Raw genomic sequence first — 120657 nt, 5'->3', positions numbered from 1 at the left:
GTAGATATGATACTATAAAGAAAACAGAAAATCAACTATACAGCTAAATAATCCTATTGCGGCTTACAGCGTAAAAAACGATTAAAAAACAACTGAAAAACAGTTGTTTTTCTGTGACTTTCCTGTCACGCGGCTAAGGCCGCGTTCCGGAAAAGTCCTACTACTGTGGGTTGTTTATGATACACGGCTTACACACACGCAAAACTAAATTTAAAATATTTATCATTTTATTTAAATGTAATATTTTTTCATTTAATTCAATGATTCTAACTAAAGCGCACGCGCATACCGGTATTAAATTCACACGGGTGTAGCGTTACTAGCGGCGACAATCGTTACAAACTTATGTAATTTCACAACTTACATAGAAAAAATTTCGCTTGTACGCTCGGCAGGCTGGTGTAGCCGCGAGGCTTAACGCACCAAGTACTGAGTCGACCGGGCGATCGAGTTCAAGACCGGCCTTACCGAGTTACTTTTTTACATTTTAAATATTATTCATCTATTTCACTCTACCGTTCACCTGTGACGTCACAACATGGCAGTAGTTTAGAGCATTTTTTGGTATGGGGGTGCGATTTTGCAAAGGTTTTTCCAAATATTGTTATTTTTAATTGTTAAAAAATGTTTCTAAAAAGCATATGAAATTAATTAGGCGAAATCTCGAAGTACTGAGAGTGACCTTGCTTACAGCCTCCCCTCCCGCATGGCCTTTAAAATTGAAAATTTAATGGCATCAATTACCCTTATGTAGAAGTAATTTTACCACATTTGGTCAAAATCGGTCCATTAGTTCTAGAGATATAAGGTGATTTAGAGGCCAACACCGAACCCACACGTTTATACGAAAATTAGTATCCGGAAAATTTCTATCCGGTTTTTTGGGGTGTCAAAACCTCAAGATCCGGTGAAAACCGCAAACTGCCCAAATTGGATCGATTACAATACTTTCTCTTCTAGAGCTACAGCGCTATCTAGACGAGAAAGAAAAAATCCAAGTGAAAAACAAAATACCGGTTATTTCTTCATACTTCATACCCTTAAACACACCTTCCCATTACAGTACGTCATTTATAGTAAGACAGGAACACAGATTTAAAACTAGTTAAAAACAGTCTTTATATCGGAATTTGCACATGCGCGGGCCCATATACACACACATACGCACAGTGCAACAGTAAATATACTATTCTGGAAAGAGCACAATGTGGAAATAACATGTGCTAACCTTTTTATTTTTTTTTTTTAATCTGAGGATAAGAAAATTTTAAGATTTTATCAGATTTAATATTTTCAACGATGAGATAAATTATATGGCATATCAATAAAATTATTATTTTACTTTTTAAACCGAGTCCATTAACCTTTTATTTATTATTAAAAGCTAATTCTTGCAGCAATAAATTTTTTTTGTTTCTTTAGCAACTAACTCAACCTTTAATTTATCAAATAAAAACCTAATTTACTAGAATTAAATTTAAAAAAAATCAATGAGTATAAAAGATAAGAAATTTAAAAAATTAAGAGATACCAATAAAATTGTCCTACAGATAAATGATGTGTCAAGTCATACACAAATAGTCATTTTCACATTCCTGTACATCACTTCTAATCTTTCGGTAATTTTTTTAAACGTAAAATAATAATTTAACAGATAAAATAAACGAAAATAAAAATAAAACTCATTAACGCGTCCTACTCATACGATGGATGTAGATTCCATTAAAATTACGTTATCATAACAAATTTAAAAGTTTAGACAAATTATTTTAAATTTTAGATAATAAATGAAATTTAATAAAACAGTGAAATAATCAAAAGCTATAAATATTAGTAAACTGGCTATACTAACATAAACTAACTCTAAGGAACAACAGCTGAATTTCTTTCAAAGTTCCTGAAGATGCCAGCAATTAAAAAAAAAAAAATATTAGTTTCGACAACTAGCAAACTTTTCATACAAAATAAATTAAGTTTTTGTAGTTCATAAGAATAGAATAATTTTGTTGCTAAGCGATGAATGTTCAACAACAAAATATTTCTTTTTGTATGGTTCCCTTTGTTTATCTTCCCCTGGAGTCGGATCCGCAACTAAGTTTGTACACAGCTCCAGGGAGTGCCATCGCCTCAAACTACCTCGACAGGAACTGAGGTTCCTCCCTAGGTAGCCGGGAGGGAAATTCCCCCCGGCTACATCCTTCGGATGTACCCCCCGTCGTGAAGTTCCAAAGGGATCTCCTTCGAATCATCCAAAGTGGGAAACCTGAGCGTCCCACCCTTCTTGGACAAGGCTGTCCAAACCCTAGGTCGTCCCCAGAAGCAAAGGCGGACGTGTCTCATTTCTTGCTGTTGATTCTACAGCCCCCCAAGTGAATGTTCTCGAACCTTGCATAAGGAGCATTTAGCTTCAGTTTGACAGTGTTTCCGAAGATGCCCCTCAGCCCCACAATTAAAGCAATGCTCCCTTTTGTCGGGACCGCTGTAGGAACCAGCCCAGTGCCTTATCCCCCAACACTGATAACATTGAACTTCGGCGGACCTCTTCGGCGCTCGATAGGAGTTGGTTCAAAACCAACTGTTAAATTTTTAAAACTTAAATAATTTATAAGTTAGATTTGAAGTTAATAGGGAAGGTTGATTGGTCAGTCCTTAATATATCTTACACGTTAAGTATTTTGAAATTAAACCATGAAAAACAAGACAAAAAAGTTTCCTTTTGATGAATTATTCAATTTTTAGATTTTTAATTTAACTTACGAATCAAAAAACAATTATCAAATTTGTAAAAAAATCCAGTTTACAGTGTAAATAATTAGCTAATTCTTCTTTATTTCGTAAAGAACACAAAGTTATCTCTTATGAATAATTGAAATAATTAAAACTAACTCAGAAACTAAATATGTTAATATCGTTAATTAATCAGTAATAAAATAAATATAAACAAAAGGAGGCATTTTATAAATAAAAAAAGAATATTTAATGTTTTTTAATGCAAGGAAATATATTTTTCTTCTTGGATTATATTTTTTTAATTATAATAAAACTGCATAACTATTATTAATCGAGTTTAGAAATCAGTTTAACGTGAATAAAAATAATTCATGATTATTTTTTTCTCAATAAATTAAATACAAAAATTAAAATAGCATATTAGGAAAAAATTTAACATTATTTTTTTTAAGCAGCAGAAAACTGTATAAAAAATAATAATGAAAGAAAATATAATTTAATTTAAAAAAAAAAAAATGTTATGTTAATATTAATTTTTTGGTTACGAAAATTTCTATTTCTTTTAATAACCGTACTTTTCTTTTCATCAGATATTGGTTGACCGACTTATTTTAAGACAATAATACGTATTAATTTTTAATTTAAAAACATTTGGACTGTGGCAGAATGGAAGCGTATCAGCTTTTTATCCGGAAGTCCTGGTTTCGAATCCCGGTCTGGCATGGCATTTTTCATCGCTAAAAATTTCCATTCTCATAGGGAAAAATGACCAAAGCAGTCGATGCTCGTCATCTCAAAAAAAAGAAAAGAAAATAAGTAAAAATCAGTTTTAAGGAATTTAAGAATTTGAAAGTCTTCTTCACATTTTTGGATTCGCGTTGAAAACTGTAAAGATATGTTTTGTTGTGCATATTTCAATCAAGGCGAATAAGCCACCAAAACTTATTTTCCTATTGTTTATAAAGGAACTTATTTTGTCTAAGAAAATGGACAGAACTAACTGGCAATCACTATTTAAAAAAATAGATTTTTTTTAACACAATTAAATATCTATAATCTAGTACCTCCGAACAATTAATAAATTTGGTGAATGTTTATAATTGTGACTTGAAGGAGAGAAAGCCCATTTTAGCAATTAATTGCTCAATATCTCGTTTATTCTGACTAGAACATTGTATCAGCTGCCGCAGAATGATAATTTTTTGTAGTGTTTAAAAGTTTTGCCTGACCAAGAACCTTCGGTTGAAATTCACAGACGATGCTATGTAAGATAAAAATTAATATTTTTATCTTCTTACTATTAAAACTTTAATTTGATTAACTATACATAAAATGTAATCAAATTATCCGTTTGATATAAAAAGATTTTTATCAAAATTTCCTTAAAAGTGATTAAATTACTTTAGATATGCATGTGTGTTTAAAATTATATAATTAATTATTGTATTAATAATTATAGGGAGTCTTTAGAAGACTCATCTCAAAAGGTTTTCCTTTTGGTAATAAATTTTTAATATGTCATTATTTGAAAAATTTATTCATCCATAAATTGTACACCTACACAAGTTGTTCTTCTAGTATAGTCGGGTAAAATAAAATTTAAAAAAAAGAAATTATATTTTCTAAATATAACACATGAATTACAGTATTTTTTATTTAGAGATATTAATAATAGTACTTTTAAAAAGTATTAATAAATAAAATATTAACTTTATTTCTAATAAAGAAATACAGGAAATCAGTTCTTTTTCCTATTTTTTTTTTGTTAAATTAAACGATCGTGTGTAAAAATAAATTTTCATCTATGTTACTATGTTAATAAGAGCACATTTAAATACCTACAATTCTATATAATTATATATTTTAAATGCGGTTACGATGAAACTTCTATCTTTTGTTAAATAGCTATAGTAACACTAGTAAAAATAATCGTAATACTAATACCAGTAAAGATGAGAAGGACAGAAATATTTTTACAAGGGTATAAGGTGGGGGAAAGAGTATAAGAAGTTTCTGACCCTGACATTGGTTAATGCCATTGCCATTGGTTACTGGTACGGTAAGATGTGCTCCTGCGACTCATCGGCATTAAAGGCATTAACAACCTCCCTTGTGTTGTTATTAATATGCTTTTACGAAATTACCCTGACGAATGCCGATCAACGCCAATATCAACCTTTAAGACACTATCCTTTGCAGAAAGTGTTTAATAATGCATACGCAAAAACTGGGGGTAAGTTTAACGTTTATTTTTTTTAATATTATTTTTATTATTAATAACAATTTGTAATATCCTAAAAAAATAATAAATCCTAAGTAATATTTTAAAATTATAATAATGTTTAAAGTAATTTTATTGTAATTAAATAGACACCCCTTATTTTCTATAGTTACAATAATGATTTTTAATATTTCTTTATAATATTGTTTTAATAATAATAATAAAATTAAGTAAACTGTTTACTATTAATTTTTAACAAAAATATTTTTTTAACTACATCAAAATATTCAGTAGTCATAAAAAAATTATACTGATAATAACAAAAATAAATAAGATAAAAATTAAATAGTTAAACCAAGTTTAAATTTATGACAGGCACGAGAACTATTTAAAAAAATAAAAAAAGACTTTTATCATTATTAATTAAAGATCAAATAAAATTAATACGTTTATTTAATTAATTTACCAATTTAAAAAAAAAATTATCAAAAACGTTATGTAATTCCTGTCCTGTAGAAAACTAATAAATTTTTCCACACATTTTTCCATACCTGTGGAAAATCGTCAATAAATCTCTTTAAAATTGTTATGTATCAAAACTTTTCAAAAACCGTTATGCAATTTTTTTTATGCGGAATGGTATTTTTGTACCAAGAAATATTTTTTTACAAAATTTGAAAAAAAAAATTAATTCAAAAAGTTTCATTACATTGATTCCACTTTATAAAGTAATAATAATTAGAATGAGTAAATATAAATGTAATGATAAATCTTATCTACAATATTCTGTTATAGTACTAAAAATATATTTATAAAAATCGCTGTATAGTAAGGTATACACAACACACAGACTTTCATTGTGTGCCCTAGAAGATTTCAGATCATTAAAAAATTTATTTTTAAATAAAATATTTTACATGATTTTTTGTGATCTCAAAATTTATAAGTGCATTCTTTTGCTAACAAGTAAGTGGTAATTTTAAAACTTTATCGAATAAATCTAAACGAAATGAATTCTTGACGCATTGCAGTTAGACCAGAATAAATATTTTTAATAATAAATACAAGAATAACACTATAATGATGTAAACATTCTGAAGTTGCCCGGTATATTTCTCCATTTAGCTTGTTATACCAAATCTTCAAACAAGTTTCTATATATATTTTTTCTGCATCCTAAACATTTCCTCATAGTGTTTTACAAAACACATTTAGCCAACTAAATCTTGGATTCCTTAACATATTATAGCCCACCAATATTTTACTTTTTAACTAAAACATACATCCATGACTCCTTTGCTTTCCAATTCTTCTTAAAACCTTTTCATTTCAACTTTATATTACTCCACCAAACAATGTAGGCTACTATTTTCTTCTAAGCATTAAACAATTTTTTCGTCCTGTTTCTTACAGACCTGTCTTTTATTTTTTATTTTTTTATATTATTAATTAATCAGTTATATTCTGCGCTCTAATTTTTTATAGCTACAAATTTTTAAATGTATGTTTGATATTAACATATTTCATTCCTATATGACACAACAGTAATAATTAACTACAGATGGAATGTTCCTACATAAAAAATATAAATTAAAAATTAATTATAAACATGAAATAGATTTTATAAAATATTTTATTATAAAATTAATTAATTCTACTTTAAAATCAATATGAGATAAAAATTTTATATGTACTTTGAATTACTAAATAATTTTTTTTTTAAATCTTTTATGACAAATTATTTTTTTAACACATTAATGCTACTAAAAAAGAAAAAAAATTGCGTTAATGAAAGCTTTACAACATATGTTGAGTTTAACAGGGTTTTCGAATGAACTCTTAACAGTTAAGTTTATTACTGCTTATAAAAGCATAAAACAACCATAGCATAGAGGCTGGTAAAATTAAGAAAGGAAAATAATAATAAAATTCACTGGAATCATAGTTATTTATTTAAATAGACAACTAATAAATTAAATAATCCAGAGTTATAAACAACAAATAATAACGATAATAGAAATTTTAATTTACTTAAACATTATTTTATTTTATTGAAAATAAATAAACAACTGTATATATAGTATTTTAATTTTTACTCCAAATGTACGCTAAATATATTATTATAAAACAAAATAATATAATCATGTACTTTCTCATAACATTTGACGACAAATACTAAGCAAACCTATTTCTGATAATATCACAGATATATATATCAAAACAGTAAATATTAATGAATATTCCCTTAAGAATAAAATTAATAATTTTAATAAAATGTAGGAAATTAAAATATCATATCTAATATTACTGAAATAATAACTTATCGATTCAGTTAAGTAGTCGTTAAAAATATCCATCCATAATAAATAAACAATTTAATTACGAAACTACTACACCGCCAACATATTAAATAATAAAAAAACTGTAATATTTTTAAAACAGTATTTTATAATTGTATAACTAAGGCTTATTGTTAAAAAAATACAACCGTTTTATGTTATTGATTTTGCATATCAGAACTTAAATTGTGATCAATGAACCATTAAATAAAATTATAAATTGAAAAAATTTTTTAAATCGATAATAATGTTTTCATAATTAATTTTTGCATAATTCTTTTCTAAATTTTACATTTTATCGTTTTTTTTGCAGTAAGAAAAAATATTGGGAAAATGAATTTAAATTAAGTAAAGTATTAACTTCAAGTTTTTTCTTTAAGTATATAAATATATTAAAGAATTTACATGAAAAAATTATATTTAGATGAATTATACAAGTTTACTGTGATATAGTGATATTATAATCCAGAAATAACAAGTTTGTGTTTGAATTATATTTACCAAACAGAAACAATCCTTATTTTAAAACATATACAAACATGCACATCATATTCTGTTCATTTACAACGCATATATTACATAATACACAAATTACCAAGAACGATTATAAGAAAAAAAAACCTTAAATATCCTCCATGAAAAATTAATCTTTACAACAAAAAAAAAATCCCTTTCGGCACATCGGAAGGCAGAAGTAGATTTCACCGGTGCTAAATAGGGGATAAAAAGATTTCCACCTTAAAGTTAAAAAAACACTTCAAATTTACTCAATACGACAATGGTTGCATTTGAAAAAAGTTTCACATGTTTAGTATACGACGTATAGTACGTTTAGTATTACAATTCCAGCAGCATTTTGGTCATCCCTTGCCGTAAGGGTTGGTCATATCAAAACTTGTTTCAGACAAAAGTTTTAGGTAATGTTTAAATGAATAACGACCACTTTAAACCGATTCGATAATGTACCTATTAAGGAAGGTATGAGTTTTTTTATTTTCGAAACCCCATTTTTCCACCCCCTAGGCCAATGGTTGGTGATATCAAAAAACTTTACTTAGATAAGTTTTAGGCCCATCCAAAGCATAGTAGAAACTTTAAACGAATTCGATATTTTACTTAATAAGAAAGTTATAGCGATATTTTTTTTTCGAAAAAACCCTCCCATTTCCAACCCCATGGTCCGTTTTTTCCATTAAAAAACTCGACCGAAATTTTGGGTAGTCATATTTTATGTATCAATTTGAAAGTAATTGGAGCAAAATTACGGCGTTATCGTGTTCACAAGAAAGTGAAATATATATATGAGTATATAAATATATATATAAACCTTTGAGCTGACGGTGGTTTTGGAGTCTGAGGGATGTGAAACGCGAAGATTTGTCGAAATTTTCCGGAAGGCAAATCATGGTACCCATTACAACAGGTAGCTTTCTTATAAAATCTACCTAAAAACTAAAACTAGAGAAAAATAACCACGAATTACTATAAATAAAAATTAATTATTTTACGATTGAAATATTAGTTTTTTAAATAAAAAAATAAAAATTAAAAGAAAAATAACGGAAAATAGTTTAAACACGAACATACATAATAAGAAATATTTAATCTATTTTTTCCTTTTGTTTTAAATGAATATTTACATAAAATTTTTCTACAGTAGAAACAGGACAAAATAATCAAATATACGTATAAATTAAAATCAATAATAAATTAACTGATTGTATTAACTTATAATTAGCTTTATTGATTATTTTATTAATTATATTATTGATTATATTATCGTAAGAAAATAAATTTTATTTTCAAAATCGCAAAAACTTACAGATATTTATGTATGTAATGTAACTGAAAAATATTAAAATTTTAAACAGAGTGATTACACGTAAAAAGTCTGAATAATATTAAATATAGAAAGAAAATAAAAATTCGTTTATTGTTTAATGTTAACATTCGTAACGTTTTTTAAATGTTAATAAAAACAGCAACGAGCTTATCGAACGACATGAGTTAGCAAAAAATAAAACACATGTTTATAAATATATATTAGAAATTCCTTAAGGTAGTTGGAGAGTATTAATGTTTATTACTTTGGAGTCTCGACTAAAAAGGTATTACCCATTACGGTAATTTTATATCATTGTTTACTTAATTATTATTAAAAATATGGTAAACAAAATAAATCATATCAATAAAAGGAAAAAAATATCGAGATTAAAATATATATTTATTTTAATAAATAATTATTTTGATCAATAGATTAGAATCCACATTAATTGAAACTAATTAGGATATAAAAAAAAATACAAGAAGAACAAACTTGACCAGATGCAATGCACGACCTTAAAAGGAAACTTGCTGGTTACAACAAGCGTTTTTTTTTTTAATTATTATAAAAAAGTCTATAACCTTCCCATCAATTCTTTCAGACTGGAAATAAAACAAAATGATATCGTAATTAATATTCTACATCGGTATTGTAGTACCAAATAAATATTATAAGACACTGTTATATAATTATTATGTCTTATAACCTTATAATCTGATACTTTCAAATATTATAACGAATTTAATAAAAAATAATAATAATTTTCATTAACGATTTCTGATCAAAAATATTTCAATTATGAGGTCTTACTATCTATCTATCTATGCACGCAGGTAATTTAAAAATTATAAATTTTTTACTCATACATAATTCAAAACAATACTTATCCGTACTAAGAACCTGCTCTGTATATAATAATATACAGCAAAAGTGATTAAAGTTGCAAATATTTGATTACGTACTATTTTTTTTTTGTAGCTATTTAATAGCATTATTATTTTCAAGGTTTATAAAAAAAAAAAGAAATACTACTTTTGCTCATTGAAAATTATCATGTACATACATTGTAAATAAAAATAAAATACTAAGTTGATTTCTCTATTTCAAAAACAAAACCCTCAATTGAAGATAAAACAATTTACAAATTACGACAACGATTTTCGTACCATATGTACCTAATATGATAGGAATATTAATAAAAGTAATTTTTTCTTAAATCTATATTTTTATATATATATATATGTCGCCGCGAGATGATAAAAACGGAGATTTTATCAAATCCCTCAGGTAGATGATCAATTCACGGAAGATGTTAAAATTACAACTGTGTGGGGTGATTTCCCTAAAGAAAGTAAGTGATTTGGACAAATCTCGTAACTGTTTTAGTGAAAAGATGAAATAAACAAGTCAGGAATAAAATAACGAAGGGTAGAAGGTGTCACCACTTATTTATTTAGTAAACCATGCATTATTAAATGTAGAGTAGGTAATACACAATAGTCATTGAAACACAAATTATTTATTCGAAACTAATTGAAAAAACTTACTTAATTAAGTAATTAAGTTAAGTTAAGTAATTAAGTTACAAGTTTTTCATAGTTTTTTCAATTAGTTTCGAATAAATAATTTGTGTTTCAATGACTATTGTTGTATTACCTACTCAACGTTTAACAACGCATGGTTTACTAAATAAATATCTAAACAATATTATTTCATCTTTTCATTAAAACAGGGATTTGATCAAATCACTTACTTTCTTTAGGGAAATCACCCCACAGAGTTGTAACTTTAACACCTTCTGTAAATTGATCATCTACCTTAGGGATTTGATCAAATCTCTGTTTTCATCAATTCCCTGCGACATATATGCAAAGTAAAAGAGGGGCAAATGACACAAGTTACAGCTGTTTTTACTGAAAACAGTGAAGAACATTGTGTATGGAATTATTACAGCTAGAACATTGTGTATGGAATTATTACAGCTCAGCAACAGTTAATTTCATTCGTTAACCAAAGAAGAATAATCCGTAGTACGAGAGGAAGTATTCAGTTAACATTAGGTCTGTATAATTAGAAAAATATCTAAACCACCCTGGTAACTCAAATAGTAAAAAATATATTTAATATAAAATATTTAGGGTCATCATAAAAGAATGATGGGGTTTCAGTAGCTCAACAACTCACCGGGTCGGTCTAGTGGTGAACTCGTCAACATAAATCAGTTGATTAAGAAGACGAGAGTTCTAAGGTTCAAATCCTAGTAAAGGAAGTTACTTTTATACGGATTTGAATACTTGATCGTGATACCGGTGTTCTTTGGTGGTTGGGATTCAATTAAGCACTCATCTCAGGAATGGTCGACCTGAGACCGTACAAGACTAAACTTCATTTACATTCTTACGTACATGTCATCCTCATTCATCCTTTGAAGTAATACCTTACGGTGGTTCCGGAGGCAAAACAGAACAAGAAAGAAAGAGGTCAAAGCATTAGAGCAATTTTTAGGTATTACGTTGGTAGCACTGAAATCCTCTACTCGAAAAATTTGTGTAATAGCCATCTTAACCACTTCATCAGTATTATGTATTACTGCTGAGGTGTAGTTCTTTGTGTTTTCCTATTCATAAGAAAGCACAGTATCTTAAGTTCAGCAGGTATTTTGATACAAATATAAAATGGATTCACCATATGAAAAAATATACGACGCTATTTCAAAGAAATAGAACTGTTCTCAAACAGAAATTATCTGGAAGGCAACCTGTATTAGAAGAAAGTGTTAGATGAATTAAAAAATCTACAATTAAAATTCCTAATAAATTCACTGATCATCCTAGTCTTGAGTTATTTATACCAAAAGCTACCACTCCGAAAAAAAATAAGAAAAAAGTTATAAATTAAACGAAAACTATAAATAAAAGTTTTATCACCAAAAAAATAGAAAGTTAAAAAAGTTCCACGTAAAAGTTTGCACTTATATCCAATAAAAAATTAAGCTATTAGTGAAAATGAATTTTTAGATTATGTAATTAGTAAAATGAAGCTAATGGAATTATATTTTACCTTAATGGATGTGTTAGTATGATAAAATTCACAAATACGGGAAATTAAAAACCGATATATAATTTTCGAGAAAGTATACGACACGTTGTTTGGTGTAGCTTGATGAAAAATCACGTAATCAGGCCTTTTGTCTTTGCTGAAAAGACTATTAATGGAAATGTTAATTTTTATAAACAAAATTACTAGTGGTTTCCTCAACAGGATGTAAAATAAATTTATTTCCAACAAGATGGAGCATCTCACCCTTTAATGCATTCGTTAGCCAGGCTTTGAATGAAAAATTTTGCAAAGATGGATAGGTCGAGAAGTTCGTATACTCTGGCCTCCAAGAAGTCCGGACCTAATACCTTATAAGTTTTTTATTGTGAGTTTACATTAAGAACATTATTTACTCACAAAAATTACGTGATTTGAATCGCTTAAAGGAAAGAATTAAGGAAGAAATTGCAATCATAACAAAAGATATGTTACATCGTGTGTGGGCATAGACAGAATATCAATTGGGCATTTGTCAAAGGGCGCATATTTTGAAATCTATTGATTATACAATAAAAAAATATTTGAAATGATTAACATGAAAAAGCTATTTGAAAATATTTAACAAATAAAACAATATAAACTACAAATATTTGAAAAAAAAAATTATATCTTAAACTCGTTTATGATATTCCTTTATTATATGTAAATATTACATAAAAAAAGCTGACAACACAATTCCTTCTATTGTACGGCTTACACACAACTTAATAAAAAATATTTATTATTTTATCTAAGTATAATATTTTTTTCATTTATTTAATTTAATTATTCTAACTATAGCGCGCGCGCATATCGTATTTAATTCGCGCGAGTGTGGCGCTACTAGCGGCGATGGTTGGCACTAACTAAACAAATGTAATTTCACAACTTCCATAAAACAAATTTCGCTTGTTCGGTCGGCAAGCTGGTGTAGCCGCAAGACTTAACGCACTGGATACCGAGTCGACCGGGCGGTCGAGTTCGAAACCCTATTGTAAGTTACTTTTATACACTTTAAATATTATTCATTTATTTAATTATACAGCTCATCTGTGACGTCACAACAAAGCAGTCAACCACAACAGCATTTTTTGGGAGTGGGGGTGCTATTCTGCAAAATTTTTTTTGCAAATATTGTTATTTTTAAATTTTTTAAAATGTGCCTAAGAAAATTATGTCCTTAATCAGGCAAAATCTCGAGATACCGTGGGTGACCTTGCTCTTCAGCCTAACTCTCTTGACCTATTAAATTGAAAATTTAATGGCATCAATGCTCCATAAATTGAGGTACTCTGACCAAGTTTGGTCAAAATCCGTCCAGTAGTTCTGGAAATATAAGGTGATTTAGAGGCCAATGCCGAACACACAACTACATACGAACATTAATATCCGGAAAATTTCTATCCGGTTTTTTGGGTTCCTTAAGTGTTAAAACGTCAAGATCCGGTGAAAACCAAATATTCTCAATTTTGATCGATTACAATACTTTCCCTAAATAGCGCTATTTAGACGGGGAATTAAAAAAATATATATAATAAGAATTATAATATTACATACATATAATCTAACTTTATAGTTACATATATATATATATATATTATACACATAGGTACTTATGAGATAAAGTAAAACTTAAAAAAGGTCAATAAGTTTTTTTTTTAATCTACCGTTTTATCATAAGGTTAACTAATTTTAAATATTTGTATATGAATGCATGAGGCAGTAACAAAAAAAAAATTATATTATGTATAGTACAAAATAAAAAAATTGTATATATAATTACATAAACACACATTTTTTAGTTATATTGTTTTGTATAGTCCTTAAATGGCTATATCACGCGCACGTATTTAATTACAAAGTAATTACAAACTGAATGAACGGTAATATTTTGCTATGTCATTCAAATATACTTGTGTTCTTATTAACTAACTAGTACTACTGGTATGAAAATCACTTAAACTTTTGTAATCAAAACCGCGTGAATAAAATATTGAAAATTAATCAGGAAATTTTTCCATAATATAAAATGAAAATAAAAAAAAAATTATAAAAAAAAGAAAAAAAAAACATAAACAGCTACATGCATTACAATACGAGTTCAGAGGACAATAATTGGAATGCATATCAGGAAAAACACGGATTTTTGTTGTATGTAGTTTTTAGAATCAAAAACAGATTGGATCGAGGCAGCGGAGCATGACCGGTATAGAAAAAGAAGAAAAAGAAATTGTCCAACAAACCTGTGTCATCGTCCAGAACACGAGGACTTGTTTTTTTTATTATTATTATTTCCCCCTATATACGAATACGATATTCGTAAATTTTATACTTAATAACAAGTTAAATTTTATCTAAATGCATTTCCTTGTTGTGCGAGCGTTAGTGTGCGTAACATCTCATTTACATATATTACACGATTTGCATTTATTTATAAAATCTACAATCTTCTAACATCCTTCGACAATCCTTTTAGTAATACGTATAAATTTAAATTAACTAACCGACATCAAATGTAAAATATCAACCATGCTAATCGTTTTATGTAAATTAGCTCGCATTTTTTTTTTTATTTTTACTTTATCCACTAATTTAAATTTATTTGCAAGTAATATTATTTATTTAATCGTAAGGGTTATTCGTTAGTTAATGAGCTATATCTATTGTGAAGTATCTTTATAATATTACAAGCAATTATCGTAATTTAAAACCAATTTAAATTTATTTTAAATTGCATTATTTAATATCTGATCGATATATATTATACGAGATATTTAAAGTAATTCTTTGGCAGCTTCTACAAAAATATCTTTAATTAATTACTATTTATTTAATATCTACCTAAGGTTTACTTTTTCAATTTACGTTTCTTTATCAACCTTTTCCAAAATCTTTTATATTATATTACTTAACTAATTAAAAAATACAGTAATGTTTTTAAAAAAGTATGAAATTTAAAAAAATGAGTTTACTACTTAAAAAATCTTTTAAAATACAATTTTTTTTTTTTTTAATAAAAAAACTTCTGGTTTATTTTTCAATTTATAAATAAACCTGTTTTCCTGAAAGTAGCTTATTTCAAATTCCCTTCGGCTTTTTTTTTATTAAATAGAAAATAAAATAAAAAAATTATATTATTTGTGACAAATAAAGTTTGTTTTAATTACTATATATTTTATTACTTACCTCACAAATAACATTCCTTTTTCAAAAATAATTTTTTTACAAAATTATGTTACTTCTTACTCGTAATTTTGGTATTATTTCTTATAAAAAATTTGGTCGATAACTTATAAAATATTTTTCTGTAAATATGGAAAATATTATTGAGATAATATTAGTTTTTATTCGTTTAAAAAAGAAAACCTTTGTTTTATTAAAAAAAATTCATTAATCAAATTAAATTGTTCAATTTAACAAAAAGAAGTCTTTAGAAATATAATAATATTGTCCTCGATTTTTATCGTTAAAAACGAAAATGTTATAAGACTATAATACTCGACTGAAATAAATTATCTATGGAATAAATATATATCAGTGGCAACGCATAATTTATTTTTCACCGCCCAACAAGTTCGAAGCCAAGATTAATTTTTGTAACGTGATCTTCTTCAATAAGTAACTTGTATACAAACTACTTATAAGACAGCTAAAACATACTTTTCTGCTTGTTGAACTTCCACTCAGATATAAGATAATCCAACTTACTCTCTTATAGTTCCATTTTGTATCCAATCCACCCAGATAAAAAACTTTATGCTTAAAAAAATGTCGTTCTGCTGCTCATACCAAATTATCTCATACATAATTATTTATATACTGTCAGTGTAAAATAGATTTTATTACAATTCCACCAAAAAAAAACCTTAATTTGTTTATCCCTTCCATTTCCGTAAAAGATAATTTGATATAAAACTCAATATCCGGATTTCATTCCATTATTATGGCTATTTAAATTTTAAATGCCACCAAGTGAAAACCACTACTTGTAAACCAGATTTTTCTAGGTAAATATGTTATTTAAATTGCTACTATTTATACAAAGAATAAAATATAGTATCGCAGTATTATAGTCAGCACTATCAAATATAACACCAGCAGGTTGACCATAAACTGAAACATTGATATAATATTTTCTTTTTTATGTATATGCAAATCATTGAAGAAATAAAAATTAATTAATTAAAACTTCTTGATTTTTCTACTGATGGTTATCGAATTTCATGACTTAAAACATAAAAATATTATTCATGAAAGATTAATAAATATATCTCTAATAACAGTACCTTTCTTTTTGTTCAAGAACTAAAATCAAACAATTCTTTCACTCTTCCTCGATTTCAGCAACACAATAAAATAATAAAATTTTTTGGTAATTGAATTCTGAAAAAAAATTTAAGAAATAATCAAAGGAAAATAAGTTATTTTTTTTACTGTTAAATGAACTTTTGATAAGAATGTATATCTGTTACAATCCGAACTCAATCGAACAATTCTAAGCCTAGATGTCACGCTTGTAATATCTACCGCTTCCTTTTCTTCCTCCTTCATGTTGTCGAATTTGATCTTTAAAGCTCTTTTTTACTATCTGTCTCCACATAAAATCCTAAAACATATTCTTAAAGAAAACGAATTGTAAAATCGTCATTTTTTCTCTTCAAAATTTCCTTGGATCTGAACTTTTACAACTTTCCTCCTTTCATAGTAACAAAAGTGCAACTTTCTTCAGTAATCTCTTCGTGGGTGCTCTTCCTTTATATTCTCGGTCTTTATTTTTCAGTCACTCTGTAGTTAACTTTAATGTAGATAAAATTAAACAGAAATTACAGAATAATTAAATAAAATCAAACAGAAATTAAACTAGAAAATTCAAAAATAATACGATTCTAACTTATAATTTTCAATTAATATTAAAAAATCAGATGTTTCACCTACTCTATTACATATACGCATATGTAATTAATAATGCTTATTAAATCACATATACATAATTTTAAAAGTACATAAATTTTATATCACTAATAACTTCTGATTTTATTCTTTTTTTTATCGTTATTGAATTATTAATTATTGTAAAAAAATTTTACAATCACGGGTTAATAATTATTAATAAATCTATATATTTAAATTTAAAAAGAGTTAAAAAATAAACAAAAAAAAAGTTTAAAAAAGGAATGAAATCTGATTTGAACCTATCTGCCTTCTCCTTGTAAGGAGAAGGAGGCGTCCCCCACCCACCGGCAGCACGTCCGGCACGGCAGATTAGCCTCCCCGGTCTCGGATCTTTTATTTTCCATTTGCCATGCCTCTAATCCCCCACCTCATGGCCAAGGTCCGGCAACGCCGTCCCTCAGCCCCTCGGCAGGGAACCGGGTCTCGGTCTTTATCTTTTGCCATGCCTCAAACCGGCGGCACCGACCCCACTAAGCACCAAGGCACCCGCAGGGCCGACACCGCCGGCCGGGACTCGGTCTTAACTTTACCCCACAGTTCCCAAGGAGTTCCTTCCCTTCTCAGGAATCCGCACACCTCAGCATGCGGGCCCTCCATGGAGGGACTGTCCTCCCTTCCCTACTTTAACTACGACCCCCGTCTTCTGTCTTCGTCTTCTTTAATACGGAGAATTTCCCCCCCGAACTTCTTGAACCAGTCCCAATTTTCCTGACTATACACCATCCCATTAATTAAATTGTCAGGGGTCAGTCTATTAATTAAAATTTGCCTTCTATTATCAGCCCATCTGGGACATGCGAAGATGGTGTGTTCTACATTGTCGATCTCCTGACAATAAACGCATAGTGGGGTTGCCCTCTTCCCAATTCTGAATAAATATTGACCAAAATAACCATGGCCTGTCAACAGTTGCGTGCTATAGAAGTTCACGTCACCCAGTCTCTTACCAACCCATGTATTTATGTTGGGGATTAGCCTTCACGTCCAATCCCCAACTCTTGAGTGCGCCCACGCACTCTGCCACTCTTGCTGTATTAGCTCTATGGTCTCACCTCTGGGAAGTCCCGTGGCTCTTAATGTCCTCTTTCTAATTTGCAAATCTATAGGGGGAACTTCTGTTATTATACACAACGCATCATACGACACTGTTCTGTAGCCTGCAGCATAGTACGTACAGACGTCACAGCGAAGCTAGTCAAATCGGTTCAGGGATGGTCACAATGGATATTTTCGTTGAAATCTGGAAACCGACATTTTTTGCAATCACAATACTTCCTTTACTTCGTACAAGGAAGTAAAAATATACAGAGTGTATCACGAAGTTCTCCCAGGACTTTCATAACCTACTCTATTTGTGAAAATATTGTAAAAAGTTCATATAAACACATATGCTAAAATGCTTTTTCCGAGTTACGGCTAGTAAAAGATTTCGCTCGGATTTCAGCTACCCCGGTGAAATGAGGTCTTATTAAAATTTTTAGGACGTTAATTAAGGGGAAAAATTAATAGTTTCTTATGGTTTTTGACCTGAAAATTGAATAAATAGGTCCCAGAACTGTATCTGCAGTAAATTTTGAGAAATCTGGGGAGTGAAAACCAATAAACCGGGGTAAAAAACCCCTGTTTTTTATGTTTGACATAAGTTTTGTTGAACCATTTTGTTCAGATTTAGACTTTCTACAATTTTTGTTCACAGTTTTATGTATTTATTACCAATTTAATTGGTAATCAGTTTATGGATAAAAACTGAGGACTTGCTACCAGTTACGTACAATGTCCTTTAAGAAACCGTAAGACATATGTTTATATGAACTTTTTTCATTATTTTCACGAGTAGAATAGGTTTTGAAAATCTTGGAAGAACTTAGTGATACACTTTGTATATAAGTATATCATCGTAATTTTATATTCTTCCGTGGTAAGAGTATGTAATAATTCGTTAATTTTAATCCTGAAAAAGTAATTCTAATCACAATAATTATTTTTACTAATTACATTTTGCTAAATAAAATAACAATTTATTATTTAAAAATTGATAAATTGAAATATTAGCAATAAATGTATTAATAAAATAATTTAAAAAAAATAAATAAATAACAAGAACAAGAATAAACAACAGCATTCCACTTTACAATTATTAATTGATAAAAAATCTATTTCAGTGAAAATTAATTAATTTTAACACGTAGAATCTTTTAACATTTATTGATGACTATATATGGTACGGATGATTTAAAAAGAAGAAACATAATAATACCAATATCTGCGGTCGATTACCGGTTTGAGGGCGGATGAGTGTGTGGGACGAAATAATAATAATAATAATAAAAAAGAAGATATGCTTAAATAAGATAAGAAAGAAAGCAATATAAAAAAAACAGAACAGGGGGATAGAATACAACGTAAATAAAGATGAATAAAATTATGCAAACGATAAAAAAACCTGTTCCTTGTTAAGAATAAATAAGGTAATTTTGTTTAATTGTATTACTGGCTTAACTTAAACCAGTTGACATTCGTTTTAAAAAATTCTCCGAATTTTGGTTAAGTTTTACGAGTAAAATTTTCCAATTTTAAACGCGGTTATAAATTTTTATATATTATTATGCTTGAGATTTTCTTATTAATAAATAGGAAAACCTTTAATGAAAGTAAATTTAACTACCTCACACTATTTAATTTAGATCTAAAAGATATTCTATAATGTAATAAATACCAAAACCGCAACAACGGAATCAATATTTTATTAATAATTAAAAAACAACCACACACACACATACACATATACAGACAAAAACTGCTTGAAAAGAAAACTTCAGTCAGACAAAGAACTGTTCCTGAAGGACATTCTTTACGAGCTTTGAACCCTTAAGTAACAGTTGGTAAACGTACACGTTAATAAAAAACTAGAATTGCTTATCCGACAGTAGAAATTGCGTGTTCATTACGGATAAAAACTAAGGACGTACTACCAATTACGTACAATGTCCTTTAATGGAAACCGTAATTCTCCTGCACACCTGATTGTATCAGTTCAAACACAGTCTTACAGTTAGTTTACCGCCTACAGCAATACGATTTATACATAAACAATACTCCAAACAATACTGCTTAAAATTTTAAGTAAAAAAATATACATGTTATACATAAATGTAAAAAACTGACAAACGTGAAAAAATTTAATTATTTATTTATTTATTTATTTACATAGTTATACTATTGCTCACATTTTCTAGATGATTGATAAATGAATTTCGTAGCGTGTGAAAAATGCCATGCCTAAGCGGGATTCGAACCCGGGGCCTCCGTTTGAAAGGCCAAGACGCTACCACTTCGCCACGGAGGTCGGCAGTAGAACATCTGTTCGTATTTTCATAGTATCTTCTTTCTATTTACTTTTATAAATTTTATCTTATCCCTTACAAGTGAATGTTTTTGGGTGCTTTTTTATTATTATTACTAATTTTAATTGATAGCAATCCAAAGGAAAATTTTTAATAAAAAGGTTTTTAAGAAGTGCTTTCTACAACGAAATATAAATTTAATAAAAAATTATAAATAAGGTATTACATAAAAAAGTAATTTTTTCCCCCAAAATGTATCGTTAAATAATTCAAAATAAATGATTAATATTAAATTTAAAAAATTTCGAAATATTCTAGATACTTTCTTTTAATATTCAGATCCGCATGTTACGCGACTCGATAATTTATTTATTTATTCATACATCAACAACAGACTGACGCCCAATAACAGTTACTGATAGACGATAATGAATTTTTTAGCGTGCGAAAAGTGTCATATCTGATCGGGACTCGAACCCGGAATCTCTGGATGAAAGGCACTCCCCACAAAGTGGTAACGGTATAATAATAACTAAATAACTTTTTATAAAACTTCAGCTTATAAGTAAATAAAAAAAATAATCGCATTTTTTTTTTCAGTTTTTCACAAAACCAATTACAAAAAAAAATTCCTTAAAAATCTAAAACTAAATGTTCATTTCGAATATTTAAATTATTAATATTTTAAACGTATACTTATTTACACCATATATTATTTTTTTTAAATGTCACAACGTGACATTTAATAAGGCCACGTTGTTGGAAAATCGATGAAAAAGTAGCCAAACCTATTTTCTAAATTCAATCTTTTGTCAAAATTATATTATAAAAAAGGATTTTTACAAACAAAAAAGTAAATAAATCATTTGTGGTTATAATATTACTGTTGAATATTTTTTTTAGTATTATACAACATATTTTTTTTTAGTCAGGTTTTGTGAAATACAGTCCACCGGGCTGGGCTGGTCTAGGGTTAACTCAGTCTCAAATCATCTGATTTCGAAGTCAAGATTTCTAAGGTTCAAATCGTAGTAATGGCAGATACTTTTATACGAATTTGAACACTAGATCGTAGATACCAGTGTTCTTTGGTGGTTGGGTTTCAATTAACCACTCATCTCAAGAATGGTCGATCTGAGACTACACTTCATTTACATTTATATGTATCATCCTCTGAAGGAATACCTTACGGTGGTTCCGGAAGCAAACATAAAAAGACATAGGTTTTCTGTAATAAATAAGCAATCAAGAAAAGACTAATATTTGTTCAATCATTGTATCACAATGAGATACTAAATACTTAATTCTAACGTTCTGTTTGAGCCGTGGTAAAATGTACCATTTAGATTTACGGATTTCAATTAAAACGTTTACTTAAGAACGATGTTGTCGCGAAACAAAGTATCAGATATTGGGTTTAAGCATTTTGTAATAATAAATTAGTGAATTAAATTACAGTGACTGAAAAATTGCTGTTACTATAATAGTAAAAAAAAAAATTTACAGCCATTTATTTATTGATACAGAAGAAATTCGTTGCATTTTTGATCACTTTAGCATACCTCTCTCATTACACCGAAGGCCACTAATCCGGCCTTGTCAAACTGGTCTGTTTTGAAGAGTATCTGAACGTAATATTGGAAAAATAAATTTAAGAAATTACAATAAATAACAAGCGTAAAAATATTACAGGAATGAAAAATGAAATAAATAAAAATTTAATAACAGACTGAATTAATTTATTTATCCGATTTAATTTTATTCTAATAATAAGTGTACGTTGTACTAAAATACTATAATGTATTTTGAAAATTACTAGCATAAAATATGCTTGTGAGTAGAATACATTATGCGATTATAGTTAAAAATTATGACAAGGTAGTAAGGCAGTAGCTTATTGCTAACTGATGTTTCCCAAGGCATTTTTATATTATACAATCATCCATCCGTCCCGATTGTGTGGTCTTGGACTACTTTTTGTGCACAAACAACCTTCATGAAAACTATTGTTTATAATATTAAAAATGATCTGATATATTTTTTATTGATCTATTTTAATGAAAAAAAGAAAATATATTAACATCATATAACTTAACCACATTTAATGCGTGAATTCAGTTTATACTTGTATCTTAATGGCTGGAGGCTAATATGTTTTATTACCAAAACACATCAATTGTTTTAATATCTAGCTTAGGAAAAATACCATTATCTTATCTCTGTTTTTAAAAAAATTTATAAACAAAAAGAACTAAAAATAACAGTAGTTTTCTTTATTTTTGAAGTTTTTTTTAATAATAAAAAATAAATAAAATCGACGAATAATTATAGATTTTGCATCATTTTTTTCTGTTTAATTCACAAATATTAATTTTGGATAAGCTAACAGAAAAAATATATATTTGGACATTATGTTATTCATAAAAATGTTAATATAGAACCATAAATTCGATTAAAACATTGATAACTATTCAGTACACGCGAACATATTGAAAAATGAAACAATCAAATCGAAGTCGCATGAAGGTCAGCTATAAATTGAATACCAGTGATTAGATAAAAAGAAAAAGATATAAATTTTTATATAATAAAATACACACACCTATTTCAGTCAGATTATTACCTAGAATATCACCAATTCTATATCCTTAAATTTTTTTTGTGCATAACGTACTCATTCAAAACATAGCATGTATTACCCCAAACGAAAATGAAAAATTTGTTATTTACAGGGAGGGTGAACAAACGGATAGTTAATAATCGTACAGAAGTTACGGTGAAAAAAATTCCAAACTATAGATAAGTAAAACTGCGATGCAAATTTTCATAAAACAAGTAACAGAATAAACGTAATAAAAAACAAATTAGATTGAAGACTCATACCAAACCAAGAGGTACATAAAGACGTAGAACCAGCTCTAAACTACTTTAGAAAGAAAAGAATCTCCTTCTTTGGACACATAATAAGAACAGAACCGAACAGGCTCGTCAGGAAACGGTCGAAAAATACTCGAAAATGTCTTAAACACCGACCTGGATAACCGAAATTAAGCAAGATATGCAAGAATTAGAAGTCACAATAGAAGATTTATGAAATAAAACTGACAATATAAAAATATTAAAAGAAACAAACTCCCAATTTAACATTAAAGGAAAGAAAACAACAACAAGGGTTTGTTCAGAAGAACTCAAAAAAGCAAGATCTGTCAGAATGAAGAAGTATTGGGAAGTAATAAAAAGAAAAAGAAAAGACGAACCCTGAGTTAACTAAAGTGTCACTGTGACCTCAAAATCCTCAAAAAAATAAATAAATAAATAAATTTTTTCTCTTACTTTTCCAAGTACGACATTCAACAAAACTTAAAACATCAGTGGAGTTGTAAATGAACTTCTTAAAACTTAAAAAAATTACACCAAGGTGAGCCTAATCCATCAATCAGTATAATTTATGCATATAAAATGTGAGAATACATATAAAATTGGAAAAAAGGGAAAAAATGATTATAATGTGCACGCACGCGCGCGCGCGCACACACGCACACACAGAAAGAGTGAAAGAAAGTAAATTACATCTAATTAATGAAGCAATTTTTTTTTTCTTACCGAAATCAATGGTTAAACAAAAATATATGAAAATTCAAAGAAAAGTCTAACAGATTTCAGGAATAAAAAAAAAATTGTTAATTTCAACTACAATATCAGTTGAAACATCGGCGCAATAAATAGCATACAGATATTAAAATCTGGTGATATCTATCATCAGATTTTAACTAGCATTTATAAAGATGCTAGTTAAAAAAATGTATATTATACGCAAAACAGCATAACATAAAAATCATGAAAAATTTGACGAAATCATTGTTCAAATCGAATTAAGGTCTAATTCTGGTGAAAAAATAGGTAAAAAAAGTAGAGATTGATAGATCCACATGTTAAGCATTCGGAATCAAATGATGTGCTAATAGAAAGAAATGTCTCGGGATAAAAATAATAATAATAACTACCAAAATTAGAAAACTTGAAACTAATTAACATAAGATGTAGCAATATGATACCAAGAAAATACAAGACAAGTGCAAAGTAGAAAAAATGGAGAAATATATCAAACAAGACAAATAGTAAAGTAAGAACAATTTTTACGCGACTGAGCTTTATAAAATAAAGCAAATTTCGCAATACCTTTAATTTACATACTGAATTAAAAAGATCACATAATATTATTTGTACATTCAAGAAAAAATCAGATAACTACACGTTGCTTGCAAATCGTAGACAATAAAATCAAACTGTTATCTGGGATAAGTGTGCAGTATCAATAAACATACGTATATATGTAACAACTTCCCTGGATACTCTTTGAGAATCCTATTTAGTTTAAAATGAAGAAGATCCAATACATAATAAATAATTAAAGCAGCTCACCCCCCCCCCCACCCACAGCTAGATTCATTGTTCTGTTCTGTTAATAAATACAGGTAAATGATAGACTATTACTTAATAACATGAGTAAGAAGGAATTGTTATTAACATCCTACCATAATTATGAATATTTCCTCTTGAGTAACTGTATGAAAAACGAAATCTCCATCTGATAAGTTTAGAAAATCTAACCTAAAATAATTTCAGGAAAGGATCCTTTCTGCAACCTTGTAAGGATTACAGAAAAGTTCTTTGAGTTAGTTATATAAATAAATAAAAAGGAAGCATAAGATATAAAGATCTCTCAGCCAAACTTTAAAATTTATTTTCAGTCAATAATATTATTTTTTAAATTTCTTTATGAATACACATTGATATCCTAATTAATGCCTCATAAGTTAATACTTAGATGATAAACTTAAGACCTATAACTACCAAATATCCATATCACTGAAAAAATACATTTGGTAAATAAACATGAAAAATAAAAAAAATATATAGTTATGGAAGTGTCAGCACATGCCTTTCATCGACGACGTATAATACTTAAAATGACAATCATAAATAAAGTTGGTTGTTAAGACAGACTTATTTATGTATTACTTTTTTTTCACTTGTTAAAAACACCGTAACAAAATGTATAAATTTATTATGTAAAATAATCAATATTAAACAGGATACTGTAAGCTACTTATTTATAAAAAGTAGGAGTATGTTCTGAAGTGATCAGAACGACTGCATAATCTTGCAACAAATCTTTTTGAATTAAATTTTTGTAACATGACTGTTAAATAAGTTACTTACGGTAGTAGTAATAAAAATAATATAAAAATGGAGTCTAATCTTTATGAAATAAAAACCGCAATGTAATCAATCCGGAGTTTTCTTCTTTTTTTATCCGCAGATATCCAGTTATTGACCTCTGCATTTATAAGTGTCATTCTTGACAGATGCTATTCTAATAGAGTTTTTTCTTCCATATAATGTGTACTCGTATAAGCTGCCCACGTATTAATAATAAAGTTGTCAGCTTATTATTACGACTTCTCAGTACAGAAATTTAATTATAGTAAAAACTAGAATATTATAACAATTAATTTTTATTTTATTTTTAATGTATCATCAAACTTAACATTCTAAAAAATAGTACATGAATATTTTAATACCAGATTGTTGAACATTTAAGACAGAAAGTAATTTTATCATAAATTTTTATTATGTACATCTGTTGAATTAAAAAGCAATTATGTTTAATTTTAAAAGTACGAGTGTGCAAGTAAAAGATCCATTTTATCCAGTCATATTTAAATAGAAGCAATTATAAAACGTTTAGTGAGAAGATGTTGCGTCAATAAAATTTTGATGAAAAAATATTATATAATAGTATATTATAGTAAAAAAATATTTAAAACTCTTTTACTTTCCTGGCTGTAGCAGCTATACTTATAACAGGGAAGTACATAGATCAGACAAAAAAATTGGTCCTTTTTTAAGCTGTCTCCATAAAAAAATTCTAACAAAGAAAAAAAATTATCTGCGAAAAAAATGTTTATTTCTAAGTCCAAAAAATGTATTTTTGTCAGACAGACGTATGTACGTACGTATGTATGTTGTTTAACCTCCGGGTCCGCAGTTAAGTATTTTTTCCCGCAGAAGATAAGACGAATGCTTTGTAGCGTGTGTGAGAAATGCCATGCCTGACCGGGATTCGAACCCAGGACACCTCCGAATGAAAGGCCGAGACGCTAACATTGGCGCCACGGAGGCTGGCATGTATGTTGGCCTGTATTTGGTCTTATAACTCTGAACCCCTTTGATCAATTTTCTGCAAACTTTGTAGACAGATGGTACTACCCTCAGGAGGAAAGAATGTATTAAATTTTTGCAAAAAAGGGAAATTTTTGGCCGAAATAAAGTTTCAGATCTTTATTAGGGCGCTTTAGCAAAACGTTTTTCTTACAAAAGTTGAGAGTTTACTTATCAAGATCACAAAATGGCAAACTTTTTATTTAATATTCACCTCTTACTCAAAAAAATGGCTTTATATATTTTTCTTTTTTTAGCAATTTTGCTTCAGAAAAGGAGTAAATGAGAGTTTTTACATCTATATTTTTTAGATACATAATCCTTCAAATCGCTATAAGACTTTTTTACTTATCCACTGGCATGAAGTAACAAAAAATATTTGTTTAATTTTAAAAAAATGTTAACATTTATTTTAAATTAAAATCCGTCTCGCAAGTTACCAATTTAAAATATAAAAATCTTAATATTTTCATAGCCTTACTCTTTAGTATTTCTTGAAAAAAAAATTTTCAATCCTTCCTAGAAAATTACAACTTTGTTTAGAATTATGGTTGTATCTTTGTATTTTTTAAACAATTATAAAAAGTTTTTTTTTTTTTTAATCTATTATCACCACTACATAATATTTTCTTAAAAACTAAAATTTTACCCGAATGGATACTCCAAAATGAAAAAAAAACTTTTTTCGCAATTTCAAATGTTTAATGCTCAAAAATAATTTTTTTAAACAATAAAGTCACTAAAATAACTTAATAACCCTCCAGTGATTAGGGGCTTGCAAATAAATAAAAAAAAACAAAAGATATTTTTTAAAGTTATGCAATTTATTTCCAGTTTTTTTTAAAATACGTTTTTGCTTTGAAAGTATAACTTTCAAAACCATCTGCAAGCATCGATACTTAGTTTCATTTTTCGCAAAGAAAGCCCTGATGTCCTCATGAAAAAAAATTGTCGTTAAATATTTGTGCAAAATTTCTTTCACAATTCTTAGCAGAATAAGTAAAATTTTTGTTTTTTTTTTTAATTCATTATGCAAAAGTAACGTGTGGTTACACCATTCTGTATTGAAATTAATGGCGTAGTAAGTTAAAATTTGTTGTAATTCAAAATATTAAGGATTGTTGTTTAATGACAACATTTGTCCTCATATGGTCTAATTAAAATTAAAGGATTTTTATCATCATCCTTATAGACCAAAATTTATATTTCAGAAGATCAAACCGATATAAATTTGTTTTAATATAAAACCTTTCAAGAGACACGGTCTTCAGTCACTTTTAATACAGACAAAACAGTTTAAGATATTAGAATACCAAGATCAAAAATTATATCTTTCGTAAAAAAAAAGGACGGTGCGCGAGTTTGTTCGTTTGATGTAAGTGCTCACATTTATATTTTAGCTGCTATTGGCGCAGAGCGGAACACGTGGTACGCCGGACAGCTGGGTAACTGCGCGCAGCGCGCAAACGATTCATACTTCTTTATACGAAAGATTTATCTAAAATTATATTTGTGTTTTGGGGATAAAAAAGGAAAATATTGGGGTTAGAGCTGGGTTTAAAAAATAACAACCTAAGAAAGAACTAAAATGTTCAGGATTTGAAGCTTATCGTTGTGAATGTTTTTGTTGTTGTTAGTACGCTAAATTCATGAACGTTATTTAGTTACAATTGGCAAAAACATTTAACAAAACTTATGTGTAATGAAACATAAACCATGCACCATTTTCGCGTTGGGTCTTCGGCCCGCCTTTTTCTAGTATAAATAGAAATATTTTATTTAATTTTATTTCGGTTAATGTTAAAAATTCATTATGAATATTTATTTTCCTTGATATTGAAAATTCTAGATGAAATATATCCGTGATTATTGATTATTAATGTTTATTCATAAAAAAAAATTATGCATACAAACTTACTTACAGAGATATTAGTAAGCATTTCAAACTTAAATACTTATTAAGAATTATTAATTCAGAACTCAGAATTATTAACTATGTATTATAATAATTATTAATTATTAACTCAGAATTATTAATTATGTATTATAATAATTAACTAGTTTCATTATCAGATTAATTCTTTTGTATTTTATTTTCTTATTTCGTTACCAATAAATGTCTGAGCCACTTGAATGATCAAACAAATAAATAATTAAAAGGAAATATAAAAACTAGAGTATTTGATAACGTTATCACTTTTCCTCAATATTAAACAAATAAAAGATCTCCGAGGAGGAGTGATAGCGTCTTCGCCTTTCATCCGGAGATCCCGGGTTCGAATCCCAGTCAGGCATGGCATTTTTCATACGCTAAAAATTCCATTTCCATATCGTACGCATAAGCTTCAAGATTATGTGGTAATATCGTCAAAAAAAAAAGAAGTATAACGATTACTGGCAGATACAAATAAAGAGGTATGGTAAGCGGTTATTGAAATAAATTAGAAATCAAGATTACGCTCTAAAAACCGTTTACAAAAAATGTTATCTTAAAATTTAAACTTATATGGCCTATTTAGATAGTTAAATAAACATCAACACTACAAAAAAGTAAATATAAAAAAAGAGAAAGACATCATATACAAAAGAACATGAAAATAATTTAACGAAACAACCTTACTTCAGAACATTATAAAGAATTGTAGGAACGAAGAATAAGTATTACATATTTTCTTTAAAATAGCAACAAGATAAAAAAAGATTTTTAATTTGAAATTTCCTTAATTTATCGTGTTTAGAAAATTTACCTCTGTTTTCGGAAAATATAAAAAAAAACTATGCCCAAAGTGCGGGCATTTAAAAAATTGATTTGTAAAGATAATCATTACAATTTTATGAATAAATACGGCAATCTAAAAGAAAGATTAAAACTGGAAAATTTAGCTCTTAGGAACATTTAGCAGTGAAGTTTCTGCTTCACTATTGATATAGTATGTTATTAAACTAATTTTGTGACCAGTTTCCACAGATATTACTGGGCTACAGGGGAGGATTTTTCTAGTCTTCTATGCAAATAGAAGTACTTGCATTACTGAAGCAGAAACTTCATTGCTAAAGATTGATAGAGGACGAATATCCTGTTTTGATTTTAAATCTGCAAAAAATTATTTTGTTAAAGCTCAGTCATCATACCCTACTAAAGGGCATTTGTATCTGTCACTCTCTCTCTCTCTCTCTCTCTCTCTCTCTCTGTGTGTGTGTGTGTGTGTCTTAGCGTAGTACATAAAAACCAGTAGTCCTAGTGATGACATTCTGTACAAGAAATAATAACATCTTCAGATAAAAAGCACCGGAATCTACCGATCACTAGCGGAAAATCCCGATTCGTTAGTAGATGACTTGTGGTGATCAGGTGTATACTCGTTATATTATTATATATTTATTACTTGTATTAGCTATTATTTATACTTGTAATATATATTTATTTCTTTAATCGATATATATATATATATATATATATATATATATATGCGCGAAATATATATTAATAATACATGTTTTTATTTATGTGATTATTTTTCTTCATAAGATAATGAACTATAACCAAAAAGTAATTACTCAAATTAACCATGATACAAGTGAAAAAATGTTTCTTCTGACTATCCTTCATCATCCTTTTCTGATGAAGGATGATGCTAAATGAAAGGAACTGCTAACACTTTTTTTATTATTAATACTGATGTTTTAATTCACCTTATAAATTCATGTTTTCTATTATTATTTAATATTGAATTTTTATTAATTTTAAATATATATGTTATATTTAGAGCCCATTACAGAATATTCTGACTGAACTATGTGTAGTTTTTTCTTTTAAGGGAATTCTTATTCATCATTAAATATCATCTTTTCTTTAAGAATAATGTTTTGTTTTTTTTGTTACAAAACGTTTTTTATTTACTAAGTGTATGAAATCAGAAATACTAATTATTATCTCCTAAATTAACCAGAAGAAGCAGTAGCTTGAAAAATGACCAATAAACGAAAATAGATGATACAAATTGTCCATACTGGGCAATAAAAACCAGTAAAGTGATTTTTAGTTCTTGGGATGAAGTTAAATGCCGCCCGCCAGGGCAACCCGCCCGGAGGGCCTAGCTGCGGAGGGCGTACCTATGGCACGCCCGGAGAAGCTAGTAAGTATATTAAATTGTTATCCCTACCCATAAAATCTTCTTCATTTCTTCATATCTTTTTGATTGGTTTATGATTCATCCTACCTTTATCTTTATTGAGATAGATTTTATCCACTTCCTCTTTTAAGAAGGTAATGGTCAGTATGTTGAAATAAAAGTTAAAATGCTTTTAATCTAAATTTACGCTTTTTACTGGGATTGCCTAGAATAACAATTACTTATATTTTACTTTTTATTTTTTTATTTTAAAAACCCTGCTAAAGCAGGTATTACATGTTTTTTCACGTATACGTTTTTGTTAGTTGTGTGAACACAAGCAAGTTTTTGAATAATTTAGGTTCAAAAAATCTTTTTTTTGTTAACGGTCTTTGGAATAAAATTCTTTTCCAATTTAAAATACACTTTAGAAATCAATTCAGTTTATATGAGAATTGTAATTATCCGCTTCAGTAATTTAGTAAAAAAATAAATAAATTTGGTAAAAAAACCGCAAAAAATCATTTCCGGATACATCCCCACGGGTTTTAAAACGATAATTATAAATGCGGTAATGACTGTCATAACGAACCCGACTTTAGGAGTGCTGTCCTCACCCCAGCAAAAAGTTATTTTAAACTAAAAATTTATTGGGGTTAATGTCTCATGTATTCGTAGGCTTTAATTGTTACAAAATTGGGAAATATGAACAATTAACTGAATTTCTTGTTACCTTCACCAATCTAAGAAAATTCATAAAATTAAGAATTAAGCTTACATTAACAGTTTAAATTACATTAGAATGTTTGAAATCCAGATCAGATTGAAATTCTAATTGTTTAACTGTTAGAAAAAGGATGTAATTTTCTAAAAACTATTTTACAATATAATTTACATTGAAGAAACAGTAAATAAATAAAATATATTTTATAGAAAAAATATTATTAAATCCCAATAGAGCCATTAATAGAAGAATTTTGTTATTTGGGAAGTAAAATTACTAAAGATGGACGAAGCAGGAGCGATATAAAATGCCGAATAGCACAAGCTAAACGAGCCTTCAGTAAGAAATATAATTTGTTTACATCAAAAATTAATTTAAATGTCAGGAAAAGATTTTTGAAAGTGTATGTTTGGAGTGTCGCTTTATATGGAAGTGAAACTTGGACGATCGGAGTATCTGAGAAGAAAAGATTAGAAGCTTTTGAAATGCGGTGCTATAGGAGAATGTTAAAAATCAGATGGGTGGATAAAGTGACAAATGAAGAGTTATTGCGGCAAATAGATGAAGAAAGAAGCATTTGGAAAAATATAGTTAGAAGAAGAGGCAGACTTATAGGCCACATACTAAGGCATCCTGGAATAGTCGCTTTAATATTGGAAGGACAGGTAGAAGGGAAAAATTGTGTAGGCAGGCCACGTTTGGAGTATGTAAAACAAATTGTTGGGGATGTAGGATGTAGAGGGTATACTGAAATGAAACGACCAGCACTAGATAGGGAATCTTGGAGAGCTGCATCAAACCAGTCAAATGACTGAAGACAAAAAAAAGAGCCATTATTGGATGAAATTAATATATTTAAAGAGGGATGATTTATGAAAAAAATTCTGCAAATATTACTAATATTACACAGGTAAGAAGACAAAACTTTTCCTTTCGGACACAATTTTTAACGAGACATGACTATCCCTCCACCGTACCTTCCCATCTATTTGATCGGGTTCTTCAAGAATTTAATAGAAATACCACTGCATACAAACCACCTTACCATATTTAAAGCGTCTATGTCAACCCGTTCCTAAGCTATAAAGCGAAATAGAGGCTAAAACAAAAATATACAAACACACATATTTTGATCGCAATTCTTTGCCGAATCTCATCTTCATGATCACCGAGTCAAAGAATACGTAAATCCAATGACCCAATAAAAATACTTTGCTTCAATTACATTCTACTAAGTAGTTAGAAAAACCTTCTTTTTTTTACTTTTTTATTTTACGCATATACATTTTTTAATTTCCATAATTTTAGATAATTGATAAGTGGAATTTGAACAATGTAGAACATGAAATAAACTTTCTCTATTTAGAATTCTTTGAAACAACATTTAAGATTCCATTAACAATATTCAGAATTTTTTCTATTAATGCACCAATTTGTATAAAAAATCTTTCAAGAAATTTATATTAAAACTGAAAGCTTCCATTGTAAAACGAACGCTATTTTGGGTAAAAAATAATAAATAATAAAATTTAAAATTTATTCTCTAAAAATAGGGAATTAAAAAAATGTAAATTTTATTCCCTAAATTATTGCGTTGTTTTTACTTCTTAATGGTTTTTTATTTCATTAAAGGTAAGATCTAAGATCACTTTAGATCTAATTATATTGTGAGATAAGTTAATTCTAATAAATTATTAAAAATTAAATTAACGTTATAATAACAATTACAGTTATAAAAATATAAAATGTGAAACTTTTATCGTACTTATTACACGAATTAATCCAGAAATTAAGACACAACAATTTTTCATGACATTATTCAGAATTTCCCACAATAAAGTTTAAGTTAGAAAAGAAAATCGCTTATTTAAAAATAAGATAATTAAAAAAAAAATCATATTATATGTTTAACCGACTAAATTTCATATAAAATTAATAAACAAATTTTTACTTTCATAAACCATTTATAATTACGGCTTAATTATTAGCATTCCAATGGGTCTTTGCCAAGAGAGGGAGAAAAACATACTTTTCTAATGGCAGGAGATGTAACCGTTTTTTTTTTTTTCATTTGATACAACCATACTAGTGAAAGATAGATCCTTGACAGCTGTAGTGTACTTTACATACAAAATTCAATCATGTTAAAATCACACACGCATACCCAAATGTTTTGAAACATTATATGTATACGTGCCATTAAACATGTACATATATACACAATATGCTAAAGAATTATTCAGTTTAGTAAATAAGGTTTTGACAAGAGAGATGCGAAGAAAGATTAAGCAACAGAGTAGTCCGTGATTTACAATCAGCAATATTTGACATCACTATTTATCTAATAGTAATAATATCTCTGCCAACTAACAGCACAAGAAATAATATATTACAGATTTAGCAACATTTTTTTCAGTTTTTGAAAAAATTAGTAAATGAAAACATTTTCCTAAAAAAAAAAAAAAAAAGTAGAAACGTTTCAGTTTAGATAGTAGACTGAAACTGCTTTCGATGTCATAAATAAATTCAGTTGTATCTTTAGGAACTTTATCTCTGTTTAAATGAACTTAAATGTTCTATTAGATTTTAAGAGTTGTCATGCGGCTGTGCTTGTACAATACAAGTAAAATTATCGGGGGTAAATCACTATCAATCCAAAGAAACGAAGTTGAATTCATTATGCGCTGAGTATCAGTAAAAATTGTACTAGCTTCAAAATATTCATTTATGTAAAAAAGAATAGTAGAAGAGTGGAGGACTACCTTTAGACATTTTACAGTGAGTCCGTATGCGAATAAACCTGTTCATTTATATAACAATTCTTTCAGGACACACGTATTGGTATGTTAAGTGTCACAAGCATTCATCATAATTGTTACAGATGACTTGACACTAAGTTTTAAAAAGCACATGGCTACGTGAGAATGGTTTTGGTTTTTTTTTATTCTTGAGAAAATTACAAAAATCGCATACCAGGCTAAGTATGGATAGTGAACAGTAAAGCGATTTCCTGTTGCTTCGCTCAGCCGAATACGAATTTGTATATCTATGTCAGTATCAACCACAGGCAAGTAATATTCAGCTGTACACCTTCGCTTTGTTCATCACAGGGACTGACCCCGTAGGAGAAGATATCTTCTGTCACCCCCTCCGTTCCGAGCCCTTACCGGAGGTCATCTTCGAAACCTCGGCTTTTGACATATTCCAGTCCGCCTCGACCATGATGCCACCGATGCGAATGCCACGAGTAACATTCCTGTCGGTGTACTACTATTTAATGAACTCAAAACAAAACACATCTCACAGAGTCTTAAGCAAGACTGAAAGGATCTAATTAAACAAAGGAACTGAACTACATCACAGGGATTGATAGTACAGTGAAAATTATTACTCTCAGAGAAAAGAGCTCTGTACTGGTGTTTATTTTAAACACTTTGTCTATATCACAGCCGCTAGAATTAATAGGAGATAATCTAACCCGCCGGTTTGGTCTGGTACTGAACTCGTCATCGCATATCAGCTGATTTTGTAGTCGAGAGTTCTGAGGTTCAAATTCGAGTAAAGGCAGTGAGTTACTTTTAAACGGATTTGTATACTATATCGTGGATACCAGTGTTCTTTGGTGATTGGGTTTCAATTAACCACAAATCTCAGGAATGGTCGACCTGCGACTGTTCAAAACTACACTTCATTTACATTCATATATATTCGTATACTCATTCATCTTCTGTAGTAATAATACCTTACGGTAGTTCCGGAGACTAAACAGAAAAAAGGAAGAAAGGACAGATAATCTGAAATTATAAGCTAATATACGCTTTTTGTTGTGAAAAATATATTAATGAACAGCTTCAATTCAGCAATTAAATAGGACACACAATAAGAAATAATAAAGCTCCAACATTCTTTTATAATATAAAGTTTAAAACAAATAAATCTGACAAAAACAATGTATTCGATAAATAAATACAAACCGAGTTGAATATACCACTCGATTTCATAATTAAGTGATTTTCTAATTTTTTATGGGTGTGCCATTAATAGCGCCACCGGTAACTCAACTGAAGATGGAACTATATAATTAAGTCAGAAACGTCCTCTGGGAGAATAAGTTCTTTGTAATTTTAAAGAATCTTATATCATTTTTGAAAATTATAGCAGTGTTATACGTTTTGTCAAACTGTTCGAATATTTTTGTAACTTTCATTTTGTGGAAATAGTTGTAAAAATTCGATATTGCATCAATATTTAATTCCATGAAGCAACAACATTTTTAAAATTTTAACAAGTAAAATGAACCGTTTTAAGCTGCAAAACTGGTTCAAATTAAAAAAAAGAAATACAAAATGATAAATCTGTTTAATTATGAAGTAAAACCTACTAAATAAAAAAAACAAAAAAACGTGTATAATCAAATCAAATCTGAAGAGCTGCAAACAAGAAAACCAATAATTGTCTCTTTTTAAAGAAATTTCCAGATATATATTACAGTAAAACAAATACATATTTGTTATTTGAAATATAAGAACAGATTATAAATAAATATTTGTGAAATAAAAATTAAATGGAATAGTAGAAATTTCTATAATAGGAGCCTATTTTTCCTGTTTTTTAGACATAACCATCCCAACCCCCGTAGGGGAAGACACTCGCCTTGTGACGATTCCAAGCCCTAATGGGCTTTAACGTAGTTTAGACATGACCACAAAGAATTTCTCATAGTCTTAGGATTAATAAAAATTAACGTTTGTTGAAAACACATTAAAAAATATAGTAAAATAACAAAAGTCAGCGATCCGTTAACTTTTTTTGGATTATCTACAAAAGATCATCTGCAAATGGTGAGTCACAACCAACAAAACTGATAATATATGACTCGACATTTTGGAAAAATATAGTATTAACTCAGAACACTAACCAAAAGTGGAAATAAACTTCAAATAAATTTTGGTTTTATTTTTTTAGACAAAAGATTTTTAATTTCCATAAATAAGTTTGTACGAAATATATAACTTACAACGTCTGGAAGGAGACTGATAAATAGATTGACTATGGCGATGTATCTTTAACAACCTACATTCGTATAAATAAATAATTTCAACCGTAGAATCGCTGTTGGGAAGATTCTTTTCTTTATTTGCACGAATGAAAATTTATGTATGAAGCGTTTTAAACAATAAAATATCAAAATGGGGGTTTGTCTAACCAACAGCTGTCAGCTAATTCAGCGAGGGCCAAGAGATATGTAACCTCACACAATATTAGTTAGTACTGCGTAATAATTATTCATACATCACATTCTATAAAAGGAAGTTCCTTTAATCTGAATACTTAAGCGATTGAAAATATGCGGTGAACATCAGTCGGTAACAACAGCGAATAAATCTAGTCAAAAAAAGTCGTCACGTGGGATGAAATCTATGCTCCTTGTATAGCAAACTTTGGATTTGGTTTCACCGATGCTGCATATAAAGTAATGTGTTATTTCATCTAATATATTTTGTAAATAATTGGCATTAACAGAAGAAGTAATTGCTATTAAATAAATTATACTCCCACAACTAATTATGTATTTATTTTATGTAATAATACACATTTCACTCGATTTACAGTTTGCTGTTCCACCTACGCGTACATTCTTGTACTAACATAATAATACCAATGCAAAATACAAATTAATACAATTAGAATAATAAATATTACATTTCCTATATAAATATATATAGGGATTAATTTTGATTTTACTACACTACATTATCATATGGAAAGTATGATAAGAGTTACCTTCATAAGAGTTACTGTTTTGGATATTCCTATTGATCCAAAAATGAATCTATTACTCATGACAGATTTAGAATTCCCTCAATACTGAAGGACTTGATACTAAAGATGTATAATAAATGGTTTTAGTACAAGGAAGTATTGTAATCGCGAAAAATTTCGGTTTCCAGATATAAGCGGAAATATCCATTTTGACCATACCTGAATCCATTTTGACTAGTTTCGGCGTGACGTCTGTACGTACGTACATATGTATCTCGCTTAACTTAAAAACGATTAGCTGTAGGATGTTGAAATTTTGGATTTAGGACTGTTGTAACATTTATTTGTGCACCTCATTATGATGTGCATCATCATAATGGTTTTTCTTTTCATCTTTCCCGTAGTCAAAAACCTTCTTTTTTCAACAAATTTCTCAGCTAGGGATAAAAAAAAATCTCCAAGAATAAAATTAAATGTGATGATTGAGGAAGCACAATCGTTTTATGCTTTGTCTTGCGGAGAATCTTGAATTACTACCTAATTGTTTGTTTTATAATCATGTCGAAGAAACCATACGTTATTTTTCACAGACCAGGCCTTTTTTCTCACCCTTTTTACTTCCTTGTACGAAGTAAAGGAAGTATTGTGATCGCGAAAAATCTCGGTTTTTAGATTCAACGGAAATATCCATTTTGACCAGTTTCGCCGTGTCGTCTGTACGTATGTACTTCGCATAACTCATAAACGATTAGCCATAGGATGTTGAAATTTTGGATTTAAAACTGTTGTAACATCAGTTGTGCTCATCTTCTTTTGATTGCAATCGACTGAACCAAGTGTCCAAAAAATCCAAAATCCCCAAAAAATTGGATTTTGGACTTTTTCTTAACTGCAGTAATAATCTCTCATTGAGAACTTTTCAACGATATAATAAATGGTGCTTATTTTCATTGATTCCAGAGTTATAGCAAAATAAAATTTTAATTATGAAATATTGGGAACTTAGAGGAAACTACATCGGTTCGAATCAGATTTCAACTCCTTTTTTTTAATTTTTATTTCTTAATTTAGATATATTGACTTATTAATAATTATTAATCACTCATTGTAAAAAAAAATTTACCATGAATAATATTCAGTAATAACAAAAAATAAATAAATATATGAAAAAATATCAGAAATTATTAATGAAATAAAATTTTATGTATTTTTCAATTTAAAAAATCGTGGGTATGTAATTTAATAGGCGTACAAGGAAGTAATGCGGTGTCCACATAAGAGTTTTTTTTTTAATTTTATTATAAATATCCAGAAAATATTTAATTCTTTCTTTTTTTGTAATATTGAAAATTTAGTTTTGTTTAATAATTGTTAAAATTTGACAAATTTTGATATGTTTTATTTTTAATAAATTTCAAAATTCTTACGTTTGTATTTAGTTTTTGTGGACTTAAATCATACCATTTTATTCAGAATCAAATTTTGTACAAGTTAATTTAAAATTTTTATGTGTTTGATACCCATTTAACAAAGTTATTTTACACCAAACCTAAAATAGTATGTTTTGACCCAAATCTTGTTTTTTACCCCGAATTTCCCGAAAACTATTAAAAATACAGTTCTGGGATCTAATTTTTTTTTATTTCACGTCATATTTTATAAAAAAAATTAGGAAAATTTACCCTTTCATTTGGATTCCAATTATTAAAGTCCGGCTAATTTTAGCCGGACTTTAATTGTAACCACTGTTACAATATGTATGACGTAACTGGCTGCATCTGCCTCCGGTTAAATGTCTAAAAAACATAAAATAAAAGTAGTAAAGAAAATATGGGAAACAAAGTACGGTCACTTCCTAGTGGTGGTGTTTGTCGAGTAATAAGAACAGAGTAAAATCCATTTTTAACGGTCCTTCGTACGGGTAACCAGTTATAACTAATATTTTTAACATGAAGGCTGCCCGTTGTGAAACGCACATTCTTAGATCACTCAAAGTTAAGGTCTGTAGTGACCAAACTGTTGCTGAGAAGAAACTACAATTTATTATTGTTTTTATAAATTGAACAGCCTTTAAGTTTTATTTATTATTATTCTAACAATCATGAGTTTAATGAACAAAGGGTAATCCAGGATGCAGAGCACCCTGTCCAGACGGGAATCATCCACTGACTGTCTAAACATCCACTTACCACGTCGGAAAACGAAAGTAACCATATAACGCGGGCGCAGCCGCGATGGATCTACTAATTTTATACAAATAGGTTGACACACAATACTTTATTGTATATATACAATAAAAATGAACCAAAAATTATCCTGCGCATGAGAATATAACAACACAGAAAAAACTAATAAAAATATAAAGAAGAAAAACAATAAATAAAATAGAAGAAAATTATAATTTCATATACATATGTATTAACGTGTTAGCTGTTTACATAAATTATATTTCCACCTATATAATAACAGCAAAAAGAGCTGTGCAAAATTGTACGTGTACAACTCCCATCATAAATATAATTTATGTCTGTCTTATGGCATTATAACGCATAATATTATGTATATAGCGTGCATGAATAAAGAACAAAACAGATTCATTGTTTTCAATATTAGCAACTTATTTTAGTTTGAAATGCTTATTTTGTTTTTTGTTCGTGAAGTTATTATTCAAAACAGCAAAAATATATCTAAAAAAAATATTGATTTAAAAAAGTATACATATACATATATCAAATCATTTTGATTACAAAGTTATTATTATGTAGAAGCATGGTATTTAGATTAAAGATAAGTTAAATTTAAAAGGAAATACATTCTAAAATAAATAATGATTAGATAAAATAAATCATTTTGACATAAACGAGACAGTTCGCGTAGGTGATATAATTAACTTATAAAACATACAACAAAAAACTATACCTTATTCATCAAAAGCTGAGAATATATTTAAAAAAATAAAAATAAGATGAAACAGAATTAAGTTTATTGGCCGATAACATATTATATATTTATTACTTGTTAAATAAACTGATAAAATTCCTGTTTTAAATATTCATAAATGTAACTAGACAATGTAGATGGAGTAAATAAATCTTCAATGTCACAAAAAACGACATTCTTGTCTTGTAAAACTAGGCTGCGAGTTAGAAGTTGGTTATTAATATTATTAAAATGTTAGTTCTCAACTCTCAATAAAATATGTATAGTAACTGAATATTTTTATGTAACAAACACCGTACGTCATCATTAATCAAATGCAGAATATCAGGACATCAATATAAGAACATCTGTAAGATCAGTTAAGATTCATAACTATATTTATTTGTTGCAAAAAAAAAATCAAAATATATTCAGTGACAAAGTTACAAAAATAAAATCATATCGGAAGAAATTTATAAGAGAAAAATGAATGATCTGATAAAAATATATGGTAATATTTTTATACAAAGGAGTTATTTAAATAAATCAATCTATCATACAACTATAGTAATTAAAAAGAACAGGCTTAAAGAAACTGCTGAAGCGTAATAAAATTAATATATACAGAAAAAAAATTATGCCTGAATAAATTTAACAAATAAATGTTCATAAAATTATGTACCTGTATATAATAATTTAAATCAGACAAGATGGCAAGAAGTCAATGAAATCATCTGTAATGATATTTTGCAAAATTTAATCTTTCACGATCTTTTATACTTCACTGGTTTTAATACAAATTTATATTGATTACATCAGTTGAATAATATAAATCAACACAAGTATGTTAAAACTAAACATGAATTTTAGTTTTACTATAATATATAACAATTATTTAAATAATATACATATATTTTTTAATATACATGCATACGAATATTAAAATTAAAAATTAATCCGTAAGTTATATTTATAAATGTGCATTTTTTTAAACAATGTTATTATTGTTTTTATTATGATTATTATCTTTTATAAAAAGTTACACATTCATAAATATATGTATCGGCTTTTAATTTTAAAAATATTTACAATAAAATAATAATAAATAAATAATTATTTAAAAATATTTTTTTCCATTTATTCTTAAAAAATTGTAATCCTACCTCTATCAAACCAGATACTGAACTGTTTTTGCAATAGCTACTAGCACAATACCTCGGCTTATAAGAAAGGGTCATATTATGCACTTAATTCTGTTGCAAATTTAATGAATGACAGACTAATCTAAAAAGACCTTTCTAGCAATTAATTTCAAATAAAATTAAAAAATTTATTTTACAAAAAAAAATTCCCATCACGCGATCCGGGAAAGTTCTACAGCTGTGGGTTGTTTCTGATGCACAGCTTACACAAACACACACACACATACATACACAACTTAATTTAAAATATTTATAATTTTACTTTAAATGATAAATATATCATCGTTTATTTAATGCAATGATTATAACTAAACCGCATGCGCATACCGTATTTATTCGCGCGGGTATGGCACCGCGCGAATAAATTACCAGCGGCAACGGTCGGAACTAACTAAACTAATGTAATATCACAACTTACATAGAACAAATTTCGCTTGTACGGTCGGCAGACCACTGTAGTTGTGATCCTTAACGCACGAGGTACCGAGTCGTGCGGGCGGGCGAGTTCGAAACCTAGCCAGACCGAGTTAATTTTTTTACAATTTAAATATTATTCATTTATCTAATTCTACCACCTACCGCTCATCTGTGACGACACAACATAGCAGTAGTATAGAACATTTTTGATGTGGGAGTGCGATTTTATAAAACCCCTTTTTTTGCAAATATTGGTGGTTTTTAATTGTCAACAAAAATGCCTAAGAAAAATATGATCTTAATTAGGCGAAATCTCGAAAAAGGTGTGAAACCCTCAGTATCTCGAGAATGGAGTGGGGCTGCTCTACAGCATCACCCACTTGACTTTTTATGTTGAAAATTTAATGGCATCAATTCCTCATATATAGAAGTAAGCTGACAAAATTCGGTCAAAATCGGTCCAGTAGTTCGACAAATATAAGGTGATTATAGGCCAACACCGAATACATTCAGACACGTACGTACAAACGTTAACATCCGGAAAATTTCCATCCGGTTTTTATTGTTCCTTAGGTGTCAAAACGTCCAGATCCGGTGAAAAACGCATATGCCCAAATTGGACCGATTATACTTTCCCTTCTAGAGGTATAGCTACGCTATAGCGCTATCTAGACGGGAAAGTAAAAGGTTTTAAATAATACTTATTAAAAAAACCAGAATTTTTTGCACTTCGTTTAACGTGTACGTAAATATGGGCTAAAATCAGTTTTACTTTTTTGTGGTATTTATTTTTTATTTATTACCTTCCGATAAATCTAATTTCATATTTAATATGGATTTAACAACTTCTATTTTCTTATTTTACTATTAACTAGTCAGTCAGGGCCGCACTGCTCCTCGATCATCTAGCCAGTGGGGTCCACTCCCTGAAAAAAAAAACTAAATTACAAAAGATAGAATAGTAATAACTATGGTAATGACAGTACACACCTTAGACGATGAAAAATTATAACTTATTTCAGTTCCCAAGATTGTAGAAATATAATAAAAGTAAAAATGATTTCACCTCCAAGGGGACTAGCGTCTCCGTCTATGGCTTAAAATCTTCCCTGGGATAACAAGAATGTATCCTGAAGATTTGAAAAAACATCGGTCGGTTGGTTGTCGAGCGGTACAAGAAAAAACAAACAAAATTTCAGCTTTATATACAACATTGTGTAATTTGCGATGCTGCTTAGATTCTTCTAGCGCGATTTCCCTTCATTCATTCTGTCAAATGCCGGGTCATTTCTTTTATTTATCCGTGGAATACTTACCTAGTTCTGGGGTAAGCTGTACAATGTAATATTATATATCATTCATTCATAGTGTTCTGCCATTAGGGCAGGTCCTGCACAGCTGCTGTTTCCACCTTGTTCTGCTCTTTGCTAAACTATTGTTTCTACATATTTTCCTTTTTCCATAATCCCATCAATCATTTGAAATCTCTTCCTTCCCCTTTCTTTCCTTCCATTTACCAAGCCTTCTATCGCATCCATTAATAATCATCTTCTCATAGAATGTCCTAGCCAGTTCCTTTTCGTATATATTCAATCATATTTGGCAATCAAATTTCAATTCCATAGAGCATCACACTTTAAAAAAAAGCATTTCATTAATCTCTTCCTTAATGCTAAGTTTAACTTTCCACATAGCAGTTTTCCCTTCTTATTAAATACCTGCTTACGTCTTGATATTCCTGTTTTAATTTCTACTGTTCATCAGTTATAAAGCTCCCTAAGTACTGAAATCTTTTTCACCTGCTCTAAAATGTGATTTTCTATCTTAATTTCAATTCTCTTCTCTTTTCCACCTAATTCCATACATTTTATCTTCTTCTTCTTTTCATTTACCTTCATTTTTATCTTCTTTTTGTTGAACCTCATATCCTGACTGTCGCAAGCTTCATTTAAGTCATCAAGCATTTCATTTAGTTTACTTGGACTTTCCACCAGTATCTTCATGTCGTCAGCAAAACGTATACATTCTATTCTTCTTCCCCCGACCTTTATTCTTCTTTTCTCATTCAGACAACATTTAATTATTTCTTCCAGATATATACTAAACAGTGTTGATGATATGCACTCCCTGCTTCACTCCCCTACCAATCCCTATTCTTCCTATCAAACACAATAAAATACATATTTATTATATTGTATTCAGGATCTATACCGATGGATTAAATATACTGTGAATTTGTTTTGCATTTTATTTATTTTTTTAACTTAGATTACCTAACGAGGAGTTGTCTTTGACCCTGAAGTATTTCTTTGAATTAAATTTTACGACGTAAATCATTAACAGAATGACTGCATTGATAGCATAATATTATTTTTATTCTTTTACAATCAAAACCAGTCATTCCTGAAACTGTTCATCCCTACCCAGTTCAGTTGTAAGAACAACTCCTGCTTTTACCTTTTTTCATTATAAAGATAAGAAATAACAAGTTTTCACAAATTTTTAACCGCTGTAAAGCTTATTAATAGTTTTACTAATACGTTAAAAAATTATAACAGTGTTTCTTTTTATTATTTTTTTTCTAAAAAAATATATATCCATTAATTAATTTTTAAATTAAGTATTTTGTGAACTTATGAAAAATTAATTAATAATTAAGCCAAAAGAGAAAAAAAATGAAAGTAAAAATAAATTTTTAGTCTTAAAACGATTAAAATACTGCACCAATACATCAAACAGTACACCAAGGAAACATGATAGAAAAAGAAGAGATATTTAAGATTTTTAAAGAAAATTACGAGAACAAAAGGTGGAAAATAAAGAAGTAATGAAGAGAAAGAATTAAAAAAACCTTAATCAGAATAAATCGTAATTGGAAGGCCAAACGAAATATCATAATTTGGAGAAGGAATGACTAAAGAAGTGTTAGTGAAACTTAGAAGAGCTTAACAGAAACAGCAAAGAAGAAAACGTGAAAGAATAAAAATCTTAAAGGAAATGGAAGCTATCAGAATTTTTAAAAGTTTGGTTGGAAATAGAAGAAAATGGGAGACGGGATATGATGCAAGACACTGAGTCAGCATAGAAAACTTGTATTTGTCATGATTTTTCAGAGTGGTCTGTATTCTTTAAACAATCGGATAAATACTTAGAGAACATTTAAACAGTTCTCTGAGGGTTTGGTTAAATTTAATAAGAATTATTAATAAATACTAATGTGTGTTGTAATTGGCACATTAGCTCTCTACTTACAAGACGTATTGTATTACATTTTCATTCAAAATAGCGTACCCCCTTTCTTAATTCTAGGACTTCTGCGTACTGTTTAATTTTAAGAAAAGAACATTTCACCTCTTTTGAAATTATATCATTGAATCTAAACACACACCGAGGTACGCAAATATTTCTACGGTTCTGGTGAGTTAATGAATCATTTAAAGGGCACTACTTAACCCAAAATAATTAACCCCAATATAATAATTAATAAGTAATTTATGGGAAACTTTAATATGATACTAATATTTTTATACATTCTCCGGAAAATTAAATAGTTTACCCATCTGAATAGGGACACTTACATAATTCATCGCTTCTTTATAGACAGGCTATAATAATTTTTTGTTTTACACTCTCACTCCTAGTCTTTTTTATGCCGTGACGCATGTAAACTAGCTGAGGAACAAGATACCTTAATCCGAGTTGCTTTCTCTAAAAGTAATGATGTTCACTGTAAACAAAGATTTGTGGTGAATAGAATGAAGGAATAAAAGAGTATGTTATTTTGGTGATCTTGATATCCAGATATGGAGCAGTATTTTTAGTTCGCTGAAATACTACGGGAAACCAGCTCACAGTTCAGTACTCGAAGCCTGACATGGAAGCCTCACATTCCCCGTCTTATGAAACATTACACAATTAAATTTCCGATAGGTTGACAATTAATTTAAGAACTCAACTCGCTACCACTTCGCCTATCTCCGTAGCGAAGTAGTAGCGTTTCGGCCTTTCATTCGGAGATCACGAGTTCGAATACCGGTTAGGCAAGGTATTTTTCATACGCTACAAATTTATATTTTCATATTCCCACGTACAAGCTGCTTTTTAAGCTTCTGTGGTGAATTAATTGAACAGTAAAAAGAAAAAAATTAGAAGCTAAGATAATTTTTCATGAACTTTCAGAGGAGAAAAAAAGGAAATTTATATCAAGAAACTAAGAGGGGAATTAAAAATAACCATTTTCCATCCAATAATAAAAATTACCTCAGGTTATTAAAAACATATTATTTAAAAGATATGAATATAAATTAATTTATTCATTTTACTTATTAATAAAAATTGCAAGTCCTTAAAAAATATCTATATGTATGCATATGCAGTACACAAAAATGTACAGCACGCTTACTATATGTGCATCTCTCTCTCTCTCTCTCTGCGGGTGTGTGTGTGTGTGTGTGTGTGTGTGTGTGTGTGTGTGTGTGTGTGTGTGTGTGAGTGTGTAAATCATTAAATAATTGACTATCGATTAAGGAGTGAATTTATATTATTAATTTTTATCAAATTAGTGTTTAAATTGAAGTATCATGATCTGACCGGATATGCTAGAAAAATAATTAATTTTTAGTATTACTTTGAAATAAATTAAAAAATAAAACCGGAGAACATTAACCGCTTTTAGTTGAACGACCTTAAAAAAAAGCTATTATTTTATTCCTGCCCATAAATATTTTAATTTGTTTACAGCAGTCAACTCGATATTTAAAAAAATAAAATACCCGAAAGCAAAATCTTTCGCCATTATATACATTTAAAAAAAAAAATTAATTAACATAATACTGTTTTTGTAAAAGATGAAATTTATACGAAATGACGTGGCTAATGTGTTTCAGCATTTTTTCTTTTTTTTCTTTTTAGTCAGTTAAATCAATCGATTAAATGTAGAGAATTTGGACCGTTTCCACATAAGTACATACCTTTATAGTGGTATTATAAGATTATTATTATTATTTCTAAACATAGCACAACACCGGTTAAATGTGGGCAGGTTGAATAATACAAGTTGTTTTCATCATCCATCATAAAAACACTGTTCATTGGGAATATCATAACAAATTATTCAGTACAACTTGTTATGTTAATGTATAAGCCTTCATAATTACTTTTCCATTCAAAACTGATCTTCATCAATATGTAAATAAACGCAAAAATAAAATATGCGTCCACATGTATATATATATATACATATATCAATTAGTAAAAATAAAAGTAAAATAATAGTAACAAAATTATTATTTCAGCTGCAATTTTTGTTGCATTGAAAATGATTAGTTTATCAACCCTTGTAATCATTATACAGGAGCACATTTAGTTTCCACGTGCACTTATTATATTATTATACCATTAAACAAATTACACAAGATTATATAATAACCATAATCGTTGAGAATCTGTAAAATTGTATCTAATAGCAATTCTTATATTATGAATTTTGAGATATTTAAAAATTACGATAGATATAAAGAAAATAATAAAGACTGGCCAGCTGTAAAAGAGGGGAAAATACCTTCGGGCCCAACGATTTTGGATATTAAGAATTTTCATATTTTTGATAGAATAGATTTAGCCTCCCTTAAGCAAACGCCGAAAGGAAATTTTTATATTCCTAATGAAATACTGGATAGGCCAACTAATAAAATCGAGATTAAAAAAATTAAAATAAAATTATTTAATAAAACTAAAATAATCACTGTTTACTCTTATTTAGTCAATATCGAATTAATTACATTTTCAGATCAAAATATACAACCATTAAAAAGGTTGACTCTTACATAGAAATTTCTTTAAAAGTTTCAAACGACAGACTGGAGATATTTCTGCCTATTATTGGAAAAGAAAAAAACTGGAAATTACATATTTATTTTCACTCTTAAACGGGTATATTATACACTATAGAAGCTGAAGGTTTGCCCCTGACTTTGTCAATGGAACTATCGGCTGGATTAGTCGGAAGGGAGAGGGAGGTTTGCTGTACTATCTAACCAGAATATATCATCTAAACCACCGGGTTGGTCTAGCGATGAACTCGTCATCGCAAATCAGCTAATTTCGAAGTCAAGAATTCTAAGGTTCAAATCCTAGTAAAGGCAGACTTTTATAAGGATTTCAATACTAGATCGTAGATACCGGTGTTATTTGGTGGTTGGGTTTCAATTAACCACACATTTCAGGAATGATGGACCTGAGACTGTACAAGACTATACTTCATTTACATTCATACATATCATCCTCACTGATCCTCTGAAGGTTATCTTACGTAAGATATTACATTATTAAGTCTTCTTTTTCTTAAACAGAAATAGAAGAGATGATATCATCTGATTAACACAACAAATTAGACAATACAATGACCAGTACCCTACACACAGAAATTGGTGAGGAGCAAACTTTCGGGTTACATATTGTAAAAACCCCTAACATAAAGTTATTGAGCATAAATATTCATCAAGTAACAGTTACCACATATTTCTGCAAAAGAGTTTTTACAATTAAGCTATCATCAAACCAGAATATTATTTTGTAGGCTATCCGCAAACTAATAATTAGTTTATCTAATATAGTAGTAATTACAGTAACAATAACATATATAATTAATAACAACTACATAATTAGATCTACAATTCACTGAACTAACAATTCTTAATTTTTTTTAATTTATTATTTACTTTTTTTTAAATTATTAGACTTTATTCAAAACACCAAAAATAAAATACGAGTCAATACAATAATGATGTAGTTAATAATCTAAGTAACGAAAAAGATATCGCGTGTCTCATAGTCCCATAGAATTCCATAGCTTGGGAACATTGAAAGAATGAATCTAATAATTAGCGAAATTGGTTGTTCAGTAGGAGAAGGAAGGGGTTGACCCGGGAAACGATGTTTAAATGAAATAAAGGAGAATTTGGCTGTAATGAAGGTATGGATGGAGGAAGTGGAGAGGAATAAAGTAGTATGAAGAACCATCATGAAGAAGATCAAAACCTACGAAGGGCCGCATTGCCAAACAAAGAAGAAAATTTAATTAAACACTAGAAAAATGGATTAAAAGGCTTTTGCGGTAACAATTACTCAGTGAAAGTATTCCAACCAAAATTAAATTAGTTGATTTAGGTACGAATACATATTTTAACGAGACGATTTACGATTTATCTCCACTTTAGTCTTTATACAAGATTGTGGTTAGATCAAATGAGCCTAAGGTGGTAGTTGGTTTGAATTAGATTTAATTTATCCTTAAAACATATTCGGTAAAATGTTTCGTTGATATACGGCTTTCGTATTTTTCTGTATAATGTAGTAATTGTAATATAGAATGACTTAATTAGATATTTATCTTAATAGTTTGTGAGGCTAATTAATAAAAAATAATAGACTACTATATAAATTAATTTTATTACAGAAATATCATACATACAATTTAATATTTATTATCATCAGATATTTATAATTTTTAATAACAAAAAAATTATTATTTATCTCCTTCATTTCAATGTGTGTTCAGACATTCACATTGAATGGATGGTTAAATAATACGTAATTTTCTTGTAACCATCATAATTATTTAAAAATATCTTATTACTTGTAAATCTAATTTTTTTAATCAGTAAATATAGAATGACTGTTGAAAGATCTGGATAATAGTTCTAAAACGATCTTCTGAAAGCACATTTCCAGTTTTCAAAAAATTCTGTTTTTTAAAAATTATTCTTTAAAAGATTAAATATTTCATAGTGACAAACGAAAAAAAAATTAGATTTAAAAAAATTATTAATGCTGTTTATGCATTTTTACTTTCCTGGTATCATAATTCTAGAGCCTATGCTGCAAGAAGGAAAGTATGGTAATCAATCAACAACAGGGATATGAGTTTTTGCATTTCTCGACGTTTCATAACCCAGGAACCCCAAAAACAAAAGAAAATGTTGGGAGTAATGTTTTTGCGAATGTTCATACCTATGTACGTGTTTAAAGCCAAAATTTCGACTGAATAAACCGATTTAGATGAAATTTTGTACAGAGACTCGTGCATATTGGGCAATTTTTTGGTAAACGTTTGGGATCAATATCTCCAGTGGATGGGGTAGATATTTTTTTGGGGTTAATTTTCTCAAAATTTTACTAACATAACCTCACTTTATATTAAGCTCAGTGTATGAATGCATTATGTTTTTTTTAATTTTGCCCCAAAATTCCCCCTTTACCAAAATCGAAAAAGTTATATTTTTATTTACTGCATATTTTTTTATCGATTTTTTAAATGTCTTCCTTGGCATAGTAATAGTAGTAGTATTACAAGTGATTCCCCCCCAAAAATACTTTGGGGTGGGGAAACCGATCAAAGTTTAAAAATATCAATACTTTTTTTTTTATTTTTTAAAACTCTTTTTTTATTTATTTTCATATATCATTATTTTCCAACTGTATAAAAATAAATAACCAATATTTGTAAAGTATTACAACTTTGTTGTCAGCTTTTTTTTTTATAAATGACTTACATTCAGAATAGTAACCCATTTCATAATACTGATGTATGCTACATGATTTTTATCACGTATAGAAAATTAATGTTGATTTCTACATGAAACATATTCTCCTTAAAAGACTAATAAATTTCTATCAAAGAGGAAGTTTTTTGTAACTCTGGTGATCATCTAACTATTCATCATCTTGATTTTAAATTATTGTTTTTAACAGTATATTCTGATGTACTATTATATGAAAAAAAAGCGTTAAAACATTTAGAGCAGAATAGTGAATAACTACGCTAACAGTATTCTGACCTAACTGCTATCTTTAGATTTTGTTTGACATTATAAAAAAATCTGATGTGGACACTATATGACTTTCTTTACGCCTATTAAATTACAAATACACATTGTTTTTTTTTTTTAATGAAAAGTACATAAAATTTTATTTCATTAATAACTTCCGATATTATTTATTTTTTATTTTTTATTGTTAATATTGAATTATTATTTATCGTAAAAATCTTTTTATAATCAGAAGTTAAAAATTATTAATAAATCAATATATTTAAATTAAAAAAAAAGTTAAAAAAGGAGATGAAGTCGATTTCGAACCGATGTGCCTTCTTGTACGATCTAAATATTTCATTAATTAAAATTTTATTAGGCTATAATTCTGGAACCAATGAAAATAATCACCACTTACGATATATCGTTTAAAAGCTCTCAATGAGAGCTTATTACTGCAGTTAAGAAAAACTCCAAAATCCAATTTATTTTGGATTTTGGACACTTTTGGTTCAGTCGACTGCAATCAAAAGGGGAGCACAACTAGATGCTACAACAATCCTAAATCCAAAATTTCAACATCCTACGGCTAATCGTTTTTGAGTTATGCGAGATACATACGTACGTAAGTACAGATGTCACGCCGAAACTAGTCAAAATGAATTCAGGGATGGTCAAAATGGATATTTCCGTTGAAATCTGAAAAAAGAGATTTTTCGCGATCACAATACTTCGTACAAGGAAGTAAAAAATAAACTGTTAGAATTATAACGAAATGAACTTAGTATTAGTAACGTTATTAAAGCTTTTTCCTGAAGAAGTTACTCAACAAGTACGGTTTATGAATGAATACAAATATTAGGATTTAACATCTAATTGAGGCACAACCGTGACCCCACATCCAGGATTTAATAACTATGAGCCATGACTTTCAGAGAGTATTTTTTAAATAGGTTTTTTGCTATGAATAGAAAATTTTCCCGTTTTGAAAATAAAGCATTATTTATTTAATTAGAATATTAAAGTATTAATTCCGCTCTCTTCACCATCTATTCTAATCTTGATTATAACTCTATATGATCTTCAAAACAACAAGCATCAATCAGATTTTCTTTAAAAGTGCTTACGTACACAGTTCATTCTGTATATACATATATTACATACATTTCGGAGTGCTTATGTTAATAAACAACCGTACCTTCGGCTCAGTGAAGAAGTTAATAGGAAACCACTTTACTCCTCACATTACTTAGTAAGCATAGCATGGTATCCTGATTTTTCGTCAAAATGGCTATCCTATTTTCGTGAGTGAATAAGGGACCAAAAAAAAAAAACCATGTAAAATTTTTAATAGATTGAAAACTGCTTAAATTTATTCTCTTATTTATAGAATATCTATTCCTACATAAATTCAAATTTGACGGGACGTGAAATTCGACTTTGGATTACAATTACAATGTAATAAACTTGAAATTCTGAAATAAAGCTAAGTTTTCGTGCTCGTAACCAGTTGTATTTTCAAAAAATAAAATTCCCGTTTCATTAAAATAAAACTGCACGTATTCTTTGAAAGATATTCTTTTATGTTCTCTTTCAAACGTATAAAAACCGTTTAATTTTATTCTATTATATTGTATCATTTATTTTAATCAGAAAAATCTAAGTGTTTGTGCACGCGCGTAAACCGACAACCATTTTAATGTTTCAGAAACTGAATAACATTAATCTAATGTTGAGTTATATATAATAGCATTTACCATATTTAATCTAGAAATAACAGGCTCACGGCCAATTATAGTTACTTGATGTTGCATGAACTCTGTAGTATATGAAGAATGCCAAGCTTGACCGGGTGCAAACCGCATGAACAATGAATATAGTATGACAGAAAACTTGAATACGGGTTTAATTCAATAAAATATAAACTGGATAAATTAAGTCTTAAAAGCAATTTTAAAACATTAAGTAATCATAAATAAACTATAAGTTTATAATAAATAAAGTGATAATGGCGGATGAAATGAAAGGTATAACTAAAATGGTTACCTTGTTTTATTTTTTTATTTTATTTTAACATGCCGAAACAGGTTGTATGACTGCAGAAGATTAGAATTCTTTCAACTCAAGTTCATTGCATTCATTTATTGTAGATTATACATAAATACACACAAACATACACACACTCTTGTATAAGCTGCATCGGAAATGTTTGTAAGGTTTGTTGTATCCATTATAACGATGCAATATTTCTTTAGATTTAAATAATGTCACTGTATAATCCCGTAGTTTTTAGTTTATAAAAAGCAACAAAAAAAACATTCGTTTTAATGAGACCTAAACGAGATGATTTCATGAACTGTTGGTCAAATCTTGACACAACTCCAAGTCTATATTGCTGACCAGTTCCATGTACTAAGGAAGAGTTATTTCGTCCAAGGTGTGTTGTCAGTTGACAACATAAATTTTGTGACGTCATTTTACTGTTTATCATTAAATATTCTGCCCAGTTCTTTTTTTACTTTAATTCATTCTTAACCCAAAATTCTTTAAATTCTTTACGGTTTTTTTGCAGGAAACTTACAAATAATAATTAGTTTTAATCACGTAGATTTATTTCATTGATAATAACATCAGAAAAAATTTGCAATAATTATTCGCTACTGAAAGAATTAAATAACTGTAATAAATAATAATTTCATTTTTTAAAACGGTTTTGACTTACGCTTGCCAAAATACGTCAACTGTACAAAATTCAATCACCATTAACGTAAAATTAAAATGCATTAGAAAAACAGAAAATCTGTAAGAATTTACGTACGAATTAGTGAATCGTTGAAGCTCAAAACCGCCAGGCCGATCTAAATGATTCTTTTATGACTGGTTTTATTGAACGTTGATGGGAACATGAACGATGATTAATAAAGAAAGCTTTAACAGAGAGCGTGTCGAATTTTATATCGTCATCCTTTACGTAATATTTTAAATCGAAAATTAAATTAAATTTAGCAATCTATAACTTATAGCTAAATAGTTAACTGCAGTAAAATTGATAAAAAAGATTGAATTTTATTTTAGCATTTCGTTTAGTAAAATCAGGTTCTCGATAAATCGACTAATTAATAGAACGTTTTATTGTACCACGGTTTTCTTAAGTAGAAGATTGACGTAAATTTTCTTAGCAAATGCTACCTGTATATTATATTAGGTAAAATGGTATTAAAATAAAACCCACATTACTAAAGTGAATTTTATTTACGATAACTTTGATTTTCAGACAAATTTTAAATGAAAAGCTTCGGTGATTTTGCTTATTTTAATTTGTTTCCAATATCCCGATTTTTGTTTAGCATTTATTTTAACTAGAAATAACAATCTGCAAGATTGAAATTTTGATACTTCTTAATTTGAAATAAAATTCTGGCCCGACCTCTGTTAACGAATTTTGGTAAGTTTACTCGCTCAAGATGCACTTTTCAAAATCAAAAAATAACGGGACACAAACCTGTTCCAAAACCTTGGGTCGTTTTTTTTTTTTTTTAATTTCCGCTCTCAGAATGCACTGAAGTAAATATTTAATAACAATGAAAATTAAAGTAAATATAATTCTTTCGAACTTTTACAGTTTCTCTTCCAAATGACTGTTCCATTTGGAACTTCCAAATGCAAGTTCCTGCTACGAAAGTTTTTTTTATCACGGTGGATGATTTTTAATAAAATTTCAAGGCACAAGAATTAAATTAAGAAAAAGTTTTTAAAAATTTCATAGGAGATATATTTTTGGAACTTTCGCTAAGGGTTCCATTTAGGGTAATAAAAAATGTCGGATACCCGGAGGAACAACGAACATTTCAGATTTTTATATACCGAGTGATTCACGAAGAATGTAACAAAATTTCAAGTACTGGTAAAAATAAAGAAAAATAAGTTCGGAAACGCTTCATTAGCAAATGTCGGCTGGCGAAAGATTTCGCTCTAATTTTTTTACCTTCGGTAAAATTAAGCCAGAATATAATAATTAGGACCGAAATTAAGGAGTAAATTTAGTAGTTTTAATAATCTTCGAAATTCTTTGTTTCTGCAAATTTTACTCATGTCATTTTACTCAAAATCAAATTCTCTACAAGTTTTGTTTAAAACCTTGTTTATTACCCATTAAACAAAACTATTTTACGCCAAATAAAAAAGAAGGGGTGTTTTCGACCTAATTTTTTGTCTTCTACCCCAGATTTCTCGAAAACGTCTAAAATATAGGATTTATAAAAATGAAATACAGACTAAATATAGTCTTCTAAAATATAGATTTCATACAAAAACACTAAATTTACTCCTTAATTTGGGTACCAGAATTATAGTCTGGCTTAATTTTATCCAAGACGCAGAAATCACAGCGAAATCTTTCGCCAACCGACACTCGCTAACAAAGAGTTCCCCAGTATATGTTTAAATAAGCCTTCTTTATTTTCACCGGCAGAACATATCCTGAAAGTTTGTTACATTCTTCGTAAATCACTATGTATAATATTAAATACACACACGTATACATATATTAAAAATAATAATTGGTGTTTGGAGTATCAAGGTAAATTTTTAACCAAGGCCTTTAGTACTGAAATTAAACTCAAAAAACTTTTCTATAATCCTAATATCTAAAGAAATGTTCCATCCAGGCGAGAATTTGAAAAGTAAATTATTTGACGGAAGTAACTCCGGCTATTTAAACTCGCTCATTGGCGAGGAGACATGCGTTTCCATAGAAACAATCAACCTCGCCGCTTAATTCTCTCCGCATGATCCCAAACGTCCAGATAATAATCGGAGAATAATATCTGATTTACCGTAAATTTAACGGACCATGTTTTTATTCACTATTACGTGTAAATCAATTACTTTTAACAAAAACTATTTTTTTATTATTTTTTTTCTATAATTTTAACTACGAACACCGTTCTACTAGATAAATAAATGAGTAAAATAGTAGTTCTACTCGAATGCACACTTTACCGCTCTTTTAGTAAAACAAATTTCCTGTAAGGTAGAATAAAAAAACAGAAAATAACTTATTTTAAAAAACTGCTGCCTATTCTGTTATTAAAACGTAAGACTAATTTTTTAACTCATTACACATTCCTTTATTTAAAGAGGAAACAATGATTGTATTTGATGTCTCTGTAAGTACAGATCACCGAGTGAAAAGAACTCAAATATCTGGGAATAAACATATATAATAAACGATCTCTTTAACCTTGAATACAATTATTGATTAGACCTGGGCTTTTATAACGTAAACTGTCAAATTTACATTGTATACTAAGTGATGTCCTCATTAAATCTATGAAGAATAGTTAATATATTTTTTATTAAATTTAACAGTGATAAAATATGGTATAAAAATTGTAATATCTATATGTTATAGCGATAAAATTAAATCATAGAGATTATAAGAAGAATTTTAAAATAAAATCCTGTAATAATAATAATAATGTGTAATAAATAACCGCTGAATACATTTATGCATGTAATGTCATCTCACGAGTGAAACCGTTTATCATAATTTATTGGTCTGCGAAACAATACTAAATCGATTTTCAAACTAATAAATCTACGTTCTGAATACTTTATAAAAACATCTGAATGAGATAATTTCTTCAGATATATTATAATATAATTTTCATCTTATACCTATTATCATATTATCTTAATGTACTAGTACTATTATTTCCCCCTCCAAATATTTTTTATGACTTATCTGTCCATGTAAAAATTTTACTGATATATATTTATATATACTACCATTTACTGGTATACCATTTACTGGCTATGTTAAGATAATCTTCTGATAGTATTTTATAAAAGTATTGCATAATTATCTGCTAATTATATTTTATAATTCTATTTCATTTCTTTGTATCTTTTAAACTGCTCAAAAACTGTGGACGTAATTATTATTGCATAAATAAAAAATAAATAAATTCTTCTGGTATAGTAAAACATTTTTCATTTTTATGTTGAATATTATAACAAATATTTTACTACAAAAAAAATTATTTTTTGGTAGTTTATTATAATGGAGAAATAGTAAACATAAGCTTAAATTCTCACTTTACTCATGTAGATTTAAAATGTTATAAAAGAAAAATTTTCTACATCGATTTAAAAAAAAAATGATATCTCGTAAAATTTACCTCAAAATAAATTTTATCTAATTTGAAATAAAATATATGTTACATAAAAATGTATTTTATAAAAAAATTATATTAAGATAAAAATATATTTGTATAACAGTGATGAAAACAAATCAATATTCAATTAAAAAAGAAAAACAAACCAGTTAGATAGTTTTAAAGCATTATCACTTAGTTTAGAAAAAACATTTACGAACAAACTCGCAAGCTGGACAAACTAATGCCTACTTAAATACCTTCTTTCATTTAAAAAAAATATCAATTCAATGCTGTTACACTGCAATGATACAGATTAAAAATGTATAATCTGATATAATTTTGTATTTTCACGTGAAATTTTAAGAAAATTGATTAAATGATTTACGTAAATACAGATTTCCATATTCCAGAAAAGTCTAAAATCTGCAAACTGGTAAAAGTCTGCCAGGAAAGATTTTATGTAGAAAAGAAAAAATCTGCTGGTATAAAAAATCGATTGTGGAACTACCACGAGTAATTACACAACGTTTTAATCCAATGAAACATGGATAATGTGATTTTGATAGAACGACAAAAACTTGAGAGATTTTAGTAACAAAACAAAAATGTTGAAAATCATAAAGGATAACGTTTGAAAGAGAAAATGTTTAAAACGAATTTTAAAAGAAAGAAGTATCTGGCCGAAAATAAAAAAATGTAGAATAAGATCAGTCAATTTTTTTTAAACTGGAGAGATTTGAACCCATTAAATAAAAAACATGAGAATTGACTAAATAGGTTCTTCTTCTTCTTCTTCTTGTGCCTTATCCGCTCAGCGAACGTTAGCTATCATTTTGCCCATAACTGCCCTGAAAATATCGGATGAATCTTTAATGCAGTGGTTTTCCGAGGTTTTATGCATCCCAATGCCGTTGAGCACCTTTTGTGGTTCCTCTTCCATTTGGGGAAATTTCTTACTGCAAGAACAATAGGTTTTCCTGAACCCTATTCGCTCCTCCGAGAAGGCCATCGGCACTTGGTAGAGGGGGACTCATCAGAGCTAATGCATGTATATCGAGGTTAAAAGACTACTGCGAACAAAAAGTAATAATTAACTGTTGAAAATATACAAATAATTAATAAAAAAAGGATTTTCTTTTACAACTTAAAGAAGGTAAATCAACCTTCAGTGACCATCACTATTTCAAACAGAGGCCGACAGGAAATTAAAGTTTGAAAACCATATCAAACAAAAACAACTGATTTATGATGCTATCAAGAAGCATTACTTATTAAATAACTACATTACAAGAACAATATTAAAGATAAAATCTGATTAAACCAAAGCAGAAAATTTTTAATTTAATGTAACAAGAGATTTAATATAATTTCTATTCAAATCAAAATCGTTTATTTTCAGTTTAACTCTGATATTTTGAAGGAAATTAAAGATAATAATCTCTGTTCAGCAATCTAAAGTATAAACCACCACCTAAAAAAAATCTTGTAAAAACAAAAACATAAAAAAATGAAGGTTTCTTTAACACAACTATTAATTACAGTACAACACTTATACAATATAGCTTCAAGCATGCAAAACATGAGACGTACTAAAATATGTTAGAATAATAAATATTTTGCAAAAATATGTTCAAATTAGGTAACCAATATGTTATGAATATATTAATCTTAAAAATTTGTAATGTTCCATAGTACAAGAAAAAATCTTCTTCAACATACTAACATCTGAAAATAATTTAACTTATTAACAGAAAAATAAAATCATCGCAAAATTTAATAAACCGATCATCTATTAGAACACAGGATGACCTTTCAATTATAAAGTACAATAGAGCCGGGGCAAAAACCTAAAAGGGGTCGATAACACTTTTAAAATTTTAATATGTACATGATTTTGATATTTGAAAGACTGTCAAGAAGGCATACCATTCACCACTATTATTACTATTAGACGTATAAAGACGCATCACCGCGATCGGTTAGTCACTCCCATTTATTAAATTAATAAAATCGAGAATTATAATAATCGATTAGTCTATAATTAATATAATCGATCAGAAACTAGCCACCGAATTAATCTACCGTATGTTGTTTACGAAGATAAAACTGAGTTATTTTCCGCGTAATTATATTTTAGTATGTAATATTGTCAGCAACATTTTTTTAAATAATAATTTTTTAATAATGGATTCTAATAGCTACAAAATATTTTGCATTTAATTAATTAGAAATCAATTTATCAACAATTTATTATTAAATTAAAATTTAATAAATTGATTTTATAACTTTTTTTTTACATAATAATTTTTTTTCTTTATCTTTTTTACCATTATTATTTTTTTTAATTTCAACTTACATTTTCACTTTCCCTGCGAATATAGCTAGAATGGCTATATAAATGGAAAAATACGGTAATCATGCCAAAAATGGGATATCGGGATTTTGCAAATCTTTACGTCTTACGGTCAAACTGGTTCATCTAGATAAAAAGAAAATGTATGTACATATGTCGCACTGATTTTGTTCTTGTTTAAAAGGATTGACGAAACCGATTTACTTCAAATTTGGGTCAAATATTTCTATATATTGGACATTATTAATTATATATATTTTTTTAATTCTTAAGGAGGGCGGGCGACACCGCGAAAAACTAGTTTTGATTTTCTTTAGAGGAATTTTAGAGAAAAATTTATTAAAGAAAATGTGTACGAACAATGCATACATAAAATCAAAAACTTTTTTCAAAAATCAACCCCACCTTTAAAATTAAAATATATATGTTTATTTGCTCTATTTCTCTTCGGTTTAAATAATTTTCAAACGTTTTTGAAAGATTATACTTCATGTATAAAGCTATTAAGAAATGTCTATATTTTTTTTTTAAATTACAGACCCGGACCTAAAATCAAGAAACGTTTTTCGAAAAAAAATTTTTTCTTATTTTAACCTTTATGAAGGGGGCTGTAAGATTTAGAGAAACTTAAGCAAGACTTTTTGACTTCGGTAACTGTTCTTCAGAGTTATTCTTTAAATTGAACTCTGTGAGAAAACACAAAAAATAAATGTTTTTCCAAAGGAGTGGGAACCTCAATGAAATTTTTAAATGACAAGTTTCAAATGGAAAAATCGTGATTAAAATGAAATTAGTTTTTAACCAAGTTGGAACAAACATATAGATCTATATAACTATATAGGATGAATAAAAATAACCAGCTTATACTTCACTTTATTTATTTTTTCATTTTAATATGATTCAGCAGTACTCAAGTTAAAATAAAATTTAATAAATTTTTTTAGATAAACACGGTGATAAAATTTAATCTGAAACAATCTAAACAAGTCCCGATCAGGAGGTTATTTATACTCGTGCAAAAAACCGATTTTTTTATTTCAAACAACACAAAAGAATTACGAGGTCCCTTAGATACAAAAATAAAACAAGATAAAACGATACTTGCTAACGGCGAATATAGACTACTAACAAAAATTATCATTTCTTTAATCAGAGTATGTATATAAATAAATATACGGGCGCGCTTTATGTACGTTTTGTTGTTTTTTATCTAGTCTTTTTCATTCTTTCCACGTAAGAACAGTAAGGCAAATCTATTATTCTAGTCAAATACATTTCTGTGTTGCATTCTTCACAGACCATCATCTCTTATAATAGTATCTTGCACACAGATTTAAGAAAATGATCAGAAATAGAATTAGGCTAACCGAATTGAAATAAATACGTTTAACTATTTATATATTAATTTTTTTCTAGCTAATAAGGAAAAAATCAAACATTCAATCACAGTATTTCAATACCAATTTTTAGGATACAAAACAGGGTTATCAAGAAAAGATGGACAATCAAATCAATTTAACGAAAAAATGGCTATGATAAATAATGGATAAAACCTTTGTTTGTTACCGGTATTTCCTTGATAATAACAATATTAATTTTAATTGTAACAGATAACAAAACTAATTTGCATCATTGTACTTTGTCCTAAAAGAAGAGCCCGTATTATGATCCTTTAGTACATTTAATAAATTATGTAACTATTTAAAGATCTTTCAACTAATTTATTTAAAGTTAGATTAAAAGATTTCCTTTTACAAAAAACAACATTAACCTAAATAGATAAATAAATGTAATTGGATAAAGATGAACTTTCAATGAACTCTCTTAATTTTTAGGATTTAAATTCTCAATCAATTTTTATCAATTAACGGCTTCAAATTTCTTTTATCAAGTAGCGATTTTAAATATGACTATTTATTTTATTTTTGTTTCGAATTCATCCGCCTAAGGGTAAGTTAGATCAAGTTATTTCCGTCTGTGTTTTTTTCTCTTCCTCCAATATGCTTTCATTTTTTCTGAGCAGGCTTTCCTCCTTCCTTCCGACATCTTTTTTGCCTTTTTGGAACATATTTTTTACACGAATGCCCAAAAAGAAAGTGTAATCTATTTAAGGTGTATGAATGTATGTTTGTTTATCTGTATATTTGTTCCACCGTAGCAGCTAAACGGCTGAATCGATTTAGATGTATGACCCCTCGCATTGGATTCCTAACGTTACCGGGAGTGTCATAGACTATATAAATATTACACTGCACATTATGTAGTAATGGAGATTTACCGGTTGAAGCACAAACTTCAATGAATTGAATGCGAGTGTTTATATCTGTGTGATGTCGGTTTGAACTGAATGATTCGAATGAATAATATTACAGGAATAATAGAATTAAATTTACGTTAAACAAAACAAAATTAAAAAATTTCTATTTTATAATAATGAGCTTCTCGTGGGGACTGCGTGTGAGGCTAGTGGTGAGGTGATGCGAGCACCTCGTGTGAGGCTTGACCAGTCATCACCAACAACTGGTAACGAAGGGGGTGCCCCCGGGGCGCTGTTTTGGGAACTGACACCGGATGTTCTTATAATATTTCTTCAAACAGTCGTTCGATTTTCAAAATTCAAACGGGGTATATGTTAATAGGTAGAACGCTAAATTTTGCATGCATCAGGTACACTCTCGATCTAACAGATCACGGTTATTACAAGCCTGCCCAAAAAGAAGCGTAATGTGTTTAGGATGTATGTGTGATATGTTTGTTCGTTCCACCGTAGCGGCTCAACGGCTGAACCGATTTAAATGTATGATCCCGCGTTGGTATCCTTACGTTACCGGGAGTGTCACGGGCAATAAATTTTTAAATAAATTAAAAAAATAATAAATAATAATCAAATGGATGTTTTTTAAACTAATAATTATTTAAAGTTACATTTAAATAAAAATTAGTATGACAAATAAAAGAAAAATTAATTTTTTCTTTATTATTAATTTGCGGTTGATTTTACACTACATAAGAAATTTAGGCAAATTTTCAGCACAGGCTTGATGAAGAAATAATAATCGATCTAAAAAAATTACTGTTGAAATAGGTAGATAAATATTAGTATATAAAAATAATAAAATAACAGCAGATGATAGATACTGTCTGATAATAAACAGATAATAACCCATCGGGTTGGTCTAGTGGTGAACACATCTTCCCAAATCAGCTAATTTGGAAGTCGAGAGTTCCAGCGTTCAAGTCCTAGTCAGTTAGTTTTACACGGATTTAAATAATAGATCGTGGATACCGGTGTTCTTTGGGTTGGGTTTCAATTAACCACACATCTCAGGAATGGTAGAACTGAGACTGTACAAGATACAATTCATTTACACTCATACATATCATCCTCCGAAGTATTATCTGAAAGGTAATTACCGGAGGCTAAACAGGAAAAAGAAAGATAACAGATAATAGGCAGATGATAGTACTGTTGTTACATATTTCTGCTTGATAATGGTCAGGCAAATTATAAATCAGTAGTTTAAATATTTTAAAAATAGTATAAAATGATACCCTTAATAAGAAAAAAATTTTGCATTAAAATTATGAATTAATCCAGAAATTAAATAAAATTAATTTATCAAATCTACTAAATAATGAATTTTACCAACTTTGATGGGCTGTTATTGATTAGGTTTAGATCAATTATAGGAAACATATTTATTTAACTGGAGAAAAATTGTTTTATAATAATGTGTTTTATGCAAGAATCTTGTAAAATAATAAGGACACCACTGTTTTTTTTTTTTTTTTTTTAAGTGAGAGTTGTTCACTCTACAGAAAAATTAGAAATTATTAAAAATTGGTCAACATAAATAATGAATGTAATTTCAGCAAAAGTTGGATAAATTTCTTATTCAATATTTTTTGTAGCTCTTATCATTTTAGTGATAGTAATGTTTGCCCAAATACACAAAGTGTGTAAAATAAAACTATTAAAATATGAGAGAAAGATTTGTGTTGCAGTTTACTTGAACACATGTAATAAATGTTATTTCACTAAAAACAGGTAACATTGTAACAAAAAAGTATTAAATTGCCTAATTTATTTGTTTCAGCATATGCAGTACGACAATCTGAACCTCCAACACCACCACAGCAAACACAGGTACTGACACCTTCAGATATAGAAAAATACAACGAATATCAAAGACAAATACAGCAGTGGCAGATAGCTGTGGTTGTTCCTCCTGGTGGAGGTCCAACCCCTCCCGGAGGAGTTCCAGTACAAGGAGGTCAGAGTCCTCCTCCTGCACCACCAGGAAACGTATGGATACAAGTACCAGCAGGGGGCACATATTATCCAGGTGGACCAGGTTCTCCTCCGAGTGGAGCATATCCAAATGCACCACCAAGCGGTTCATACCCGAGTCAACCACCAAGCGGATCATATCCAAGCCAACCACCAGCTGGATCTTTCCCTAGCCCTCCACCAAGCGGATCATACCCAAGTCAACCACCAGCTGGATCTTTCCCTAGTCCTCCACCAAGCGGATCATACCCAAGTCAACCACCAGCCGGATCTTTCCCTAGTCCTCCACCAAGTGGATCATACCCAAGCCAACCACCAGCCGGTTCTTTTCCAAGCCCTCCAACAGACAGTTCTTTCCCACCTAATCCTGCTATTCCTCCTCCAGATAATAGTTTCCCACCTCCAGATAACAGTTTTCCACCTCCAGATAACAGTTTTCCACCTCCAGATAACAGTTTGCCTCAGCCATCACCTCCTGAAAGTGTTCCTTCACCTGTTTCAGAACAGCCTTACCCAGAACCACCATCAAATGGATTACCTCCACCCCCATCTAATGAATTACCCACCACTGATGTCGGCTCTCCAACACCTGATCCAGAATTAAAGAAATACTGTAAAGCTCCTCGAGGACAGTTCCCAGGACCATCATGTCGAAAATTCATCAACTGCTGGGATGATATTGCAATCGAACAGGAATGTCCTGCCGAATTATATTTCAATCCAGAAGGATTCTGTGATTATCCTTTTAATGTAGACTGCAAAGATGGAGAACCACCAAAAGGTAAGTTATTATTACCTCACTACTTCCCAATGCTTGATTTATTTGAAAAATCATGCATGTAGAAATTCATGTGTTAACAAAAAAAAAAAAAAAAGCTTATAAACTTATTACTTAAACAAATCTTGCTTTTAGTATAAATATTCTTCAAAACTTGATAACATCAACATTCACTATTATTAATGAATATAATGAGGACCATAATGAAGGTGGTCTTCCATTAACATATTCCAATAAACCAATCAGAGCATATCTCAGGGTTAGCGAATTCAGTCAAAATAACAAAAATCTCAATAAAAAAAAGAAGGTGAAAACCAATAGAAACAATGATAATTGCCTAAATAAATTTCTTTTCATCTCTTAACTGCCTCAATTTAATGAATGTATAAATATGTTTGCATAAAATGAGCATAAGTACGAAGAATTGAAGGTGGATAAAAAACCTTTCTTGCAGAAGACCAATTAAGTGAAAATGGTAGAATTTGAACAAAATCTATATTTATTTATAGAAACAGATAAAAATGCCAGTTATACAGTAATTATTAACATTAAATAAATAAAATTAAAAACACAAAATAATATAAATAAAAAATATAAATAACTACAGCACAATCATTCTACCTAAAATTGTTAACAATCCACAATAAATTGTCATTCCATAAATAAATGGTTTTAATTTATCATACAATTTTTTTTTCAATTCAGTTAACCTTTGTTTAGTAAAATCTCTGGATATAATGTTCCTAAAAACTGAAGATAAGTTTCATAGATATCTACTAATTAGGATTAATATCTATCTAAAATCAAAATAAGACATAATACTGGCCTATACCAATCTCTGCTGTTACATAATGATAATTAATTAACTTAAGTCATTTTATAGCTAATGCACCTAAATATACCTATGAAAAACTACAGTTAGTGTGAGTTGCTTTTATGAGAGTAATGATATTTTGTACATAGCCAGCTCTCCTACTGAAAAAAATGATAGTTTCACTTTTAGGGTGCATACCTCCAATATTCTGGTAAGCTTAGCACTTGTGTAGTGTAGTCATTCAACAAAGAAAGCAAAAGGAAAAAATTTTATAGATTAATTTCCTTAACCTGCCTGACTGGATTCCTACTCGCTCTTGAACTTGATAATGCCGTTTTGGATGTGGTTTTTCAGAGATATAACCTACTAAATCATGGTTATAACAGAAATAGAAAGACATACTAATTTATCTGCTCAATTTTTTAAACATAATCTTTACATAAAATCAACCTTTTTAAAGGAGAAATTTTCCTCATATGAGAAAACATTTAACAAGTTTCTGTATAAACACAACTTTCTTTCATAAATCAACATTAATTATTTTCTTCCAAAAAATTAACAATCAAAAAACAACCCTATTTGACATAAAATATACAAATAAACAACAGAAACTGATCAAATAGTAAAGAAAACAAATTTGAGTATTTAATTTTCATTAAAAGAAATAAAATAATACATATTTTTTAATTAGAATATAATTAGAATAATAGTGTTTTTTTAACAGAAGGTGCTCCAGGAAGTGGAGGAACTGGAGGAGCACCACCACCACCAGGCACTGAAACTGGGCCTGGTGCGCCTCCACCAGGAGGAGTACCAGCTGGGGAAGGCGTTGATGTGGCATCAGGAACTTGCACTTCAGCATATGGAACTTACAGAAGTAAAACTAACTGCGGACAATTTTACGTATGTTCTGGTGGCACAGCATATGAATTCATTTGTCCAGCTGGACTCAACTTCCACGAGGTAATGAAATTAATTTTTTATTTAATGTACTACCTAGAATAAAATAATTACTTCATTATAATTATTAATAAATACTTCCCTCCTCTATGAATCATGAGACCTTGCCGTTGGTGAGGGGGCTTGAGTGCTCAGGGATACAGAGTAGCTGGACCGAAGGTGCAACCATATCGGAGAGGTATCTGTTGAGAGCCAGACTAAGGAATGATTCCTGAAAGAGGGCAGCAGCTCTTTCAGTAGTTGTTAGGGGAGTGAGTCAGGACGACTTAAACGGCCGTATCAACATCACTCAGTCCTCTGAGTACTGCGCAGCTGAAAGCAATGGAAAACTACAGCTGCTTTTTTCCAAGAAAATGTGGCTCTGCATTTTCACATAGCAATAATGGAGGCGCCTTCCTTGGTAAAATATTCCGGAGGTAAAATAGTCCCCCGTTCGGATCTCCGGGTGGGGACTACTAAGGAAGGGGTCACCAGAAAATTAAAAAATAACATTCTACGAGTCTAGAATGTAGGCTAGAAAATTTAAAAAGGGAAATGGATAGGGTGAATGTAGATATAGTAGGAATTAGTGAGGTTCGGTGGGAAGAGGAAGGCGACTTTTGGTCAGGTGATTTTAGAGTAATTAACTCAGCGTCAAATAATGGGCAGGCGCAGGAGTAGGTTTCGTGATGAACAAGAAGATAGGGAGGAGAGTGGAGTATTTCAAAACGCATAGCGATAGAATCATTGTAATAAGGATAAAATCAAAACCTAAACCGACAACGATTGTTAACGTTTATATGCCTACAAGCGCCCATGATGATGATGAGGTAGAGTGTGTATACGAAGAGATTGATGAAGCAATTAAACACGTAAAAGGGGATGAAAATTTAATAATAGTTGGAGATTGGAATGCAAGCATTGGAAAAGGCAAGGAAGGAAATATAGTGGGTGAATACGGGCTGGGCAAAAGGAATGAAAGAGGGGACCGACTTATAGAGTTTTGCACGAAGTATAATTTAGTAATTGCCAACACCCAATTTAAAAATCATAATAGAAGAATATACACTTGGAAAAAGCCAGGCGATACTGCAAGGTATCAGATAGATTATATCATGGTTAAGCAAAGATTTAGAAATCAACTCGTTGACTGCAAAACTTATCCTGGAGCAGACATTGATAGCGACCATAATTTGGTGATAATGAAATGTAGATTGGGGTTTAAAAATCTGAAGAAAAGTTGTCAGATGAATCGGTGGAATTTAGAGAAGCTTCAGGAAGAGGAGGTAAAGAAGATTTTTGAGGAGGACATCGCAAGAGGTCTGAGTAAAAAAGATAAGGTAGAAAATGTAGAAGAAGAATGGGAGAATGTTAAAAAGGAAATTCTTAAATCAGCAGAAGCAAACTTAGGCGGAATAAAGAGAACTGGTAGAAAACCTTGGGTTTCAGACGATATATTGCAGCTGATGGATGAACGTAGAAAATATAAGAATGCTAGTGATGAAGAAAGTAAAAGGAACTATCGGCAATTAAGAAATGCTATAAATAGGAAGTGCAAACTGGCGAAAGAAGAGTGGATTAAAGAAAAGTGTTCAGAAGTGGAAAGAGAAATGAACATTGGTAAAATAGACGGAGCATACAGGAAAGTTAAGGAAAATTTTGGGGTACATAAATTAAAATCTAATAATGTGTTAAACAAAGATGGTACACCAATATATAATACGAAAGGTAAAGTCGATAGATGGGTGGAATATATTGAAGAGTTATACGGAGGAAATGAATTAGAAAATGGTGTTATAGAGGAAGAAGAGGAAGTTGAGGAGGATGAAATGGGAGAAACAATACTGAGATCTGAATTTAAGAGAGCATTAAAAGATTTAAATGGCAGAAAGGCTCCTGGAATAGACGGAATACCTGTAGAATTACAGCGCAGTGCAGGTGAGGAAGCGATTGATAGATTATACAAACTGGTGTGTAATATTTATGAAAAAGGGGAATTTCCGTCAGACTTCAAAAAAAGTGTTATAGTTATGATACCAAAGAAAGCAGGGGCAGATAAATGTGAAGAATATAGAACAATTAGTTTAACTAGTCATGCATCAAAAATCTTAACTAGAATTTTATACAGAAGAATTGAGAGGAGAGTGGAAGAAGTGTTAGGAGAAGACCAATTTGGTTTCAGGAAAAGTATAGGGACAAGGGAAGCAATTTTAGGCCTCAGATTAATAGTAGAAGGAAGATTAAAGAAAAACAAACCAACATACTTGGCGTTTATAGACCTAGAAAAGGCTTTCGATAACGTAGATTGGAATAAAATGTTCAGCATTTTAAACAAATTAGGGTTCAAATACAGAGATAGAAGAACAATTGCTAACATGTACAGGAACCAAACAGCAACAGTAACAATTGAAGAACATAAGAAAGAAGCCCTAATAAGAAAGGGAGTCCGACAAGGATGTTCCCTATCTCCGTTACTTTTTAATCTTTACATGGAACTAGCAGTTAATGATGTTAAAGAACAATTTAGATTCGGAGTAACAGTACAAGGTGAAAAGATAAAGATGCTACGATTTGCTGATGATATAGTAATTCTAGCCGAGAGTAAAAAGGATTTAGAAGAAACAATGAACGGCATAGATGAAGTCCTACGCAAGAACTATCGCATGAAAATAAACAAGAACAAAACAAAAGTAATGAAATGTAGTAGAAATAACAAAGATGGACCACTGAATGTGAAAATAGGAGGAGAAAAGATTATGGAGGTAGAAGAATTTTGTTATTTGGGAAGTAAAATTACTAAAGATGGACAAAGCAGGAGCTATATAAAATGCCGAATAGCACAAGCTAAACGAGCCTTCAGTAAGAAATATAATTTGTTTACATCAAAAATTAATTTAAATCTCAGGAAAAGATTTTTGAAAGTGTATGTTTGGAGTGTCGCTTTATATGGAAGTGAAACTTGGACAATCCGAGTATCTGAGAAGAAAAGATTAGAAGCTTTTGAAATGTGGTGCTATAGGAGAATGTTAAAAATCAGATGGGTGGATAAAGTGACAAATGAAGAGGTATTGCGGCAAATAGATGAAGAAAGAAGCATTTGGAAAAATATAGTTAAAAGAAGAGACAGACTTATAGGCCACATACTAAGGCATCCTGGAATAGTCGCTTTAATATTGGAAGGACAGGTAGAAGGGAAAAATTGTGTAGGCAGGCCACGTTTGGAGTATGTAAAACAAATTGTTGGGGATGTAGGATGTAGAGAGTATACTGAAATGAAACTACTAGATAGGGAATCTTGGAGAGCTGCATCAAACCAGTCAAATGACTGAAGACAAAAAAAAAAATAAATAAATACTTCATAACAATCATTTTTCATGCTAAGAGGTATAATATTCATTTTTATACTAAGTGTTGACTCCTAAACTGAAATAATGAACCACATTTATTTGCTTATATTAGATTAAAAAATAAACCTTATAGTTTTTAAGAAATCCTTAGTATTCATTATCTAGGATATTCTAAAATCCATTTTTTCATATCTTTTTTTTAATGTTTTTCCACTTTGTTTAACTAAAATTCATTTAATATATTATTATCTGTTTCTATTCAAGTTTAATGATTCATTTATTACTATGAATTGTAAACATCACCTTTATGTAAGTTATAAGATTTTCTTACAATTTGTTTAAAATAAATTTTGTGATTAAAACAAATGTATCATAAGTTGTATCATAAATGTATTGTTAAAAGTTGAAAAATTTCAAAAATGTGATACAAGAAAATAGATATGAAACTTTTTTTATAATAAATTAATATATTGTATTTACTTTGGCTTATGCTAAGCATTCTTATAGCTAAACAGTTAAGTGATCAGAAGAGGATGGCAGGGGGGGGTCATTTATCCCTTAATTTCTAATGAAAATTGCCACAAATTAAGCCTAATCTCTATTATGGGGCATTTAATTTATTTTTATTTAATTAATTTTTATGAGGTACATCATGGCTTTGGAAACCACTACCCCTCTTCACCCATCCTTAATGATGAAGTATGTAAAATACTTACAATTTTATTCCATGTGTTGAAATTTCTTTGTATGGCTTATACTCTGTTTCGTGCTTTTCCTTCTATGTTCTCTACAGGGATCATCTCTGTGTTACATCCAGCAATAGTCTACCATCACTGCAGTAGTCCATTTTCCTTGAAACTTCTTTTCCATTTCTTTCATGTCCTGATGAAATCTCTCACCCATTTTCTCATTTTCTCCCTCAGATTTTCAGAAAAATAGTCCACATGTGAATTTGGGATGTGAACCTTCAAGCTCATGGAAGAGCCTAAATTTCTATACTTCTGCAGCGTGTTCTCAATGACTGATTTGATCTTTCTAATTGTCCAGAAACTTGGTTAATACATGTTTAAATGCTCCCCAGGCTTCTGTTTCTACAATTTCCATTTGTTTCTCAAAATTACCATAATTGAGAAGTTTTCTAATGACAAGATCAGTAAAGACACCCTCTTTTGGTTTGGCTTTGACAAACTGCTTCTTCAAGCCTAACTTGATATGCAGAGGTAGAAGGAGAACTTTATTCGGATCTGAGAGCTCTTCGAAGCACATTTTGATTTCAGGTTCTAATGAAGCTCTTTTTGGCCAATCTTTCCTTAACCAATGATTTTCTCTATCTCTGCTAACCCATTCACACAAAAAATGGGAAACTTTGTGGATCCTCCTTGCTGTCCTAGGAGCATCGATATTATTTTTAGATCACTGCATGAAATCCACTTATGACTGTCGTAATTAATTTTATTGAGAATGAATTCCAAATTATTGTAACCCTCGTTTAAATGAACAGAATGTCTGGCAGTTATTGACAGATACATATTCCCATTGTGAAGGACAACTTTGAGGCTTCTTTTAGACGAATCTATGAACAGTCTGCAATTGGTACTTTCTGTAAAGCTCTGGTACACAGCTATCTCCTGGTTTGAATTCCTCAATGTTATCTTCAATTAAATTACTTGTGAAACTGTTTATTTCAGGTAAATTATCTGGTGGAATCGGCATTGGTATGTCTGGACCATGAGGAACCAGGTGTAAAGCGGATGGCATATTTGGATAGACGATTCTTTTTTTATTCTTCAAATTGAAACCTTGAACACCTGTTGAACAAAAGTAACAATTAATGCTGTAATTTCGTGGCTCTCACCACACCATTGGAATTTCAAATCTAAACATTTCTTATTCATCCTTTGACCACCATCTAAGTCCTTCAACAAATGTATACCAAACGTAGTGGGGGGCCCAAGTTTTGTCTTGATCTCCTATTTTCACTCTGATATACGTGAGGTACACTTGTCAAATGAAACTTGTTATATTTCTTTTTTCCCTTTCCAACATTAACTCACCACAAATGTAACCAAATAATCTGCAGAACTTTTGCAGCCTCTTGAAGCCATTTTTAAAACGCAAAGTTTGCTTTATGGCCCGAAAATATATTTTCCACCAATAAAAACACATTTGATCAAAGAGGACGGAAAAAAACTCGATTTACACGTGCTGATAACTGAAACAGCACTGAAAGTAGTTGCACGATACATGAGTGGTGCAGATAGCCACCAATAAACATATTTCATCTTGTTAAATTTGTTACAACCTGTCGGCCAAGCTCTCCCACTGTCTTGTCATCTTCAAACCCTCCCCCACCCCCTCTTCGGATCACTCAACTTAAATAAAAACCAATTAATTAGTTATATTTTCTATTCATAAATAATGTTATTTTATTATTTCTATATTCTATTTTAATTTGTCAAAGATCTATATTTTCATGTTTTGAATAAAGAACAGATATATTGTGTAGGAATATACCTGATTTTTGAATAGTGATAGAATATACAGCAATATTGTGCAAGTATTATTTTGTCAGAAACAACTGAAAACCTATTTGGCTAAAATGAAAATTAGCAAAGAATTTATTTTAGATTTCACACCCGTTACTAATAAATGTTTACGTAAATAAGGTTATATTAAAAGCTTAATACAAGTAAAATAAGTAAACTATATCATATAAAACACAAAATAGAAGAATTAGGTAACTTTATTTAATATTACTTGATTTCATAAATATTGCATGAATTTATAGTGAAAAGAAATATTTCACCTATACATTTTTAAATAGTAACCCAATACACTACTTCCTTTTTTCCAGTTTTAGTTAATCTTAAAAAAATTGCATTACATTAACAATAATTATTTGATTACATTTTTGTTTTATTAATTTCAATGGAAAACCAATCAACATAATAGTACAACAAATCAAACAACTGATAAACTGTCAAATCAAAGCAATAATTTTAGTGAAAACTAATGGATTCTATTCCTCGGCAAATAAAAATTTAAGTTTTTACACAACAATGTTTCTTTAACATATAAAACAGAATTCTTAAAAAGTGAAGCAACCTTATGGGAAAATGAATAAGTTACAATAGTTGTTGAAATTGATCTACATTATGCGATTCACATAATTGAATATGACAGTGGACACTCATAAACACATGTTGTATAATATTTGTTGAGCAATTACAGTGACACATCATTGAATTTCACTCTGCAATTCAGACATGGTAAGTTTTGTAAACCACATGCCGTAAGGTATCCCCACAAGAAAAAATCAGAAAGGGATAAGTCAGGAAACTAAGGGGGCCACAACCCATTAAAAATCACTTGTCCATGTAAACACTGATCCAAGAAAGTCATAGTGTTGTTGGCAGTATGAGCCGTAACATTATCCTGCTGAAACCACCTGTACTCTAGACAATCTGCAGGTATAGTGTTTACAAATTGTTGCACCATCTGTATATAGCACTCACTGTTCACTGTGCCATTAAAGAATGTCATGAAGATTCGCCTGTGACACTGCACACCAAACACCCACTTTATGTCCATACAGCTGATATATTCCATTTGGCGTTACAAATGACATTAACCACTGACAGAAAGCTACACGTTTTCCAGTTGATACAGGTAACAACTAATTAATAACACGAATTCTGTATGGATGCATGTTTAAACATTTACACAATGCCATGTGGGCACTACCAATGGAGAGACCAGACTGGTTAGAGAGATATCGGACAGACTTCTTGGGAATAACAAAATATGCAACTTGCATTTCGATCAATTTTTCTGGTGTTAGCACTTTCAATCAACCACATTTGCCTGCATCTGCCACATTCCCCCTCTCTTAGAACTTGTCATACAGCCACTTGATGGAGGGCTTGTTTGGTGCATTCACACCATAAGTTTCTGTGAAGGCATTCTGGGTCTGGATATAACTGATACATCTAATGTATTGGGAGACAATGAATATGCTTTGCTGCATTGAATACTCCATTTTTCCTCAATTAAACCCACAACAAAAGAAGGAAATATTCTTCTATAAGATTCTATCACTTTTTGAACATTGTATTTCAAAAAGTGTTGCATATATTCACAATTATTAATCCAACTTTTTTTTTTTAATTTACCAGTCATATTTGAATTTTTGTTACAAAATAACATTTCTATTCTCTATGCTTAATGTAGCTAAAATTACCAAATCACAAAAAAAGGAAAAACAAAAATACTTGAATAGTATTTAGTTATGTTAGAAAAATTAAGCTATAAATCTCTGAGAAAAAACAAATAATTCTTAACTAAATCACTTAAAATTCAACACAAATTAAATTAAATAATTGCAGATTTCCTGGAAATAATAATATTAAAACAAAACATATCAAAAAAATAAATAAATGATTACAGAATAAATAATATCTACATTAAAATGATGAAGATAGATTAAATGAATGTTTTTAGCTGCTAATATAAACATAATTAAGAACAGTACCTTTATAATTTTTTTTTTTATTCACAGGATCTAAAAGTCTGTGACTACCCATATAGAGTTGAATGCAACGGAGTACCAACGAATCCAATACCCCCTGAAACAGAAGAAAGTCAAGGAGGAGAAGGTGGAAGTCCTACTCCAGAAGAACCAGTTCCTCCTCAAACAACAGGAACACCAGCCGCACCTCCACCTCCACCACCACCGCCACCACCCTCTACAACTGCTGCTGAAAATCCTTCATATTATGGACTCAAAAATTTCTACAACAGTACGTATAAATCATAATCAAACTACTAAATGTGGTTACTATTTGTATATGTCTAAATGACAAAACAGAATGGTCCATAGTTTACAAGTTACTTTACAGTAAATAGTAAAAAAAAAATAACTACTTTTCCTAACCTATTGTTTTCCTAGTAATGTCAGATAAGTATTTACATATACAAAACACAACATGGTTTCAAAACCATACTGTAATTACATAAATTGTACAAATAAGGAACAAATGTTTTTCTACAAAACATTCTTCACCAAAAAAGCTGGTAAAGTAGTAAAACTAGAAATACAACAAAAAAAAAAAAATCATTTTTTTTTTATTAAATCATAAAAAAAATCATTTTTTTTTATTTTTATGATTTTAAATTTATTCATCAATTAAAGTGATTATTAAACAGGAAGTTTTTAGATCACAAATGTAAAAAAACTCACATATTTTCCTTTTTTCTTTAATGCTGCAGTATTGATTAACAAAACAGAAAACTTAATTTTTTAAACAAGACTCATGAAAATATTCCCACATTAGAAAACCAAAATTTCAAATTTTTTATTTACAGATATGCCTACAGTCCAGTTCACAGTAGTCTAATAATCATGGATAACAAACTTTCTTGAAAATTAAATATTTATTTCTAATTAAAGAAATATTTTAGGTCAATCAGTTATAATAATCTGCAGAGGCTATATATGACATTGTAGCATCATAAATTGTGTCATACACAATAACACAATAGCCACCCTAAAGACAAACTTCAGATACAGAAATTTTTAAGATTAATTTTGATAATTTTTTTTAATGGGCTGTTTTAGTAAGAATTCAAAAGATGCAACAATACAAATGCCTCTGGTCAATATTTCAAAATGTCAATCAGTAATCTGAAGATTTCTGTTAGAAAAAATACATCTTTTTTATTACTTTTGTGAAAACTCCCCCTACAAGCGCTAAAAATATATATATAAATGTTGTGCTTAACAATAGGCCTTAAACTGTATGAATCAGTTTTGGGAAATTCAGTTTTCAGATTTACATGTTTGTAAGAAATAAAGTAATAATTCATTTTTCTGAATGAAATGATTGATAAAATACCTCAAGTATAATGAGTAGGTTTATGTTACATGTTATACTATGCATAAATGTAAAATATAAAAGCTTTATGGTATTTATATATTTCCTTGATTAAGTGACCAAGGTCACTTAATCAATAACCAATAGATTAATCTATTGGTCACTTAATCTATTAAGATTAATAGATTAAGTGACTTATTGGTCACTTAATCCTTTAATCCTTTATAAACCTATTGGTTTTAAAATTTATAACAAATTAAAGATTAGCATTGAGCAGTCACATACCCATAGCAGGTATTTCATGATCTCTCCATAAGTTTAAATACAATGTTGATTAGCTTATTATATTTCATTGAGAGAGAATAGTACTCATAGTATTGTAATATTATACCACCACAAAAAGGAAAAAAGTATTTTGGCTATGATTTCATCTTAAACAAGAAAAACTAAGTTTTCATCCATCATAATTGAACAAGAGGAAAGAATACATACAAACAAGAATGTTAGAGTTATAGCTGTAGCAACACAGGATGTCTGCCTTAAATCATTTATACTGTCAAAAATCCTATCATATGTAGAATATGCAACAAACATCAAGTCGAGTGAAATTAAGTAATTAGTTAATTAACAAATTTAGTAATACCAAATCTTATTCATCCATTTTCTATTTCATTCATTACCCAATATTTTCAGATTGAAATTTATACTATTATGCTTAAGTGAAAATCTTCAAAAATCAGAGTTTAATCTTCACTTTGTATACCAACATAAATATTTTTACTGTAAGCATTTATTCAGAACATAAATTTTTATTAAAAAATTTTTTGGATACAAAAAATCATTTTTACTTCCTTGTACATAGTAAAGGAAGTATTGTGATCACAAAAAATTTTGGTTTTCAGTTTTCAACGGAAATATCCATTTTGATTAGTATCGGCATGATGTCTGTACATACGTATGTATCTCGCATAACTCAAAAATGATTAGCCGTAGGATGTTGAAATTTTGGATTTAGGACTGTTGTAACACCTAGTTGTGCACCTCCCCTTTTGAATGTAATCGATTGAACCAAAAGTGTGCAAAAAAGACCAATATCCAAAAAAAAATATGGATTTTGGACGTTTTCTTCACTGCGTTGAAAAGCCCTCATTGAGAGCTTTTCAACGATATACCATAAGTGGTACTTATTTTCATTGGTTCAAATTATAGCCAAATAAAAATTTAACTAATGAAATATTTTAAAGGGGAAGGTATATTGGTAATCATCTACTTTCTTTTTTTTTTAACTTAAATATATTGATTTATTGTAATAATTATGAATAATTAATAATTCAAAAAACTTCTTTTACTAAGAAGAGGTTAACTTCTGATTCTAAAAAAATTTTTACAATAAATAATTCAACAATAACAAAAAAAAATATGAAAATATTTTTAAAAAAGTGTGTATATGAAATTTAATACGCGTACAAGGAAGTCCAAAGATCCACACCACTTCAGATTTTTTTTATATATATAAATTTTAACATATATAAGAAGTTCCTTAGTATTTAAAATACAAAATAACTAAACTAATTTAGTTAAAGTGTTTTTATTAAGTACCTTATTATGAAACACAGTTTGATAATTCCAGATAACCAAGCACTCACAATGGGAAGATACCACTGCTTAGGAAAGAATAACTACATCTATCGTTTAAGCCCTACATGTAATTCAGTTGCTGTTTGTCAAAATGGATACCCGCAAGTAATTCGATGTGCTTCTGGACAAAGTTTTGATACGCGTACTCGACAATGTTTATCAGTTTATCATGCAAGATGGTAAGTCATAACTTAAAGTCAATTAACTATAAATGTTTATCATTCTACAATTTTTGAAAAACTATATATTTAATATTTTATGATACAATTTATTTATGAAATTGGTATTGTTGTAGAAAACTCTTTTTATGAAATACTTCAATAGTACTACTCTTGGCTTTTTTGATATAAATTTCTAATTAAATTCTTGTAAATCACAAAAAAGGAAGTAGTATAAAACAAATAAATCTATGTTGTTTTCAATTGCTAAAATCATCCTAGTCAGCACTTGAAAGTTGTTTAAACTAGGAGATGTGTTACACCAACCTTATATTTGAGATGGGCAAATTGGCAGATAAATTGTATAGCTCCCACAACAGCCAGACAAAAATATATATAACAAAATTAATACAACTCTACCAAATAAAGAATAAAAACAAAATATCAGAAACAGGTCTGGAATGGTCCAAGACTATAAAGTCATTGCAAACCTACATACACATCATTTTTTAAACAGAAATCCTGGCTATTGAAGTGCAGTACAGTACCGAGTTAGGTAAAAACTGTTAACTCAGCTAACATAATGGTAATTTATAATTCTGATAAAGGAAGAAACTAACCACATTTTGCAATTCTTGGTCTGATGTGCCTCTCTAAAAGGTTTTTTTGGGGGGGAGATAGAGGTGGAAATGAAATTACACACGAAGTGTCGCACTCCTGCTGGTGGCCTAATCCAAACGCAATCAACAGACTACCGACTAAAACAACCCACCTTTGTAGTAACCCTACGCATCCCGGGATCACCCGGAGACGTAACTTCAAGATGTGCAGGCCCCCTACGCGCTCATTCGTACCAACAACACGTCTTAAATGCTCCAGACCAACAGCGCGAAACGTAATGAAGTCGATTGGCATGATCGACAACCTGCCAACAAGGGATGTAACGATCTTACCATTAACCTGGACGGAAAGGCGAACACCTTCAACGCGGCACTATCCTTCAATGTGAAAGGCGAACACAACGTGAAAACATGCCAATAAGGCAAACAACATTCTTACAACCTTTTTTTTTTCTTTTTCCTGTTTAGCCTCCGGTAACTACCGTTCAGATAATACTTCAGAGGATGATATGTATGAGTGTAAATGAAGTGTAGTCTTGTAACATTCTCAGTTCGACCATGTCTGAGATGTGTGGTTAATTGAAACCCAACCACCGAAGAACACCGATATCCACGATCTAGTATTCAAGTCCGAGTAAAAATAATTGGCTTTACTAGGACTTGAACGCTGGAACTCTCGACTTCCAAATCAGCTGATTTGGGAAGACGCGTTCACCACTAGACCAACCCGGTGAGTTAACATTCTTACAACCTAGTTATCATATTTCTTACGCAAAAACCAGGAATAATACATTACTCAGAAACACGAAGAACGTGGCGATCATGCCACGAAAATATGCCAACAAGGCAAAAACCATTCTTACAAACTAAACTCAAAGAAATAAAACACGAATCCTCAGTCTTACAATATAAATCTAACCTAAACAATTTACGTAATCTAACAATACTAATATAATATACTTAGCAAGATAGATTACATCCAATAACACAGAAAAAGGATCGATAAATTAACACAAAACATGTAAGATGAAATGATTACTACATTAATCAAATAGAATCACTAACCTAACCTAACACGATAAATCCATATATTGTGTTCGAAAACAAATAATCCATATTTGATAATACTGTTACAACACATATAATCATATAGTCAAAGTAAAATAATAACACATGAAAGAATCGCGACTGAATAATCTAATAATCTTATTCCTTCAAAGGAAATAAAACACTGCTCGTAAATCGCCACGAACAACCCAGGATGTGAAATGCGAACAAATTCAATGCGATCTTTCAATTAAGATAATCCTATCTAATTTTTTTTCTTCCATTTTATTTATTTACTTTTTTATATAAAATCTACAATCAGAATCCACGACTCCTTGCCTTTATAACACAGGGTGTCCTATATAAAACGCAACCCATCAATCACTCATCCATGAAATTTCAAAAGTCAAGCTTACTCCCTTACTCGTTACTGAAATGGACTCGTCCAACATCTGAACATCGCGGCGACGCAGTAGAACACTACCGATAGTAACAACAATGCAATCATAACGTTCAGTGTATTGCTAGAGACAAGATGGTGTTTTCACTGTTGAGTCGTACTTCAGTACGAAATCAGTGGTTGCAGTGCAAGATTTGTTTCGCCATAAGTACCCAGATAAACCAGCTCCTAACAAAACATCAGTATTAAGGTTAATTGCAAAATTTGGAGAGACTGGTTCTGTTAATAACAAGGAACACAAAAGATCTGCGTCAGTGTTGAATACAGATACAGTCGCTGAAATCAAAGATCGATTACTCGCCTCGCCTAATAAATCGATCAGACGTTTGTCTGCTGAAATTAATTTGTCTAAATCAACTGTTCAACGGGCGACCAAACAATTACAATTATGACCTTATATTGTCCGTCGACCTTATTATTGACAATATTGTCAATGGTTCCATCGATTTCTGCGTGAGGGAAATAATGTTAGGGATTCGTTATTTTTCAGGCAAAACAGTATTATTTGGAGTACTGAAAATCCCCACGTTTATCACGAAAAACAATCACACCCGCAGAAGTTGGGCGTGTGGTGCGCGATATCGCGGAAGAAAATAATCGGTCCTATTTTTTTCGAGTACACCAATAATGCAGAACGATATCAGGATATTTTAATTCAGTTCATTGCATTCTTGGAAGAGGAAGACAGACACTGCTGGCTGCAACATCGCACTACGCAGGTTCAACTTCTGATTTCGTTGAGGAATTCTTTGGTAATCGTGTTATCGGTCGAGGCTTGTGGCCACCAAGATCTCCAGATTTGACTGCGGCGGATTTTTTTCTATGGGGTTACCTCAAAGAAAAAGCCTACAGCAACAAACCCCGAACACTTGAACAATTGAAAGTCAATATTGAACAAGCTGTATTAAATATCCAGCCACAAAGTTTGAAAAAAGTTGCAAGAAACGCTGTAAAAAGAATTGAAGCTTTATTCAAGAAGATGGCGGCCACTTCCAACATTTACTCTAAATGTAAGGTAATGGATGGTAATAATTAAATTTACATTTACACATGCCTTTTTATTATTTCAATACCTACCAATATAAGGTTGGGTTGCGTTTTATATGGGACACTCTATATAAGCCTAGCCTAAACATATACCTAACCTAACAATGATTATATAATATTCCTAATAAAATGGAATGTCCATCCAATAAACAGACAAAACATTGATAAATTCATTTAACCATGTATAATCAAATAGAATCACTAACTTCGCATGAAACATCGGTGAGATCACATAAAATATATTAAATAATATGGTCACAACACATATAATAATAATGCAATCATACTGTCATGCAAGTGAAATCACATAAAACTAGCAACACGTCGATGTATCGTAACTTCAATAGCAGTCTGCGACTCAACATATGTCTATTACAGTCAACATTATTGGTAATTATGGATAAAACTATGCTTCCTCCTCAGTTCTCTTTTTCACGACTGCCCTGTTAAACATAGCCATGATAGCCCAGGACGTCTACCTTCTTAGCATTCTCTCCGATACTGTCCAGGGAGATTGGATCCACTTCTTGGACTACCTGCATTCTCAAAAGCTCCCATTTAGGGAACACAAAAAATGAGTTTTCGGCAGAATCGACTACTGCCAAGCAATACATGCACTCACAGGTGACTCTCCTCCACCTCCCAAACACATAGGCGTAAAAACACCCGTGCCCGCTAAAGAACTGAGCGAGATAGAAATTCAACTCCCCCAACCATCTATCCACCCAGTTTTGCATGCTAGGCAGCAGTCTTCCTGTCCATCGCCCTTTTTGGGAAACCTCCCATCTACTCTGCCAGCAATATCTGTTGGCATATTGCCTAGCCTCGTTTCTGTTCTTACCCTCCTTCCTCTACTTGACTAGCAGGTCAAGAGAAGGAAGCTTAGCAATGACCATAGCTGCTTTAAATGAAATGGTATGGTAAGAAGAATGGCAGAGACATGTGGTCTCTGCCATTCTTCTTCGTATCCGTTCCAGGATATTTCTGACTCTGACAATGCACACAGCTCCACTTTCCACACTGCTCTAAAAGGCTTAGTATAACTGCAAATGACTCAAAACCAGCTTAACTGCTGACATTTGAACACATATAGATGCATGTAGAACTGTTCCGGAAAAGTTTTCTTTATATGAGTATACTGCATTTAAATCATATAATTACCAAAATTCAGTACTCTGCCTAGATCAACTATAATAATAAAATCTATACTAGATATATTTCATATTTAAATTTCATGACTAAGCATGGATTTTGATGGAAGGGTGGCTTCTGAACAACAGTTTACCTTTTTTTTTTAATCACATAATAATATGTTATATTTTACGATACATGATTCAAGTATTTATGATTCATGAGATATAACAAAAATAATTAAATAAATGAAAAATGTGTGATTTCTGTTTTCAGTGTGATTAGTAATCATTTTTAATACTGTTTAAATTAACTACATTTTTACAGCTGTACAAATATCTTTTTTTATTGCTAAGTTATGCACAATTGAATGTTAAAATAGTAATAACCTTTATAGACCACAAATGAACAGATACACATACTTAAGGGTTAGGAATTCAGAAAAAAATTATATGAAAAATTTTATTTTATAATAAAAAAAAAGGAAGAGTTTCATAGTAAATTTGATCTGTATTATGTCATTTTATTAATTTTTTTTTTTGTCAAAGTTAATATATAAGTAAATTTCATACGGTTCAAGGATACTTTGTATCTTTTATACATTATAAAAGTGAGTAACTTTTTAAACTTGGCTATTTGGCAAATAAGAATAGAAAACAGAATCATATTGACCTACAAACATTCTTAAAATAGAATAAAATACAAATCAGTAGAATGAAGACAAGAAATTTTTATATATAATTGAAAACAATGTCCAAGATGAAATTTGAAATGATCATGTAAGTAAAGATAAACATAAGCTTTGTATATTAATTTACCATATTTCCTTTCGCGTAGAAAAAGATATTTGGTTCATATCCCAGTCTGCATTTTTCACTGATAAGAATTAATTTCTTATCATACAGAAAGTAATAGAATAAGGCTAACTATAATTGGGTGTAAGCCTTATGGAAATGGAACAACTAAATAAATAATATTATTACATACTATGTATTATAAAATCTTTAAGGTTGTTTTCTTTATTATTTAGAATAATAAATTTTTAATTCTTTAAATTAAATTTTTAAAATTTTTTTTCTTTATTATTTTAGAATAATAAAGATTAATTTCTGGGGAAGAAATTTTTCCTTAAACAAAATTGTTTATTTATTTTTAAAAGGATGTATTGGTATTAGTTGTAAATATAAGGGGCACTAGAAAACTTTTGCAATACAACGGAACAGATCATCACAGGCACTGTAGTCACTGTCTCACTAGCATTTGCTTTTTATCTGCATCAGTGAGAAGAAGTGTGATTTGTTGTGGTTGTAAACCAAATACCGGGAAATTTTGTGCTACAATTTTGTATGTAGGTTTTGTGTTGATCAGTGTTTAGAGAAAATGATGCCTGTGATTGGAGAGAATTATCCTCAACATACAACAATATTTAAGTGATACAGAGTTTGAAAAAAAAATTTTGCCTTGAGGACACTCAAAGTCGGGTTAACCATCTTCATCCATAAATGAGGAATTCATTGTTGCAGTATGAAAAATTCTTGATACAGACAAGCATATGACCTACTACTAAAGAGTCCTTGGGCATTAATGAACCAGCAGTTCATGCTATTTCATGAGATCACTTTGAAGTTGTACCCTTTGAGTGTTACATAACTTAACAGATGATCAGATGCATGTTATGTTTCATGGTGGCATGAAATGCTAAAGATGTTTGAAAATGAAAAATCTCCCTTTGAGAACAGCACTGCGACAGGTGACAAAATTTGGCTGTACAGTTATGATGTTCAGACCAAGGTTCAGAACAAAGTGTGGGTGTTCAAAGATGAGACCCCCCATGGTTGTTTGAAAATCCAGATCAGTGAAGAAAAGAATGGTACTTGTATTTTTTGGTGTGAGAGTAGTTTAAGAACGAGTTGTAATGGAAACTCACAAGACAATTACATAGAACTGGAATACTGAGGAATGCCTGCCTAAATTTCTCAAAGCTCTCAAGAAACTGTGCCCAGACTAGAGGATGGACACATGGTTTCTTCACCATGATAATGCTCCAGCACTGCTCAACTATTTGGCCAGCACTGGAATAAAACTTTTAGAATACTCTCCCTGAAGTTGTGACCTTGCTCCATGCAACTTCATGTTGTTCCACAAAGCGAATAAAAGACTAAAAGGGAAGCATTTTAAGAGCAATGATGATCTCCTAAGAGCTTGTGACAATGAGGGTGCCCAGAATCTCTGATGGCAGACTGCCACTGAAGGCTGGTTCTGATAGATGGAGAAATGTACAGTGTGTGGTGTAGATTATTTTGAAAATATATAAAACAATAAAGTCTTATTGCAAAATGTTCCTAGTGCTCTTTGATGAAACTGAATGTAAACATTGGTAGACGAAGCAGGATTTCATTCATAAGAGTTCTTTTGTTTGTAAACTAATTGTAATGAAAATTACAAATAAAGATTTAAAGAATTAAGTTCTATATAATAAAACATTTACCTATATGCAAGCAAACATTTATCCTCATAACTAATGTATTATTTAAATTTGATTTCAGTTAAAGAATATTATCTTTAAAAACTGAACTTTGGTGCCATACTTCAACGAAAAGCTCAACAAAAATATCTTTACATGGATAAACCTCAATGGGATGAGACTCAATTTCAAGATGGATAATATCTATGCTTTTGAATTATGTTACTATATTTATGGACATTCTCATCATTTCTTTTCTTTTAGTATATAAAATAGCAGTAATAGTAGTAGTGAATTTATCAAGAATGTTCAAGAAATAATAATATATTAAGTAGAATAAGCGACTACTTCACTACTTTTTGTCATTTTCAGAATTATTTTAAACGTAATATTCAAACAGGCTGTTCACCTCATTTAAACAAAAAAAAAAAACTTAGGCCAATATGGTTTTGTCAACAAAAGTAACATAACAGCATATACTCTAGATCTCAAGTGGATGAGTGAGCAATAATGTACTACTTATCCTGCTTAAAACTATAAATACAATTTATGTTCCTCTCTCTCATTTAAACTGTAGAGAAATAAAAATAACTAATATCTTTAATGGAGAAATAGATTACTCTGCCTGCACAAAACAAGCAAGATGTTGTCATGCTTGTCCAATGGACAAAACTCAAAGCAATTTAATAATTTAAACTTAAATCAAACATGAAAGTAAACTCAGATGTTCTTAAATTATATTATTTTTTGTTCTGAGCAAAAATAATTTTTTACTTTAAATATTATTATGCAGGCTGATTGATAATAGTTATAATATAGTGAAGATAAATAAATTTTGTACATAGAGTTGTTCAACTAATGGATTCTACAATGCATACTGAAGAGAAAAAACTGGCCACTATTCTGTAATATGAATAGCGTTATCTGTTGTTAATGTGCTTTATTTGGTAGTCAACACTGTCTATTTGATGTTAACTTTTTAATGTGATGATATAAAAGTTAGCATTATTTGGTGAGGATGAATACATCATTCTGGCTCATATTTTACAGACATATATGATTTTATATATATATAATTTTTTTAAATTGTAACTAATAATTTATTTAAATCATTAAGATCAATAAAAATAAAAATAATTTATAAAAATTATATTTTAATTATTTTATAAAGTTCTTATTACAACAAAAGGAATAAACTTAAAAATTTGGATTGTATGTGAAGTAATTACAATTTAGAATAATATAATTTTTTTGTGATGACAGTTTGTCTAGTCATAGATGGTATTATTAATTATTAGAAAATAAATTATCCATCAACAGGGTAACTTTTTTATTTAGACTTTCTTCAATAGCAATGCAAAGTGGTGATTGGTAACTTTACTTTCACTTTATAAGTAGTAAAATTTGAGTCATTGAGGTTTATAAATATGGTGGTGGTTTCTGAAATAAAATTGGAGTTGTCATAATTCATATTGAATATGATAATCTTTTTATAAAAAAGGTTTTGTCTTTCTTTCATTAATTAAACTTTAATATTAAACGATAGCTTGTTTAATTTTTTTTTTAGAATTTATGTCAATTGCATAAATTAAACTCTTTAGCTTTTTGTAATCTTCTAGCTGTCTTTTTATTTCTTATTACTATTCTTCGATCTGATCTAAATAATTTCTCATGTATATTTATGATAATAAATTTTTTACCAACATGTATGTGTACATTTACTCAATGTTAAATAAAATAAACCTAAATAACCTACTAGATGTATTATCGCAAGGCAAGAAGAGAAACTACAATAAATGAATTATCCATGAGATAACTAACATCTGGCATAGACAACTACACCAATCTCGTATTACTGCAATTTCAACAACATTTATTCTAAACTCATTTCCTATACCAAACTTGATGCTTATAAAAGTAAGGTGAAAATATACTTTAAATAATAAAGTAATTGATAACAATTATGAATGTTATTTGAATTCATACAACCTAAATAAGAATGAAATGTTCACAAAAGAAAATACCTGGCTATGTCTAAATACCTTATCTACGTATGGAGAAATTTTTATATGAAAAACCAATGCAACCATCTCATTAATCTATTTTCTTTACATAGGTACTTATAAATGTAAGTAAAATGTTTAGAACAAAATGACTTTTTCCCCATAAAATGATTTCATTATTATTTATGTGTAAAGTTGTAGGCTAATTTTGCGACCCCCCCTTTCATATCACTGTGACCCCCAGGTTGAGAAATGCTGATTTAGAAAGATTACAGCATTCTGCTGCAGTATATCCCACCAAGTTAAGGGAACGGGAAGAGCACAGCACATAAAATAACAACGGATTTGCTTCTTTTAGTGGAGTTTGTAATCTAGAATACACCCCTGACATAAATGAAGCATTACGAATGATTGTCTGCCGTAATTATGAATGTATAAGTCATGAGCCTTAAGAAATTCCAAAACTAAATTAACATGTTCTTTCCTATAAGGTACTGTAATTTTCCACATTCAAAAATGTGAAAAAAAAATACCACTACGGCTGCAGCTTGTGCAATTTCAGGATCACAAGTTCAAAAACTTAAAAAAAAAAGGATGATCTTAAATCATCGTGCTCATTCAGCACACCAAACAAGTAAAAACAATGTTTAATACCAGTTAGTGGATTAGACAGTTTTGATCATGGCATTATAAGACAAACAGTTAATGAGTTTCATGTAAAACATAATGAATTGCCTACATTAAATAAATTACGTGAAGTACTTCAGAAGTGTATTCAATTTAAAGGTTCTAGAAACACACTAGCAGCTATTCTGAAAGAATTATCGGTTAATTGATGTATAACTGATAAATAATAGAAAACGTTTTGTTGAAAGAAGAACTTGGTTTATCTCGTGAGTATCCTAAGATTTTTTTTTTGTGAAAGTTGCACTGTACCATCATCAGTCAAGTCGTCTTTGGTTTTTTTTTTGTAAACATTGTTGTATTAGGAGATTGAAGTCACTGCATTAAAACAACACTTTGGTCTATATTTTTGTCGGCGGTTAAAAACGTACCCGGATTTTAAATACTTCACATCAACACATCACTAAACCCACTAACCAATTGTAAATCTAATATTTCACGAATTTCATGTTTATCCGTTAAATTATCTCAATAACGTTTAGAATTAAATGAAAACGAACCTGTTTACCATTGTTTACAAACTATAACACACGAGTACACGTTCCCGCCGTACCACATGAGTTCAGCTTAGCGACTGGAACGGAAAGGATCGTGGACGAGTCGTTCCTACAATTCTTTATACTGAACGAAAGAATCGAGAATCGGTTTGCAGGAGAAACCGATTCGTTTTACGAATCTTAACATTGAATTGGATAGGCAACAGGAAACCAAATTTTTCTCAATTACGATTCGATTCATAGCAATCTTTCTTGTGCATAGCTTGTAGCGGGGGATTCTCCTAACATACCAAATTCTAGCTAGCGTTTGTTTTATTTATTTATTGTTTTCTACACGTGACGCATAACTTATTACATCATCATCACTAATGTTTATTGAACATTCGGAAAATTTATTACTTCTATTATAAAATGTTTTCATTAACTGTGCTATTTAACTGAGTTAATCTAAAACAATTAAATTTTATCTGTAAGTTCCATAAAACATTTTTTTATGTTTTATCATCAACTACAGCGAAATGAGAGCCAAATATTTTATTTTTTTTATTTCGACTCATTAAAAGTATTTATATCTTTTTTTTTCTTGTTAACCTTTGGAAGCACCGTCATGAATTACTGGGTTGGGTTTGAATTAGTTAAAATTCGCGTTACTATTTTATCAAAATCTTTCCATGCAGTTGAAATGGAGGGTTCAATAATTTCTTGTTCGGTTTCAAACCTATCGCCTTATAGAATAAAAGAGAAACAAAATAATATCGGTGCTTATTTTGCACAGGGCTGTCATAATAAAATTGATTGTTTTTATCTAGCACAAACACATACCAAAATACCAAAACAACTCGTACGCGACAATTGCAATTTTTTAATTTTATTCAAACAAGACAATTTAAATTTAAAACACATTTACGATGATCATGTAAACGTCGACATCTTTTGATGATTTTAAATCCATGTGCGATCAAGTTTGGAATAGAATCCAATATAATTTTCTAGCCATTGACAAAGAAAAGGGAAAAAATAAAGGTCGATATAAAAACAACATCGACAAATTCATCATTATTAAACGTAATGTTCAACATAACGTATAACGTTAACAAAATATTGTTTTTAAGTTTCTTTTTTTTCTTTATAGAGCAATGAAAAAGGAGAAACAAATGATTGAAATTGACAAGCTTAATAAAAAATTTAAACGTAAATATGCAGCCTTTATGATGGGTTTGGCTGAAGAAGAAGCTTTATTTGCTAAACGTTTCAAACCGATAATAGATTCTATAAATGAAATTAAAGAAAAAGTAAATAGACCCAGACAACCTCCACCTAAAACGGATGGAGAAATTGATGTAGACAGAGTAGGGCGTGAATTGGGTGATAGATTGTCGGCTCATTTAGAAAGATGCCAAGACAGATGTGAACAGAGTTTATTGGAACAAGATTCAGAAGAAGAAGAAGATGTAGCCTATTCTACATTATTATCTGAACAAACAACATTGCCACTATATTCTGAATAATCTGAAGAAGAACAACCTAGAATATATACAAAATATACGCCTATTATATTAGAAGACACTCAGTATTCGGATATTGAAAAAATTAAACCATACTTGGAAATGTTAAAAACAGGTCCAAAAGTATCTCTAGACCATGTATATGGTGTAAAGTATGATAGAAATACAGATATTTGTACTTTGGGTAAGACTAAAATTGAATTTAAAGACGATAAAATTCAATTGTGGCATTTCATTTATTCGGCTACACCAGGTCTTTTAGAATTGTTGGTTTATAAAAATCCAGACTAGAAAAAGGTTCACACAGAAGATATGAGGGCTTATGGAGAAATGTTGAAATATACTGGTGCTCATTTGATGGAACGACAGGATTCACGAACAGTGAAAACGAATAAATCTTTTAAATATAATGAAGTAATCAGAAAATTGTTTCCTTTAAAAAATCCCGTTTACCCAATACCCCATATAAAACACCATCCACGTCTTTTAGTGGTTCTGGGTTGTTGCATGCACAATTCAATTACAATCCAGTATATTTATATTGGGACAATCCAAACGAATTGATTGATAGATTGTATACACTTGTGGGTGAATATGATGCTGGAAACAAGACCGTTTCAAATGAAATCATATCCATAATTAAAGAATTGAAAGATGTTGAATTTGAATAGGTTTTTAAATATTACTTTTAAATTTCTTTATATAGAGAAATGTCGCGAATAAAATTAGGTAAAGGCCGTTGACGTGGAAAACGAGGTTTTTCACTCACACCAGAAGGAAATTTTGATGTAAACCATCATAGAATGTATCCGATCCTATTGATGAAAAGGATGTGTTGAATTTTAAACGATGTAAACTTATGTTTGACGAATACACAAATAGTCTCGGTGAAAAGTTTGTGGGTTTAGATTAAATGAAGAAATGGCAAATCTTGATGTAAACATTAAAAAATATACAGAGGATGAAAAAATGAAACTTGCAGATGCACTGTTGAATTTATGAAAGATTCCCTCGAACCTCTTAAAGAAAAAATTGCCAAGTATATAGACGATGAATTAAACGGTCGCATTACAGAAGATCTCATCGCGAACCAAATTAAATCCATTGACGAGGCAATGATTCGAGAAAATGAAATGACTAAATTAAAAATACTCGATAAACCATAAAATCAATAGTTTATTTAAATTGAAATTAAATTGTTTTTTATATAGACATGAAGAAAAAAGGCGAGACGAATACTAAAAAAAAAGGTCGTGGTATTATTGGTTCTATGGTGAATAAAGCTGTAGATTTATTACCAGTTGAAGCGCATTTACCAGGTTACAATTATTGTGGTCCTGGCACGAAATTGACTGGAACGTGGGGATAAAGGCGTTAATAAGTTGGATGATGCCTGTAAATTGCACGATATTGCCTATTCGAAATATTCAGACAGTAAAACCAGAGCCCAAGCCGACAAACCACTGGCTGACAGAGCTTGGGAACGTGTAATTGGGCCGGATAGTAGTTTGACTGAAAGAGCGGCTGCCTATGCTGTAACAAACGCGATGAAATTAAAATCTAAATTCGGTGGTCGATTAAAATTAAAGAAAAGTGGCGGAAGAGTGAAAAATAGCGGTAAAGTAATATTAATATAATATAGCGATTCAATACCGAGGCGTGCTTTATATGACGATGAATTGAAAGAATACGCAAAACGGTAGAAAATTCCACATTTCAGAGGTGTTTTTATGTTGGACGCTTTACCAAAAAAGGTTAGAAAAAATGAATGTGCTATAGTCAATTTGGACACTTCAATGGGTAATGGTACACATTGGGTTTGCTTTAGAAAAGTTGGTAATAATGTAGACTATTTTGATGGTATAGGAAACGTACACGCACCGCCAGAATTGATGAATTATTTTAGAAAATCCAATGTAACGTACAATTACAATAGATATCAAGGCGATGATGATGTAATTTGCGGTCGATTGTGTTTAGAATTTTTATCCGAATAAATTGTAAATTTTAATTTTAATTTTTCTCATTTTAGACAATCAATGTCGATTGATGGAAACGATTCGTTGATTAAAAAAACGTTTTTTCCTAGAATAGACCTTTCAAAGGGTCAATATGAATTGGGTTTAAAATGGTTAATGACGGCCAACACGATTCCAAATGTTGAAGAGAATAAAAATAATAAATTGTATTTTCCGTTCGACAAGGATGTTAAAAAATATGAAAATAATTATAAATTTACAAAGAAAAATTACATAACAATACCGACGGGTAATTATAAAATTGAAGATGTTGGTGAATATATACAGAACGAAATGAAGAAAATTAAAAAAATCAATCATATTAAAGGCGAATACCAATACGTTACAATGTGAAATTAAAAGCACCGTGTGGATAGATTTTTCAGATGCAGATTCAAGTATTGGCAGTCTATTGCTTTATGGGGCGGGAATTTTCAAACCAAATAAACACATCATTCAGATCGAATAATAAATATCGCTCCTGTAAATGTAACACGTGTAAAATGTAATATTATTATGGGTGGATATAAAAACGAAAAACAGGATTGCATTTTGTATGATTTCCCACCGAGTGTCGATCCTAGTGAAATGATTGAAGAATGTCCATTTTATATTACATTCGTACCGGTAGGTGAAAAAGAAATTACCAACTTGATAATAAAATTGACCGATGAAAACGATCAGTTGTTAAATTTACGCGGCGAACGGGTAAGCATATCGTTGGTGTTGAGAGAATGTAAATAAGTTGTTGCAATTTGATTTTTTTTCTTTTCATTAGAAATGCCATATAAAAGTGACTGTGACGATGACGATGACGTCAAAAAACCATATAAACTAAAAGAGGAAAACATTAAGAAATGAAATCTCTAGGATTTGAAATTGTTCTAATGCGCATGCTCTCTTCTCTTCTTCACCAATGTTTAGCGGTTCATCTCTCTTCATACTCCTGAGTAGTACGTTTTGTTTACATTCAAGCACACCCCCTGTGCTTGAACCTCACCATCTTTTTCATGCGCGCTGATTGGTTGACAGATCACCCGCCAATTTTAAATACAAAATTTTTAAAAATAGGGCGTAACTCGAAAATCCTAGCCCAATTCTAACGCGATTTTGAAAGGCTTAACCGAAAGGGTACTTTCCAATTTTTTGAATCGATTGGCGGTAGTTTCATCCGCCCAAGTCCACCCGTTTTCGAGTTACGCACTTTTCACAACATTTTTTGAAATTGATGCTAAAATAAAATGAAAATGTACTCGGTTAACAGTTTTATCACTATTAGATTAATTTTAAAAAAAATCGGACATCATTACTTTCAGCGAAAGCAAAAATAATTAAAATTTCTACCTATGAAGGTTGTTCGAGTAAGCCACTACATTTTCATATATTAATAAACAATATGCGATTGTATTTGGTTTAAAATTCTCTTCAACTTCAATATTAATTTCAAATCAATAACGCCCATTTTTATTGATTCATCCTGTCACCAACAATCAGTCACGTAAAAGGGATATTTGTTTTTATAAACTGAAAACGTATATGGCGAATCGGTCAATTTATATAATATAATTGTTTAAAATCGACAAACATTTTGTACATCAACATTCGATCACCTCTAAATCCTCGTATGGATAACAGTTTGAATTTATAAACACAATATTTTTAACGTAGCATGAATCAAATTCCGAGCGTTCTTAGTAGCTTTATTTAATCTATCGGTTTGAAACCCTTCAATAACGTATCTAGGTTTGTCCAATTGTGATGATGTTTTTACATTCCAAACCATAGATTTTGTCTGTGGTACTGTTGGATTCTGATGAATTTCCCAACTTCTAAACGGTATACGCAATTCATTTTTTTTCTCTCAATTTGGCCAATTCCAACTGATATTGACTCGAAACCTTTAAATATGGTACAAGCCATGCAACATCTGTTATTTCAAGTCTAGATTTATGATCTGAAACTGTGGCCAGTATAGCGTTTACATCATCACTACTACGTTTCAATAACAATTCTTGCCTGTTTATAATTATTTTCTTATAATCTTCGGCAAAACCCAACAACATTGAAACCTGAATGTATAAAGTAAACACCCCATCGTCGTCTATATTAATTTTATTTGTAACAGTAACTCACCGGGCTTGTTCCAACAATAGAATCCAATTGTTTGTTATTGAAATTACATTTTCCATAATAGAGTCACACCTACGTTTTTCGTACTGGTCACCCTTGCCCGCTTATTTTTGGTAACAATCAGATTTATGTTTTTAACAGTAAAATAAAAACCTGCCAACTGCACCAAAACTTTACTATGAAAAATAATTTAGAAAAAAAGAATAACATAAAATAATGAGAGCAAACTTCTAATTACGTTCATGAAATAAAATTACAAATACTTCAAGAACAGTTTAATTTTCAAAATCAAAATATTGAATTTGACTAAAACAAAATAACAATGTACATCTTTTTTTTAAAAAATCCAGAAATCCCTGATAATGAAATTTAGATTTAAAGATTAAACTTGCCAATCTCCAAGGCAGAGTAGTAGCATCTTGGCCTTTTAACCGGAGAACCCAGGTTTTCAAAACCCAGTCAGGAATAGCATTTTTCTTGCAGTATAAATTTCTATTTTCTTATTCCCACAAATGAGTTTCTGTGGTGAATTAATTCATCAACCCAAAAAATCCCTCTACTTTGATTATAAATGGCCAAAAATTTGTGAATTTAATAAATGTTTCTAGTTTAGAAGACTCCTGGAGCGAAAGAAAGTAGTTTTAGAGTAGCTACTTGTATATTTGAGCGGTGAGCTGTTATTAGTTAAAAAGTGACAAGCTCATCTCAAATTTGTTACAATCCTGTACTCAGAATTACATTTTAAAGATGTTAGTGATTGAATTGAGGCAATTGGATTGGCTAGAAGAAAAACTACTCCAGAAAAACAACTGCAGTATGGAGAATGATAAAAACAAGTTAGAAAAACCTTAATAGATTCCCACCACACAAACAAAAGAAACTATTTATTTCCATGGTAGCATGTTGTTTTAGTAATTTTACATGCATTAATTCCTTTTAATTACATACTTAACCCTTATATAACTTTTCCTGCAAGTATATAAAAATGGTTTAGGTTTATTTGTATACTTTTTTTACTTTTCCCCAACATGTCTCACAGTTGTTTTCAAAATATTACAAAGCCAAAATACACAAACGCACTGTTTTTTATGGACTATTCATATATAAATCTAATGGCTTTCAATGGGTTCACCTATTTTCAGCATCCTAGATGAAATTTTTCCACAAGTAGAACACACACATCACAAATCTACAAAAAAATAAAATACTGGGACAACTATGGTAATGACATTATTTTATTATGCCAAAATAAAGATAATGACAATAATTATCAACATAGAAACAAAATACTCCATAAATTAAATTTTATAGCTGAACAGAAATTCAATAAATAAGTAACTAGTTCTCGTCATCACAAAAAACTAAAAAAAAAAATCACTTTCAAAATTTACAGAAAACCAACACAACATGAAAACCTCTTGATCTCATGTAAGTTATCTGCTTTTAGAGTATGATTTACAGACTAGACAACACACCCATGTCATCTAGCCTAAATAAAGAATTTAACACATTAAAATAGAAAGCAGACTGATACACTCCAAAACAAAGAAAATAAAAAAATTCCTTTCGGCACGCTGGAAGGCGGAGGTAGATTTCACCAGTGTTAAGTAGGGGATAAAACAGATTATCACCTTAAAATTAAGAAAAACTTCAAATTTATTCAACACAACAATGGTTGCATGTAAAAAAAGTTTCACATATTTTTTAACATATGACAAGCCCATCTTGATACAATTCCAGCAAAATATTCATCATCCCTTGCCGTAGGTTGGTCATATCAAAAATTATTACAAACAAAGGTTTTAGTTAATGTTTAGAGAATTATCAACCACTTTAAACCAATTTGATATTGTGCCTATTAAGGGAAGTATGATGTTTTTCGTGTTCAAAACCACATTTTCTCCACTCCCTGGGCCAATGGTTGGTGATATCAAAAAACTTTACTGAAATAGGTTTTAGGCCCTTATCCAAAGAATAATAGAAAATTTAAATAAATTTGATATTTTACCTAATAAGATTGTTATAGTGATATTTTGGTTTTACAAGGTTTTTTTTGTTTTGGTCATCCCTACTGTAAAGTTGGTCATCAAAACTTGTTTTGAAGTCTTTAGGTAATGTTTAGGGGGCTAATGACCACTTTAAACCGATTTGATACTGTGCCTATTAAGGGAAGTATGAATTTTTTTGTCTTCGAAACTCCATTTTTTCCACCCCTGGGCCAATGGTTGGTGATATCAAAAAACTTTACTTACATAAGTTTTATGCCCTACTCCCAAAGGTAGTAGACACTTTAAACAAATTTGATATTTTACTTAATAAGAAAGTTGTAGTGATATTTTTTTTTTCAAAAAAGCCCCACCATTTCTATTCCCATCGTCTGATTTTGGCCATTAACGAACTGGACCGAGATTTTCTGACGAGTTATTTTTAAGGAACAATTTGAAACTGATTGGCACAAAATTATGGCAGTTATCATGTCCACAAGAAAGTGAAATATATGTATAAACTTTTGAGCTGACAGTGGTTTTGGGGTCTGGGAGGATCTGAAATGCAAAGATATGTCAAAATTTTCCAGAAGTTGAATCATAATACCCATTACAATAGGTAGCTTTGAAATCTAACTAAAACATTAGATTTTCAAAAAATATAATGAAATAAACTGTTTTGTAATTTGGGGAGTTTTACCCATTTACAACCCCCTTAAAATTCATTCGGTTTGAAAAATAAATATTTTACATAAAAATAAAAACAATATTTTATTTTTAATTATTAAAGATCTTTTACTGATTTTGAATAAAAGTCCATTTTGAACCATGACCTCATTTATATTAGAGTAAAGATCGGACCTTTAATTATTAAATATCACATCATTAATTTAAAGTCATTTAAATATAAAGTGACGCGTTGATAAAGTGTAAGCTGCCCTATCCTATTCCTATTGTATTATAATGAAATATTAAATTTACCTTCTTTTTCATATTATAATTTACTATAAGCGTATCATTGCACGTGTATTATTTGTATTTTTTTAAATTTTGTTTTTATAAGATATATATTTCATTTAATAGAACGTAACAATATTAAAAATGCCTATCTGTTTAATTTTTAAATAGCAAATGTAATAATATTTTTTATTACTTCAGACTGAACACTCGTTTATAATTCTACTTTGTAATATTTCGACATTGGAATATAAACAACAATATATAACCTTTTTTACTTTAGGGTTATTTTTTTTCTGTTTAAACTTCAGAACAACCATAAGGTATGACAACCCTTCAGAGGATGATATGTATGAATGTAAATGAAGTATAGTCGTATACAGTCTCAGGTCGACCATTCCTGAGATGTGAGGTTAATTGAATCTCAACCAACAAAGAACACTGGTATCCACTATTTAGTATTCAAATCCGTAAAAAAGTTATTCTTGACTGCTACGATTTGAACCTTAGAACACTCAACTCTAATCAGTTGATTTGCAATGACAAGTTAACCACTAGACCAAGCTGGTGGGTTTACCAATTAAGCCTGCTACTCTTCAAGATCTGCGAAATTGAATTGTTACAGCAGTGAATTCAATAACCAGGGACCAGTTACCAATAAAATTAATTTGTGACCAATTTAAATAATTAATGTTATTCATAAATCTTGATTCATGAATAAAAGTATTGTGATCGGGAAAAATATTGGTTTTTAGATTTTAATGTAAATTTCCATTTGACAATCTCTAAATCCATTTTGACTATTTTTGGCGTGACGTCTGTAAGTACACATATGTATTTCATATAATTCAAAAACAATTAGGTGTAGAATGCTGAAATTTTGTATTTAGGACTGTTGTAACATCTAATCGTGCAACTCCCCTTTTGACAACAATCAACTTGACCAAAAGTATCCAAAACATTTGGATTTTGGAATTTTTCTTTAACTGCAGCAATAAGCCCACATTGAGAGCTTTTTAATGATATACCATAAATGGTACTTATTTTCATTGGTTCCAGAGTTATAGCCAAATAAAATTTTAATTAATGAAATATTTGGCTCTTACAAGGGGAAGGTACATCAGTTTGAATCAGATTTCATTTCCTTTTATTTTTTTAAATGAATAGTACATAAAATTTTATTTCACTAATAACTTCTAATATTTTTTTTATTGTTATTATTTATCGTAAAACCTTTTTACAATCAGAGGTTAATAATTATTAATAAAAAAGTTGAGAAAAGATTTCAGCGGTGATAAGGAGGAAATAAAAAAATTTCCACCTTAAAGAAAAACTTCAAATTTACTCAATACGATAATGGTTGCATGTGAAGAAAAGTTTCACATATTTAGCATACGATTAGCCCCAATTACAACTACATCTACAATTACAATTCCAGGTACATTTTACTCATCCCTTGCAGTAAGGGATGGCTATATCAAAAATTGTTTCAGACAAAATTTTTAGGTAATGTTTACTAACGAACACTGTTGACTGATGCTGTTGAGTGATGTTGACTAATGACCACTTTAAACTGATGCAATACTGTGCCTATTAAGAGAGATAAATGATTTTTTTTATCTTCAAAACCCCATTTTTTCCATCCCCTGAGTCAGTGATTGGCGATATCAAAAAACTTTACTTACATAAGTTTTAGGCCTTTATCCACAGAATTGTAGGAACTCTAATGAATTCGATATTTCACTTAATAAAAAGTTATAGCAATATTTTGTTTTTTCCGAAAAAGCCACCCCATTGTCTGATTTTGGCCGTTAAACTCGACAGAGATTTTGGGTCGAGTTTTTTTTTAGGGAACAATTTGAAAGTTATTTGTGCAAAATTATGGCAGTTATCATGTCCACAATAAAGTGAAATTTCATAAGAAAGCTACCTACTGTAATGGGTACCATAATTCGACTTAGCGAAAATTTCAACATACCTTCGTGTTTCAAAACCCCCAGACCCCAAAACCATTGTCATCTCAAAAGTTTATATATATAAATTTTGAATGAATAAATATATATATATATATATATATATATATATAAACTTTTTAAGATGGCGGTAGTTTTGGGGTCTGGGGGATATGAAACGCAAAGATATGTCAAAATTTTCCAAAAGTCAAATCATGGTACCCATAACAATAGGTAGCTTTCTTATGAAATTTACCTAACAGGAAAATAAAATACACATAGGATAAACAAAAACAAATATACATAAAGAAAAACAGATTAGAAAGAACAGCTTATAAATCTAAAATATCTCAACAATGTAACCTGCAGAACAAATAAAACAAATTATTATATATAGAACTCAATCATAAATGCAATGCAGCTGAAAACCGAACTATTCTGACGATACAATATTCAACACTGATCAGATAGGATGCAGATTAAATAAAAGAATAATGAACACTTTAAAGCCATAGCAACATTCAACATTTTCCAACCATCTCGTAGATTCAAATACTTACAATAACCTTGAGATTCTATGACAAAAACGACTGACAAAACCTTTTTAAGTAGGTTATCAAAAATGTTTTATTATATTTGGTTTGGTTAGTTATTACAAAAGTTTTTATTTTTAAGCAATTCTCACCTCTATTGTTGACAAAACCACTGCAATTTTTATAATGCATGTCAAAGATATATAATGGAAATGAAACACCTATTTTGTAAAAACAACATGATGATCAACACTCAAGATTCAGCTGATTTCCGATTCTGACAACTTGTAAGTAAAATTATAACATCAAAAATTGTAAACATGTAAAGAAAGAAGAAATTGTAAACTTTTAATCTATACCAAAATCAGGGCAATCGAATGTAAATAATATGTTATATTTTCTACTATTGTAATTAAGTATGTAGTGGTGATTTTTCTGAGAGCATCATCTAAGAAAAAAATAAATATTAGAAAACTGACACTTGTTATTTCCAGGGTTAAGCTAAACAGGCATAACATCTAATTTATATAATAAGAATTGCATTACAATTGCTTTTAAGTATTTATAAGTATGAATTCAAACAGTAAATTAAAACATATGCGCCACAGTTCATATTGTCCATATTTAATATAAATTTTTTTTTAAATACATCATGAACTTTTAATACATATACAGTTTACATAATAATTACAATAAATTTTAGATAATAACCTGTATTAATTTCATAATAATATAACCTGTAATAATAAAGTACATAAAAACAATATTATTTTAATTATTTAAATAAGACAAATAATTTAAGTACACACAATAAACAATTATCTTTTTTGGATAATATATATTTCTTCTCCTCATTTTGATTTTTTCTTTTTATGAAGATTATTAGAACTATTAAGGAAAATAATAAATAATTAAATAAAGAAATATTAATTATTTAAAATTAAATACAACAAAAACAAACATTTTTTTAACATTTGATAATTTTAAATATAATTTGATAATTTTATATATATAAGCATGCAGAGTATCAACTCTTTTTTCATACTAAAGGTATAGTACAAGGGGTATAGTCAATAGTCATTAACCCAAAAATACTATTTGTTATTTTAGTTTAATACAGTTAATATTTCATTTTACCACTTATTCAAATTTTTTTTCTCCAAGAAATTCTAACATTCAAAAATTTGTTAACAGTATTTATGTTGTTTCTATAACTAAACTAACTTATCCTTATATTTTGAATTGATAAAATTTTATAATATATTCAAATTATAATTACACTAGTTACTTTTTTATTCATCTATTAATTATTTTTTATATAAATAAAATACTTGCAGCATTAGTAAGATGATGTTTCACCTAATAGATTGAAAAATCAAGACTTCAGCAAAGCAGAAAAAAATAGGGTTAACTTTTGAAGCTGATTAATTTCAGAAATAAACACAAGATCACCAGCAATCAAGATGTTGTTTCTATGCGACTGTACTTGGTCATCAGCAATAGAATAAACATTACATATAACAAAAAATAATACAGGCATATATAATAATGCATAAAATCAATCCGCCAAATCCATGGAAATTCAGCTGAAAATATTAAGTGACATCTTCATTCTGTTTACCACACAGATTGGTTATGCAGTGAAAATTATAAATATTCTGAGAAAACTTTGATTTGTGTCACCGCTGAAGAGTGTGATGCATGAAAATTCATTATTACATTTATGGCTTTATATGTATCACAACCATAGAAAAGAGTGTCAAAATAATGAAATGAGAAATTAATGTACCCTTTTTGTCATGAAAAAATGCATCTGCTTTTGGAATATTCTTAAAATATGTATACACACTATGCTATGAAATGTGTTATTTTACAGATTAAATGAATCATATTAATTCTTAATATTCAACTATCAAATAACTCCTCCACAAGACTGTTTTATGCTAAATATTGAGGAATACATCAAATTTAAACTCTCCTTAACTCACAATCTGTGAGGCCCTGAAATTTGTTATTACTGATTTATGTTGCAATCTTTGCAACAGTCAAAACTACTAATCAAGCAAGTTTTTATTTCATAAAAACTGTTAGTTCCTTTTACATAATACTACATCTAATTTAAGACTATAATATCTACTTCAATTTTCTATAAATAGGTATTTCTCCTAAATTAAAAGATAAATTTTTATTAAATTTCATTTATTATTAGATTTTTTATTTTTCATAGATTAAAAAGATTGTCAACACACCACATTTTATTAAAAAAAAAAAAAAAATTTAATTCCAGGGAATGTTTAGATAAATATCATCATTTGAAATACAAGCAAAATGAAAACTTCAAAACTTTCAAAAAAAAAAAAAGATAAGTTCATGACAGTAAAGAGAGACGGTAGACATAAATATTATCTAATTTAATATATATGTTAATCAATAATTTTAATAAAGTTTACATTTTAAAGACACTGAGTTCTATAAAAATAATTTATTTGATAAAAATCAGTTTATTTGTTAACAGACACAGTTTTATCACAGGACATTATTCTAAGAAATAATATTTAAAAATTATTTACTCTGCAATACAGGAATAGCAATATTGCATTTATTCATAAGTTCCTGTATTAATTTTAATACTAGTTAGGTTTGCCTTGGCATTTTTAACAGGCTACATAATTTCTATCCAAACAAGCTTTATTTATAAGCTTTTATAATAAATAGTTCAATACATAAAATAAATAATCATACATTAAGCATAATTCCTACAGATAAGGGCAGATTATTAGGCTAAGATTATTGTGATTAAACAAAAATATTAAAAAAAAAAACCTTGATCATATTTTAATAAACATAAATACTGTCAATAAATAAGAGTAATGAGTGGGAAATGTAATAAAAGATAAATTAAATGAAAAATAATAATTTTTATAATAATTATACATTAACAATATATAAACTAGAGTAAAAGATGATGTTTAGTATTCTAGAGTTAATGAACAAAGACTAAAATTTTTATTGTTCAACCTACATCAGTTTTATACAATTTAACTGAGTCAAACCCAATATGCTATTCACAATTAAAAACATATGTAATCAATTTTCAATTACTACACAGAACGACCAGAAACAGACTGAATGGGATACATTTTCAATATCTCAGACATTCACAATTTTATCTGCATGTTTAACAACACCGGTAACTTACAATAACCATTACTACAGAAATATATCAGCAAATAAACTAATGAACTCTTATATTTAATACTCAGGCATTTTACAATATACTCGCTCAATAATTTAAAATTATACAACACATTACAAGGGAGTAGAATTATACATTTTTTCTTACATAGTTGGTTTTTGCAATTTATTTTAATGAAAACAGTGAAACTCAAAAGAAAAAAAATAGTTTTAATTTTCAATAAAGTAACAGAGTTTATAAATAAAGTAAATAAGAATTCAACACGCAACACTTTTATCTTCTAAACATGTTGCATAACACTTTACTCATTCACTTTAAAGTAATTTGATTCAATATTTTTGAAATTTTAGCACTTAGTTCCTTTCTGAGAAGCAGAAATTATTAAAATTCAGAATGCATTACAGATTTTTAAAAAAATATTACCACACATAATTTGAAAAAAATCATTCAACAATAATTTTCTTTCTTTTTAAAGGCAGTTCTGTGTTTTTTTTTTTTTACCTTTCTAAAACAGTTCAATGTTAGGTAAGTTGTGCTGGATAAAACTTTTTAATTTTGTGGTATTTCACTTTAATTTAAAAAAAATACATAATACTTTTTTGAATGTCTAACTTTTTTTAAATAGTAAATTAGAAAATTATATTTTTAATTAGCAAAAAATTACCTTTATAAGTATAAGAATCAATATGAAAAATTAATTGTTCAGTAAATATACAAAAAATAAATTGTCTAAACTTCATTTCATAATCCAAAGATTTGTTATCCTTGATAGTCAATGATGAAAATTCTTAAAAATGATTATATAACAAATACTGAAACATATTTTAATGCATATAACAATAATATTTTATTCACATTAATAGGTATTAGCAACTAGTCTACTCCAATTGTTTCATTACAATCCCTGCTGAAAAGTTATTGCTAGCAGTTTTTCCAAATTGGAAATTAAGAATGTGGCAAAAAGGTACAGACTTAGAGCATCTTAACAAAATCTGAGATAATTACCAGTAATAACTAAAACTAGAATCACCATCCCAGTCACTTGTGAAAATTACCTAAGTGTACCAAAAAAATTATATTTATAAACTGGATAAGTTTAAATATAAAAAATAAAAAATACTAGCTAATGACAACACACATAAAGCAACAGCTTTCTTTTTACCATTACCAACTATACTTAATAATTATATAATTTAATTCTATTACTGCCAATAAATAATTTAGAATATAAGAATCATCAAGCACAACTTTGTCCTAATGTAAATACACAGAATTTACAAACTTAAATTCCTTACATGAAATACTGTGCAATTGTTCATGATCTGATTATTAACAATAAAAAAATATACATTACAAAATTACATCACTTTTTTATTTTTATTAAAATAAATATATTTTTATATAACTTATAGAAACAAACTAAGAGAGAAATAAAATAAATAAACTAAAAAATTAATAAATTTTAATGATAAAACAAAAATGTCATAATTAATACAAATAAAAGTCAAGTATATTACTAGAATATATTTGTTTTATATAAATAAGCATAAATTTAAACAAAATATAAGTTTGATATAATTTTATACATACATACATATATATATATATATATATACATATATATATATCTTACTTGGAAGACAATGCACTCAAACTTTTTATTGTACCATCAAATAAAAATAAAAAATATACTACATGTATAAAATACTACATGCAAAAAGGCTCCATACACACATTTATTTTATTCAATTGTAGATGTAACTTAGTACCATAAAATCACTAAACTTAAGTAGAAATTTATTAGCTTCTAATAAAACATTGTTTGTACCTTTACTTGAAAATAAGCTCTAAAGTTTTCAGTAAAACAGGAAAAGGATTTTTAGATGAGAAAATTATTTAGATTTTAAATTTGTTCAGAAAGATTTGTTTAGATATTTAAATTTGTTTATTTAGATGTTTAGAGAACTTTTTATTACATCTAATGAAATATTAAATGGAGAAATTCAAAGATAAGAATTGGATCCTTAAAATTTAGTGCATACAAGAATTTTAAACACAATTTTTATTTCTCTTTGGGGAGCCATTAACAAAGAAGAAGCATTATAAATAATGCTTTTTAAAAACATTATTTTTTAAAGAAATATTACATTTTATCGGTACAAATCACCAATATGAGAGATTGGCCATTTTATTCTGACAACCTCTAAGCTTTTAACCATATGAAGTGAAATGAATGGTGGGTGATGAAAAATGTAACCCCTACTTGGGAATGTGGCCTAGAAAGTTTAGTACATCAGTCACAATCGGCTGTTTCCAACTAAGTTAAAACTACACAGAAAAAAAAATAAAAGAGAGGTAATAGAAAAAGAGAATACGGGCATTTTTGTGAAAATTTGACATCATATACAAAGAACTGCTACCAAAACATCTACGCTTTCAAAAAACACAGCAACCTATAAAAAAATTATGCTCCGAGCCCAATTTTATAATTATTATCAATTACAATAAAGAAAAGCTACTTCGGGCTAGGACTATCAGTCAATCCTAATTCCAGATTAATAATTTATAAGTGCATAATCATCTGTTGTAATGAGTACTGAACAACATTTTATACCTGGCTTAATTCTGGCTGTTGACATTTTTCCTAAGTAAGAAACCACTGTAAATTGTTATTACAATAATAATAATAATAATTCCTTTTTTTTTCAAAAAGTGTAATATTTTTAAATAAACCATATACCTACTATGTGAGCATAGTAAAAATAAAATAAAAAAATTCTAAACTGAAATTAAATTAAAAAAAAAATAAAAATAAAATATTGGTGTGTACAGAGGTACATTATTAATTTATAAATAACATTTACTAAAATTTCTCAGTAAATTATCTAATATACAAAACTATTTTTATTTATTCCTAATTATTATACAAAAAAAGTTCCAAATCTATAAGCTAAAATGTTTTTTTCCCAAAAAATTACAAGAAATATTTTTATATTATATAATAAACTCTATTACTCATTATTTGAACTATTTATCCCACTGTAAAATACAATTTTGTGTTAAGATTTTCTACGAATAATTATTTTACAGCATGAATATTTTTTTTTATTATGTTTTTTTAAATATAAAACACACAGGTATATAAGTACAAAGTGATTTATTTATATAATTTTTATTATTATTATAAACATACACATAAAATGATTACTACTAATTAAATATTTAAATTTGTTGTGATTACTGTATGCAATTTTTTTCTACTGGATACAAAAACATACATTAAGGCAGAAAAGAAATGTATTCTGATATTTAAGGCACATTTCCTTAAATGTTTTATTATCTTGAAATCCTTTACTGGGCTGTTTATTTGTGATTTTAATAGAATCGATATGAAAAACAATACATAAGTTTATTTACACTGAATTATTTTTTATTAATATGCTCTAATTAATAATCTGAAAACTATTAATTCATTAATTATATATTAAAATTAAAGAAATCAGTAACAAAAACATTTTTTAAATCCAAAATAAATACCTTGTAAAGAATGATAAGCACATCTGAATAAAAATTTAAGAACTAATTACAGGCTACATGTTAAACAATGGTATTTAAAATAAAAGTATATTTGAACTTTTCTTATTGCAGATAATTATGACTAAAAAAACTAAAATCATACATAAATAATAATGACTGTATAAAATTACACATACCTTTTTAAGAGTCAGAATAATTGTAATATATATAAATTAACATAAAAAAAACCACTTTGATAAATAATTGTAAAAGTACCCCCCCTATTCTTACTAAAAACATGAATGCACACAAGATACATATTCTTAGTAAGTAAATAAATATGATATGACCACAAACTTCCATATAATATGATCTTTTATGATCATTTTTACTTTATGATCTTTTTACTGACTTGGTTTTTAGTATTATGTTCATGTAAGTTTAAAATATATGTTTAAAAATCCCCAAAATAAATTTAAAGTAAATAAAAGAAAGCTCCAATCAATACTCATAAAAAATTCAAACACTTCTGATGACATAATTAATAAAATGCAGTAAATATTTAACTCAATTAAAAAATAATAATTTCTTAAAAGGAAATCTTGAGTGAAAAACACATATACCTGTATAAAGTAATTTGTGAAAGTTCGGAACCATTACTGCAAGAGACTAAAGGGAAATAATCTATTACTAAGTTGTTGAAAATGCACAAAACAAAAAATTGCAGTGTCAACAATTCTCATAAGATATTCAGAAAGCAATGAAATTCCTCAACAGATACAAGCCAGAGAATTTTATCACAATTACAAATTATTTAATTTTGTAACATCAATTTACCCTCAGCAAAGTAATCAACATTATTCTCTTAAGCTTTAATAAATTCTAATATATAAAAATAAATTTTATAAAACCAAAAATCAATTTTTGTGAACTGGGTAATTATAAATTTTACAAACTGATTTATACAATCAATCAAATAAAATATCACACATTAAAATAACAAAATTTTGAAAACAACAGAAAATTTCATATACATTAGAAAGAAGAATGAAATACATATTTAAGATCATTTCTTTTATTCATGAAAATAGAATTAGTTATAGGTAAAACTGTCAAGAAATTGAAGTAAGTATTAACAGAATACAAGTATAAATTTAGAGCTGACAGACATCATCATCTAAACACCGAACTATTGTCACCAACTAATTTTTAACATTATGATAACTTTTACGATAATTATAATAGTAATGCTGTCTTCACCAAATAAATTACTTACATAACTGTCTTATTCATTAAAGTATATACACATTGCAATACAAAACTACAACATTAGTAACAAATGGATACCTATGAAATAACAATAATGTATATAATACATGAAACAACAAAACAAAATTATTCATATTCAGCTCATACAGTGTAAAATGTTTTCACATGTCCATGTGCATTTTCCATACCTAATATCTATTTTTTTACTTTTTATAAGTTAAATTATCTCCATCTGCATCTTATACATAGAATAATTATTAAAAAAAAAGAAAAAAATGTTCGTATGCATCAATCTATACAAAAATATATGTAAACTGTAATTTGAACATGTTTATTTATTCAAATAAGTAATTTTTAGTCGTACTTAAACATGATAAGCTTGCTAAATTGTACCAAATCACGTTAAACTGAAAAATTTAGTCAACTCTAACATCATGTATATCAATAAATCATTTTTTTATAAGCATGTATATAGTGTATCAATATATGTAATAGTCTATCAATTACTTTTTCCAAAAAAAAGTAATAGAATTCACATCATAAAGATCTAACTTTAATAAAAGACTTAATATTCAATAAAACAAAAAATGCCAGGTTATTATATACTTTTTTATATTATGGTTTATAGTTCAAACCACAGCATAAAGTAGATAATTTACATGCAAACATCTTAAGAATGTATAATTATACAAATAAACCTTTAATATTAGAAGGTTTTTAACCCTCCCCCCCTCCGCCAACCACGAGAGCTAAGAGTATGGTTTTAATCAGAAATTGAGTTCTTTGTTAATCAGTAACTTCTAAAGAAATTCCCAATTTCAATTCACTTCTCTCAAAATAATTTGTTACTCACTAAGGTAAAATTTTAACTGTTAAAAATCACAGAAATTATTGTGCTTTCAAATTTATTTTTCAGGCGATTGAATTTTTATGAGAGTTCCCCATGCTGAAACAGAGCAAGCCACATTGCCAGCACTTATTGTCATTGGCAAGCATTCTTCTATGCAGCCAAGAAAACTAGCACACAACCATTGTTTTTGAGTTAATTTTTAATTTGACAGAATCTGATGAGTCACTCCCTCCCAATCTGAATATGGTAACTAGCCATATTGCCAGTGCTGTCATTACCAGCAACTATTATTTTGCAGATGTGTGTACAACTCTAAAAAAACTTTCATATATATGAAAATAAACCTTTCTTCTTTTAAATATTAATTTAATCACAATGATCTGAAACATCAGTATGTAAACAAAATTAATTAGAGAGTAGTTTACATGAATAAAATCTACCTGAATTGTGAGATTTCTCACTGAATTATATAGCTCAAAAGTCAATAATTAATAATTATTTTACATATTAACAATAAATATTTAGTAAATGTTACAATAACTTTTAGTCATTTTCAGCAGTTTTATTCATAGCTATCATTACAACAATATTCTTATATAATTACCTAAACTCTCATGTTTTATTCAATACAATAAAACTGAGGTAATATACAGTTAATATGGTGTTATTTTACCTTTTATACATGTGACCTAATATGCTATATGAACTTTTATTGTAATTTTCATCTAACAGCAAACGTTTTTATATTTATGCAGAACATTTCCTAATTATTATTATTATTTGTTGCCAAATAAAAGTGGAAAGCTGGTAAAACATTGTAGTTTAAAAAGCATAAGTTTCACTCAAAATGCTATACTGAATGTATACTAATTATTAATATTTATTATCATTTCTATGAGTAATTAATTATTGTTATAACATTTTTTTTTAATCTGATAAATCGCTACAAGTTTTATTTTTACATGAAAACAATGGTTAATTTTTAATTTAAAATATTTAACGTCTATTAAAAGAAAATTAAAAGTATAAAAAATTAACAGATTTACTTGTACAGGGATATTGATGAACTACTTAAAAAATGTTAAAAAACCCAATGGTTATAACATGCTAACATTTACTGATATAACAATGAGATGTAATTGTTGACTAATTAAACTACTATTGTATAAAAATTTGATGATGATGAACCTGGACTACAAAGCAGTAAAAAATCTGATTAAACTTTCATAAAATCAGGCTATGAATAGAAAAAAATAGAATTTCTTAATTTAAAAACATGCAGATTACTAATAATTAAACACAAAAAAGGTAACATACACACAACAAAATAATACACATTTTTAGTTTATTTAATCAAACTGTTTTCAAATTCAAATTTATTTCACTTGACAACTTTTTTACACAATTAAAAACAGTAACTAATGGCTATTTTAATCTTTGGACATAATCATATTGGCCATGGTTGGGAAAGCTTACAATTTCATTACATCACAGTTGAGAATTAATAATCTTCTTTTACTATTTTTAAATAACACAACTTTTATTAAAAATATATGGCATAAAAATAATGAACATTAAAAATACATGACGATTTAAAATATGATCGATCAGTTTTAATACAAAGAAGAACTAAAAAATAAAACATACATTCAATAAATTTCAAAAAAATGGAGTAATTTATAACATTTTTAAAGTAACTCCACCACAAAACTGAATATTAATTAATTATTCATATTAAATATAAAACCAGATGAATCAAAGCAACCTCCCTGCATTTTTTTAAGTTTTAAATAATATGGAGAAAATTTTCCTCGAGGGCAAATAAACCTAATGATAACCATTAACCTTTTAGAGACTAAAATATCATAAATCCTAATTCATGCTCACACTAGGTTAAAAACTCTGTTAGTAAACATGGGAGATTCATCACATTCGTGTCTAGGATTTATAACTTGTCATTATCTGAACAAATCATGGAATTTATGTAATAGAAGTGAAATAATTGAAATTTTGCTAAATGAAGGGTCAGGGGATGAATGTGAAAGCGAATGTTCTAGTAATACTTTTGATGATCATAAAAACATGTCTGCAAATAAGGTTAGTTTTAGTGTGTTTATTGGTATAGAAACTGCATCAATTTCTAATAAGAATAATTAACAACAAACAGAAATTGAATCTGAAACTCCAATTACAATTTCAAGTAAAACAAATCTACCAAATAAAAGACAAAAATTAACACGTGTATCTAAAGATAACCTAATAGGCTTTTAGAAAGCTGGTAACATGATTTAATTCTCTCTATTTCCAGCTGTTAGCTGCAACCTATCGATAATACAAATAGTTCTTTATAAAGCCAATATAGTGCAGCACATGTTGGTGAAAGATTTATATCAGTTGCATCAACACATTGATAGTACTCAAATGATAAATTCTAAAACAAGTTTACACGACCGTAGTCTATGTGGACAGTTTACTGCAGTCGAGTAAGCATGATGGCAGTCCCGAAAAGGTTAAGATATATTTCTGATTCCAGTGGAGGAGACCTAATTACATTGAATGTTTTAATTAATAACAATAAAAATCATCCATGAACAAAATGAATTAGCAAGCATAACTGCTTCCGATTTTCACGGTAGAGTAGTAGCATCTTGGCCTTTCATTTCATCCAGAGGTTCCAGGTTCAAATCCCTGTCAGGCAAGGCATTTTTTGCACACTAAAAAAATTTGTAACATCCATTGGTAGATTTGTTGTTACTAATGTAAATAAATAAATAACATAAACATACCAATCTATAGAACAGCTTTTCAAATCAATGGACAAGACCAACTTAACTAAATGGACTAATTCAGTCAGTGGTCACGACAACTATTATATTTCACATGTAATGATAGTAATGCATTACCTTATATTATAATACTTTATAAATTATGAAAATCTATAATTTTAAAGGCAAACAGAAATAAATACAGGTTTATACGTAAACATAAATTACTAGATTTATATTAAGCTTGCTATTATGGTATGTTCATCGGTTTATTTTAATACATATATTATGATGTAACTTATTATTTACCTAACACTGTACATACAGTTCTAGTTTATTCAAATATATTTTTCTTATGTGGAGTTAAACAAAAGTTTACTTTCTCTTTATAGCCTATTTACTTACAACTCAAGTACATTTAATGGCCATCATTAACCTCATAACTTTTTTAAATAAAAAAATAAAATTTAAAATATTTTAAATTAAATATAATTATTTTTACAAAATCATTAGAATTTTTTTGTTCATACCAAAACTGGGAGGAGAAACTGTTGGAAAAGTGATTCATTTGATTCTTTTTTTAGTTACAAAAACTGCCTGGCTTTTATCAAAAACAGCTAAATAAGTAAAAAAGTGAAAATCTTAAATTTTATAAAAAAATATTCAATATTGACATGGATTTACTTCTTAATTTAATTTTAAAACTCATTAAAAAAGAATGTTATGGGTTTTTGTTTATCGCAAAGTAACTCATTACATGACACCCTTACATGGAGGCCTGATGATATGCAATTCCTTTATAAACCACCTACAACTTTGAAAAACTAAGACTACAAAAATAGAAATTGTTTAATTAATAAAATACACCTACTGCTTTTTTATTTATTTTAACAACCCAGAGATTGCAATTTATATAGGAAAAATTCATAAACTAAGGGGAAAAACAAACATACTATAAATGTTCAAGTGTCTCTAGATAACCCTTCAGGAAAAATGAGGTTTTTAACAGATATAAGGATTTCAACTAGTCAGAAAGAGATAGCAATACTTTTCTTAAGAGATAGTCACCTTAGTATTTTATTTCTAGACGTAAACATAAATTTTTAATTTTGTAAAACATCACATTTTCTCAAAAGTTACTAGAACATATTCATCATTTTTCTGCTAAAAATTACACATTATAATGCAATAACTAATCAATAAATATACTTCAGTATAATATTCTCTAGAATGATGGTACAATTATAACAAAATTATGCTATTATAATTTGAAAGATAATACAAATCAAACATCCGAAAACATCACCACTCAAGCAATTCTTATCAATGAAAATAATAATAATAATAATAATAATAATCCTATCAATTTACGTAGCATGTTGTTACTTTTACAACACGAAACAATACATTTTTTTTTATAATTGGGTCATTAATTCCTAGCAAAAAGAAACAATTAAAAGCTAAGTAAAAGATTTATAATAAAAAGGACCAAGAAGAGAACTTCACAAACCTACACAAATGAATGGCACAATAATAATGCAGCATAAATATTGTCAAAACAAAATATATAGTAGATAATTTTTTTAAAAATTATGAGTGATGAGACAAAAAATATCAATCTTAAGTTAACCATTATTGTTAATCAAAATATGTAGTGAAATCTTTAAAATACAAATGTGTCCAAAACAGTCATAGTGGGATTTCAAATATATGTATGTTAACGTAACAAAACCTGATAGAAGCACACAATTGGTACCAATAGACAAATTCTCTAAATTGTACATTAGTATTTTTAAAAAATTCATTGGATACAACCACAAAAGTATTTTTTTAATTTGTCTATAATTCACAGATTTAAGTATCACTACTTTAGTGTGTTTTGCTGTTAGTATTGCTATAAATAGATAGTATAATGTCATATTTAAAAAGAAAATTGCACATGCATAAATTTCCTAAATGAAAGAAGCATAAATGATTTCTAGAGAAGGATGATAAAAGGCAGCTAAAAATAACACCAAATACTTCAAGATAATCAAGAGTGGCAACTTCATTGTTTATAATGAAGGTCTTACAGTTCTCTTTAGTCTTTTTTTCCAAAAAAAAAAAAAAAAAAGAGATAAGCAAGTACGTGAACTGACAAATAAATAAAAAAAAGGCTTTGTTTTTACTAAAAGTTTCAACTTAGAAAAAAAAATTGTATTATTTATAAATTCCCCAAATTCATTACAGCTTCCTAGATCACAAAAAAAATTTATTTCTTTTACTCTACTCTGGTATCTTTACTAGAAATAATTGTCTAATTTTCTGGTTGTACACCCCTGCACTTTTAATCAAGTTAAAGCAATGAATAAACTAAGAATTTTTGTTAAAAATTAAAATATTTTAAAGTAGAATCACAGAGCCTGTGGCATATGTCAGTCCTTATGTTTTCACACATATAAATTAGGAACTAAAGTACCAACTATACATCTATCAAGCTAACAATGGAGCACACATTACACTTACTTAAACTTACAGGTAAATACTTGAACAAATTGTTCTTAAATTCAGGAACAGAAACAATATAAATATTTGATTTTTAATTTATACTTTTAATGTATTCATTGCATTGATAAAAACAACTTGAAATGCCACTATAACTTAATGTCAGTATACTGCATATTCATCAACAATCATAATTTAAACTTAAAAATAAACATTTTAGTCTCATAAAAAGTGAAATAAAAAAAATATAGATACAAAATAATAAATAATTAAAAATAAACCACAATAACATGACTAGCAGTTTCTTATAGAATATACATATATGAAACATTAAGATACTTTCTATAAATACATACAAATAAATTAATAATTAACAAATTAGATATTGTTATTATTTTATAATCTTCAAATCTACACAGTGATCTATCACAGTGCTTAATTAGATTTAAATTTTTTGTACAAATTAATTAATCAGTAAGCTACACAATTTATATAAACATAATATAGTATAATACAATCTGCGATTCACATTACAATTTGTTTAGCAACTACGTGACAAAATCACGATTTATAATATTACTTAGATAAATATATTACACATCTATATAGACAATTTACTTCTTAAAAATAATTCACAAATTCACCTCTTTTATACATTATTACAATTTCATAATTTAAGTCAGAAGTTTTAGTATTTCAGATGGCACAGAGCTGATGTAATTTGTTATTTTACAAATAGTTGATCCCATATGACTGCTATAAACAAAAAAACCCCAAAAATATAACATTATTGAGCAACAGATATTGTAAACATAATACAATATAATTTACAATCTTGCTTGTTTACAAATTAGTAAATAATCTTCTAACGTCATATTTGTTCTAAATATAGTTTTTCTACTAAATGTTTTGAATATATAGACGATTTAAAAAATCTAAAATTCTGTGAATAAAATTTAGTCACAAATAAATAATAAACTTCAAATCCAGTAAAATCAAACGAACAAGATTAAAAATGAATTTGATAATAAAAAATAATTTCACATAAAATATCTACATAAAGAATAAATATTTATAGCAAACAATCACACAAAACAGAAATACTATTTTGAGAGAATAAATTAAATGGACTTGAATGATTAAAACAAAAATTAACATGTTGTAATGAAACAACTGAATATGCAATACAGTAAAACTGGATAGTCATGGATATACATTTTTACTTATATTATTTTATACATTTACTTTTTAGCCAAGCAAAGCCAGATACTATAATTGTGACTACAACAACCTTTGAAAATATAAAAATATTTCAAATTGGTTCAGCATAACTCAAAATCCCAAAAAGATATACAGGTCAAACGAAAAATCCCCTACACTACTCAGTTAAAAAGTAAATACAGTAAAACCATTCATATCCAAAATCCTTGAACTGATATTATACATTTTTCTCTTAGAATTTTAATCAGAAAAAGTATTAACACTTAAACATCACAAAAAGAAAATAATGCAGTTTGGTAATGTTCAACAAAAAATTGATCTGAGAATAAAAATGAACGAGATCTCTCTTGGTTTTTTAAATCACAATTTAAGACCTAAACGAATATAAAAGATTTCTAGTTTTTTCACAGCAGAAGAGGTAATCACCATACAATACCAGTCAGACTACAGAAAAATAAAGACTCAAAAATGCAACAAAAAATACAAAGTTAAAATAGAATGTCAGTAGTAGAAAATGTTTTTAAAGAGGCACGTTAACTTTCATACTAAAGAGAAAAACAAAAATTCTAATTTTTGTCAAAAGTCTCTTATTCCAGAAAATTATTTAAAAACACAATTTATTACGCATCACAAAGACAAAAATGATGTTTGTACCTTTTGTCAAAAGACTGAGAAATCTGATCATTACTCTGTTTTCTTGTTTATTCAGGAGACTTGAGTTTTCTGGTTTAGTTACAAGTTTCAAACAATTGAGCTTTTCTTTGGGTTTTTTAGCAGTTTCAACAGTTTTTCAAAATACGTGGCTAAAATTTTACTATCACAAGTTTAAATTACTTATATTTAAAAATATTTTTTCTTAAATTTTATATGTACTCAATTTTTTATAAAATAATTTTCTTTAGGAAATAGAATATTTTATCGTAATAAAAAGCTCAGTTTATTTCAATATCAGGTTTAGAAATATGTTTATAATATATAAATTATGATTATTATGCGATGTTTAATAAACAATATTTTGTTCCTAATGTAAAATATTTCAGAATTATATAGTGTGATTTTATAATATGTCTATAAAATGAAAACTTTAACACCCATTTTAAAATTCAAGTGGATTTATATACTCGTGTATTTTAAAAATTGTATTTTAGATTAATTTTCAAAGGTACATTCATAGTTATTTTTTAGTCTAATAAACAAAGTTCTACAAAAAAAGAGATTGATTTTTTATTTAAAACGTACACCATTTCTTTTTGTAAAAACAATCGATTGTATTATAGTATGACTAGATGCAAGTTTATTATTTATCTCATACGTTAGACGTTTAAAACTAAATTAAAGCTACCCTCTTTGCCCGACCTACATGGTGAGAGTGTTACTAAAGCGTATCTACATCCAGTTTTGGGATTTGTGCTAGCTTAAATTTTCCATTTAAAAGCCATGAAGTCGTAGTTAGCCCAGAGAATACATCAATATGATTAAAAACTTTGCCACAGTAAAACGCTTACGACAGGATGTCATGAACAGGAACTGGAAAAAAGCATCACTCAAAAACATTAAAAACCTGCTTCATGGCACTTCGGAATCCAATCATTCAAAACACTTTGCTTACCTAAAAGGATGATTGAAAACAAAATTACTATTTTAGTTCAGGTGGAAACTAATCACTAGTTCAGGTGGAAGTGAATCCATCACTTAATCCACAGTCTCACAACAGAAACCTTTTGATAATTTCCAGTTTGTGAAACCAAGCTTCCAGTCTCTCTTAAACTCGTACCTTGGAGTACGTTAGATTTTGATGTAGAAGAATTGGTATTCTATTCGGTTCGTACAAGCTGTTGAACATGAGTACATGATTGAAACTCCATTAACCAAAGCATGCACTGAATGGTTTTGCAGGATCCACATCTTGATGGACTACAATCGCATTGAAGTCAGCTTGTCTGCACATCATATGCATATTCTACTGACTCTTAGAGAGTATTCTGAACAAGTCTGGGAGATATAGCCAATCGCTTGAGCCTACTAAGAAATTAGAACCGGTTTCCTAAAACTATACCATTAGTTTTGGATACCTTTAGCCCAGACATTCTCTATATAAGATTTTATATATGCAAAATGTGTGGGTTTGAATATCTGATCGACGTGGATATAAAAGGAATAGATATATTACCCTTTTATTATAAATTTGCTAAATATCTAGGTTTGTTGGTTTTCCAAAAACATACATATGATAAAGTTTCAGCCGATTGTATAGATATGCTATAAGTTCCTTATTATAATAAACTTTACTTGATGATTAAATAACTTCCAAACCATTCAGTTTTTTTATACATAGTTTGTGGCTTTTTACAAAATGTAATTGTTAATGTTATTATAATGTAAATAGTTTTACATTAATTCATAATTACCTTTTAATTGGTAGTTATTTTTAATTTTACAGGTTATTATAGATAAATTAACCATGAAGGGAAGTACCAAGAATTGTAGAGGTTGTAAGAGATGCGTAAATAATTCCGTACATAATGGAATTATAAAAGAAAAATCCAGTATATTTGTGCATATGGAGATGTAACAACAGAAAATTTAGTCAAGGATATAAGTAGTGAAAACAAGTTACTTATGTAGAAAGGAAAGATATTCGTTACTGAATATCGCGATAAAAGATTCAGATGTACATGTTTTTAAAGAGGCACGTTAACTTTCATACTAAAGAGAAAAAAAATAATTCTAACTTTTGTCAAAAGCCTCTTATTCATGATAATTATTTAAAAACACAATTTATTACGCATTACAAAGACAAAAATTATGTTTGTACCTTTTGTCAAAAGACTGAGAAATCTGATTACTCTTTTTTCTTGTTTATTCAGGAGACTTGAGTTTTCTTGTTTTGTTACAAGTTTCAAACAATTGAGCTTTTCTTTGGGTTTTTTAGCAGTTTCAACAGTTTTTCAAAATACATGGCTAAAATTTTACTATCACAAGTTTATATGACATATTTATAAATATTTTTTCTTAAATTTTATATGTACTGAATTTTTTATAAAATAATTTTCTTTAGGATATAGAATATTTTATCGTAATAAATAGCTCAGTTTATTTCAATTTCAGGTTTAGAAATATGTTTATAATATATAAATTATGATTATTATGCGATGTTTAATAAACAATATTTTGTTCCTAATGTAAAATATTTCAGAATTATATAGTGTGATTTTATAATATGTCTATAAAATGAAAACTTTAACACCCATTTTAATATTTAAGTGGATTTATATACTCGTGTATTTTAAATTTGTATTTTAGATTAATTTTCAAAGGTACATTCATAGTTATTTATAAGTCTAATAAACAAAGTTCTACAAAAAAGAGATTGATTTCTTATTTAAAACGTACACCATTTCTTTTTGTAAAAACAATCGATTGTATTATAGTATGACCAGATGCAAGTTTATTATTTATCTCGTACTTATTTCAATAAAATTATCTATCTCGATTTCATAATATGTCTATAAAATGAAAACTTTAACATCCATTTTAATATTTAAGTGGATTTATATACTCGTGTATTTTAAAAATTGTATTTTAGATTAATTTTCAAAGATACATTCATAGTTATTTATAAGTCTAATAAACAAAGTTCTACAAAAAAGAGATTGATTTTTTATTTAAAACGTACACCATTTCTTTTTGTAAAAACAATCGATTGTATTATAGTATGACCAGATACAAGTTTATTATTAATCTCGTACTTATTTCAATAAAATTATCAATCTCGATTTTATAATATGTCTATAAAATGAAAACTTTAACATCCATTTTAATATTTAAGTGGATTTATATACTCGTGTATTTTAAAAATTGTATTTTAGATTAATTTTCAAAGGTACATTCATAGTTATTTTTTAGTCTAATAAACAAAGTTCTACAAAAAAGAGATTGATTTTTTATTTAAAACGTACACCATTTCTTTTTGTAAAAACAATCGATTGTATTATAGTATGACCAGATGCAAGTTTATTATTTATCTTGTACGTTAGACGATTAAAACTAAATTAAATCTACCCTCTTTGCCTGACCTACATGGTGAGAGTGTTACTAAAGCGTATCTACATCCAGTTTTGGGATTTGTGCAACCTTAACTTTTCCATTTAAAAGCCATGAAGTCGTAGTTAGCCCAGAAGAAAACATCAATATGATTAAAAACTTTGCCACAGTAAAACGCTTACGACAGGATGTCATGAACAGGAACTGGAAAAAAGCATCACTCAAAAACATTAAAAACCTGCTTCATGGCACTTCGGAATCCAATCATTCAAAACACTTTGCTTACCTAAAAGGATGATTGAAAACAAAATTACTATTTTAGTTCAGGTGGAAACTAATCACTAGTTCAGGTGGAAGTGAATGCATCACTTAATCCACAGTCTCATCACAACAGAAACCTTTTGATAATTTCCAGTTTGTGAAACCAAGCTTCCAGTCTCTCTTAAACTCGTACCTTGGAGTACGTTAGATTTTGATGTAGAAGAATTGGTATTCTATTCGGTTCGTACAAGCTGTTGAACATGAGTACATGATTGAAACTCCATTAACCAAAGCATGCACTGAATGGTTTTGCAGGATCCACATCTTGATGGACTACAATCGCATTGAAGTCAGCTTGTCTGCACATCATATGCATATTCTACTGACTCTTAGAGAGTATTCTGAACAAGTCTGGGAGATATAGCCAATCGCTTGAGCCTACTAAGAAATTAGAACCGGTTTCCTAAAACTATACCATTAGTTTTGGATACCTTTAGCCCAGACATTCTCTATATAAGATTTTATATATGCAAAATGTGTGGGTTTGAATATCTGATCGACGTGGATATAAAAGGAATAGATATATTACCCTTTTATTATAAATTTGCTAAATATCTAGGTTTGTTGGTTTTCCAAAAACATACATATGATAAAGTTTCAGCCGATTGTATAGATATGCTATAAGTTCCTTATTATAATAAACTTTACTTGATGATTAAATAACTTCCAAACCATTCAGTTTTTTTATACATAGTTTGTGGCTTTTTACAAAATGTAATTGTTAATGTTATTATAATGTAAATAGTTTTACATTAATTCATAATTACCTTTTAATTGGTAGTTATTTTTAATTTTACAGGTTATTATAGATAAATTAACCATGAAGGGAAGTACCAAGAATTGTAGAGGTTGTAAGAGATGCGTAAATAATTCCGTACATAATGGAATTATAAAAGAAAAATCCAGTATATTTGTGCATATGGAGATGTAACAACAGAAAATTTAGTCAAGGATATAAGTAGTGAAAACAAGTTACTTATGTAGAAAGGAAAGATATTCATTACTGAATATCGCGATGAAAGATTCAGATGTAAATGTTTTTAAAGAGGCACGTTAACTTTCATACTAAAGAGAAAAAAACAAAAAAAAGAAAAAAATAATTCTAACTTTTGTCAAAAGCCTCTTATTCATGATAATTATTTAAAAACACAATTTATCACGCATTACAAAGACAAAAATTATGTTTGTACCTTTTGTCAAAAGACTGAGAAATCTGATTACTCTTTTTTTCTTGTTTATTCAGGAGACTTGAGTTTTCTTGTTTTGTTACAAGTTTCAAACAATTGAGCTTTTCTTTGGGTTTTTTAGCAGTTTCAACAGTTTTTCAAAATACATGGCTAAAATTTTACTATCACAAGTTTATATGACTTATATTTAAAAATATTTTTTATTAAATTTTATATGTACTGAATTTTTTATAAAATAATTTTCTTTAGGATATAGAATATTTTATCGTAATAAATAGCTCAGTTTATTTCAATTTCAGGTTTAGAAATATGTTTATAATATATAAATTATGATTATTATGCGATGTTTAATAAACAATATTTTGTTCATAATTTAAAATATTTCAGAATTATATAGTGTGATTTTATAATATGTCTATAAAATGAAAACGTTAACATCCATTTTAATATTTAAGTGGATTTATATACTCGTGTATTTTAAAAATTGTATTTTAGATTAATTTTCGAAGGTACCATCGATTGTATTATAGTATGACCAGATGCAAGTTTATTATTTATCTCGTACTAGTTAAGACGATTAAAACTAAATTAAAGCTACCCTCTTTGCCCGACCTACATGGTGAGAGTGTTACTAAAGCGTATCTACATCCAATTTTGGGATTTGTGTAACCTTATCTTTTCCATTTAAAATTTAAAAGCCATGAAGTCGTAGTTAGCCCAGAAGAATACATCAATATGATTAAAAACTTTGCCACAGTTAAAGTCTAACGACAGGATGTCATGAACAGGAACTGGAAAACAGCATCACTCAAAAACATTAAAAAACCTGCTTCATGGAACTTCGGAATCCAATCATTCAAAACACTTTCCTTACCTAAAAGGATGATTGGAAACAAAATTACTATTTTAGTTCAGGTGGAAACTAATCATAAAGTCAAAGGTGATGAATTAATGTATGCAAGAAACATTACAAACGAGCAAAAAATATGGAAAATGTATGTGCAGAAGTCAATCCTAAAGATAATCATGTAGCAAAAACATAAAAAAAAAACAAACTAGGTGTAGACAGTCTTGTTACTATAGAGAAGGCTGGAGGAAGAACAAAACCGTCCTCAATATATAACTTTTATTTTTTCCTTTTTGAAACAAGTTTGTGTCATTAATGTGAAGCTAAACATTAATACTTAATACAATCCACTCAATAAAGTTTTAAATGTCACAATATGTTCTTTTTTAAGATTGTAAGCATTTTTATTTATTTCCCTAAAATTTTAAAAAGTGAACAATGTGAGTTTTGCAGTTAGGGTGTTCATTGTAAAATTTTAACTTTTGGTTTGAGTCATCAAGAAATATTCTTTTTACATTTAGACAGTTGACATAATAAAGACGTACATTCAATATACATCTAATATACACGGCTATTGTATGAATAAATAATAATACTTATTTGTTAATGTTACATAACATCCAGGTGTTAATACCGTTAGATCTCTAGATTATATAAGAGAAATTCATAGTGGTAGAGAGAGCTAATTACCAATGAGTTCAATGTATTTTCTTAAACTTATAAATAAAAGAGAATTATTGTTAGTAAAGGTTTAGTAGTTTTTGAATAATCTCTACAGAACAAAAGTTTTCAAAAACCTGTAAATACTATTATTATTAATGAATTCTACATCCCACTTTACAAACTACAGATATACTCGACAGTTTACTTAATAAAGAACATTTAAAATAACAGTAAATGCTTTACTTAC

General features: G+C 28.8%; 1 protein-coding gene across 1 annotated transcript; it reads left to right on the top strand.

Annotated features, from left to right (window-relative positions):
- The first annotated feature begins 4770 nt into the window (after positions 1 to 4770).
- Positions 4771 to 85488, top strand: LOC142327730 (uncharacterized). The gene is made up of 6 exons (XM_075371019.1): positions 4771 to 4963; positions 63274 to 64248; positions 65784 to 66022; positions 73904 to 74144; positions 76849 to 77035; positions 83866 to 85488. The coding sequence occupies exons 1-6, from the start codon at positions 4795 to 4797 to the stop codon at positions 83867 to 83869; spliced, it is 1815 nt and encodes a 604-aa protein (XP_075227134.1). The 5' UTR covers positions 4771 to 4794; the 3' UTR covers positions 83870 to 85488.
- The last annotated feature ends 35169 nt before the right edge of the window (positions 85489 to 120657 follow it).

Source organism: Lycorma delicatula, chromosome 7 (assembly GCF_047948215.1).
Source record: "Lycorma delicatula isolate Av1 chromosome 7, ASM4794821v1, whole genome shotgun sequence".
NCBI lineage: Eukaryota > Metazoa > Arthropoda > Insecta > Hemiptera > Fulgoridae > Lycorma > Lycorma delicatula.
The sequence above is the reverse complement of the archived record's forward strand: the minus strand, read 5'-3'. Positions and strand labels throughout refer to the sequence as shown.

Excerpts from the sequence above, each read along its gene's own strand:
- LOC142327730 (XM_075371019.1), top strand. The coding sequence starts at position 4,795 with ATGTGCTCCTGCGACTCATCGGCATTAAAGGCATTAACAACCTCCCTT. Across the intron at positions 4,964-63,273 it reads TGCATACGCAAAAACTGGGG|CATATGCAGTACGACAATCT; the intron begins GTAAGTTTAACG and ends TATTTGTTTCAG. Across the intron at positions 64,249-65,783 it reads AGATGGAGAACCACCAAAAG|AAGGTGCTCCAGGAAGTGGA; the intron begins GTAAGTTATTAT and ends TTTTTTTAACAG.